The sequence below is a fragment of the Molossus molossus genome, unplaced genomic scaffold, assembly GCF_014108415.1.
Source record: "Molossus molossus isolate mMolMol1 unplaced genomic scaffold, mMolMol1.p scaffold_m16_p_8, whole genome shotgun sequence".
Classification (NCBI taxonomy): Eukaryota; Metazoa; Chordata; class Mammalia; order Chiroptera; family Molossidae; genus Molossus; species Molossus molossus.
The window spans coordinates 15,077,050-15,198,945 of NW_023425402.1; the positions used below are offsets into that span (position 1 = coordinate 15,077,050).

At 53.8% G+C, this 121,896-nt stretch overlaps 3 protein-coding genes across 4 annotated transcripts; 2 read left to right on the top strand and 1 right to left on the bottom strand.

Moving 5' to 3' along the window:
* Positions 1-56,103: 56,103 nt before the first annotated feature.
* Positions 56,104-74,216, bottom strand: MRPL14 (mitochondrial ribosomal protein L14). The gene is made up of 3 exons (XM_036248031.1): positions 74,116-74,216; positions 58,695-58,786; positions 56,104-56,628 (listed from the first exon to the last, which is right to left on the bottom strand). The coding sequence occupies exons 2-3, from the start codon at positions 58,763-58,765 to the stop codon at positions 56,262-56,264; spliced, it is 438 nt and encodes a 145-aa protein (XP_036103924.1). The 5' UTR covers positions 58,766-58,786; positions 74,116-74,216; the 3' UTR covers positions 56,104-56,261.
* Positions 74,217-74,343: 127 nt separating this feature from the next.
* Positions 74,344-97,256, top strand: TMEM63B (transmembrane protein 63B). 2 transcript variants are annotated; one of them, XM_036248029.1, is made up of 25 exons: positions 76,055-76,078; positions 76,443-76,566; positions 80,033-80,215; positions 80,493-80,572; positions 80,802-80,840; positions 81,745-81,835; positions 83,204-83,241; positions 84,152-84,294; positions 84,381-84,432; positions 84,886-84,994; positions 85,578-85,648; positions 88,836-88,916; positions 89,377-89,500; positions 90,081-90,214; positions 90,358-90,495; positions 90,630-90,783; positions 91,861-91,967; positions 92,170-92,256; positions 92,434-92,499; positions 93,642-93,804; positions 94,355-94,460; positions 95,416-95,583; positions 95,825-95,940; positions 96,107-96,187; positions 96,445-97,256. In XM_036248029.1, exons 2-25 carry the CDS (start codon positions 76,525-76,527, stop codon positions 96,634-96,636), a joined length of 2,565 nt encoding a protein of 854 aa, XP_036103922.1. In that variant the 5' UTR covers positions 76,055-76,078; positions 76,443-76,524; the 3' UTR covers positions 96,637-97,256. The 2 variants fall into 2 exon arrangements, with proteins under 2 accessions (XP_036103923.1, XP_036103922.1); XM_036248030.1 differs by lacking the exons at positions 76,055-76,078; positions 76,443-76,566 and adding an exon at positions 74,344-74,460.
* Positions 97,257-110,398: 13,142 nt separating this feature from the next.
* Positions 110,399-121,460, top strand: CAPN11 (calpain 11). The gene is made up of 21 exons (XM_036248824.1): positions 110,399-110,626; positions 110,983-111,052; positions 112,668-112,786; positions 113,593-113,726; positions 113,917-114,085; positions 115,640-115,723; positions 115,820-115,905; positions 116,124-116,198; positions 116,358-116,518; positions 116,715-116,887; positions 118,055-118,066; positions 118,333-118,544; positions 118,830-118,869; positions 118,966-119,034; positions 119,114-119,171; positions 119,284-119,348; positions 119,596-119,664; positions 120,110-120,188; positions 120,281-120,397; positions 120,858-120,916; positions 121,023-121,460. Exons 1-21 carry the CDS (start codon positions 110,399-110,401, stop codon positions 121,047-121,049), a joined length of 2,106 nt encoding a protein of 701 aa, XP_036104717.1. The 3' UTR covers positions 121,050-121,460.
* Positions 121,461-121,896: the final 436 nt, after the last annotated feature.

The window sequence follows — 121,896 nt, forward strand, 5'->3', positions numbered from 1 at the left end:
CCGTGGGGAAACAGAGGCACAGAGAGGATGTGTAACTTGCCCACAGCCACACAGTTGGTGGGGACAGTCAGGATTCAAACGCAGGCAGGCTGAGCCATGAACCAAACCACTGCTCGGCAGGACAAAGCAGGAGCAGGGACAGGACTGGGCAGCGCGCAGCCTCCCACCCCATGGGAACAGCAGCGTGGGGTCTACACGAGGGGCCAGGTGAGCCCCTCTCTGAGCCAGTGTCTCCTGGTCTGGAAAGCAGGCACGGCGATGTCTGAGGAAGCACATTAGCAGGTGTCTCATACAGGGAAGGTGGCACTGCCCTTCCCCTAGCAGAGCTCAAGGTGTCCTCCCATCAAGTGACTAGAACGTCCTCCGTCGGGCCAGTTGAACCCACCATCCCAGTGAGGAGTGAGGCCGAAGCCACGGGGAGCTCCACTCCCTGACCCTTGGGCTCCGCTGCGAGCCACCAGCATGCTCAGCCAGGGAGGCCTGATGGCGTGGCTGGCTCAAACACTGTCACTGTACCTCTACGAGTGCTGGCTTCTCCTGTCCTCTCCCCAGTGGGGCCGAAGGGCGCAGACCCAGGGCAGAGGCCATGTCTCCCTCGTCGGGTGAGAGTCTGAAGGGAGACAGGAAAGGTGACCACATACAAGTGCAGAATGTCACTCAAGTTGGAGCTCCCTCAGACATGGACACCCCACGCCATGCCATCCTGGCTGGGCACATGTGCAGTCAGGCCCTGCTCCAGGCCCATCCTGCTAGCCAGGGGTCGTGTGACCCGAGCAGTGCCCTCAGCCTTTCTGGGCTCCTGTTTCCTCACTTGCCCGATACAGATCACACGCCCTACCTATATCCCAGGCTGTGAAGAGAAAAAAAGCCACCCGTGTGGTGCACTTGGCCTCATGAACTCTGCTAGTGGACCAGGACACGGGGTGGGGGTGGCGACCCGGAGGACATGGGAGACAGGCAGAGACAGCAGAGAAGGAGGGACACAGAGGGGATTCCCCACTGGGATGTGGGGCCTGAGGCTGTCCAGGAAGGGGGAGAAGCTGAGGGGCTGAGTCACCAGCCCTGTCAAAGGTGCTGGGAGTGTGCCCTCCTCCCAGCCACTGAAAGTGAGGAGACACAGGAACGCCTCAAGGGGTGGGGAGGTGGCCCAACAGGACAAGCAAGGGAAGCGGCAGACTTTAGCCCCAGGGATCTGGAGGAGGCCCTGCCAGATACAGCCCTGCCCCCACAGGGACACGGGTTGATGGGGACACACAGCCCTGCCCCCACAGGGACACGGGTTGATGGGGACACACAGCCCTGCCCCCACAGGGACACGGGTTGATGGGGACACACAGCCCTGCCCCCACAGGGACACGGGTTGATGGGGACACACAGCCCTGCCCCCACAGGGACACGGGTTGATGGGGACACACAGCCCTGCCCCCACAGGGACACAGGTTGATGGGGACACACAGCCCTGCCCTCGGTGAGCCCCAGGAAGAAGGAGGTCTGCCCTCAGGAAACATCAATCTGAAGGGCAGTGGTGTTGACCTCTGCCTCAGGGAAGTTACCGTGTGGTGGGGGGACTCAGCCTCTGCTGTCAGGGAGCCCCAGCTTGGGGTGTCCATGTCCGAGGAAGTACTTGCTTGAGTGACGCTGTGCACTTGTGTGCGGTCACCTTTCTGTCCTTCAGACCGTCCAATTTGATGGCCTATGCACCCAGGAGCTGCAGGCTCAAGGGGAGGGCGGCACATGTGGATGTGGGGAGACCCTGTCCTCACTCCTCGGGACCCCCGGGGGCAGAGGACTCCTCGCGATCGGGGAAGACTCCGTGGTTGGGCCCAGCTGGGAAATCGTCCCCAGAAGGGCTTTCCGAGAGCCTGTGTGATGGAGAGGGTGGAGGGAGGCGGAAAGGCCGCCACATCTGTTCTGTGGGTGGCTGGGCTCGCTGTCCTGCACAGCTGGGCCACATCTGGCTTCCAGACATCCACCTCTTGCTCCATGATTAACTCCATGCGCGACGTGCTCTGAGCCGCGGGCTCCCCCGCACGCATGCGCGGTCCGGCACAGGCGAGGGGGCCGGGGCTCCTTCCTGCCCTTGGCCCCCGAGTTGTCTCTAACAGCCTCTGCTGCTGGGAGAAGTGGTCCAGTCCACCTCTGAGTCACCATGACTCAGTCTCCCCTCCTGGAGCCCTCGCACTCAGGCTCCGTGGGCTTTATGCAGACGTGGTGAGCAGACTTGGAGTCAGCGGGCAGGAGGTGGGAATCAGCTTCCCAGCAAGCCCCCGCCCCGGGAAGGACAGTTACACCCTGCCCTGCCCTGCGGGAGCAGCTCCCCAGCTCACCTGCCCACCCCTGGGGCCGTTCCTCCCACAGTCCAGCCCCCCTCTCTCAGGTTAAACCATCTAATGGGCAGAGTGGACTCCTGGTGTGTGCAGGAGGGGGGCGGATCTAGCTGGCATTCTTGGCATCAATATTTCACATTTGGCGCCCTCAGCAGGAGGGGTTTGCAGATACAGCCCCCCCCATCCGAGTTGAGCATGGGGGAGGGCGGAAAAGCCTGGACCTCTGTGGCCTGGGGGGACCACGCTAGGCAGGCTCCTGCTTTCATAAGTCCAAATCAGCACTGGGCCCCACACCCTGTCAGCTCACCCTTATCCTGCCCACTAGCTCCACCACCACCCGGGGGGCTAAGGACCAGGGAGGCCTCCTACCCAAAGAGGTCACCAAGAGGGGCAACCCCACCCTGCAGTGGATACATTTGGTAGTGGAAGAAGCAGGACTCGGTCTGGACAGGCCTGGGAGTCCCTCTCCAAATCCTTAATCACCTTTCTCCACCAGGAGCAGAGCTCTTCCCAGCCTTCTCCCCCACACCTCCCTGTCTCCTCACTGCCCACACCCCTTTTGGCAGAGCCATGTGCCCTGGGACCGCTGTGAGCTCAGAAAGCAGCCTCCTGGGCGCTCCTGGTCCCCTTACGGCCCCACCTCCAGGAGGCTCGGAGCGTGTGCCTCCCACTAGCACCGAGGACTGGGCTTCACCGCGGCTGCGGGTGCCCTGACCTCAGCCCGCTGTACAGATGTGGGGACCGGCGCTGGGACTACTGCGGAGCCAGGCTAGACCCAGCCTGGAGGGAGCCAGCCAGGGTGGCCCCTCTCCCGGTCAGACTGTGAGCTCCCTGAAGTCAGGGACTGGTCTCTAGCTTATTGAAAGGAACTTGCTAAGTGCTCAGCCTGAGCTGTTCCTGGGGCGTGGGGTTCAGGCAGGAAGCCTCCAGTCTCAGTATCAGGGTCCCGTCAGCAGGGTCTCCTGCTCTAGTCCTAGAGAACCCACAGAAGTTCAGAAGATTCTCCCGATCCTCTCCCCCTCCTCTCTGTTAGCTGCAGGACCTCCTCACCTCTGGGACCCTCCTTGGCCACAAGCACTACCGCCCCCACCCACACCCCCCACCACTTGGTTCCTGGCAGCTCCAGACTCCTAGTGCCAGGGAGACTCCTGGGTGCACAGGCGGATGTGCATTCAGGCAGAATGGGCCACCTGGAGAAGCCCCCAGAGCCTGGTGCAAGAGCCCTCTCCCCGAAGCTGGCAGAAGGGCTGATGGAAGCCAACGTGCCTTCCTCTGCCCCAGGGCCCCAGCCAGCTGGCAGTGCTAGGTCCAGCCTGGCCAGTGTCCCTTCCCCTCTCCCCCACCCTGGCATCATCCCTCTTTCAAGTACAGTCCTTGCTCCAGTCAGATGTCTAAGCACAGACTTGTCCCCAAGAAACCCATGCCCTACTCTGCCGGTTACTGTTCATCCTGCCCTGTCTCCCTCCTCTCCTCATGAGAGCCATCTGACCCCCAGGCCACGGGGCTCGCCACACTCTGCAGAGCTCTGTCCCACGTGGAGAGTCAGCAAGGGGCAACAGGTGACTCAGCTTCCCTCATAACCTAGCATGCCTCTGCACCCAGACCACTCTCCTATGTCCTATTGCCAGCCTGTGCCATCTCTCAAGGTGACAAGTTTCTTAGGTCTGCTTCCCATTGTGTGGGCAAGAATATGGTCTCTCTTATGGAAGCCAAGACTTGCAGCAACGCTACTCCACAGCAGAAAGAATTGTCATCAAGCCCAGCCCTCAAGTTCACACCCGTAATCGAGAGCGAAGCTCTCACAGAACCGCCGGCTTCCATCACCATCCCTATCTTACACGCCTCTTAGAGCAGGTAGTTTTTATTTTTTAAAACATTTTTAAAACTGTAGTAAATTACACAGAACATAAAATTCACCATTTTAAGTGCACGTCTCAGTGGCATAAAGTAATTAACCACCACCACCACCCATCTCCAAAGTATTTTCATCTTTCCACAACTGCAATTTTGTATCCTTTAAACAATAACTCCTCACTCTCCCTCCCCCCAGCCCCTGGTAACCACCATTCTACTTTCTGTTTCTATGAATTTGGTACCTCATTAAAGTGGAATCATATGGCATTTATCCTTTTGTGACTGGCTGACTCACTTAGCATAATGTCTTCAAGGTTGTTTGCAGCATATCGGAATTTCTTTCCTTTACAAGGCTGAATAATACTTCCCTTTTTGTACATACAAGCACTTCTTGCTTGTCTTTTTGGGTAGTGTGTTTATTAACTACTGTTAAAAAAAAAAATCATACCTGGCTGGTGTGGCTCAGTGGTTGAGCGTCAACCCATGCACCAAGAGGTTGCCGGTTTGATTCCCAGTCAGGGCACATGCCCAGGTTGTGGGCCCGATCCCCAGGGGGGCATGCAGGAGGCGGCCAGTCGATGTTCTCTCTCATCGATGTTTCTGTCTCTCTCTCCCTCTCCCTTCCTCTAAAAATCAATAAAGAAAAAAATTTTTTTAATAAAATAAATTAAAAAGTTAAAGAAAATCAAAGTGACACATTCTCAGGATAAACAGTCTAAAGAGTTCAGAAGTGAATAAAATTAAAAGTAAAAGTTCAGCTTAGTCCTACCTCATTCTGCTCAGAGTGAATCTCAGATTTTTCCAAGCAGAAGGCATATAGATTTATATCCATTTTTTACACAAATTACAATACTCCTCACCAGTACTTCTGAAACGTGACCATCGGAATCCCCTAGAGAGGGTGTTAAAACGGACTCCCGGGTCCCAGCCCACGGTTCCTGACCCAGTTGTTTGAAGGCCACGCAAGGTTCTGGGTCCCTGACAGCCTCTGGGGATGCTGGCTACCTGGAGGGCGTGCCCTTTGCTAACCAGCAGCATCTACACAAAGTCCTGCCATTTGCTTTTCCACTTAGTGACTCTCAAGGCATTAAGACGGACCTCATTCTTTTTAACCACTGCATACAACTCTGGTGTTCAGACACCCCATAACTTAGCTCATCAGTCTCCCACTGATAGAGCTGACACTGCTTCCAGTTTTTCAGATTTGGAAACAATATTGCAATGAACTCACTTGTACATGTAGTTTGAACACTTGCAACATTGTGACAGTGCATCTGATAAATTCCTAGATATGAAACCCTTGAACCACCAGTTTGTAAATTAATTCTTCTCATATATGTCACCAACCCCCATCCCAGGTGCAACTGTCTTGCCACCAACTTCGAGGGTGCCTGGGCCCACAGAGTAAAGGGCTGCCCATTTTAGTTGCCCATCAGACCAGGAAAAAGAGAACCTTATTGTTTCTTAATTTTGATTTCTTGCATTCTGGCTGAGAGTGGGAATTTCCACCTGTTTGTTAGCCATCCATATCTCTTTTCTGTGCATGAGCTTTGCCTAGTTTTTCTATTTGCTTTGCTTTACCTTGTTGACTTATAAGAATTCATCTATCATATATATGGAAAATATATTTTTCTGGTTTGTTTTTTGCCTTTAGATTCAGGATATTGCATTTTTATATAGCCAATTTCTCAAAAGCTTTTCCTTTGTGGCTCTTATGTTGGTGTCATAGTTTCCCCAATCCAAGAACTATATATTTAAAATTACTCTGTTAATATTTTCTTCTAATAAGTTCATGATTTCTTTTTACATTTCAATATTCGATCCATCTGAGACTTGTTTCGGAATACAAAATGAAGTGGAAAACTGGCTTTATTATTTTTTTTCCTGAACAGCTAGCCAGCTGCCCAATTGGATTGACTAATTCTTCTTTTCTCTTCTGATCTAAAATGTCATTTTATTGTCTATTTAATTTTCATTTGCTCATGTGTGTGTGTCTGTACTCTTGTCTGTTCCTTGGGTCTGTCTGTCTGTCCTTGTGCCCGTGTCCAACTGTTTATTACTGGAGCTCTACACCACATTTTAGTAGCTCCGGTCGTCCCTTATAATGCCTCTTTTCCAGAATTTTCCAAGTTCTTTTTTGGATGTTTATTTCTCAAGATGAATTTTCATATCATTTGTCAAGTTCAAAAGATCTTGCTGTTTTTCACATCCTTCAACAGACGTGGTCTGATTTCTCAGCCCACAGCAGAACGGAAACAAGTTGAGAAGAAGGAGGCGGGTGGTGGTCTCCCTGGGGCAGGCAGATTGATGGGAGTGGAAGGGACGGCTGATAAAGTGAGGAAGAACTATGAAAAGTATACACAAGAACCGTGACAAAATAGCCATCATGACATGGGCCTTTAGTGTGGGGCCAAACAAAATCTTGAATTTTCACTTGTAACCACAACTCTGAGTCATAAAGACTCACATGTTCTGTAACCTCTGGTTAAGAAGGCAGAAAAGTGTGTAATACCCACTAGTGATTTCCATCTAAAATATCTCTTTTTAAGGTCGTAGATATTTATGTCTGGAAAACTTCTGCGAAATGTTTTGCTCTTGGATGATGATACAAGTATGACATAGAACTGGTTTCTACATCATTTTCTCAAAACCCACCACCTCCAAATTCCAAAGAATTTGCTCTGGGATTTGAATTCACTCTATCTGTGGATACACAGCTGAGGGAAACGCCTCCAGCTTTTTAGCCAGTCCACATAATAATAATAATAATAATAATCGGATTTAGCTCTTGCTGAGCATCTGCCTTCAACAGTGAGGCAGGTGACATGCAGACTGCATTTTAATCTTCAACTAGGTGAACGCTGTACTCTCAGGTTCAGAGAGTTCAAACTTGGGCAAGTTCAAGTTACTCTGTGACAAAGAACCTCCAGCCACTTCATCCCCCACTCATTCGCCAATGACCCTTCAATTCACTTCTACTACCGCCACAGGAGCTCCAAAAGGCAACCAATGCCATTCAGACATCCCTTGGCAAGGCCCTGCACCTGCCTTGTGCACACAGCTCTTGCAGCCAGGAGAGCGCCGCCTCATCCCATGCCCTGAGCGGCAGAGAGGGTGGGTGAGTGGCAGTGACCCAGAGGCTAAGGAGGGCAAGGGAATCAATTCATTCCAGCACCCAGTTATCATGAAGCGCTTGCTACGCGCAAAGGACCGTGCTATTGGGGTGGAAGATGAAAAGGGGCTGGGCACAGGTGGGGTTCGTTGCAAGGAGGATAGAATGCCGTGGGAGAGTCTGAGAGGGGCGAGGCCCCAACGCCAGCCTTCCCAACCTCTGCTTGGAGAGAAGCAGCGCGCTCTGGAGCTGGGAGGCGCGCGCGCTCAGGGCCCGCGCCGCGTGCCCGCGCGCCCGCAGCCGCTCCCCCGCCAGCGCGGCCCCGGCTCCGGCGCGCGCGCACTTGAGGCCTCCCTTGTGCGTCTCCTCCATTCGCTACGTGCAGAATGGTCCGTCGGCAGCAGCTGCAGCGTGGGGTGGGAGGGGGAGGAGGAGGGGAGGGGAGGCGGCGCCCAGGTCTGGAGGAGGGGCCCGCAGCCGGCTGGGCGAGGGAGAGCTGGGGGAGAGGGGTTGGGGGAGAGCCTGGGTGGGCACAACGGTCCCCCTCCCCTTCCCCCCTCCCAGTCGCTCCTTTCTACAAGGCCATTACAGCCATTCCACTGTTCCCTGCCTGGGCGTCCTGGAACCTAGCCGACCAAGAGGGTTTTTCTCCGTGCTGTACCCTCCCCAGAACCCAGAACCCAAACTCAGGAAAGAATTACTCCTGCTGTCCCCTCCCTCTTCTTCCCGCCCCAATCTCATTCCCAGGCTTTTGTGTGAGATGACTCGACAGCAAGTCCTACCCCATTCCGCCTTTCATGGGGTGGGGTCCCTAAGAGGTGCTGTAGCTTAACCCCCCTTCTCTCTCTCTCTTCCCCACCTGGAGGAAGGGGCATGAACAGGATGTACCCAGAGCCCGGGTCCCAGGATCTGCACAAGGAGAAAGCCAGCATTTCACCATGCGCACTCAGATAGGACAGCAGAAACACTGAGGACCCAGAAGCACAGGCTGCTGCCCAGGCCCCTCGGGCCATATTCAAAGGAATGCATGTCAGGAGGGACACTCCTAGACTGGGATGAATTCACTGCATTATGGGGGCTGTGCCCTGTACACCTGTTTGTAAAGAGCTCCCCAGAAATGTAATGATGAGAGGTTACCAAGGGGTGGATCTTATATCCCTGTAGGATCCCAAACAGATCAGCTCCCTTGTCCTGCCAGGAGTCTAGCTATGGCCTAGATGTCCCCAGGGAACGTTTCCACAGGATGGTACCCCAGCTATTCCATGCAGCTCCTCCCAACCCTTCTCCCAGTGTCAAGGGAGGAAAGCTGGGGGCTTCAGTGCCCCTTTCCCATTCATGGGCAGCTCTCTCATCCTCTACTTCCTGGCCAGGATCACCTGGGTTCAACCTATGGTCTAACCTCTAGCCCACTGCTAAGTCTAGCTCCCCAGGAAGGAAGACGGTCAGGGTCACATTCATTTCACACAAGCGGACCCAGGAGTCGGTGCTTTGCTCAGTGCCTGAATCCAGAGAAGCGGATTCGCCTCTTCCCTCTCTAGTGCCTCCGTTTTGGGGCGGCGCCCTCTGCTGGCCACTAGGAAGTGCGGGAAAGAATGGAGTCCTGCAGATGCATTCACGAAGGGTCTGGAGATAGGGACAAGAGGCAGAAAAACAAGTGCAAACTGGGAGCCCGCTAAGAGTGGGGGCCAGTTGGTCACAGATCAGCGATGCATGCTGAAGCCTTCCTGGAGGTGGGGGTTTTGAACAGCCAAGGAGGGCAAGCCAAGCTGGCAGATGGGGGGCTCAAGACACCCCAGGGGTAGCCCTTCCTGTATGTAGAGCTCTGCCCCTGCCCTTGATGGCTCACACCTGCTGATTCCGGTGCTGCTGTGTCCTGCTAGGGGACCCTCAATTGGGGTGGTAGGCTGGGAGGAACAGTCAGGGCTGGAAGTCATGACCTGGCTCCTCAAGGCTGGTAGTAAAGGTGACTCCAGAGGGAAGTCTGCAATTGACAAATCTCTGCCCCCACCCCACCCTGCATACACAAGGATGGCCCAAGCCCAGGGTTTTGGCACAGCAGGGCTCAAGGTGGGGTAGGGGCCTGAGTCATAGCCTTGCGTCGTTCTGCTGTGTCTCAGGAGAGGCCAGCTCTGCCAGAGGTGAGACCTGGGTCAACAACCCATCACCCGGACTCCAGCCAGGCAGCCTCCCAATCACGTCTCACACGTGGGCCAGGGTGGTGTCAGGGTAGAGCAGACCATACTAGCCCTAGGGTCTGTGCCTCAGGGCCACTGAGGGGCAGGAGGGAAAGAATGAAGGAATTCCTGCTGCTGCTGCAGAAGGGGCTGGGGTCAGAGAGAGGGAAGGGATGGACCCCCACCCCCAAGAATCTGGGGTCTCTCTTGGTGTGTTGGGTAAGGGAGGCAGCAGGTGCCACCAAAGACTACATTGTCTAGAACCTGCCTCTCAAGTTGCTCCTCCTTAAGAGGGCTGCCCTCAGCATCAGAACAGGCCCTTCGCCCAGGTCTTACCTCCAAAGGCAGCCCTTGCTCCTGACCTCCATAGGCCCCACATGGGGCCACGTCCCCAGAACCCAAGGAAGGCAGAGGGCCTGGTGGCCTGGACCACTCCCCAAAAGTAAATGGAACTGTGGGCTTCCTCCCTCCTCCCCGACCCCTCCTCCACTCCCTGATGCACTGACTTCCACCTTTCTGGCCAGGCCCTCCTCCAGACCCAGCCAGGGTGACGAGGACTCCCAGGGGCAGGGGTTGAGGCCCAGGAGGGAACAGGGAGGAAGGTGCTTTAATTGGAGATAATTAATTTCTCTGAAAGCAATGGGGGAAGGGAAGGTCTGTGGCCTAATAGGCCTCAAACCCTCAAACTTGGTGAGTCCAGACCAAAGCTGAGATGAGAGAACCCACCCACTTAGGAGATACACTCTTGGGTCCTAATTCAGAGCAAGGCCCAGAGCAGATTGGGGTGGCCCTGCAGAAAAAAAAAAGCAGGTTCCCTGGGGTGGTGGGAAAGGGTGTTTTGAGGTTAGGCTGGTGGGAACTCGCATGAGAAGAAATGGGGAGGTGCAGGGGATTCTGGGAGGGGAACTGGACCCTCTCCTACATATGTACAGCTGGCCCTCTGGACCTTGTATCAACCAACTGCAGATTGAAAATATTCTTTAAAAAAAAATGTTAACTTGTTGCTGATGATGATTAGGCCCTATGATGGTTGCTCTGTATGAACATGTACACACTTTTTTCTTGTCATAACCTAAACAATACAGTATAACAACTGTTTACATGGTATTTACATTGTAATCGGTATTACAAGTAATCTGGAGATGATTTAAAATATACAGGAGAATATGTGCAAATCCTATGCAAACACTTTGCCATTTTATGTAAGGGACTTGATCATCTGTGGATTCTGGTATCGGGTCCTGGAACCAATCCCCCACTCAGACACCTAGGAACGACTCTACTTTCAGCCTGCTCAAGGTCACTGCCACCACCCCCTCCGGTGGTCAGTGCCCTCCCAGGGCTGTCCATCCTCCGGAAAACAGGGCCAGAGGCTAACTTCACTCCCTCCTGCGTCGGGGATCCATTCCCAAGACCCGGGAAAGGAGCGCCCGCGGACAGAGCCCCTGCTGGGCCCCAGGGGGCGTGTCGTGGTCCCGAGGCTTCGCTGGCTGGCGGCGTGGCGGGGCTCTCTAGCCAGCAGCCTCCCGAGCCCCATCCGAAGCAGCTGACCGGCTGGCATCGGGCCAGGTCGCAGCGGGCCGGGAGGCAGCAACGTGCAGCGCAGCATGTCGCGGGCGCAGCGCAGGGAAATGTGGGGGCGGGCCGGCGCGCCGCCCCATCCCCCACGCAGGCCCATTCATAAAATTCGCAGGCACTGCCCGGGCATGAAAGCCTCGGTTTCCTAATTGCAAACTCATTAGGGAGTTTGCATCTCATTTACATGGAAATTATTTCCTGGCCCCAAACAGAGAAACTCCTTCCTTCAGCCCCTTCTGCCCTGCTCTACCCATGCACAGTCTGGGAGAAAAGAGGGAGCATGGCTATTCCTGCGCCTCTTCCTGCGTCTCACCGCCTCATCCCTGTGATGAGGAGTGGGGCAGGGGGTTGGCAGAGCACCCCCCTAGCTGGGAGCCCTGGCTGTGCCCCAGGTGATCCTGCTCTGCCCCGTGGGTCCAAGCAAGGGGAGGAGCTCACTAGTCATTTGCCCCCTGGCTTGGCCATGCCCAGGGAAGGGAGGAGGCGGAGTGGGGGCAGTCACAGCAGCTGGTTGTACCTGGCAGGAGTAGGACTGGTGAGTGAGGCTGTTCGTGCCCAGCCTCACGTACATGCCCAGCCACAGGCTGTGCCCACCCCCATACCCCTCACCCCACAGAACAAGTGCCCAGTGACTGCAGAAACAGATACCCAGTCACTGCGCACAAAGGCACCCACACCACTTAGCTATCATGGCCGCCGCCCTGGGAGCAGACAGATGCGTTCACAGCCATTCGGTCCTTCTCCGGCATGGTGCCGGGGTTGGGGGGAAGGGGCGCCTATTGAGACTTCTCTGAGTAAGGGGGCGTCTTGGAAGGGCCCCCTCTGTATCTCAAATGCTGCCTCTTGCACCTACTCTCTTGCAACCCACATTATGGAGGCTCCCAAGGCCTGGGCCCTGCATGAGGACTTGCCCAGGCCAGGGGGACACAGGGGCCTCCAGCCCAGGACGGGCAGTGGAGGATGAAGCCCTGGAAGAGGGCACTAGTGCCTCCCCAGCCAGGCTCTGTCCTTCCTGTCCCAAGTGAATGTGGTATGGGGAATGATCCCCAACTTCCGGGAGGGAGTGGACGGTGTTTTAAACTGTTGGAAATGGAACAAAACCACCTCAAGTACATGAAATCAGATATCACTTGGGACACAATGTCCTGTTCTGTATGTCCTGCGACAGTACAAAAGGAATCACAAAACTTTCAGCATCAGGGTCTGAAATAAACATCTGCTTCTTGTCCAGATTGTCTGGGTCTCTCCCCAGCCATGGCTCTGCTTGTCCGACCTGCTGCCCCCTCACAACCCCCTTCCTGTCCCTGAAGTGTCTCCCTTCCATTGCTGGGGCATGAAGGGGTGGGCAAGGAGGCTCTGGAACATTGACCACACACCCATCCTAAATTCGGTTGGACTGACACCACCCTCCCATCTCCTTCAGCTGGGTCTTACAGTGCTGTGTATGCATGAGTATAGGGGTGCAGGAGGGAAATATCAGGACATCAATTTTTTTATCTCATCCCTTTTTTTTCCATTTAGTGGGATTGTATTTTACAAGGTAGATAACATAAAAATATGCTTATATTACAGGTGCATGCTCAACAGATTTCTTTATTGCTGGGAGTATGATCAAAAAATTTGGAGGCCACTGGTCTAGGCTTACAGTGGGGTGGCTGTGGGTTGGGGTGGCTTATCTTGTGCATCTTCATATCTGTCAGAGCCTGGCAGGGGGGTGAGGACAGAGTGTTGAACAAATAAAGTATACCCCTGGAATTGACAGGTGAGGAAAATGTCGTTTGTTCAGGGGAGCACGTGGGCAGAGAGAAGAAGCCGCTTTTTGCTGTGTCTGCAGCCTGCCCATGCCTGACATCCAGCCTGCACCCAAACCCACTTCCACCCACCGTGCCCATGCCTGACATCCAGCCTGCACCCAAACCCACTTCCACCCACCGTGCCCATGCCTGACATCCAGCCTGCACTCAAACCCACTTCCACCCACCGTGCCCATGCACTCAGACTCACTTCCACCCACGTGCCCAGCTGACATCCAGCCTGCACCCAAACCCACTTCCACCCACCGTGCCCTATGCCTGACATCCAGCCTGCACTCAGACTCACTCCACCCACCGTGCCCATGCCTGACAATCCAGCCTGTCACCCAAACCCACTTCCACCCACCGTGCCCATGCCTGACATCCAGCCTGCACCCAAACCCCTTCCACCCACCGTGCCCATGCCTGACATCCAGCCTGCACCCAAACCCCTTCCACCCACCGTGCCCATGCCTGACATCCAGCCTGCACCCAAACCCACTTCCACCCACCGTGCCCATGCCTGACATCCAGCCTGCACTCAGACTCACTTCCACCCACCGTGCCCATGCCTGACATCCAGCCTGCACCCAAACCCACTTCCACCCACCGTGCCCATGCCTGACATCCAGCCTGCACCCAAACCCCTTCCACCCACCGTGCCCATGCCTGACATCCAGCCTGCACCCAAACCCACTTCCACCCACCGTGCCCATGCCTGACATCCAGCCTGCACTCAAACCCACTTCCACCCACCCCTCCCACTACAGCATGGCCCGTCTGGGCACCTCACTAGCTGCTGATGAACCAGGCAGGGCTGCCACCTGCTACATCCTGTCCCAAAGTGGTGCAGATTTTTTATCCCAGAACTCTCTGGAAGTTAAGCTGGTGTAGGAGAAAGAATTCAGGCTCTAGACAGGCCTCGATCCCTGTCCAGCTTGGGCCCAACACATAACTGGTCTGAGTATCGGTTTCCTCATCTGTAACACGGGACTAATAATCATACATACTATATGGGGTTGTTGTGAATGTTATATGGCCTACTGTGTGCATAGGGTATAGCACACAGTAGGTATTCAATAAGATTCTTACCCCCTATTTGTAACAAGTACCAATAAAAAACCTGTTGAATTGTGATTTGCTGTCAGCATGGGAAGGAGAATTCTGAAAGCAGACAAAGGAACCCTTGCAGATCACCCTCCTGAAGAAATTAACAGCCACCCCAGTAGACTGGGCCCTCTCTAAGTTCAGCTACTCCCTGGAGTGGTCCTATCCCTTCTCTCCACCCAGTTTCTCTTCTGTGCGGCCTTCACTTCAAGTATGAGCTGAGGGTGACACCTGGTGGCCATTTCTGGAGCTGCAGGACCTGGACCAGTGGCAGCCCATAACAGAAGGACATGAGGTCTGGTGGGTGAGGGAGCCATTCTCTCCAGCACTTTCCCTGCACATCCCAACTCCCTCCCAGAGCCTGGAGAACCTCCAGGGAACTCCCTACTCCACCTGAGAGCAGCTCTAGCCCTGAGGGTTGCACTTCCTGATGCGCAGGGTAATGAAGAAACCCTCTGCTCAGACCCTGCCCTGGCCCATGCTGCTGGGGCCGTCTTTGCACCATCTCATTCCATTTTTATCACTAGGGCCTATTATCACAGCAAGGGAATGAGAACAGAAAGGTTAAGCAGTTTGTTCAGGGTCACACAGCTCCTAACACCCAATGAAATGAGTGGGACACCCAGCAAGCCCCTGGGGGACAGAGAGAGTGGCCTGCTATGGGGCTGGAAGCCTCAAGGTCCAACCCAGCCTTGTCCAACTAACAGAGTGACCTCCCTCGAGGGGCTCCAGATGGCTGAGCATTGGTCTCCTCGAGAGACCGTGGGTTTGGACACAGCAGTGATCCTCAAACTGGTTGCATATGGGACTCATCTGGGGAGAGTTTTTAAATACATGCCCCATCCAGGCTGATGAAATCAAAATCAATAGGTGTGGGGCTGAGGTAGGGGCATTTTAAAAAATCTTTCCCGGTGATTGTACATGGACCCAGGGTTCAGCATGGGGCTTCTGGGAGTTTCCCATCTTCAGACTTCCCTGTCCTCCAGAGCTCAGACCCCAGGGCTCCCCCTGCCCAGAGGACTCTCCAGAGAACACCTGCCGCTGTCCCCTAGCACTCCCTGGCCATCTTAACTTGTCCGCCATGACCCCCAGGAAAAGCCGCCTCCTCACCAGCCCCAGGGCCCCAGGGAGAATACTGGCCGTTAGCCCTTCCCAGAGGGCCTAGCAGGCTTGAGACACTGAAGCTCTGACCCCAGGCCTGGCCTCTGGGGTGGGGGCAGGGAAGGCCACTGGGAGCTTAACCCCAACAGGATGAAGGCGCCATAATTAGGGTCAGGCGGTTGGCTCAGCCTGCGGAAATCCCCAGCTTTGTAAGGATGGAAGGGGAGCTTTGCCCTGGAAGGGGGTTCAGGGCAGAAGTGAAGGGGCAGGCGAGCCCAGGCACAGGGAGATCCCAGGGCCTCGTCCCTAGCCACCTCTTCAGAGGGTCCAGTAGAAGCTCAACACAGTTCACCCCCACACTGGGATCACTAATCCACAGGGAGGAAGGGAAGGGCTGACCCCCCCATCCCAACCCCAGAGGCCCTGCAGCTCCTTCAGCCCGGGGTGTGCCAGGATCATCGCCCCGCCCCAGCCGTTAGCAGGAGGAGGGCACCAGTGAGAAAGGACCACGTGAGGGTTCCCAGGGCAACACAGTCCTCTCTCAGACCTGTAATCCCAAGGCTTGAGTGAGGGATCACTTTCCTCTCTGGAATGTGACACAGAGGGGGACAACATGGGGCCGAGGGACCTGGAGGGGAACAGATGCCAGCAAGTGAACTTTGCTGAGGATTCTTTCCAGCCCCCAAAAGGCCCTTCAGTAGGTGGCAGCTGCAAAGAGAGACGTCACCCCCACACCCAGCTCACCCCAGGGCACAAGATCTCAGGCTGAGCTGACCAGGTAGCTCCCAGCAGACCCCACCCAGAGTCCTAATACTAGGGGGCCTGGATGATCACCTTTGCAAACCACTTTCTTGCAAGGGAGAAAACGGGTTCTGAGAGATTAGAACCCGTCAAGGTCAGGCAGTGTCAGAACCGCACCTAAAGGCCCCGCCTGCCCGAGAGACTGCCCAAGTCAGCCAGCAAGAACTGAAATCTGAAGGCCCAGGAGTTCCCATGCTCACCTGGGCCAGAGCCCCTCTGCTACCACAGCGGAACACCCCTTTCTCCTCCCTCCATGACCGGGGGCTGGGCATGTGGGACACGTGAAGGGCAGGTGTATCCTAGTCACCACAGCCTGTGGTGGCTGGGACCAGGGGCCAGCCCAGTGTCTCCCACATTGAGATTCAACACCGATGTCTGCAGGAAGCCTCCCAGGCTGGTCCACAAAAGGTTGGCAGTGCTCCCCCTACACACACACACACACACACACACACACACACACAGCCTTGACCTTCTCAATGCTATCCTTCCCTCCCCTGCCTCACCACTGGTCCATCGTGTAGGTCTTGCATGGTCTCAGCTCTGCTAGCTGTGGGTTTTCCTCATACCTTGGCCCAGGAACCCCTCGGGGAAGGACCAAGTGGGCACGGAAGGCACTGTGCCCAGGTCAGCACCAGCCACAGGAAGTTCTTCGAAAGTGCACAGAACTTTGAAAGAACCAGCAGTGGGAAGTCACCTCAAATATCATCTGATTTGGCAACCATGACCTGTCATTTGGGGGCAGCGTCTGCCTCAGCACCTGTGTTGATGGTCACCTCTTCATGTATTCATTCATTCATTCATTCATCATTCACTCATTCATCATTCATTTATCCAGTGAACCTCATCCAACCGTCTTCTACATCTCAGGGGCCAAGGCAATCCAACCCATTTTCAAGGGCACGGGCTAAATCCTTTGCAGATGGAGTCAGGGGCCCATCAGTCACCCTTCCTGGGCCCAGCGCCGCGCTCAGTGGGAGCAAACGCCCTGAGCAGCAGCATCCCGAGTGCGTGCTGTGCTGTGCCGTCCGTGCACGTTCACATGCCCGGCTCGTTCAGGCTCCTGGCGCCCCTCTCGGTGGTGCCGGCCCTCCCGGAGGGGTGGGAGCTGAGGCCCAGAGAGGAGCCAGGGCTCGGGCTGCGGCTCCCTTCCCAGCCCGGCGCTCGCTTCACGTCCCCGCTCCCAGCCCTCCACCAGCTGCAGTTTCATGTGGAAAACAGGCTTTGCCCAGGGGGAGAGAAAATGTGATTTAGGCTCCTAACTATAAAAAGAACAGCAGTGCAGACAGGTCAGAGGCCTGCTGCGACCCAGACACGGCTGGATCTGTTTAGTGAGTCCAGTACGAGCCCAGCACGCCCACCACCTTCCCGGGCCTGCAGTGCCCTGGGCGAGCGCGTGCCCGCGCGCACGCACACACCAGGTGCATGAGTCCCTGCACGTCCCGGGTGTCCCAGCCCCTCACTCCCTTCCCATAACCCAGCAGCTTCCAGCAGGACAGGCACGTACCCTTCAGGCTGGCCACGTCCGGCACGTGCCAGGCCAGTGCCGAGGCCCAGGTTTCCAGCCCCTCTGGGCCCCAGAGGGTTACTTCCGCCATGGCTGACCCTTCTCAACCTCAGGAAGGGGGTGGGGTGGCTCCCCAGGACGGGAGGCCCAGAGCTCCCACCCCCCTCAGAGCCGGCCTGGGCAGCAGGGCTGGGCTTATCGAGGAGCCTCAAGGATCCCGCTGGTTTTGTGGGTGCCTAGCCCCTGCGCACACTCCAGGGAGACAGAGAAACAAGGAGGCTCAGGAGGAGCCAATGGGGCTCCCGCAGGAAAGGGGGTGGTGTGGGGGGTCGCAGAGGGGAAAGTAGGGGTGAATCTGGGAAAGGTGGGGTGTCTCTGTGAGGTCGTGGTTTGGAAGCAAGGAGAAGTATGGAGAGAGCTCAGCCGGGGATGCTGACAGGGCAGCCTGAGTTTGGGGAAGGGGAGACCCACAGGGGCACGGGAGAGGCCGTCGGGAAATGGTTCTGGAGCAGGCAAGCGGGGTGAAATCCTGTCCTGCTACAGATGCGCTGGGGGACCTTCGGCAGGTGGCTTCCTCTCTCTGAGCCTCTCCCACCTCACTAACTTGTGGGAAGTAAACACGGGCACGGTGTAAACACTAAGCACAGTGCCTGGCGCACAGGACCTGCTCGGCTCGGGAGCTGGTAGGAGGGAAACCAGAAGGGCTCTGACAGCGCACCCTGGGGAGCCAGGCCCGTCTGGGGCGCTGGACAGGGGCTGCCCAGCAGAGGCAGGCGGGCCCGGGCGGGGACTCGGGGCCATGTGTCCCTCGATGCCCGTCCCTTGAAGCGCGTGAAAGGACGAAGCGAGGGTGAGACAGCCACTGCCTCTGTGCTGACACCATTCTTGGGGATCCCATAGGGACCTGGAGGGGCTCCTCCCCACCCGGCGGGCTGTTCGTTCACAGGAGGGGCCAAGGGCCGCAGAGGGAAAGGGACTTGCCCAAGGTCACTTCGAGAGTGAAGACAAAAGGCAGGGCAGCTAGCCCCCAAGCCATCCTCCTCTTCCTTGTGATGCACCTTGGCCCCAGTTCAGAAGGAACGCCAGGGTGAAGACCCCTCAAATGCCATGAGAAAGAAAGACCTAGTAGCCATGTTCCCTGGAAACGGAGGTCAAAAGCTCCACTGCTCGTCCTACTTAGGGTTTTCACTAAGACCTTGCTGAGGTCTGGAGGACGCCTGTGCTTCCTCCAAAGCCCAGACCAAAGGCATCTCCTCCGGGAAGCCCTCCCTGACCAGCACCAGCTGTGATCCAGGCTGTGCCCCCTCCTCTCTCTGAGGCCTAGTTACCACCCTGGTCAGTGGACATACTGTTTCTCTACACTAAGCTGGAGTTTTTGGGTTTTTTTTCCTTTTTTTTCCTCAGTCCTCACCCAAGGACGTTTTTTCATTTTTTGTTCAGATAGAGTGGGAAAGAGAGAGAGAGAGAGAAACATCGACGTGGAAGGGACACATCGAGTGGCTGTCTTCTGCACGACCCAACCGGGGCCGGGGACAAACTGCAACCGAGGTACGTGCCTTTAGCGGGAACCGAACCCGAGTCTCTCTGGACCACAGGCCCATGCTCTAACTGCTGAGCCAAACCGGCCAGGGCTGAGCTGGAGTTTTTTAAGACCAGGGTCACAGTCTTAGTCCAGTTGGAGGCCCTGGTCCGACACCACGATCCAGCCTGGTGGTGGTGTGTGTAAAACGAAGAAACCTTGACCAAGGGCGCCCAAGGGGCAGGGACAGGGCTCTGGGGCAGCTGCTGCCCTGTCCTGGCTGGTCTCTCCCTCCCCCATGCCTGGGCTCCATGCTAAGAGCGAGTTCCTGGTGCAGGCTGTACCCTGTTCCGGACGCCTGGCATTTACCGAAAGGGCAGAGACAGTGAGAAGGGCCTCACCTGTGCCATCCACTCAGCAAGGAGCCGGCGGCAGGCAGGAGGGGAGGAGTTAGGTTTCAAAGGGCTTGAAGAGACCGAGTGACGGGAGCACCCGCCATGTCCGAGCGGACAAAGGGCTACGATCTAGACGAGATGCCACAAGGAGCATCTGCCGGGCGGGGGCACAGCAGGAGAAATGACAAGGCAGTTAGAGGAGGCACGACCCCGAAAGCTGACAAGCCTGGGCAAAGGTGCTGAGACATTCGTTACCTCTGGGAGAGGAGCAAAAATGAGAAAGCTGGATGGAGCCCAGCGCTGGCAGGCGAGTGGGGACACAGAAGCCCTTTGCCCGGCAGGTGTAGACTCAGCAGCCCCTGGGCTTGGCCGTGCTTCGTGAAACGAAATGCCAGCATGTCCTGTGACCCAGCAGCTCCACTCCTGACTACAGCCCGGATCTGAGCCCAGCGCCTACCGGCCGGAGGGGACTCATGCAGTTCGCGGGGGGTGGCAGACACGTGTGGGTCAGCACATCCCCGAGTACCAGGAAACTGAAGCCACAAGGCTGGATGTTTAAAGCTGTGCTGAATGAAGGAGATTTATTACACGACGACATTTACCAAAGTGAAAAAATAAAAAACATGTTTATAAAACAGCCATCCCCGTTTGCAAGAAGCCTACCCACAGAAAGCTGGGCAGCAAACCCAGAGAAAGGAGGGGTGTGGGAAGGGGTGAGGAGGAACCAACATCATACGCACAAAACGAGAAAGGCCGTGGCGCCTGCGAGCCTGCTGTGAACCGAGGGAGGCCGACCCTGCCCCGAGGGCCACCTAGAGGAGGGAGGGTCAGAGCTGCACTGCCTCAGCGGCCCCCACCCCCTCCTGGAGGGTCGGTCTCTGCGGAAGCCAGCCCACCAGCTGGCACTGCCCTCTTGCCCTGGAAACAGAAGCTGAACGACCCTCGGACCTGAGCTGGATACAAGGAGGATCTGAGGAGCAAGTCCTTGGCTTCGCAAGTCTCTATAATTAAAGTTTTGTGTTTTTTTTCTTGAAGAGTCTTTATTTGTAGTCACACGTTCAGAAATACCGGTGAAATGATGTTCCCTCTGAGATGTGTTTTACCTAAGGGCGGGGGCGGGACCGAGGGTGGGGTTGGTGAAACCCATCGGCCCTGAACACAGCTGTCGGCCTGGGAATGGGGCCCTGGGTTTATTATGCTTTATCTCTAAGTGTGTGCATGTTTGGAAGTTTCTACAATAACACGTACAAAAAGAGTTCCCAGGGAGAAAGTCTCAGGTGGGGGGAGATTAGCCCTGACCTTAGGGAGCCCCCACTCTGACAGAGGAGACACAGCCCCTGCCTCCCGGGTGGGAAGGCCTCCCTGCTGCATCTTCCCAGGCAGCCCTGCGCCAGGGGCCACTGTGGGGCAGAGGCCTGACCCCCACCCAGCCCTCATCACCGAGGCTCCAGCTCGACCTGGCTCTGGTGCCAGCCCCCATGCCGGTGGCCCCAGGCTCTTCACCTTGACAGCGCGAGCCTGGGACAGAGGGGCCACCAGCAAACCCAGCTCCTGCCAGCGGGAGAAGCCCAGCCTACCAACCAAGTCTTTGCCCTGATTGCGGTTACTCAGCTCTTGCTGCCGCTGCTTCCTCTTCGGGATAGGGTCGGGATAGGGTCGGGATAGGGTCGGGATAGGGTCGGGATAGGGTCGGGAAAGGGTCGGGATAGGGTCGGGACAGGGTCGGGACAGGGTCGGGACAGGGTCGGGATAGGGTCGGGACAGGATCGGGATAGGGTCGGGATAGGGTCGGGATAGGGTCGGGATAGGGTCGGGAAAGGGTCGGGATAGGGTCGGGACAGGGTCGGGACAGGGTCGGGACAGGGTCGGGACAGGATCGGGACAGGGTCGGGATAGGGTCGGGACAGGGTCGGGACAGAATCGGGACAGGGTCGGGATAGGGTCGGGACAGGGTCGGGACAGGATCGGGACAGGGTCGGGATAGGGTCGGGACAGGGTCGGGACAGGATCAGGACAGGGTCGGGATAGGGTCGGGACAGGGTCGGGACAGAATCGGGACAGGGTCGGGATAGGGTCGGGACAGGGTCGGGACAGGATCGGGACAGGGTCGGGATAGGGTCGGGACAGGGTCGGGACAGGATCGGGACAGGGTCGGGAAAGGGTCGGGATAGGGTCGGGATAGGGTCGGGACAGGGTCGGGACAGGGTCGGGACAGGATCGGGACAGGGTCGGGATAGGGTCGGGACAGGGTCGGGACAGGGTCGGGACAGGGTCGGGACAGGGTCGGGACAGGGTCGGGATAGGGTCGGGACAGGGTCGGGATAGGGTCGGGAAAGGGTCGGGAAAGGGTCGGGATAGGGTCGGGATAGGGTCGGGATAGGGTCGGGATAGGGTCGGGATAGGGTCGGGATAGGGTCGGGATAGGGTCGGGATAGGGTCGGGATAGGGTCGGGATAGGGTCGGGATAGGGTCGGGATAGGTCGGGACAGGGTCGGGATAGGGTCGGGACAGGGTCGGGAAAGGGTCGGGATAGGGTCGGGACAGGGTCGGGAAAGGGTCGGGATAGGGTCGGGATAGGGTCGGGATAGGGTCGGGAAAGGGTCGGGATAGGGTCGGGAAAGGGTCGGGAAAGGGTCGGGATAGGGTCGGGATAGGGTCGGGATAGGGTCGGGATAGGGTCGGGATAGGTCGGGATAGGTCGGGATAGGGTCGGGATAGGGTCGGGGTAGGGTCGGGATAGGTCGGGATAGGGTCGGGATAGGGTCGGGATAGGGTCGGGATAGGGTCGGGATAGGGTCGGGTAGGGTCGGGATAGGTCGGGATAGGGTCGGGAAAGGGTCGGGATAGGGTCGGGATAGGGTCGGGAATGGGTCGGGATCGGGTCGGGATAGGGTCGGGATAGGTCGGGATAGGGTCGGGATAGGGTCGGGATAGGGTCGGGATAGGGTCGGGATAGGGTCGGGATAGGGTCGGGATAGGTCGGGATAGGGTCGGGATAGGGTCGGGAAAGGGTCGGGAAAGGGTCGGGATAGGGTCGGGATAGGTCGGGATAGGGTCGGGAAAGGGTCGGGAAAGGGTCGGGATAGGGTCGGGAGGGTCGGGATAGGGTCGGGATAGGGTCGGGATAGGGTCGGGAAAGGGTCGGGAAAGGGTCGGGATAGGGTCGGGATAGGGTCGGGATAGGGTCGGGATAGGGTCGGGATAGGGTCGGGATAGGTCGGGAAAGGGTCGGGAAAGGGTCGGGAAAGGGTCGGGAAAGGGTCGGGAGGGTCGGGATAGGGTCGGGATAGGGTCGGGATAGGGTCGGGATAGCATCGGGAAAGGGTCGGGAAAGGGTCGGGATAGGGTCGGGATAGGGTCGGATAGGGTCGGGAAAGGGTCGGGATAGGGTCGGGAAAGGGTCGGGATAGGGTCGGGATAGGGTCGGGATAGGGTCGGGATAGGGTCGGGATAGGGTCGGGAATGGGTCGGGATAGGGTCGGGATAGGGTCGGGATAGGGTCGGGATAGCGTCGGGAAAGGGTCGGGATAGGGTCGGGAAAGGGTCGGGAAAGGGTCGGGATAGGGTCGGGATAGGGTCGGGAAAGGGTCGGGAAAGGGTCGGGAAAGGGTCGGGATAGCGTCGGGAAAGGGTCGGGAAAGGGTCGGGAAAGGGTCGGGAAAGGGTCGGGATAGGTCGGGATAGGGTCGGGATAGGGTCGGGATAGGGTCGGGATAGCGTCGGGATAGGGTCGGGAAAGGGTCGGGAAAGGGTCGGGAAAGGGTCGGGATAGGGTCGGGATAGCGTCGGGAAAGGGTCGGGAAAGGGTCGGGAAAGGGTCGGGAGGGTCGGGATAGGGTCGGGATAGGGTCGGGAAAGGGTCGGGAAAGGGTCGGGATAGGGTCGGGATAGGGTCGGGAAAGGGTCGGGATAGGGTCGGGATAGGGTCGGGATAGGGTCGGAAAGGGTCGGGAAAGGGTCGGGAAAGGGTCGGGAGGGTCGGGATAGGGTCGGAATAGCGTCGGGAAAGGTCGGGAAAGGGTCGGGAAAGGGTCGGGATAGGGTCGGGAAAGGGTCGGGAAAGGGTCGGGAGGGTCGGGAAAGGGTCGGGATAGGGTCGGGATAGGGTCGGGAAAGGGTCGGGAAAGGGTCGGGAAAGGGTCGGGAAAGGGTCGGGAAAGGGTCGGGATAGGGTCGGGATAGGGTCGGGATCGGGTCGGGATCGGGTCGGGAAAGGGTCGGGATAGGGTCAGGATCGGGTCGGGATAGGGTCGGGATCGGGTCGGGATCGGGTCGGGATAGGGTCGGGAAAGGGTCAGGATCGGGTCGGGATAGGGTCGGGATCGGGTCGGGATCGGGTCGGGATAGGGTCGGGGTAGCGTCGGGATCGGGTCGGGAAAGGGTCGGGATAGGGTCGGGAAAGGGTCGGGATAGCGTCGGGATAGGGTCGGGATAGGGTCGGGATAGGGTCGGGATAGCGTCGGGAAAGGGTCGGGATAGCGTCGGGATAGTGTCGGGATAGGGTCGGGATAGGGTCGGGATAGCGTCGGGAAAGGGTCGGGATAGCGTCGGGATAGGGTCGGGATAGGGTCGGGATAGCGTCGGGAAAGGGTCGGGATAGGGTCGGGAAAGGGTCGGGATAGGGTCGGGATAGCGTCGGGAAAGGGTCGGGATAGGGTCGGGAAAGGGTCGGGAACGGGTCGGGATAGGGTCGGGAAAGGGTCGGGAAAGGGTCGGGAGGGTCGGGATAGGGTCGGGGATGCGTCGGGAAAGGGTCGGGAAAGGGTCGGGAAGGGTCGGGATAGGGTCGGGATAGCGTCGGGAAAGGGTCGGGAAAGGGTCGGGAAAGGGTCGGGATAGGGTCGGGAAAGGGTCGGGATAGGGTCGGGAAAGGGTCGGGATAGGGTCGGGATAGGGTCGGGATAGGGTCGGGATAGGGTCGGGATAGCGTCGGGAAAGGGTCGGGAAAGGGTCGGGAAAGGGTCGGGAAAGGGTCGGGAAAGGGTCGGGATAGGGTCGGGAAAGGGTCGGGATAGGGTCGGGATAGCGTCTGGAAAGGGTCGGGATAGGGTCGGGATAGCGTCTGGAAAGGGTCGGGAAAGGGTCGGGAAAGGGTCGGGAAAGGGTCGGGATAGGGTCGGGATAGGGTCGGGAAAGGGTCGGGATAGGGTCGGGATAGGGTCGGGATAGCGTCTGGAAAGGGTCGGGAAAGGGTCGGGAAAGGGTCGGGAAAGGGTCGGGAGGGTCGGGATAGGGTCGGGAAAGGGTCGGGAAAGGGTCGGGAAAGGGTCGGGAGGGTCGGGATAGGGTCGGGATAGCGTCGGGAAAGGGTCGGGAAAGGGTCGGGAACGGGTCGGGAGGGTCGGGAAAGGGTCGGGAGGGTCGGGATAGGGTCGGGAAAGGGTCGGGATAGGGTCGGGATAGCGTCTGGAAAGGGTCGGGATAGGGTCGGGATAGCGTCTGGAAAGGGTCGGGAAAGGGTCGGGATAGGGTCGGGAGGGTCGGGATAGCGTCTGGAAAGGGTCGGGAAAGGGTCGGGATAGGGTCGGGATAGCGTCGGGAAAGGGTCGGGAAAGGGTCGGGATAGGGTCGGGAAAGGGTCGGGAGGGTCGGGATAGCGTCTGGAAAGGGTCGGGAAAGGGTCGGGATAGGGTCGGGATAGCGTCGGGAAAGGGTCGGGAAAGGGTCGGGAAAGGGTCGGGAGGGTCGGGAAAGGGTCGGGAAAGCGTCGGGAAAAGGTCGGGAAAGGGTCGGGAGGGTCGGGATAGGGTCGGGAAAGGGTCGGGAAAGGGTCGGGATAGGGTCGGGATAGCGTCTGGAAAGGGTCGGGATAGGGTCGGGAAAGGGTCGGGAGGGTCGGGATAGGGTCGGGAAAGGGTCGGGAGGGTCGGGATAGGGTCTGGATAGCGTCGGGAAAGGGTCGGGAAAGGGTCGGGAGGGTCGGGATAGGGTCGGGATAGCGTCGGGAAAGGGTCGGGAAAGGGTCGGGAGGGTCGGGAAAGGGTCGGGAGGGTCGGGATAGGGTCGGGAAAGGGTCGGGATAGGGTCGGGATAGGGTCGGGATAGGGTCGGGATAGGGTCGGGATAGCGTCGGGAAAGGGTCGGGAAAGGGTCGGGAGGGTCGGGATAGGGTCGGGAAAGGGTCGGGAAAGGGTCGGGATAGGGTCGGGATAGCGTCTGGAAAGGGTCGGGAAAGGGTCGGGAAAGGGTCGGGATAGGGTCGGGATAGCGTCTGGAAAGGGTCGGGATAGGGTCGGGATAGCGTCGGGAAAGGGTCGGGAAAGGGTCGGGAAAGGGTCGGGAGGGTCGGGATAGCGCCTGGAAAGGGTCGGGAAAGGGTCGGGATAGGGTCGGGATAGCGTCTGGAAAGGGTCGGGAAAGGGTCGGGAAAGGGTCGGGATAGGGTCGGGATAGCGTCTGGAAAGGGTCAGGAAAGGGTCGGGAAAGGGTCGGGATAGGGTCGGGATAGCGTCTGGAAAGGGTCGGGAAAGGGTCGGGATAGGGTCGGGATAGCGTCTGGAAAGGGTCGGGAAAGGGTCGGGAAAGGGTCGGGAGGGTCGGGATAGCGCCTGGAAAGGGTCGGGAAAGGGTCGGGATAGGGTCGGGATAGCGTCGGGATAGGGTCGGGAAAGGGTCGGGATAGGGTCGGGATAGCGTCTGGAAAGGGTCGGGAAAGGGTCGGATAGGGTCGGGATAGCGTCTGGAAAGGGTCGGGAAAGGGTCGGGAAAGGGTCGGGAGGGTCGGGATAGCGCCTGGAAAGGGTCGGGAAAGGGTCGGGATAGGGTCGGGATAGCGTCGGGAAAGGGTCGGGATAGGGTCGGGATAGGGTCGGGAAAGGGTCGGGATAGCGTCAGGATAGGGTCAGGATAGGGTCGGGAGGGTCGGGATAGGGTCGGGAAAGGGTCGGGATAGGGTCGGGATCGGGTCGGGAAAGGGTCGGGATAGCGTCAGGATAGGGTCAGGATAGGGTCGGGATAGCATCGGGATCGGGTGGGGATAGGGTCGGGATAGGGTCGGGATAGGGTCGGGATAGCTACAGGGTAGGGTCGGGATAGCGTCGGGATAGCGTCGGGATAGGGTCAGGATAGCATCGGGATAGCGTCGGGATAGTGGGAACCGGAATACTGGGGAGAACGAGGGATCCACGGGCAACACTTCACAAAGGCTGGTCCTGTCACCAGGCCCCGGGAGGGGCCAAGGTCACATATCCAGGTAGCGGCCGGCCTGGCTTGTTCACAGTGCCAGATGCCACCCCCCCACCACCAGGAGGCCCGTAGGCTGGCAGACAGAGTGCCCTGGGTCGAGGCCATGGTGGTGTGCCTGGGATCATCCCCTCCCGCCCCCAGCCCCACTCCCAGAGCCACCGGGGAGCCTGCAGGGGCAGGGAGCAGAGAGCTGGGAAAGAGGGGGCGGAACCCTTTGTCTGCCCCCAGACCCACGGAGGGACCCAAAGACATTTGTCTGGGAGAGTGTCCAGACTCCCGGCTCTCGGGGCTGCTGGGCGACTCTGGGTCAGGGGTCTTCACCAGGCCCAGGCTGTCCTTTCGTGACAACGGCAATAATAACAGCCACACTTACGGAGTTCCCACCACTGGAGCCCCCATCTGTGGTTTCGCTCTGCGGTTTCAGTTACCCGCAGTCAACCACCATCTGAAAATATAAATGGGAGTTTTCAGAAATAAACAGTTCATAACTATTAAATGGCATGCCGTTCTGAGTAATGATGACATCTCGCTCCACCCCACTCCATTCCACCCGGGACGTGAATCGTCCCTTTGTCCAGCGTCTTCACACCGGGAACCACCAGCCCATTACATCAGTTAGCGGTTATCAGATCGACTGTCGCGGTACTTGTGCTCAAGTAACCCTTATTTTACTGAATAATGTCTCATTCATTCACATAACTTATTGCAGTATATTGTTATCATTTTTCTATTTTATCATTACTTATTGTTGTTCATCGCTCGCTGTGCCTAATTTATAAGTTAAATGTTATCATAGGTATGTCTGTATAGGAAAAAACATAGAGCATATAGGGTTCAGTACCATCTGTGTAATTGGGCACCCCCTGGGGATCTTGGAACGAATTCCCAGCTGATAAGAGGACTATTATATGTACAAGGCAGTGTTCTATCTGCCTTATTATATTATCTCAATTAATCCTCACAATGATCCTAAGTGGCCAATATTATTCTTGTTTCCACTTTACAGATGGAAAAACTGAGGCACTGGGTGAGTAAGTGACCTTCTCAAAGCCACTCAGCTGGTAAACAGCAGAGCTAGGAATTGCTCCCAGGAGGTCTGCCTTGAATCTATGCTCTTAACCACCCAACACACTCTCGGACAGCCTGGCTTCTCCTGAGACGGTACCTCTGATTCCCCAGGGGTCTGATGGTGATTGACTGTGGGGTGGTTCTTTATCACAAAGGGGTACATGCCAGTGACCGCGCCCCCTTCCCCCATGGGAGCCTGAGACACCCACTCCCCATCTGCCTCATGGGAGCTCAGATGGTGGGGACACTGGGCCAGGCAGCAGCTAGTACCCTGTTCATAACACAACCGCTGGGAGCGGGTCCTTACCTGGGCGTGGGCACCAGCGTGTGGGCAGGGCCTCCGCCTGGCTCCAGCTCTGGCTGGGCAAACAGAGCAAAAGGGAAGTGAGCAGGAGTCACAATATCAGAGAGATGGGCTGGGATTCACTGTTTCCCTCTTAATTAAAATCATTTACCGAAAGTTAGCCAAGATCAGTAACAAATTACTTGTGAAACACCCTCACACCCAGTCACAGAGTGGCCCTGGAGAATCTCTGCCCTCCGTGAAATGGGAGCCACTGGGGCACCCCTCTGAAGCTTGTCCCTCTAAAGAGAAACAGCTCGTGGTCCAGTGGGCAGGAGCATGGTCCTTGGTGAGTGCTGCCCTTCCAAGCTGTGCAACCTGAAACTACATATTAACCTCTCTGGGCCTGTTTTCTCATCTGTGAAGTGGAGATAATACCGTCCCCTCACAGACTTGTTACAAAGTTTCAGTGAAGTGATGTATTTAAAGCATCCAGCCTGGTGCCTGGCACACAGCAGGTGTACAGCGTTGGCTACCAGCATGACTACTGATGTCAGAATGCACCCCCATCAAGCTGTAAGCTCCTTGGGGGAAGAAACTGCATCTTGTCTAACTTTGTCTTGCTCAGCATCTTCTACGGGCTTAGCACACTGTAGGTACTCTGTGTCTTAGGTTGAGTTCCCCAGAAGCAGACCCTGAGATGGGGTTCCTGGGGGTGCTCTCTGGGGACAGGAGAGGAAGAGAGGACAAGAGGCAGAGGATGCCCGTCCTGCAGAGGACTCTGTGGGTAAGGTATACCTCAGGGTTGTCCCCATCAGAGGTTGGGGAGCTGAGCCTTCTCTCACCTGCACCCCAGTCGCTAGCTAAGGCCACCTTGGGGTCTAGGCACTGCCACCGCGCTGTGGGCAGTCTGCAGAGAGTGTGTGCCCAGAAGGGACGTGCAGAGGAAGGAGCATGCCCAGAATGGAAAAGGGCTCAGGGCTCTGCTGCACTCCATCATGTCTTCAGGGATGAAGGAAATCGATCCTGGCCCCGTCTCGGAAGGGTCATGGTTCCCGACGTAGTTCAGGGTGGCGGAGCAGTGGAGGGGATGACTGCCAGGCAGAGGGGAGCCGTCCTAACTTTCCCCACAGAGCCCCAGCTGGTCAGAGCCGGGAAGGTCTTCTGAGGGGCCAGCCTCTCCCCGAGCTGGTGAGAGTGGGCAGGGGCGACTGAGAGGTCCCTACTGTGTGCCCACCGGGCATGGATGCTAAGTCCTTGGCATGATTCACTCATTTCATCCTCACACCAAACCTATGTAGTACCCTCATTTAGACATGAGGAAACTGAGGCAATGGAGAGAATGAGGGACCTGCTTGAGACCCCCTCAAAGAGTTAAGGGCAAAGATGATCAATGTCATCAGTCATTTAAAAAATGCAAAGAAAACCCACAAGAAGACACCATTTCACACACACTAGGATGACTATAAAAAGGAAAATAACAAGAGTTGGCAAAGAGCTGGAGAAATTGGACCCTCATACACTGCTGATGGGAATGTCAAACGGTGCAGCCACTGTGGCAAACAGTTCGGCTGTTCCTCAGTAAGCTAAACATAGAATTATCATATGACCCAGCAATCTCACCCCTGGTATGGACCCCAAAAAATTGGGACCAGGTGTTCAGACAAAAATTTGGACAAGAATGTTCATAGCAGCACTATTCACACTAGCTTAAAGGTAGAAACAATCTAAATGTCCAGCCCTGGCCGGTTTGGCTCAGCGGTTAGAGCGTCGGCCTGCGGTCCGGAGAGACCCGGGTTCGGTTCCCGCTAAGGGCACGTACTTCGGTTGCAGTTTGTCCCTGGCCCTGGTTGGTCGTGCGGGTGGCAGCCACTCTATGTGTCCCTTCACGTCGATGTTTCTCTCTCTCTCTCCCTTCCCCTCTTTCCCTCCCACTCTATCTGTACAAAAAATGGAAAAATATCCTCGGGTGAGGATAAATGTCCATCAACTGAGAAATGGATAAGTAAAATGTGGCACATCACACAATGGAATATTACTCAGCCATAAAAAGGAACAGGTGGTGGTGCACACTGCCACTTAGATGAACTTGAAAACATCATGCTGAGTAAAGAAGCCAGTTACAAAAGGCCACAGAGTGTATGATTCCATTTACAGGAGATGTTCAGAATAGGAACATTTATAGAGACCGTAGATTTGTGGTTGCCAGGGGCTGGGGGAGGAGGAATAGATAGTGACCACTCGATGGGCACTGGAATTAGACAGCGGTTATGGTTACACATCGTGAATGCACTAAATGCTTCTGAATTCCGTACACTTCAAGTGTACACTTTTAAACGGTTAAGATGGTTGCCCTGGCCAGTTTGGCTCAGCGGTTAGTGTCGGCCCGCAGACCAAGGCATCTCAGGTTCAGTTCCAGTCAGGTCCACGTACCTCGGTTGTGGCTCCTTCCTCGGCCCTGTTCGGTGTCGTGTGGGGAGCAACCCGTCAATGTGTCTTTCTCACATCAATGTTTCTCTCTCTCTCTGACTCCTTCCCAGTCTGTCTAAAGACAAATAGAAAATATCCTCAGTGAGGATTAAATAAATAAATAATGGAATAATGAAATAATGAAATAAATAAATAATGAAATAAATGGTTGCCCTGGCCGGTTTGGCTCAGCAGTTAGAGTGTTGGCCCACGGACCAATGAGTGAAGGTTCGATTCCAGTCAGGGTCATGTACTTCTGTTGAGGTTTGTCCCCGGGCCTGGTTGGGGTCAAGGTTGATGTGTCTCTCTCACATCAATGTTTCTCTCTCTCTCTCTCTCTCTCCCCCTCCCACTCTATCTGAATATAAATAGAAAAATATCCTCAGGGGAAGATTAAATAAATAAATAAACAAATAAAATGGATGGCAAATTTTTTTGTGTTATGTCTTTTACCATAATTTTTTAGAAAGTCTTTTTTTCTTTTTGGTACATGCCCCTAGCAGGTGCCAAACCCAGGACTCTCTGGTCCACAGGCCAATGCTCCAACCGCTGAGCCAAACTGGCCAGGGCAGGGCTAGAAAGTCTTGAAGCTCAGTAGGGGCAGAGCCTGGTAGACCAGCTCTCCACCTCCCCACGGCCGGGAGCTGGTCGCGGCCAGGGTGGCTGGGAGGGACAGCACAAACCAAACACAGCCAGGGTGGCTGGGAGGGACAGCACAAACCAAACACAGCCAGGGTGGCTGGGAGGGACAGCACAAACCAAACACAGCCAGGGTGGCTGGGAGGGACAGCACAAACCAAACACGAGCCTGCCGGGCGCTGCGGCCACGGAACCGGCGCTCGAGTTGATTTCAACGCGTTGTGCCTTGGCCCACTTGAGAGGCGAAAGCTCCGGCTCTGAGTTCAGAGAAGCCTGGATGTTACAGCCAGCCTGCTCCGCCACCGGCTGTGACCTTGGACACGCACTGCGCCCTGTGGGCCTCGACTCTCTGGCCCGGAACGTGGAGATACGCACGGTTCTCGCGTCTTTGGGAGAATTCGAGGAGCTGCCGCGCTGGAATAGCCCGAGCACAGTACCCGACACACGGTGAGGCTCCGCCGTGGCTGGTCCCTTTCCTCCCTCCCTTTATCCACACGTGCCCTTGACATTTATCCCAACCAGATTTCACCTGGACCAATGGCAGCCCTTCGGCCAGGTTCCCTGATGGACCCTGCCCAGGGTATTTGCACTTTCAAAGAGAAAACCAGTTAATCCTCAGAAAGCCTAAGTCATATAGGGAAGGGCGGAGGAGTACTCCCTTCTCCTCCAGTCACACCACGTAGGCAGCCCCCTGCTTCCACCCTACCCCACCACACACACGTGCACACGCACACACACGCACATGCACGCGCACACACCCAAACCGGAGCCAGCAGTTCCCGGGAGCTGCTCCCTGTCCGTGTTCTCACCTGTCCACAGCTCAGAATGTCAGTGTACGAATGCCTATCGCTCTCTCTCAGGAAGCATTAACTAATCTTTTTTTTTTTTTTTTTGCCACTTGATTTTTAGAGAGAGTAGAAGGGAGGGGGAGAGAAAGGGAGGGAGAGAGAGAGAAACATCGATGTGAGAGAGATACATCCATTGGTTACCTCCCACATGCACCCCAATCAGGACTGGGGATCAAACCTGCAACCCAGGTACTACCTGCCCTTGACCAGAATCGAACCTGCAACCCTTCATTGCACAGATCGATGTTCTAACCACTGAACACACTGGCCAGGGCTGAACTAACATCTTCATTTCAATTTTTTGTTGTATTAAAATATTCATTTTTTAGGATGTAGTAATAGAAAATTATTTTGTAATTATCATCATGTCTTTACTTAACAAAATAAGATGCCAGTAACCCTTATATCAATTCCCAAAATGACTTTTTGAAATTTTATTGGTAAACCTTCAAATCCGAAGCGCACAGCTCTACCTGCCTGTCACATAAGTCTCCCCCTTCAGGCAAGGTGTGAATTCTGCCTCCCTTGCCCAGTGGGGGTGAGAGGGTGGGGCCCTGGGATCTGTCCCGGGCCATGGTGTTTTCAGCCCTCCACCACTCCACCCTACCCTGTGGTCCCCGTAACCACGAACTGATTCCAGATGGAGCCACAGCCTGGAGGCAGCTTCTGCAGACCCAGACTGGTGCCCACGTCCTGGGGCCGGAGCTCTGTCCTCCAGCAGCAGAGGGGGTGACACAAAGCCATGGCATTCTCCCATACCAGACCTCCAGTTTGGCTTAAGAAGGGACAAGCCATGTTCAGGGACCAATTTTTCTGCAAACCAAATGAGGGTCCCGCACTCATCCTGGGCAACTCACAACCCAAGCTCCCCCACCTGCAAAGGGTCCATGAGCATCACTGGGACCTCCTGGCTTTCTCCAAGTCCCTCAGGTTACAGCAGACCATTCCAGGTCACCATCCTGAGGCCAGGGCCTCTATACAACAGCCAGGAGTGTACCACTTAAAATCCGGACTTTGGCTTGGAAGCAAAGTCGACGGCGGAGACTGGAAGATGCCAGGCGCAGCCTGACATGCGTTAGAAGCCATCAGTTGAGCATGAGGACTGCGAAGGGAAAAGAGGGAGAAAACAAGGGCAAGAGGGCAGCAAATACAGGTGGAGGTGGAGGCCCCCTCCGGGCCAGGCCCAGTGCTCAGTGCTAAGAATGCAGACACGAGAGCTAGAGCCCCTGCCCTGTGCACCCAAAGATTGACAGTTTGATTCCTGGTCAGGGCACATGCCAAGGTTGTGGGTTTGATCCCTGGTCAGGGTGTGGGGGGGAGGCAACTGATCAAGGTTTCTCTCTCTCTCTCTCTTCCTCTCTCTCTAAAATCAATAAAGACTTATTTTTTAAAATAAAATAAAAATAAGTGGGGAGGAAGAGTGTTCTAGGTGGAGAGAGCTGGAGACAGCAGCAAGTGCAAAGGCCAGGAGGCCAGAAGGGTCTTAGGTGTTGAAGGAAGAGCTGGAGGCTGGGAGGCTGGCACCGCTGCTGTGTGGCTCCACGGGGAGAGAGGAAGGAGGTGGGCCAGGCAAGGCCTTGTGGTACCGGATTTAGGTGGTATAAGAAGAGCTTTATCCCCATTTAGCAGATAAGAAAACCCAGACTCAGCCAGGTTGACTACCTTGCCCAAGGTCACACCGCTGGTGAGTGGCCCCTGGCAATCTGACGTCAAAGCCCACATGGTGTCTCTCCTCTACCTGCACTGGGCTGGCTGTTCCACGTGTAGTGACTGCTGCATCATTAATGACAACTGACTTCGTGACGGGGCACGGGGTGGCCAGTTTGCCAGGGAAGTCCACGTGGAGGAGCTAACAAGCGAACCGGCCTTGAGGATGAGGAGGACTTTACCAGGGGGAGAAGCAGGGAGGAAGTCCGTTCAATGCGAGGAGAGAGCAGGAGCAAAGGCAGGGGTGAAGCTCCGTGTCTGTCTGGGGGCCGAGAGGCGATGAGCTGCGGAGAATAGGAGTCATGGGAGACAGGCATGAGAAGGCAGCTGGGCCAGAGGACGAGACACCCTGAATGCCTATCAGGATGTCTGAGTTGAGTCACAGGCAAGGAGAAGTCAGGGAAGGTTCTCAAGCAGGCTAAGCTATTTTGTGTTTTGGGAAGATGCCCTTGGTGCAGGGGCCAGGAGAGGCGGGGCTCGGGGGAAGGGATGGTTAAATAAATGAGTGATCAGAAGAACAGAATCAGCCAAAGGCAGAATGATAAATGTCTCACATAAGAAAAAAAAGGACTTCCGGCCTGGCCGGTGTGGCTCAGCGGTTGAGTGTCGACCCATGCACCAAGAGGTCACCCGTTCGATTCCCGGTCAGGGCACATGCCCAGGTTGTGGGTCAAATCCCCAGTGGGGGGCATGCAGGAGGCGGCCAGTCGATGTTCCCTCTCATTGATGTTTCTCTCTTTCCCTTCCTCTCTCTAAAATCAATAAAGAAAAAACAAAAACAAAAACAAAAAAAACGAAGACTTCCCTGTTGCCCTTTATGAGATTCCCTCTCCACGCTACTGATAGTAAAAGGCACACATTCAAATAAATGTTAATGGATTCTGGTTCAAGATGGCAATGTAAAAGAATCCTGAACTCACCTCCTCCCATGAACACATCGAACACTCCCTATGAAAACTGGCCTAGTGACTCATGCAGGGGGTGTGGAGAGGAGACCCCATAAAGATGGGTAGGCGAGGCCGGGACCCGATCTCATGGGTCTGCACCACCGGTGGGGTTTCTCACCTGTGGCATCCACCCACAGTCAGAAGAGAACAATAAACCCAGAGCTTCTCCCTAAGAAGCAAAGCATTTGAACTCCACATTTTAAAAACCTGTACCTGAGAGACCAGCCCCCAAAACATCCAACTTTGAAACCCGACGGAACTCTCGTGCCCAAGACCCACAGGGGCTAAGATTTGAATAAGGGGTTGGTGAGCTGGGACTCACCTTCCTCAGGGCCCAGCTGACAGAGGGGCTCCGGGGCTGTGTGTGGGAGACCTGTCTGCTCCTCCTAGATGCCTGCCCCTCAGGCCGAGGCTCTGTTCTGACACACATTTGGGGCCTGCTGAGGGTTCTCCAGGACAGAGACTGGTCGCATCGTCTTCCCATGCTCCCTCTGCCTGAGAGACATGTGCTCTGGGAGCTCTGCCTTCTGGGAGGATCACAGCAGCTTTGGGCGGAGTTGGAGCATCGTCAGCAAAGCATGAAATCGCGTGTGCAAGTTGTGGGCGGCTAAGGAAACGGGAATGCTGAGCCCACAAGCTCGCGAACGGCTTGGCCCCGGTGCCTGTCTCTTCTCCCATCTTCACAGCTGCTCTGGTACAGAGGCTGTAACAGAGGGTATTCGATGCAAGTTGCCGCCAAGAAGCGAAGAAAATCAGCACCCAGTTCCCAAAGGAGAAGCGAAACATAGATGCGTCTTTTTCAAAGTAGATGCGTGTGGACCTCTGAGGTCAGCCGAAGGCGCGTATCTGTGTGAAGGATCCACACGGACTGGGCGCAGAGGGATTCTGGGACTTGCATTTTTGTCTGTGATGGTCTCATCCATACAAATGAGAGGTCTGGGTCCAATGACCCTCACTCCAAGCTGAGTTGGGAGATGCTTCCATAAGACCGTTTCAGGGAGTTTGATGTGCACCCCTCGTGCTTAGGGTCTGTGAGGGTTCGGGGCAGACTCACCCCTGGGAAATCTAAAGATGGGGAAATGGGTGTTTGCTGCTGAATGAGGACCAGGAGGAGGGGGTGGCAGAGGACAGCCCCCCAGTCTGCTGTAATAAAGGATGTGTGGCTTATCCTACAGCTCAGAGGTGACCCTACAGGGTGACAGGACAGGCATGGGTGGCCTGTGTCTCCGCATGGAACCACCTGGAGTGGCAGGTGCTACTCCGTTGACAGAAGATTCAGGAAAAAGCGATAAAAGACGAGCAGGATAAGGGGGCATTTCTAGCACAGAGGTCTACAGGAGACAGGGCCGTGTGGGGCGGAGGAAGGTTTCTGTGAGGAGCCCACACAAAGCACCTCATCTGAGAAAAAAGACATTTAATTTTCTGCCAGAACCAGGAAATATGAGGCTTCCTCCCGAATGTGTCAGTAAGTAAGAATCCCTGTCTACCGTCCCTCCTCCCCACTCCGTCCCCTCATACCCTTGACTGAAGGCATTTCCACCCGTAAAGGACTCACCTGGACGAGGGGAAAGAAGACGGAACTTAAATCAAATGTCGCAATTTTGTTGCTGTCAGAGAACACAGTCTAATTCCTGCATGTACCTTTAAGTGACATAGTCTAATTCCTGCACGTGTACCTTTAAGTGACATAGTCTAATTCCTGCACGTGTACCTTTAAGTGACGTAGGGTTTGTTTTCTTTCTATTAACCCAGAATAAGCAGAAAAGTCGGGGCGCCTGCCTAAGGTTTCGTAGGGGGCAGAGGAGGAAATAAACTCACTGAGCAAATGTGAGAGACAGTGAGGCTCAAGAATAAAGTTGCTGTGTGATTAAATAAATAAATAAACGAGGAGAGGAGAGAAGGAGGAGGGAAGTGATGAGTCATGAACTGCAGAGGGAGGTGGGGAGGCAGGGTGGGCCCCTCGCACCCTGAAAATAACCGGCATTGGTGGTCCTCCCCCACCACAGCGGCCTGTTCAACCTGCACCACCTGGCCGGGGTGGCCTTGGGGGGGCCGAGCAGCTCAGGCAGTGGATAAGGAGGGATTTTTGCAGACCCCAAGAGTGGGGCACCAAAGCCCGGGACCCCACCCTGCTTTGTTCCACCCCCTCCTCCCCAGGCCTGGCCTAGATCCATTCTTAGTCAATGGCCCCAGGCCCTGCTGCCACTGACCACCCCCCCCAACAGCCTAGGGCTGTCTGTTCACACCCAGCCCCCATTATCTGGGGAGCATAAAGGGTGGGGTGTCAGCTTCACAGGGTTGGGTGACCCTCAGATACTGAGAGGGCTGCCGTAGTGCCCTGTTTTCACTCATCTTCACGACATCACTACACAGTAAACACTGTTGTGTCCCAAGGAGGGGACTCTGTCGGGAGGGACTTGCACAAGGGATTTGCACCCTGGCCATCTGGTGCCAGGGTCGGGATGGAGACGCTCCTCTGTGCTGGGTCTTCCTTCGGTGAGTCGTGTTCCCTCTGGACTCAGCTCATCTCCTCTCTCTTCGCAGTGCTCTTTGCTTGCAAGATGGTCCTGCCGGGGTGAGGGCTGGGTGTGCCAACTCGGAACCGGAACCGCCTGCCTGCCTGCAAAGCAGGGGTGAGGCGCTCTCCTGAGTCAGAGGCCCCTCTGGGGAAGCAGGTCAAGCCCATGGGCACTAGTGCAGGGCCCGCTTGGGGCTGGAAGCCAACCCCAGCCAGACCTCCCCACCCCCTCTGCCCCAGGGGCTGCCCCAGGATGCCCCGGCGCCAAGGTGGCACCCCCACTCCGGGACCCAGGGAGCAGGGAGCCCTCGTGCCCACTAGATGGCGAGATGTGCACAGAAATGTAGGCTTGACCCTGGGGCCTCCCCTTTCACCCAGAGACTGAGTTTTCACCCCACACCCTTTGTATTTATCTTACTTTTATCCCCATCCCTCAGCCCCACCCCATAGCCAACCATTTGTATGTGTTTTTGTAAAACGTGAGCATGTATTTTTCAGTTTCATACTTAGCATTTTAAAAACCCATCCATGTTGCTATGGGCATATTTAGTCCCCTGTAGGGACTATCCACATCTATTTCCCCATCCTGAGGTGCTGGGCACCAAGGTTTCCCCCAAGCCCCTCGATAACCTGGCCATAAGCACCACTGCACACGACCTCTGTGGCCCTGTCTGAGGATTTAGGGGCAGGATTGGAGGGCAGGGTACGTGTCGACTTGGTGTGATGTGGCACCGCCAGCCAGCTCTCAGCTCACCCGTTCTCGGAGATTCCTGGGGAGAAGACCACCAGCCTCCTGGGATGGTGTAGCCTGGCATTCTTTCCCCTTGGGCCTTAGGGGAGCTGGAGAGCTGCTGTCAAAGCATCTTGCAAGTGTAAGACCTTGGGTCCTGCTGTCTCCCCAGGGCCCGCACTCCCTGCCTTTCCCGAATGCCCACCAAGGCCACGCCGGCCCAGTACGTGCTCCTTCCGATCGGTTCTGCGCCTCCTCGCTCTGTGTCTGTGGCAACTAAACTAGAAACTCCAAGTGTCCTTGTCTGTGATATCCCTCCTGGCCTCTGCACACAGCCGCCTCTCTGACTCACTGCTGCTTTATGTCCCATACATTCAAGTAGCTCAAACTCCTCCTCCTCCAGGAAGTCATCTCAGATTGAATTAGATGTGGTCCCAAAGCCCTTGACCCAACTGTCACCTAGTAAGAGCTCATATCTTTTGGGCTGAAATTTGAAATAACGATACTGGCTATAACTCATCAAGCACCTACTATGTGCTATGAGTTATTTTTCCTACTTCATCCTCACAAGAGCCCTGAAAGGCAGGCATGATCACCCCTGTACGTAGATGAGGAAGTCGAGACTCAGAGTTCGACTTCAAGCCTCAAGAACTCAGGGTTCAAGCCCAATGACTCGCCCAAGGTCACTGGCAGGTAACTGTCAAGGTCAGGACTGGAATATGAGGTTGTCTGACAGGAAGGCTTTGCCCTACCTCACACCACCTCCTTCAGAATCCTTCCTCCACCCTTCCTCCCCCGTACACCCAGTGCATGTGCCGCATTTTAAAATTAGTATTAAGAATACTAATAAAGGGATATGTTCTCCTTATAAAAAAACTGAAGCACTGTAGATGGGCTGAGTCACCTTTGACCAGGACCTTCTACCCTCCCCGAAGTACCCCCAGCAGCGTCCTGGATCATTCCAGCCCCTTTACACCTGCATTCGCAGGTTTTTCTCTTCGTGTGGAGGAAACAAGCACTATTGTTGAGTACTTTTATCTTCTTTAATTTATAGAAGCGATGTGTGTGTATATCACTCGCCAGCATGCTTTTCCCCACTCGACCATATGCCGGGGAGGGTCACATCTATTTGTACCGACGCCGTCCTTGCCCCGAAGTGTGTGTGGCTGTGGCCTGGAGGGCTTTGTTGACTGAACCAGCCAGCACCGACGGTCCTTCCGTTGTTTCCAGGTCTTGCTATTAAAAACGGGGCTGAAATGGATGCACACGAACAGACTTCCTCGGGCACTGTGACGGTGCCTGTGCAGGGCATGGACAGTCAGCCTGCTCATCTGTCACACTGTTAAGGAACACCTCGCATGGGAATGCCCACCCGGGAACCACTGGGGGCCTTGAACCCCTGGAACCATACCCAAAGTCATCCACATGTGCCCCTGCATGTGGGGACTATTCTGGGGGAGGGTCCGTAACCTCACCAGGTTTCAGGTCTTCGAAGGGCCCTCAAAGCCGAGCAGACTGACCCGTGTTCGCTTTTCTGCCTTTCTGCAGTAACGCCATGGCGTGTGCTCGGAGGAACAGGAGACCGCGGGGCCTCTTCCCACCCGGGGGTTTTGCCAAGAATTCCATCTGGGGCTGAGAGGACTTTGAAGCCAGACCTAGGCCCAAATCCCACCTCCATCCCTCGCTGTGGTGACTCATTCACACCCAAGCCTCCGTGTCCACGTTATAAAGTGAGAGGAGTAATAATACCTGCTTCAGGGGAGGAGTGAATGGACTCGTCTAGAGCACGCGGTAGGAGCTGCTCCGTGTCCCTCCCTTGGCCTCCTTCACTCCTGGCCATGCCCTTTAGGCAACCAGAACCTTCTCAAGGGCAGGGGGCAAGGCCACTCAGTCTAAGTCAGCCATGGACACATTTAGGAGCAAGCATGCTGTGAGAGAGTCCCTGCCCACCCTCTCTGGGCCACACCACAGCGAGGCCACAGTGGGGCCCCGGGACAGGCCCTGCACCCAGAGAGGTCCTGCGCAGGGGTAGCTCTGACTGCAGCAGAGTGCGCGTGTGCGTGTGCGTGTGCGCGTGAGTGTGAGCTCATGTGTAGGAGTGTGCATGCGTTCATGTGTGCACATGATGTCTGTGAGCGTGTGTTAGTGTGTGAGTGGACGCAGATGTGTTGGGAGAGGCAGAGATCAAAGGAGGGTCAGGGTTTCGGCAGAGACAGGAGCCCCGGCCCCTTTTTTTGAGGAGTTTCCTGGATGGTGGAGCAAATCTGAGGTCACCTACTAGGTGCCAAACACCGCTCCTGTCCTGAGAAGCTCACAGGGACAAAGACAAGACAGCAGGGTTCACGTGAGATCTCCAGGTGCCAGCATTGTGTCTAGTGCAGGCAGAAAAGGACGTCTTCGTTTGTTTGTTTGTTTGCCTTCTAGAGTCTAACAGGACCCTCCCAGGCAGTCAGACCCCTGACTCAACAAGCTCAGGGCCGGTGTGGCACCCAGGAAGAGCTATGTGTTCAAGACGCAGAGAGAGGAAGGTGGCATTAAACTCTGCCCTGGGGCCACAACCCCATCGGGAGAGAGGGGCGTGTCCCCTGTGGGGCCCTTGGGACCCTGACCCAGGATAACCCTGCCACTTTATCTCCTCTCCCCTCCCGTGTGGCTCCTGAGCCTGCTGGACAGACCCATCGCTGCACAGGCAGAAAGAGGGCAGTGGACCTACGTTCTCTCTCCATCCGCTTGCCCTCCTCCTGGGCACTGACCCCGCCTTCCCCGCCCTCACTCCCAGCGGACAGCCTCTCTCCCTCCCAGGCCTTCAGGAGCTTGACCTCAACATCCTGCCCACCTCCACACACAGGACCTCCCTGAGCACCCAGTCTGCCTCCAGTTTCATGGGCCAAGGTGCCCTTCGCTTGTTGGGGCTCCCTGCTTCTCCCTGTGCTGGGCCTCCTCCCGCCCCCCACACCACCACTTCCTGGCCCTGGGCCTTGGACAGTTACTCCCCAATCTGAGCTTCAGCCCCACACCGTGGCACAGGGCGAACCCCGCAAGCTCGGGACCTGGCTCCAGCACTAGGAATATGGGGTGGCGGAGGCAGAGAAACGGACGAGGCAGGAGTGTTCACTAAATGCGCTCGGGTTGCTTTAACCCTTCCCAACACCCACAGCTTCTGAAACGGCACCAGGCCCCGGGAAATGATCATCAGGCGACCAGGGCACATTCTCTGGGGAGGGCACCAAATGGCTGTTTACTGTCCCCATCAAAACGTCCTGCAGTCTGTCAGGTGAACCCCCAAAGCCATCCTTCCTAGGTGTCTGCCACCTCCACCCAGGGCCTGGCTCTCCGGCCGGCGGTTTTGTTCCACTGTCCTCCCAGGGGTCAGCTTCCTCGGGCCTGGGCGTCACTGGACGGAGGGTGTTCAGTGTGAGACAGACCATGCTAATGGGTCTTCTCGGGCTGCTGATGCTGATCTCTAGACCATGCGTCAAAAATTCAGAAATGACAGGAGTTAAACTGATGAATCACCAAGTAGTAATTGGTAAAAAGTTTATTGTGTACGCACCAAAAAGACAGTCTGCAAACCGGGGCACTGAGGCCACAGCGGAGTGAGTTCGGGGTGTCGGCCATGAGCCGGCCTGTGCAGTGGGCAAGCAGCGGCCGTTTCTTCTCCAGGCCTCGGAGACTGCACCAGAGTTGTCATAAGTGATGGGGGATCAGGTCAGCCCTGGGGAGCGGCTACACTGTGCTTATGGATCCCAGTGTAAACCAGAGATGACCCAGGTCAAGTTAGTCTTGCACAATAAGCTCAATTCAGCGTTGTTTGTTCATTACACTGGTTTTGTCCACTCGGAATTTTCAAGGCTGATCTCTGCTTGTTTTTTATTTTAACACCTGCTAATATCTTACCAAAGATCCCCTCGCAGCGCGGGGAACCCACATGTCTACAAAAGGTTGCTCAGGTCTCTCCCCGCCTACACACCCCTCATGTTGCCCTCTAGCCACAGTCCCTCTGCTCTTGAAGTCCCCACACCCCCGTGACCTTCCCCTTTCCAAGGCTCTTTTTAACCCACGGTGGCCTGCCTCTGACCCAGCTCTGCCCCACCGCAGGCCATGTGGTCATGTCACCCTGCCCTCTGCAGACCTCACTTCAGACGGTCCTGCCACATCTGACCAGAGAGCACTTCCTCCTGCCCCTCGCCTGCTGCCTCCAGGACTCGGCTCCCAGCCCTCTTCCTCCCTCCCTGACCATCTCTTCTTGATCTCCTGCCCAGCTTCCGCTTCCTCCACCCACTTTTTTTTTTTTTTTTTGCATTTATCTTCAGATAGAGTGGGAGGGAGGGAGAGAGGGAAGAAGAGAGAGAGAAACATCAGTGTGAGAGAGACATATTGAATGACCGCCACCCACACGACCACAACCAGGGACAAACTGCAACCAAGGTACGTGCCCTTAGTGGGAACCAAACCCGGGTCTCTCTGGACCGCAGGCCGACGCTCTAACCACTAATCAACCGGCCAGGGCCCTCCACCCACTTCTTAAACATCGTTGTTCAGCACTCTGCCCTTGACTTCCTGCTCCTTTCTGCCTCCACCCCCCTCCGGTGACCTCATGGTGAAGAACCACGTATGTAAACCTCCTGCTCTGGTCTCTCCCCGCCCTTGGGTTTAGCATAGCCCACTGTCCCCCAAACACTTACAACTCAATGACCAGAAAAGAGCCCCCTTCCTCCTTTGCGCCCCTCTCCAGATCCTGGATCCCCTGAGAAGCCCCACGAGCACCCCATGCCAGGAGACCTAGAAAGAAGGCACCTGGCCTCCTCCCACCTGCAGTCACTCACCGGATCTGGCCTGTCCACCTTGGGGCGGCCCAGCAGCTCCGACACTCCAGGGGCGGGTTGCACAGATGCGCTTTGTGTCGAGGACCCAGGGCAGCTCCCAAGTGCAAGGGCAGGGCTGGGAAGCCGCACAGGACAGTGGAGGCGCGCGAGCCCCATGGTTCCAGTCATGGGCAGTCTGAGCAGGTCTCCCCCACTGCAGGGACGCTGGGGGCATCACCTCGTCCTCCTCGGCCCAGGCCACCACCAGTCACCCCGAGCTGGTCGAGCTGGCCTCCACACCCTGCAGCTTGCCCTAGGTGTGGCTCTCCCCTCCCCACCCACCCTTCTTACTGTTTCCCACTACAGTTCCTCTGAATACAAGACTTACCCCTCAATGACCAATCCTCCAACAGCTTGGTTGTGCTGACTTGAATTTCTGGACCCCTGCCCTGTCTCCCAACACGACTCTTCTTTTTGCTAAACTATGTCAACCTGCTAAACACCTCTTTTCCCCCAAATATTTCCAGACTGCCATCCTCCATGCCTGACTTGCCCTGTCCTACTGCTCTTATCTCCAGCTCACTGATTCCTGGTGCCTGCTGGCCCCATGCCGTCCCGAGAGGGCCGCTCTGCACAGCAGCTGGGCACCTTGACAAGTGTGCATCTGGGAGCAGGAAGCCCAGATGCATGGCAGGCAGTGACCAGGTCTAAGTCCCAGCTCCTCACGTGACCTCCCCGTCCTGCCACCTCACTCACGGCTGCCCCCAGCAGTCCCCAGCTGCTGGCAGGTGCAGGGACATCCCACTGGGTGTCACCCTCCGGCTTTGGCTGGGCTGAAAGGTGCTGGCACTGCAGACTGTCACTTGACTAACTCTGACTAATCCTGCAGCGCCAGGCATCTCCTCAGGAAGCCTTTCTGCACCTCCCAGGCTATGGGAGTCATGGCACACGGCATCCTGACACCTACCCTACAGAACCGATCCCGCCAGCTCCCTGGCGCTTCTCCGGGGCAGGAACCATCTTTAGTCTGTCTGAGTCCACACAGTAAACGTTTGTATCAGGCGGGGTCCGAGCAGGTAACGGGTGGGCCACTCCAGTTAGGAGAATTGAGGAAGGTTTAACAAAGGGACTGTTTGCAAAGGTGTGGCCAGTACAGTGGGTACTGCAGTGCCCTGGGGCCATGGCCCCTGGAAGAAGTGTGGTGACACAGACCAGCCCTGCCAGGGGAAAGTGGTGGTGGGGGGGGCTGTGGGGAGGGGGGGTGTGGACAGTGATAAATGCCCCAAACCCTTTCTTTCCTCCTGTCCTTCCACCTCCTGCTGGTGCCTCCCACTGGCCACGCCCAGCTGGGCGTCCGAGGGCAAGGGAGCCCCCCGATGCAGCCCATGCAGGTCAGTCTCCCCGCATGGAGCAGGGTGGAGAGGCAAGAGGACCCTGAAGGGCACATTAAGATGTCAATCTCGGGGCTCAATGTCGATAGGCCAGAATTTACTGCGGAGATGACAGCAGGGCTGCACGGGATGAGTGCCCACCTCCGCAGGAGAAAGGACATTTCAAGCCAAACAGGTGCAGCTGGCCTCGTGCTGGGCATGGCGGCAGCAGCCAAGTGGATGGGGTTGGGGAACACAAGAGTGGGTGTGACAAACCCCACCACCGCCCTGGAGGGCCGGCTGAGCAGAGCTGTGTGGCTGGCCTGCACGGGACTTCCTTGGCCTGGGTTTTCCGGCTGAGATGGGTTGGGAGAAGCAGAGGTGAGGAAGAACAGAAACATTCAGCAAACAGTGAGAGTCCCCCTGCCTGGGGCTGCGGGCCGCGCGGTGAGCCCAGGGAGCCCGCAGTGGGCTGGGCACGGGGTGGCAGGCAGAGGCCCGGGCCCTTGGCCGGAGGAGATGCTCCAGTTGAAAGGGACGGGAAACACTGTGACAAATAAGGCAGGGAGCAAGCTCCCCGCGGGGAGCACTGCCCTTGGCTGGCTGGAGGGAGCTGACCTAAGTGGCAACTGGAAGCAAGTGTGAGTATCTGCAGGGGTCATCCAACTGATGCTTCCGGAAGATGATTTTAATAGCTGAGGGAGGGCACATTACCAAGAAACATTTCCATCTCAGGTCAGTGCAATGGAAAAGAGCAGGACCTGTGAGGTCAGGCGGGCCTGGCTTCAGATCCCCACCTACTCCCTGTCCCGAACTGCCCCCGGCCTGGGTTTCTCACGCCTACATCAGGCACAACGATCGCAGCAGCGTCGTGGGGACCACTCGGAACACAGCGTGTAAAGCCCTGGTGCAAAACTGGCACAAATAAACCCTCAGTACACCGGTTTCTCTTCTCAGCTCCTACGGCCGTGTCCTCCGGACCCCAGGCTGGAGGGGATGCGACCTGCACACAGAGAGCTGCCGCTGCCGGGCAGCCGCTGTCACCGAACCGGGCAGCCGCTGTCACCGAAATGGGCAGCGGTGTGCGGAGGCCGGGTTGGGGCCGAGACGGAGGAGGAGGGCCACCTCTGCCATTGGAGAATGGGCAGCACTTCCTGAAAAGTGAAAGTGGACAAGGAAACACAGGACAGACCCAAAGATGACTCTGAATTGTAAGATCTGCAAGGTAGGGAGGTCGTGGGTGCCACTGCTCTGCCAGGCATGGAGAATGAGCACCTGGGCAGAGGCTCGGAGGACAGTGCCCAGCCAAGAGGACCCAGCCATGGGCGGGGGCTGAGCCCAGAGCCTTCGTGTGGACCGCGTGCCTCCCTCTGCACCCTGTGAGCCGGACACCCGGCACTCCGGTGGCCTTGACTCCGAGGGTCTGCGGCTCGAGGCATGGGGGCGCTGCAGCCCTTCTCAACCCCCGTTACCTGCTCCCTAAGACTCAAGTCGGCCACAGCCGACAGTGGTGAGGGGCAGTGTTTCATAAACGTCAGTGCGGATTTCATTCCTATAATTCTACGCCATTCTCTCAGAACCGACAGTTCGCTCTGATGCCCAGATGGCCTCTGCTCCCTTACACCCAAAAGGCCCCCCCGAGTCCAGCCCCGGGGCATTTCGCCCTGGCCATCAGCACTTGGGGCTGGGTGGCTCTTTGCTGTGGGGCTGTCCTGCATAACACAGCTCACCCAGCCGCACCCTGGCCCTATCCCTAGATGCCACCCTCCCCAGTTGTAACGACCAACAGTGTCTCCAGACAAATGTCCCCAGTGTAGTACCATTGCCGTGTCCCTCGCACAGCTTTCTTTTCTCCTAAACACGGTGAAGATCTTAAAAATCCATCTTTAGTCTGCTAGCAAGCATGTTTATTCCCCAGACTCTGGGTGGGGAGGGCGGAGGGAATACGAAGGAAGGTGGGAAAGGGTGTCAGCGAGCAGCAACCGACAGCCTGGACGCTGAAGAACACGGGCCCCCCCCCCGTGGTGCTCCATGGTCCCTTTCCATCCCCTGCGTCTTCCTATCTGTTTGCTACTCACATCCCTTCCTTTCTGTCCCCGGCCTCAGCCGGAGGACTGCTGATTGTCTCCTAGGACACCAGAGGATGTGAGCCAAGGACAGAGCTGTTTAGGTTCACCTCGTCCCTTCCACCCATCCCGTATCAGGCCCGCGGGGTTTGCTACCCTCTGAATTGCTGTAGAAAAAACTGCCTCATAACCCACCTGTAGCTACCTTTTTTATTGTTGCTGGAATATTTAAAGGTATTAAAATGTTTGTGATTGAAAACCATTTTAAGATAGGGTACAGTATTTTGTTCTAAATGTTTTTTGGGTTTTTTTTTTATCCTCACCCGAGGACATTTTTGCATTTATCTTCAGATAGAGCAGGAGAGAGGGAGGGAGGGAGAGAGAGAAACATCGACGTGAAAGAGACACATCGAGTGGTTGCCACCCACATAACCCCAACCAGGGCCGGGGACAAACTGCAACCGAGGTACCTGCCCTTAGCAGGAACCGAACCCGGGATTCTGGTCCACGGGCCAACACTCTAACCACTGAGCCAAACCAGCCAGAGTTTAAATATGTTTTTATTGCCCGGCCAGTGTGGCTCAGTACACTGAGCATCGTCCCATGCACTGAGGTATCCTGGTTCGATTCTTGGTCAGGGCACATGCCCAGGTTGAGACTCAATCCCCAGTGGGGGTCATGCAGGAAGCAGCCGATTGATGTCTCTCTCTCACATCGATGTTTCTATCTCTCTCTCAATATGTTTTAACTGATTTTCAGGTAGAGAAAGAGAGAAACATCAATCGGTTGCCTCCTGTGTGTACCCCTACCGGGGATCAAACCCACAACCTGGGCATCTGCTCTGACCAGGAATTGAACCAACAACCTTCGGTGCACAGGATGATACCCAACCAACTGAGCCACACCAGCCAGGGCAACGTATAGTATTTTATATTTGGAAAAGAAAGAAACCAAGTTTGAGTTAAGGGCTCCTTTTTATCCTGGCCAGTCCTGGCCAGACATCAAGGGTTTGGCCAAAAGCTACGCTTCGCCATGGGCTCTCTCCAAGAATGCGCACATCGATGCTCTGGACACAAATGTGGACTCCAGCTGAACAGGGTTATCAGTCTACTCTTGGCGAGGGCAGAGAGCCTATGAGCAAGAAACGCCGGGCGTCCGGCCAGGGTGGTGAAATCCACTGGGTAAGGATCTACAGAAAGATAGGTAACTCTGTCCAGCACCAGGCCTTGGACACAGTCCCTAAGTGTCTTAATCTTTGCCAACTCCTATACTATACATCTATATGTACACGGACTCCTAAATTGAGAATCCCAATTTAACTTTTTTTTTCCTTTATTGATTTTTAGAGAGAGAGGAAGGGAGAGATAGAAACATCGATGAGAGATAGAAACATCGATGAGAGAGAACATTGACTGGCCACCTCCTGCATGCCCCCACTGGGGATCAGGCCCACAACCTGGGCATGAGTCTTGATCGAAATTGAACCTGTGACCTCTTGGTGCATGGGTCGACGCTCAACCACTGAGCCACAGCGGCCGGGCGCAAATTTTAACTTTTGAGCTCTCAATATGTGTTGTGTACCTCCTAGGCATGAGGGGGCAGCAGTGAACGAGGGACACTGCTCCGGGGCCAGCGGGCGGGCGGTTACGAAGGTGTGCAAGCACCATGCTGGAGCGTGCTAGGCATGGCAGGGCCCCCCAGGGTAAGGAGAGGCCACTGGGCCCAGCGCCACTTCATCTTACTCAGCTGTCTGTCTGTAAAAAACAGTAAGGGCACGGCCCTACCTGCCACCTGCAGCTGTCACCAAGGCTGGAGGACACCAGCAGCAGGCGGGAGGGGGGACCACGGAGGGGAGACGGCTGTGCAGAACGCGCTCCGCAGAGGTAGAGGTCTGCCGGCAGGGGTGTTCAGAAACCACGAGGACCCCAGTGAGGAAGCGAAAGCGGCGAGGCGGCCCTGACGCTGTGTCCCAGTGGGGAGCGAGAGGGCAGAGGGGAGGCTTCAGACCACAGCAGCCGACCGTCCGGCCCCGCTGCACACCCCGCTGCACACCCGAAGCGCATGCCGCCACACCTCGGGAAACCTCACTCTTCAGGACGGTGAGTTCTCCCAGCTCCTCACAAGCAATGCTGCTCTCCGCCCCACGGGCTGGGCAGGTGTGGCCCCATCCAGATGCTTTCAGCTCCTGGTAGAAACAGCCTCAGTGATGCCGTGAGGTGCGCTGAAAGGAACCGGCCTGGGAGCCAGGAAATCCGAGTTCTCATTCTGAATCTCCGACTTTCATTTGTGAAATGCAGGGGCCTCCTCAGCCCCCAGGTCTACATGGTCACAGTGAGAGGTCCAAACCATACCCGCTCTGTACTGAAATAAACTCAAGCCACAGGTGGGTGCCCTGACACGCCCTTGCCCTGGGTGAGAAAGGCACCCTGTGCGTTCCCCACCACGTGTCACCAATGGGAAAACTGAAAGTAGTGCTAGTCATAGTGGTTACTTAGGAAGCACAAAGTTCTCCTTTCTCATAAAAACTCACCACACCACTCATCATTTTTTCACTGACCTGGTGAGGCCTGGGGGTGTAGGGGGGTGCGTCCCGAGGGGCTTTGCTTCTGCCAACCCACTCCGGGGACAGTGTGAGGTGGGAGTCTGGGGCAGTACACCTGTCAAACAGTAAGGCAGGTGGCCCCGTGGGGCCGAAGGGCAAAAGCTCGCTTGGTCGTGATTCTCAGTACGAATACCGACCGTGAACGCAGGGCCTCACGATCCCTCTGACCTTTTGGAGTTCAAGCAGGAGTCAGAGTGACCCCAGAGATAACTGGCCTGTGGCGGCCAAGCATGCACAGTGACGTTGCTTTTGATCCTTCGAGGTTAGCGCTCCCTATTATTATGAAGCAGAATTCACCGAGCGTTGGATTGTTAAAAAAAAAAAAAAAAACTCACCACAAACTTGAGCACAGCCACTGTAGCTCAGTGGCTGCGCGTCAACCCATGCACCAAGAGGTCACCAGTTCGATCCCAGTCAGGGCACGTGCCCAGGTTGTGGGCTTGACCCCCAGTGTGGGGCATGCAAGAGGCAGCCAATCAATGTTCTCTCTCATCGATGTTTCTATCTCTCTCCCTCTCCCTTCCTCTCTCTCTAAAAATCAATAAAAGAAAGAAAAATAAAAAACATCTCACCACAAAGTGGAACGGAAGTACAATAATTTATTAACTTGACATTTACCACATACCTACTATGTGCCAGATGTTTGGAACATGGAGTTAAAACAAAGGCAACAGTCATGTTCCTACACTGCAAGAAGGAAATACAGCCCAAGCCCAGGCCACGGGGAGAGGGGAGGGTGGCACAGAAGGTGGAGCCAGAAGCTGGAGTGTGGGCAGCAGGCAAGTGGACTCTGCCACCTTGGCTGCTGCTCTCTGAACTGCCCAGTCCCCACTGGTCAGGGCAGAGCTACAAGCTCAGGGGACCCAGCCTGGGCCCTGGCCAGGGGAACACATTTCAAGCACAGGTTTGGTTTCATCATCAGAATTTTTTAAAGCTAAAATTCCTTTTTATTTATTTTATCCCTAACATTATTTTGAAAATGTCAAACTTTAAAAAAAAGTGGAAAGAATGGTATAATCACCATATACTCATTTAGATTCATCAGTTGATAATTTTTTGCAAACATCATAAGAATTCATTCCTAAGTATTTTGGCATCAGGCTTTTAAAAAAAACATGGCCAGGCCCTGGCCGGTTTGGCTCAGCGGTAGAGCATTGGCCAGCAAATCAAAGAGTCCTGGGTTTGATCCTGACCAAGGGCACTTACCTTGGTTGCAATTCGTTCCCAGCCCCGGTTGGGGTTGTACTGGAGGCAACCGATCGATGTATCTCTTTCACATCGATGTTTCTTTCTCTCTCTTCTTCTCTCCCTTCCTCCCGCTCTACCTGAAGGTAAATGGAAAAATATCCTCGAGTGAGGATTAAAAAAATACTTAAAACATTTTTTTAAATAGCCCTGGCCGGTTTGGCTCAGCGGTTAGAGTGTCGGTCTGTGGTCCAGAGAGACCCAGGTTCGGTTCCCGCTAAGGGCATGTACCTCGGTTGCAGTTTGTCCCCGGCCCTGGTTGGGTCGTGCAGGTGGCAACCACTCGATGTGTCCCTTTCACGTCGATATTTCTCTCTTCCTCTCTCTCTTCCTCTCTCTCCTTCCCACTCTATCTGAACAAAAAACGGAAAAAAAAATGTCCTCGGGTGAAGATAAAAAAAAATTTTTTTAATAGTAAAAAACATGGCCGGTGTGGCTCAGTTGGCTGGGCATCGTCCTGTGCACCAAAAAGTTGCCAGTTTGATTCCAGGCCAGGGCACATGCCTGGGATACAGGCCTGATCCCCAGGAGGGGGCGTGCAGGAGGCAGCTGATCAATGTTTTGCTCTCATGGATATGTCTCTATCTCCCTCTCCCTTCCTCTATATTTAAAAACATAAATATTCTTTAAACATAAATACATGGTTTTATAAAGGGAATGGGAAAAACTAAAATTAATTTTTACATGAACAAAAGGGAGGAGAAATATAGCCACCCGGGCTGTCTCCCTGTAAGCAGTTACCTACCAGACGGCGATCTACTTAAGCACAAAGGGAAGCTTAAGGGACAGAAGACCTGCAGCCACGGCTGGGAAAATAAACGGAGAACCATGTAACCAATTGTCCATTGTCTGTATATTGCGGGGACCAGACTGGAGAAACAAAATTCACGCACAACCCTAACACCTCATGTCAAGCAAGGGTTTCACTGTTCTTCACTAGCAAACCTTTACCCAGAGCTGGGAGCAAAATGATGAGTTAACTCCACTGGCTAAGGGCAGTACCGGTGAGGTAAGTAAGCAACTGAGAGTTCTGCTCCCTGGCCTGGTGCCCCAGCCAGCAAGGGCACTGGGTCAGCCGGTGGGGCCGGGGCAGTGGAGCCCACTCCAGCCCAGGAGGTCCGCCGCAGGCCAGGCACGGCATCCCTCGAAAAGGCCAGATCATGGGAGATCCTTCTCGCAAGGTGCCCGCAGGAGGTGGTGCAAATCAGTGGGGAACAGGACGGATGCCTCTGATCAGTCCCAACTGACCAACAGTGGACTCTATTTGCCATGTAAACATTTGACCTAAAATCAACTGCCAAGCAAGGTTTCATAATTTCCAAGGGCATCCCAATTATTCAAGAGCTCTGGTGAAATCCTGCAAATAACATAAGCTTAAATGAACTTTCATTCTTAAGTGAAATACTTGACGCTTGGTATGTCTTGTGCGGTAGCCGGTCATAATATCAAGCAAATGACAACAGATCGTCCCTGGTCCTGAACCTGACTGAAAAACGCTGGCTCAAACCTAAAGGAACTGGCTTGATGTTGAAAGTTCAGAAGCAAACTTACGACACTTTGAGCCGAGGAAGCCCCAGTAATTTGGAAATTTACTAATACTTAGCAAAACAATCCGGCAATTGTCTAAAATGCTGAAGGGAACTGAACTGTGACCCACAGCCATCCTCCGGGTGGGAATGAAGAAAACCCCGACACCATTATCTAAAGACTGAATCACCAAATTCAAGGCAAGAAAGAACTGCAGCAGCTGGGACAGATCTGAATTTCAGTGAAGTATTCCAGGATCATGCAATTTTCGTCAAAAACGAAAAGTCTGAAAGCACAGGAGAGAACGTGAGAAGCCGAGAAAGGCACCGAGAGCACGGGGTAGGGAACCTAAGGAGGCTGTGCCCAGGTGAGGCCGGAGGAACCCACTGGCCCAACCACGCCCGGGGACTGGCTCCCCGCGGAGGGGGCGTGCCTCTGCCCGGTTCTGCCTAGGCGAGCTGGCACTGCCCTCCGCTGCCTGCACTGAAACAAGGCCCAGCTTGAGCTCGGGAGGGAACTAACTGCCTGTCTGTCAGCCAGGACGCGGCGGGGCCACTTTTCCAGGAGTGTTGATGGTGCAAGGATGATCTCTGCACATTCTCTGGCCCGGTCCCCATTTGCAGCCAAGGGCACGCCCTTCAAGGTGGCCAGGGCAAGGGCTGCAGTCAGAGCCATGCCTGGTCTACTCCAGAGGCGCCCCTCTGCTGGGTCCCCTGAGCACCCAGCCCCCACGCAGCCCCCTGGAGCGGTGGCTTGTCCAATGCGACACACCCAGTTAGCATGCAGGCCCATTGGAGCCCCCGTCTCCCAACCACAATCACCAGTCTACAGCCCTTCCCACCACATTCATTTTATTTTATTTTTGTTACCAATGTTTCTCCTTCTTTACCCCATTGACACCTTCCTCCCCATCCCCCCCGCCCCGTCCCCGGCTTTGTCGTCCATGTCCATTGGTTGTGCGTACACGCATGTAAGTTCTCCCTCCACATTTCCTTGGCAGTGGTCTAGCAGAGGGAATGAGTGGGGCCGGACCCTGCAGCAGACACTGCGATGAAGTCTGTGAACCCAGAGAAATGAGGTTCTTTGACCTGTCAGGGGCTACTTCTTAAGGGTGCGGATGGGAAAAAAACAAAAGCAAGTTTATACTCATAGGGAAACATAATCTGTGATTATAAATATTTTATGAGCAAAGAAAGCAGTACTGGCTGAGAGACCGGGGTGTGGAGGGTGGACAGCAAATTAGATCCCAGTTTGCAAAGTGATAGGGCAGCTGGAAAAGCAGCAGCGCTGAGGCTATTCTGGGCTGTCCGCGGCGAGGGCCTGCGTCACGATCGGAACGTGGGCTCTGGCCAGCGGCTTTGTGGAAACCGTGGCCTCCCAGCAGTCAGCAAGAACACCTTGGGAGGAGCGGCTGAGCCCGTGGAAGACCAGAAGAGAGGGCAGCAAGGACAGTCGTTTGAATGCCTTGGGTAAACCTTACCCGTGAAAGGCGGGCGAGGGGATGCAGCGGAGCAGTCGCCCGCGAACTCGTGAAAGGATGCACGCACTTTCTGCTGACTAAGGGTAAAGAAAGAAGTGAGCCCAACTCCAGAAAGAAAGTGATCTGCAAAGCTAGAAAGCAACTCGGGTCAAGCTGCCCGGGTCAGAGCAAAGGCCCAGCCCCTGAGCAGATGGTTCCTGGCTGACAATTTCAATCCCACTTTTCCTTTACGTCAGGACAGGGGTCTCTTCCTCCTGCCGTTTTTGGGAAGCAGCCCAGAAAACAGAAAGAGCTTGCTAGCACCAACTGCTGCAGCCGAAGACATTCACCACTGGCAAAGCAGGCCTGGTCTGGGTGTGCTTCCTCCTCCTTGGCCACAGGCGCCACTGCTGCAGACCATGTCACAGATGCTAGTGGCCCTTCCAGAGGCCAGATGGAGAGGGATATTAGCTCCTAATACCCAGAGGTGCTCGGAATCAAGCTTAGTCAGAGGAGCCCTGGGGAGCACTCAACAGGGAAGACGGAAACTAAAGCCTTTGTTACCTTCCCTGCAGTCAGGGCGTAGCAGACAAGCAGCTCCCGAGCGTACCCACTGAACACGGGAAAATTGGATCATTCTCCTCTAGGATCACAGCCAGTGAGAATCAACTCAAGGTGGGGAGGACTCATCAACAGCAAAAGACCCCATAACGTTGTGGGAAGACCTGAGTTGGAAGTCACGGGATCTGGCTTTGAGAACAGCCTTAACACCTACTAGTTGTAAGACCCTGAGAAATTATATGACCTCTGAAACTCAGTGTCTTCACCTAAAAAACAGGACCAGTGCCTGCCAAGCGTAAGGACTGAAGCACACCAAGAATATGCATATACATATAAATGCTTTCAAAATAGATCCTAAGTGCTATTCCAATTTAAGAGATTATTTATATCCAGCTACCTACTTGACATCTGTTAAATGTCTCAAAGGCACATCCAGATCCCCCCACCCCTCCTCCCCCACTCTCAGGCCTCTCCTAGGGCACCCAGCTCGGAGTTCGTCAGGACCAGCCGTACAGCCAGAAACCTCGGACCCATTCTTGACCCTCCCCGCCATATTAACACAGTACCAAGCCCAGTTAACTCTTCTCCCTCCATCACCACCATCCTAGTCCAACATGTCACCATCTTGTAGTCTCCAACAAAGCCTATGCCCACCCTGGCCTCCCCCGCCCCTCTCCACAGAGCACATCTAACCATGTCCCCCCTCCCCCCCTGCCCTGCTTGCTAAACATGCTACAACAGTGTCCCGAGCCCTCCGATAAGGAAACCTTCCCGGGGCCTTACAAGGCCCTGCCTGGCTGGGCCCTGCTCCTCCTCCAGCCTCACCTTACACTATGCTCACTTTGTCTCCCTGCTCTAGCCACACTGGCTTTTTCTTCAGTCTCTGGTAGTTACCCCATTCCCTCCTACCACAGGGCTTTTGCACATGCTCTTCCCTCTGCCTGAAACACTTCCCCTTTCTCTCTCATCTAGCTAATGCCTATCCATTTATTTTTACTAAGGTATAAAGTACACAAAGTGCATTAAACTGCACAGCTTTGTAAGTAGTTACAGGTGCCTAATTCATGTGCCTGCCGCCCAGATCGAGGTCTAGAGCAATTCAGCCCCTTTTTCAGTCCACACTCCTCCCCACTCTCAGGTGACCGCTGCTCGGACATCTATCACAATGCCTGTTCATTCTTCAGAATGCAGCTAATGAACCCTTTCTCAGGAAGCTGCCTCCAATCCCACTGGACAAGTCTAATCCCTCAATCATAGGCACCTGTTACACTGAGCGATCTGCATTTAAGTAACTAAGTGATCTGTGTCGATTCCCTGCAGGACACTGTAAGCTCCACAAGAACAAGGACCACAATCTGCTTATACTCACCTGTTTCCAAATGCTTGCACATCATGCCCTGGCCAGTTTGGCTCAGCAGTTAGAGCGTCGGCCTGCGGTCCGGAGGGACCCGGGTTCGGTTCCCGCTAAGGGCATGTACCTCAGTCACAGTTTGTCCCCGGCCCTGGTTGGTCGTGCAGGTGGCAGCCACTCGATGTGTCCCTTTCACATCGATGTTTCTCTCTCTCTCTCTCTCTTCCTCTCTCTCCCTCCCACTCTGTCTGTACAAAGAATGGAAAAATGTCCTCGGGTGAGGATAAAAAACAAACAAACAAAAAAAAACAAATGCTTGCACATCCTCAGTAAGTACACAAAGTACATTAAACGGCACAGCTTTGTAAGAAAATAGCAAATTCCTACTTATTATTGCCAGGTATTGACAGGTAGTAACTCTTTCAAATTTATTTTCATTTTATTTATTTATTTATTTTGAGAGAGAGAGAAAGAGAAAGGGAGAGAGCAAGATGGAAACATCGATGAGAGAGAACATCAACTGGCCGCCTCCTGCATGCCCCTCACTGGGGACTGGGCCCACAACCTGGGCATGTGCCCTGACTGGGAATCAAACCGGTGACCTCTTGGTGCATGGGTCAACACTCAATCACTTAGCCACACTGGCCAGGCAGGTACTAACTCTTTTAACTCTCACATCAGCCCTATCAAGTAGTACCATTATTATATCCCCATTGTACAGATGAGGAAACTGAGGGACAGAGGAGTTGGATAACTTGCCCAAAGTCACTAAGTAGTAAGTGGTGGAGTGAGGATAAAAACCCAGGCAGTCTGGCAGTATGTGACTCTGCGTCTCAGAGGCCACTGGAATATTTAATGAGTTAGTGACCAAGATATTTTGAATGAATAAATGAGTTAATGAGGTTTCATCAAAGGAACCAAGAGAGACCCCAAACCTCCCCAAGGAGACCAATAAATAATGGGAGATAAGTTGTCATTGAATCACCTGCACAGGCCCAAGATTAGGTCATTTGCGAAATACAAGGGCTAGTCCGTTCCCCAACGGTCAAGGAAGGAAGCTTCTGCTCTCGGCAGAGGAGCACTTTGGTCCCTGGGTGGGGGGGACTCCACAGCAGAGACAGGAGTACTGTCTGGGTTCTGTCAAGTGCCTAAAGGCAACAAACATCCCACTAGATTATACAAGTCACTCTGCTTATTCGTGATAACCCAGTAATCTTTATAACCATTTTCATCTCAAGCCCTCCGACACAGAAAGAAGATACTTTGAATTTGAATGGGGGAGGGGGGGTGCCTGGTTAGACGTGGCAGAGTCCACTGTACATTTACAAATGAACATTTGGTCTGTAGCTTGACCCTCCTGAAGGAGCTCACAGGCTGCTCCATGCAAACACTACACCCTGTGTGGTCAGACATGGGTCGACCACCTAGAGCTGCTTCAGTGCCATTTACCCCACAACCACATTCCAGGAAGCTCAGGAAGAAAACAGGTGAAAATGTTTATTTCTCACAGGACACTGTTCCCCAGCCCCTGGACCCCAAGCCCCCCATCAACAAAGGCGCAGTTTTGGGAACTGCTCCATTCATGAGCCCCACTGCGGCTGGCGGCCGGGCTCTGCTCACACAAAGTTCTGAGCAATGGCCAGCACCTTGGAAAACTCGCCTTCCCTCTGGCGCAGGCTGGTAGGGATGGGTGTCTTAATTCGGGTCCCCACAGGGTTCCCATTGTCCTCAATGAGGACCACGTTATTGGAGTCAAACCTAGGGGTCATGCGAGGACCGGGCATGCGATGGCCCACAATGAGCGCCTTTTTCTTCTGTCCCTTGATGGCCAGCAGTATCCGGTCACCCACCTTGCCCACCCCACTCTTGTTATAGACGTGGATGCAACGAGGAGGGCGGTGGTATGGGGTGTTGCCCAGGGCACTGTTGTCCACCACACGCACCCGCGTCATCTTCTGAATTGCTCTGAGGGTCCCGCTGGTGCTGGTGGGAAAGAAAAAAGTCTGAGGTCTGCGTCTCTCCTGGTCCGGGTGCAGAGGCCTCTGGGGGCCAGGCTCGGGAGAGAGTGCGCATTAGTAACAACACGCCGAACAGAGAGCCCAGGGCTCCGACAGAAAGTCAGGGCTTCTGAGGACTTCTCGGTACCCAAGACAGTTTCCACGCAGACAAAACCTGCTGTGTCAGGTCAAGATCTCCATTTGGGTGGGTTTTAAAGAGAACCCGCTCTTCTGTTGCAACAAACTTCATGGCAGCCTCAATTTAAAGCCTGTGGTTTCCAAAAGGACTCTCAGTGTTAAGGGAACACCTTATGGGCCAGGCCTCACCCACTGCCTACCTTGCGAAACCTGCTCCCCCAGAGCATGCTGATCCCCACATTTTCTTACCTACATGTGGCTGGGAACCAGGAGATATGAGTGAGTAGGTATGCCAAGGGAGCCCCTTAACACAACACAGCAGAAACTGGAAATAGGGCAAGGTAACAACAATCTTTTGTTTTAATGCATTTTTCCCCACAAGAAAGAAATTTTTTATCTTATTTTTTATTTTATGAATTTTTTTTTAAATGGGTACCCATTAAAGGCAGATAAGCTATTATTAAGTAATCTGATGAGAGTGGGGTTTGCATTTTCCTGATGCTAACACCGTAAGTGCTGGTGTTCTCCAGGGTAATCCTCTCGTCTCCTTCCACGTGCCTCCTCTGGGCGGTTTTATCTATTCCCATTGCTTCCAACTAGTAAATTCCATCTCCAGCCCCACTTGTCTCCAGTGTTCTAGTCCTGCATTTCCGTTCTAAACTCACAGTGTGTCCTACAGATGCTGCAAACTCAGGGGTCCCACACCGACCTCCCTGCCTCCCCTTGCAATCCCCCCCTGTGGCTGCATTTCCTATGGAGATAATGGCTTCCCAGAAAGTCCAGCCCCCAAGTCACACACCTCTCTCTCCATCAACATCCACTGCTGCCAAGTCCTACTGATACTACCTCCCAAGCATCTCTGTGCTCTCCCTCCACCCCATCGACACTTCTGAATTCAGCAGCTCACTCTCTTACACCAAGGTGATTACATTAGTGTCCTAACTGGTTCCCACTCTACCAACTAAGAGCTCTTTTTAGAATATAAAACTGGGGCCACTCCCCTGCTTAGAAGTGTTCGATGGTTCCCCACTGTCTACACTGTCAACAACCTGGCCCCAATTTACCAACCTTCTGAGGTCCGTCATCTCCCACCACTATACACTGGCTCTGGGCCCCGGTGGCCAGCAGGCCCTGCTCTCCAAGCACATCACCACTCTCAGCCCCCCTGGAGGCCTGCACAGGCCCTGCTCCCTCTTCCCTTCCGGCAGGGCTGCTTCCACTCTCCCTTCCTGCTCCTCCTCCATTAGCAGCTCTGGTCTCAGGCCTTCAACAGCACCATACAAACCTCTATTATTATACTTGTCACATTTCCTTAGAGTTATTTGTTTCAAGTTTGCTCCCATGGCCAACTGTGAGAACTCTTTCAGGGCAGGAAGCAATTCTTATTCATCTCTCTATGACCAACCCCAGACACAGTGCTCAGTCAACGCTCGTGAAATGAGTGCACAAACGGGGCCAAAAGGCATGTTTGCCAACAGGAATGCACCCCATGCTCTCCCCCTGGTTCAGCATCTAAAAGGAGGGGAGGTTGTCACACTTCCATCATGCTTGAGTTCTTGGTAGTAAGCATGTAACTTTTAAAAAATGATTCCATTTTTAAAAGAGAAGGTTTTAATGCACTGGGGGAATCACAGAGTTGAGAGATGTCAGATTCACTGCAAGTCTGGCAAGGAATGAACAGTTTCGTCTTCCACCAGACGCCATTCCCTAGCCTGCCTCCCACAGCGCCGTCACCTCCTCACCTGTGCCCCTCACCGGACCTCACTAAGCCCCAGCTCAGTCTGATTCCTCCGGCTTCCCTGACCCCAAGCCCACCTCCCTGAGTTTCCACTCCTGTTCTAATCACCACAATGCCCAGCCCTGATGGGAGGCTATTCAAAGGTGCAGCTTTAAGAACTTAATGGGAAAAGTTACCTTAAACAGCGCTGGCTGAGTGCTCTGCTCACGTGGGTGAAAGGACCCCACAGCCCAGGAAAGAAAGCCATGGGATCCCCAGAGGGCAAACCCTGCAGAGAAAGAAAGGGGAAAGTGTTTATTTTTAAGTCAGTGTCCTTACTCAGAGCCAGTTTGTTTTTTTTTATAACGAACTGTTGGGGCCCTGGCTGGTTTGGCTCAGCAGTTAGAGCGTCAGACTGTGGACCAAAGAGTCGCAGATCTGATTACCGGTCAAGGGCATGTACCTCGGTTGCAGGTTCGATCCCCGGCCCTGGTCAGGGTTATGCGGGAAGCAGGATATCGATGTGTCTCTCTCACATTGATCTTTCTCTCTCTCTCTCTCCTCCCTCTCTTCCACTCTATCTAAAAAAATAAAAATCAATGGAAAAATATCCTCAGGTGAGGATCAAAAAAAAAAAAAAAAGAGAGAGAGAGAGAGAAAATAAACAAATAAATAAAAGGCTGTTGGGGACTTGTGTGGGAGGTGGCACTTCCAGCCCAAGATCATTAGTCACTAAATATAAATCTTAGTGGTTAAAAGATATGCAGATGATTAGCTGGAACTCCAACTACAATTCTGCTGACTCATATTGTAACAGGGGTCAGCGAGCTGGAATGACCCACAACAGTTCTCACTGTAAGTCTCAGCACAGAGAATGCCGTTATTAGCACATCACTTCCACAGGCCAGAGGAAAGCATCAGTCCTCTGCTACACACCCAGCCAGCGACCACTTTCCAAGTCCTCTGCAGAAGAAAACCTGCACACGATTGCCCTTGTTGACACTCGTGGCCTCCTGAAGCCAGAACTTTCACTCCCTGAAAGAAAGCAGATGATCTGAGCAGCTGCCCAGGTTGTCTGTCACATCACCTTTCCCCCAGATGTATAAGCCAGAACACCTGGACAGCTCAAGGCTAGCAAAGTAGAACCAAACGATGCCCTTGCCAAGTTACTGACCAAGGTCTCTATTTGGGTCAGTCTCCCAAGCAACATTATAACACAGAAAAACTACCTACCCACACTGCGGCCAAACGTTGGGTTTAGGAGAGCAAGGTGGGGGTAAAAGAGCAAATCCCAACCCAACACTGATCATTCCACCTTGCAGAACCTCAACCCGTGGCTCCCTAGAACCAATGAACATGACAATCCCATTTCTGGCATCAGTTAGGGGCGTGTTTAAGAGAAAACCTATAGCCAGGTAGTATTTCCAAATGCAAAACATGCCTGTTCTCCCTCCAGATGTTTGGCTGCAGAGGGCCTCATCCGAGAGCTCTGCTGAGAGAGGCCTCTACCACTGGAGTATTTACTTACAGCTTTGCCTTGCCTAAGTTCAAAGCACCTCAGATAAGACTTTATTTCATAAGGGCGGGGGAAACCCCTCTATTTACTTCCACAGGAATATCCAGACACTTCAGAAATGCTTTTAACTATAATTTAGCCTCAAATCACAAGCTTGCTCTCCAGTGTTTTCTTTTGAACAACGCAGTAAGCATTGGCCAAAATTGAATTATGGTCAGAAAATTAAGAACAAAAGGAGTGAGCTCACTTCTGACATCCGACACACAGCATTAAGGACTCTGAGAGGAGGCAAGTTTCACCTCGACAGCTGGTAACCCTACAGAAGGAGCTAGGAGGGAGCGTTGGTTTTCCCGTCTGTAACACATACGCACAAGATGCTCATGACATAAGCCACTCCAAGCACAGAGCAGTGCTGGGCACTCAGCAGTCATCGTCATCATCATCTAGTCACCTCATTTCCCAGATTAGGAGCCTGAGATACAGAGAGATGAAGTGACTTATTATAAAGCCCCACAACTAGCCAAGGTCAGAACCATGACCCAAAGTGGACCCAGCTTCCGTCCAAGGTTCTTTTTACCACGCCCCACAGCCTCACTGTACCATACAAAACTCACTTCACACAAGGAAGCTCAGGGTAAAAAGCAGCTCTAAGGGTGATCTGGTCTTTTTCTGTTTCCTTTATGAAAAATTGAGTAGTTATAATGTATCAGGCACTACACTAAATGCTTTACATTACCATCTCATGTAAGCCTCGGAGAACTCTATCAAATGGGCGCTATTATTAGCCCCATTTTGTACATGAGGAAATGAAGCCCAGAGAGGGTCATATGGTCAAGGTCATACAGCTGGGAATGACAAAGCCGCAACCTGAACCCAGGCAGTCAGCTTCCGGAACCCATGCTCTTCGCCCACATGTTAACAGGGTAACTTTAATGTAAACATTAATATTTTTCCAACTGTTAAATCATCCTTATTCCTTATTCCTTCAAGAACAGTGACACCGCAAACATTTTACTCATACCCAACTCAACACTTGCTGGGTCAACTGAAATGCAGACGGACACCAGGGGAAAATATTCACTTTAACTCAATTTAAGTTGTAAGGACAATGTGCGGTGTCAGTGGCAAGAAGAGCTCTATACTTGAGCAAGAGCTGAAAAGTGGCTTTACAAAAAATAAAATAAAAAACCAACAACATAGCTCTGAAAAACAGTCCTTGGGGTCCAGGCTGCAGTTACCTCCAATCTCAGCCAAGCTTTCCCATCGGATGGGGCCCTTGCTCTGCCTCCCGGAGAGAGGAGGCGCCTCGGCTACTCCACAGAACCCTCAAGACGGGCTAGCACCACCCACACTTCCTCCCCTGAGGAGACACCCTGCCTCTTCACACCACTCAGCTTCCTCAATAGCACTCGTGTTAGTACAAGAATGGCAGAAGTGCCCAGGGGCTTCCCAGAACTTTCCTGACTTGGGTATAACAAACCCATCACTCAAGGTGCCTCCCTAAACTCTTCAGGGCAGTTTGCGCGCAAACCCAAACCCAGGCCTCTCAGTGCCTCGCTCACAAGGCTGCCAGCCCATGCCCATCTCTACCCAGCTAAGTCTGGCCTGGCTCCAGGTGCAGCTCCTCCGTGAAGCTTTGTGTAAAACTGCGGCCAGATGCCACCCCTCCTGAGCACTGCAGACATCTGGGCATCCCGTGCCAAAGGAACTCTCATTGCTCCAAACTCAAACACTGAATACATTTAGATATTTAAAAAAATAAATAAATAAAGCTGATATCCCTAAACATTCTAGTTCTTGCTACGTACTACCTCAAACTCAGAAAGAACAGAAATCTTGATAACCTGGCATCTGAACTCACTGCAGGACTAAGGAATCACACAGACTCAGGTTATGAGGATTACTTGCACTGTCCTCAAACACAGGAGTAACACATTCCCATCTCCAGGGAGCACTTATGTTCTCACAAGAAAGGGCCTGATTCAAAGCCTTTTCACTAGCTTTTGGTGGACCTAATGATGATCGTCAGACCCAAAGGATAGCAGATATCATATGGACAACAGTAAGCCTTCCTATGAACTTGAAAGCACAAAAGAACCATATATATTCACTTATTGCGCATATATCTCTCATTCCTTAAAAAAAAAAAAAAAGTCTCTGGTCACCTCTACTCCCACCCAGCAAAAGCCCTCCATAGGTATTCATGGAGCAGTGCAACAAACTCTTGTTGAATAAAATAAATGAAGGAGCCAATGAAAAGACATCTCCACTCATGGCTCCAGGCACACCATCAACCAGGGACAAACGTGTTAGGAGAACTGTGGTGCTGGTCGTGGGAGGATTAGCTCATGCTATGTTTGCAGGCCCCTGGAATCATCTTCCAGGCCTGGTGCCTACACTGCCCACTGGGGGAAAACATCTAATGCCACCACTAAATAACTGGTTTGAATCCGGGAAAAATAAAGGAGGCAGCAATTTACTTCAAAGCAACTCTGATTGGCCTTGATGTTATTTCCTAAGTCCATCCTGTAGACACAGGCCCTGGTTCACTTCAGATGTAGTCTATACATGATGCTTTGTTTCAACACCGAGTCTTACGTTTGCACAGAAAGTAACCCCGATGACATTTCCTCCTCTACAACACTCTCCCTCAGAGGAGGCCAGGGATTCAGAAAGCTCCAGGGCCAGCGATGGCTTTTCATGCCACGTTCTAGTCAGCACTGAGTACTGCCCTTCAGGCTTAGACTATGAATCACAACCTCTCCAGAAGGAAGGGGAGGGGAGGAAACAAGGAGGGTGGGCAAATGGAAGGGAGGGAGAAAGAAGGCAGGGAGGGAGGAAAAAAGGGAGGCAGGGAGGGAAGGAAGGGAAGGAAGAGAAGAAAAGGAAAAGAAAGGAGAGAAAGAAAAAAGAAAAGGAGAAGGATAAACTCCTTATAATCCCCAAGAACCATGTGCATTTCCCACCCTGGTTTAAGATCTCTCTTTAGTGGGGAGGGGAGGGGAGGGGTGTATCAGTGGGGGAAAAAGGAGAAACATCTGTAACAAAAATAAATAAATTAATTAAAAAAAAAAAAAAAGATCCCCCTTCAGTTGTGGGAGCCAGGGAGGACTGTACATTTCAGGTACACATAGGTAAGTTTTTCACTTGGCATCACCTTACAGGTCCCATTGGAAGGACGCTCAGTGAGGGCAGGGCGGTGCCTGCCTGCCTGCCCTCAATAGTGCTGCACATTCAGGACCGAGAACAGTGCCTGGCACACAAATGCAGCTCAGTGAGTATCTGTTCAATGAATAAAATTAATCTGCAATTGCACTTCTTCCTCCAGCTCCAGAAGGCTCCATATTGGGGATTAACTGCTGGTCTTTCTTTTGCCCTTCTCCTAGGCTCCCAGTGACTTGGGGGAGCCTCCTACACACTGATAAGTCATTTCTAACTAATTTTAATACACAGAGACTGAACTGAAAAAACAAACAAACAAAAAACACAAAGTGCCTACACCTCTGATGCTTTGTGGAAAACTGGAAATCACCATTACTTGAGAATCCTGAAAATGCACTTAGTATCACAGACTTATATTTAATTATACATTGTTTCCACAGGAACAATTTCCATCTTTAGGTGAGGAATGTTACATACATTTCAAAGGCTTTTCAACAGGAATGGCCTCTACAGAAAAGAGACTAAACAAATAAAAGTTCCACAATCATAAAGGAGTGCTTAAAGGAGAGTCTGTTACTAAGTAACAGTAAAGAAGCACTAACAAAAAGGACAAACTCCAAGCCTTGGGATGTAAATGTGCTTTTTAGCTAAAGCAGGAAAAAGCAGAGGCTTGGCAGCTTTGAGGAATCAGAAATCCCAGGACCATGCCATTTCCTGCAGGTTGCACCCCAATCATTCTGGACCAACAAGTACTTTTATTTGGTGTTGAAAAACTCATTTCTGTTTTGTTGCACCTTGATCCTCTTTCAGAATCTTTTTTTAACCTCACAAAAGTATAACATGTTACAATTCTCAGAGTACTTTCCCACAGACCACCTTCCTGGATGATTTCATTCCTGAGCACCCAATGGAAACACAAAGACAAGAACAACAATCTGGAGGGAACTGAATCAGCTAAAGATTTTGAATGGTTCTAGGGACTCAATAGCGTAAGTACCATTTTGCAGACTAGAAATGAAGTCTGAAATGCTAAGTGACTTGTTGACTTGTCCAAGATTAGAAGGCTGTTTCTATTACACCCTGCATAATACCTGCACAACTAAGATGCTGCTTTAACCACGAATAAAATTCACGGAAGAAAACACACCCCACACAGGGCAAGGATTCATTCTTCTCTATCAAGGCTGTCACATAACCTTTAAACACTCAGGAACTAAAACGTGGTCTTTTCAATAAATAACTGTGCTACACCCAGCACAGCCTAGGACAAAAGCTGAAGCTGGCCCTGGCCAGTTTGGCTCAGCGGTTGAGCATTGACCTGCAGACCAGAGAGTCCTGGGTTCAGTTCCCGCTAGGGGCACATACCACAAAAAAGAAAAGAAAAGAGCTGAAGCTGACCTGATTCCCCTGCCAAAGTGAGTCTTCACATTGTCACTATCAATAAACAAAGTAGCCCTGGGTAGCATGATGGGCTGTTTCTGCCTGGGCTGCCACTGAAGACCCCATTTCTCAATTTGATTCACAAAAGAAAAATGTTTCCAGGGCTCCTGTATTTGTTTATTCATTCACCTCTCCCCACCTTGTCAAAAAAGTATTTAAAGCTGTAGTCAGATAAATATATCTGACAATTCTCAATTATTCAAGTTGGTTTTTCAATGTGTACATTTTATCTTATTCTGGCTTTGCTCCCGTGATCCCCACTTCATAGGTATGCAAACAACTATAGTCCAGAAACAAGTTTGTAATAATCAGTATGGTCAAACGCAGAGAAAGCGCACAAAACAAAGTTCAGTTCTTCTCAATCACGTATTTCCTTCCTATTACCACGTCTAGTGAGCCTGTGGCCAGAAGCCAGGTTTATGGAGCTGTCAGGTGGAAAGATGGGCAGTGGAGGAAAGGAAAAGTCCCTGGACTCAAACAGGAAATGCTGCTGACAAAAGGCGTATCTCCTCCACCCCATCCTCTTCTCTTCTGCTAAGCCTGTGACCTTGAAATCAACTTCTCCAGGCTTCAATGACTCTCTGCCAAGCAAGTGTAATTGGGAAAAGTGAAGAGGCATGAAAGTGAACATGCTTTAGCTTTACTCATGTAAGTGATCATTTTAAAGTGAGGAATCCTAAAAAAATTCCAATATGGCAGCGGAGTGAATAGAAGCTACACAGACCGTCTCCCAGGACCAAACTGGAATTACAACTAAAATAAAGACAAATCATCAGGAAAAAAACAACAGAAAAGCAGCTTACAAGGATCATATAACCAGGGACACTGACTCGATCCTGGTAGGATTGTGGAGGCGTGAGAGGGGGGCTCCCACAGACAGCAGCAGCCTTAGCTGTGAACAGCGCCCTCGGGTTAAACTCCCAAGTGGCTCCACAGCGCAGAGCCGGGACAGACGCTAAAATAGCCACAGCCACTCACCTTGGGCTCCGGCAGAGGGAGGGCAGACTGGACTGGAACTGTGTGGGGACACTCGGGATTTGGAGGGCGCTCAGAGCTTTTGCTGAGTTGCAGCCACGCAGGACTGTGGCCATACTGCTCCTTCCCAGGGCTCTGGGGAGAGGTGGGGGCCCCTCCCTCAGAGATTCAACCCCACGCAGGTGGGCCATTGAAATGCAAATTGAGGCTCATTAACAACCAGCATCTGCCCCATCCTAGGGAAATTCCCTTACTCCAAGCACCTGAGGGAGTTTTTCATTCACCTAAGAACCCAAGGCTCTTCAGGTAACTGCTACTGATAGCCTCCAGGCAAAAAGCTAGAGGGTAACTGAACCATTTCTGGGCTAGCAACTATAACCTGGAAAGTAAGATTTGACAGTGGTGTTTAACGTGGGTTCTCCCTTCCTCATCCAAACCCAGGCAAGGTAGCCACAAACAGCAGAACACCAACACCCACAGGGAAATTTGGCAGGCTCCAAAGCCCACTGTGATAGCCAGAATGGTGAAACAAAGAAACAAATTCCAAATGAAAGAACAAGAGACCTCTACCAAAGATGAGAAAAATGTGGAGCAGTTAAGCAAGTTAACAGAGCTAGAATTCAGAGCCATAATCTTGAGGAAGCTCAACAGCATGAGTAAGGACATCAACACCATGAATAAAGACATAGAAATGTTGAAAATCAACCAATTGGAAATTAAAAATCACCAAGAAGAAATCAAGAGTGACATATCCGAAATAAAGAACACATTGTAAGGTCAAAACAGCAGAGTAGAGGAAACGGAGAACTGTGGGACAACTGGAAACATAATAATATTCACATTATAGGAGTCCCCGAAGAAGAAAATGAGCAAGGGTTGGAGAATATATTTGAAGAAATAGTGACAGAAAACTTCCCTAATTTGGTGAAGGAAGAAGGCATTCAAGTTCAAGAAGCACAGAGAGCCTGAGTAAGAAGAACCCAAACAGGCCCACACCAGGACACATAGTAATTAAAGTGCCCAAAATTAAAGACAAAGTGAGAATCCTAAAAGCAGCAAGAGATAAGCAACAGGTTACCTACAAAGGAAACCCCATAAGGCTCTCAGCTGACTTCTCACAAGAAACACTACAGGCCAGAAGGGAATGGCATGAAGTAATCAAGGTCATGAAAAACAAGGATCTGAATCCAAGGCTACTCTACCCAGCAAGGCTATCATTCAAAATAGGTCAAATAAAGAGCTTTCCAGACAAAAAAAAAGGCTAAGGGAATACATTAGCACTAAATCAGCACTGCAAGAAATGTTAAAAGGACTGCTGTAATTAGCAGAAGAAATAGGAAGAAAAATACAACCAAGCTAAGCAAAAATGGCAATAAATAAATACATATCAATAATCACCTTAAATGTAAATGGACTGAAGGCTCTGATAAAAAGACACAGAGTAGCTGATTGGATAAGAAAGCATGACTCATCTATATGTTGTTTCAAGAGACCCACCTCACAACAAAAGACTCATGTAGGTTGAAAGTGAAGGGATTGAAATAAATCTTCCAAGCAAACTGAAAGGAAAAAAAAGGCTGGGATACCAATACTCACATCTGATAAAATAGATTTCAAAATGAAGGCCATTACTAGAGACAAAGAAGGCCACTACGTAATATTGAAAGGATCTATCCAACAGAAAGATATAACCTTAATAAACATATATGCACCCAATATAGGAGCACCAAAATATGTTAAAAATTTTCTGGAGGACTTCAAAGGAGAAATCGACAGCAATACAATCACAGCAGGGGCCTTCAACACCCCGCTGACATCACTGGATAGATCCTCTAGACAAAAAATTAGCAAGAAGCACTAGACCAAATGGATTTAATAGATATCTACAGAGAATTACACCCCAAAACTATAGAATTCACATTCTTCTCAAGTGCACATGGGACATTCTCAAAGATAGACCACATGACAGGACACAAACTAAATCTCTACAAGTTCAAGAAGACTGAAATCATATCAAGCATCTTCTCAGATCACAATAGCAAGAAACTAGAAATCAATTGCAACAAAAACATGCAAAGACATTTGAACACATGAAGGCTAAATAGCATGTTATTAAGCAATGAATGGGTTACCTACAAGATCAAGGAAGAAATTTAAAAATTCCTGGAAATCAATGAAAATGAACACAACAACACAAAATCCTTGGGATGCAGCAAAAGCAGTTCTGAGAGGGAAGTTCATAGCACTACAGGCCTACCTCAAGAAAGAAGAAAAATTCCTAATAGACTATCTAACCTCACAACTTAAAGAACTAGAAAGCAAAGAAAAAGAAAACACCAGAGCAAGTAGAAGGAAGGAAATAGTAAAGATCAGAGCAGAAATAAATAACATAGAGACCAAAAAAAAAAACAACAACAACAAAAAAAACAATTCAAAGGATCAATGAAACAAAGAGCTGGTTTTTCGAAAAGATAAACAAGATTGATGGACCCTTAGCTAGACTCACCAAGAAACAAAGAGAGAGAACCCAAATGCACAAAATCAGAAATGAAAGAGGAGAAGTAACAACTGACACCACAGAAATACAAAAGTTGTTAACAACTACTAGGAACAATTATATGGAAACAAATTCGACAATCTAAGCGAAATGGACAAATTTCTAGAAACACATAGTCTCCCAAAACTGGACCAGGAAGAGATAGAAAACTTGAACAGACCAATAACAACTAAGGAAATTGAAGAGGTAATCAAGATTCTCCCAGCAAACAAAAGCCCAGGCCCAGATGGGTTCACGGGGGAGTTTTACCGAACATTCAAAAAAGAACCAACACCCATTCTCCTCAAACTATTTCAAAAAATTCAAGAAGAAGGAAGACTTCCAAACTCGTTTTATGAGGCCAGCATAATTCTAATTCCAATACCATAAAAAGACACTACAAAGAAAGAAAACCACAGGCCAATATCCCTGATGAACATAGATGCCAAAATCCTGAACAAAATACTAGCAAATCGGATCCAGTAATACATCAAAAAAATTATTCACCATGACCAAGTGAGATTCATCCCAGGGCTGCAAGGCTGGTACAATGTTCGCAAATCAATAAATGTGATACACCACATAAATAAAATGAAGAATAAAAACCACATGATCATATCAATAGATGCTGAAAAAGCATTCAGCAATATCCAGCATCTATTTCTGATAAAAACGCTCAGCAATGTGGGAATAGAGGGATCATATCTCGACATAATAAAGGCCATATATGAAAGACCTACAGCCAACATCATACTCAATGGGCAAAAATTAAAAGCATTTCCCTTAAGAACAGAAACAAGACAGGGATCCCCACTTTCACCATTCGTATTTAACAGTACTAGAAGTCTTAGCCACAGCAATCAGACATGAAGAAAAAAATAAAAGGAATCCAAATTGGAAAGGAGTAATTGAAACTGTCATTATTTGCAGATGACATGATATTATACTGTACATAGAAAACCCTAAAGACTCCATCAAAAATCTACTAGACTTAATAAATGAATTTGGCAAAGTAGCAGGATACAAAATTAACATCAAGAAATCAGGCATTCTTATACACCAATGATGAACTCACAGAAAGAGAAACTGAAAAAACAATCCCATTTACCATTGTGGCAAAAAAATTAAGATACCTAGGAATAAACTTAACTAAAGAAGTAAAGGACCTATTTGCAGAAAACTACAGGTCATTGAAAAAAGAAATAGAGGCAGATATAAAAATGTGGAAGCACATACCCTGTTCATGGATTGGAAGAATTAACATAATTAAAATGTCCATATTACCCAAAGCAATTTATAGATTCAATGAAATTCCCATCAAAATACCAATGACATATTTCACAGAACTAGAACAAATACTTCAAAAGTTCATATGGAACCAAAAAAACCCCAAATAACCACAGCAATCTTGAAAAAGCAGGACAAAGTAGGTGGGATCACAATACCAGATATCAGGTTATACTACAAAGCGACTATAATCAAAACAACCTGGCCCTAGCCAGTTTGGCTCAGTGGTTGAGCATCGGCCTGCAGACCAGAGAGTCCCGGGTTCGGTTCCTGCTAGGGGCACGTACCACAAAAAAAACAAAACAAAACAAAACAGAAAACAGCCTGGTACTGGCACAAGAACAGGCATATGGACCAGTGGAACAGAAGAGAGAACCCAAAAATGGACCCAAGACATTATGCTCAATTAATATTTGACAAAGGAGGCAAGGGCATACAATGGAGTAAAGACAGCCTCTTTAATAAATGGTGTTGGGAAAATTGGACAGCTACATGCAAAAAAAATAGACCATCAACTTACACCATACACAAAAATAAACTCAAAATGGATAAAAGACTTAAATGTGACCCGTGAATCCATAAAATTCTAGAAGAAAATGTAGGCAACAAAATTTCGGACATCATACGCAGCAGAATTTTCACTGATACATCACCTAAGGCAACAGAAACAAAGGAAAAAATGAACACATGGGACTACATCAAACTCAAAGCTTTTGCAGAGCAAAAGAAACAACCAACAAAATGGAAAGGCAACCCACTGTGTGGGAGAGCATCACTGCCAATGATACATCAGATAAGGGGTTAATTTCCGAAATATATAGAGTACTCATACAACTCAACTAAAGGAAGACAAAGAACCTGATTAAAACATGGGCAGAGGAGCTGAATAGACACCTCTCCAAGCAGGACATACAAAAGGCCAAGAGACATATGAAGAAATGCTCAACATCACTCATCTTCAGAGAGATGCAAATTAAAACAACAATGAGGTATCACCTCACACCTGTCAGAATGGCCGCCATCAACAAATTATCAAACAAGTGTTGGCAAAGGTGAGGAGAAAAGGGGGACTCTAGTATACTGCTGGTGGGAATGCAGACTGGTGCAGCCACTATGGAAAACAATATAGTGTTACCTCAAAAAATTAAAAATTGAACTGCCATTTGACCCAGTGATCCCACTTCTAGGAATATACTCTAAGAGCCTGAAACACCAATCAGAAAGAATATATGTACCCCTATGTTCATAGCAGCACTATTTCCAATAGCCAAGATCTGGAAACAGCCCAAGTGTCCATCAGTAGAAGAATGGATAAAAAAGCTGTGGTACATATATACAATAGAGTACTATGCAGCTGTAAGAAAGAAAGATCTCTTATCCTTTGAGATGACATGGAGGGGCCTGGAAAGTATTATCCTAAGCAAAACAAGCCAAGCAGAAAACAACAAATGCTACATGATCTCACTTATTTGTGGAATATAATGAACATAACAGTCTGAGGAAAAGGGTAGACCCAGAGACGTGAAAGTAGGGTACAGAATGACAACCCTCAGAAGAGGGGGAGGTGGGGGTGGGAAGAGATAAACCACAGAACTTATATGCATGTACGCATAACCAATGGACATGGACAACAAAGCCGGCGACGGGGTGGGGGGGATGGGGAGGAGGGTGTCAATGGGGTAAAAAAGGAGAAACATCTGTAACAAAAATTTTAAAAAAAGAAAAAAGGCAAATAAAAAAAAAAGTGGGGAATCCCTTTCTGAATTAACCAGTAGAGACCAGGTCTGCAGGATAAGCAGTTTCCCAAAAACTCACCTGGAAGAACAGCCTCACTCCCTGATTCTCAGGACAGCACTATCAGTGTCTCTTTAAGATCACTCAGTCCTAAAAGAAGTGTTTTTCAGTTTCAAGTAAACATGGAAGAGTGCACCCTCTCTTTTCTAGGGAGATATCTATATCTATATATATTTACATATATATAGATATAGATATATAGATTTTTTAAAGTTTTTGACAGGGAGACTTTCCCACTCCTAGTTATTACCTTTCTTAATAAGAGAGCATATTACCTGACCCAGAGCAACATTGCTGGGATCTGAATCATGGTTCTCTCTTACATGCTGGTTGTTATTGTTAACACACATATAAAATCGCACCAGGGTGAGCTACCCAGAACAAACCACCAGCCCATAAAAAGGCTAAATTCATAACTTTGTTTTTGAGACCCTCTTAAGCTCCCACACAGCCATAAACACTCAACAACAGGAAAATCCACATAATGAGGGTCCAGGTGTCATAACCCCCAAGAGTGGAACAAGATAGGCTTTAGGAACTCTCGCATCATCTAAGATTCTAGTTGCTGAGGAGAGCCTTAATAATCATGTTCATTTCCCATGAGAGTACCTCCTGAAAAATGGACCCCAGAAAAGATTTTCACCATTCATATTCAGGGGTAATAATAAAACATTTTGGCCACTGTTCCTTCATGGATTCTACAATGCACTTAATTCTATCCTCATTTCGGGCTTTCTGAAATGTTTCCTCTTCTCTGTTAACATGTAGTGACCCTAATTAGGCACTGGCAGAAACAGATCAGGAAGCGAGCACATGTTCAGAATAATAATTGTATTATTAAAAATAATAATACATAATAAATGCCTTCAGTGATTCTCAAAGATCCAAAAACCAGGTAAGTATGACCTCCATTTCCCCTTTCCAGATATCCATTGCAAGTGCCATTTTGGCAATGGGTCATGGCAGCTTTACAACCATAAAATCAACTCAACATGTAAAAAGTTTCATAGGACCTGGCCAGTTTTGCTCAGTGGTTAGAGCATCAGACCATGGACCAATGAGTCATGGGTTTGATTCTGGTCAAGGGCACGTACCTCGGCTGCGGTCTGTCCCCAGCCCTGGTCGAGTCGTGCAGGAGGAAACAAGTTGATGTGTCTCTCACATCAATGTTTCTCTCTCTCCCTGTCTCCCACTCTATCTGATGACAAATGTAAAAAAAAAAAATCCTCTAGTGAGGATTAAAAAAAAAAGTTTCATAGGAAATATACATCCAAGAAGCTCTAAAGGTAAAATGAACAATTCTATCCAAGGGGGTGGGGGGAACTAGAGTGATGCCTTTTCATCTAAACTGCTTGCTCCCACCTAAAACAACTCTAAGAATCCAAAACTGCAAAAACAGCTCCCACCAAGCAGTCTGCCAAAGACAGCTTCACCCCATCTTCCTTTCTGCCCTCCTTAGGTAGGCCAGCCTATGTCCTACCCCAACCAAATCCTGTTCTTCAGTTGAACGCATTTCCCCTGAGTGAAGACCATCTTTCTTCTTGGGCAGTATCCTCCTGAAGAACAAGACCCACTCTGTTCTTTACTGTATTTTCCTGGTGTGCTAACTGCATCCTCTAGGACAGTTTTAAATTAGTAAGAACTCAGGTTAAGGAAGGCAAGAGGGCAAACAGGAGACCAATATGTTTCAAACGTTTCTGTTACACAGAGAAAGAAATATTTTTTTAACATCTCTTAATACATCACACATGAGTGTATACCTGAACCAAAATGACCCTTCCCAAGGACAATGCACTCTGATAGCTTCTATTTCTTTCTTTCTTTGTCTTTTTTCTCAATGATGGCCGTGACCCTCTAAACTGATCTCCAACTAATCAATGGGACTCAGTGTGAACTCACAGTCTGTACTCAGTTTGAACTGCAATAGATCAAACCTGATAGCCTCATTCCACAAGCTAGTAATGAACCCTTTAAAAAGCCAGCAGCCCACGGAGATACTGACATATCACAAGAACCAGACACACCCAGGTAGGCAGTGCCCTTCTCCTGTCCAGCAACCCAGGTTTAAGCATCTCCCAACCTCCCAGCTTTTCCCAATACCCAAAATGACTCTGTCATAGGCCCTTTTGTTAATCTCTGTATAAAATCAGTCTATATGCCATCTCTTAGGGTGGCAAAGTTCATTTACTGCCCGCTGTGAAAAGTAATACTTCCTTTTTTGACCCCAAATCAAGATTAAAGGGAAGAGAACCTTCCGGGAACCCAAAATTAAATGAACAAGTTGGTGCTCTGTACCTATTTGTGTGGGTGACATACTCCTATACACGTGTATGCGCGCGCGCGCACACACACACACACCCATCTATCCGGTCTTAATCCCGGGCAGATACAGCCTCTGGTGAAATGAGAAACCAGGGAACCCCCTGGAGCCGGGGAAGCACTCAACCGCCTGACAGAGAAAGCAGTGGACTCACTCTCCACACCACAAAAGCGCCTGACAAACAAGTCACAAAGTCATCTCCGGATCCAAACTGGGAAGGGGAGAGAGGACGAGAGACGCAGACAAACTCGAGGAGCTGCGCTGGAGTGACCGGCGGAGGACACCTCCCGAAGGCCTGACCGCAGCCCGCCCCACCCAGGCCGGCCCCAAGTCCCTGGGAAGGCAGGTGAGCGCCGGCCGGGGACGCGGGGCGCAGAGGTCACCCGAGCCCCGCCGCTCCTCGGGGTGGGAGGGAGGAGGATCCGGGTTAGGGGCCTCCCCTCCCACAGTCCCTGCGCCCTAAGGGGCCCACTATCAGCCCTCTCCGGCCTTTCCTCACCCACCCGGGGAAGTGCGCCTCCCCTACTGCAGGCAAGAAAAGCAGAGGGGAAGAGTTAGGAGCAGGACGCCCCCGCCCCCGCTCCATACCGCTCTTGCCGCCCGGGAATATCCCGCCGCGGGCCCCACCGGCCAAGCGCCGCCTCCCCTTGCACCCCACGCGGCCTCTCTCCCCGCGCCTGCGCGCCGGGCTCGGCCGGGAGGGCCGTGATCTGAGAGTGCGCGCGCGCCGTGCGTGTGCTGGCGTAGGGGGTGAGACTTGCATGGCCCCGCCCCTCCCTTCCCCTCCCTCCTCCCGCTCACCCTCCCCCGACACTGCCGCGGCCGCCGCAGGAGCCCGGAGCTCGAGCCGCCCAGCGACTCCCCCTCCCCCTCCCCCAGCCCCGCCCCGCCCCAACCCGGGGCTCCAAGCCGGAGCCGAGTCTGCGCCTGGGGGTGAGTACGCGACCCTTCCTCAGCCCCCCCCCTCTTCTTTGAGGATCCCACCACCACCCAAAGAAAAACCCCAGACTCAGCTGCGCGTCCCCTCCCTTCTACCTCCTGCGGGACTGAGAGGTGCCCGGGCCCGCGGGACCTACTGGTGCCGCGCGTTGCCCCCAACCCCACACCATCTTGAGCCAAATGTTAGTCCTCCGACCCCTGCCAGCGGTCCAGATGTGCACCACCTTCTGTCCCCACCCCTCCGGAGATCCCGAGGGGTGGGACCCCCGCCACCCTAGAGCCACTCCTCGTCCTCCTGCCCGGTCCAGGTGCGCCTTCCCTCCGCGGCCCTCCAGGGTTCCAGCTGCGCCCGGTCAACCCACCGCCGCTGTGGGGAACCTGCCGCCCCCGCCCCGAGTTTTGGATTCCAGGGTCGCCAAGTCTGATGGCCTCGGTTTCTTTTATATTTTCTCCTGCTCTCGGGGCCGAGTACCTCCGAAGCTGATCCCGGGGCAGGGGTTCGAGCTCGGGGAAGGGCAGGTTTCGCGGGTGCTGGCACGAGGCCGGCCGCTGCCCCCAGCCGGTCTAGGGACCGGTCGGCAGGCTGGGGAGGCGGCTAGCCCCAGGAGCGTGTCCTCTCCTTGCGCCCCACACACAGTGCAGTTCATTCATGAGCCGCCCGGGCCTGCGTTGGAGGATACGGTGGGGAAAGGATTTCGCGCGGAACTGGGAGTGGGGCAAAGGCCCAGTTGGGGGGAGGGGGCGCGCTTTGTCCCTCCTGGCCTTCTTGCCCACCTAGGGAGGACGGTCTCAAAGCTTTGGCGCCTTGTGTCCCAGAAGAGAAGGACGCTTGGGAAGTGGAAAGGAGAGGTCAGAGGGGCCGACTGCCCTTGGGGCTCTGTGCTGCCACCTGCCTGGGTCCCCTGGGCGGAGGTCTGGCTGCTGAGCACTACACTTCCCGGGGGGAGAAGGGGGGGGCTGGGGTTCTCTGCCCAATACCACAATCTAGCCTCACCCTAGGTCTGCAGCAGCCTAGGAAGAATGAGGCTGTGCCCAGCCTCTCCTCCTGAGGAGGGCCCCCAGCCCTGCCTCCCAGGCACTTGTGAGTAGGGGAGTGGGAGTGTCGTCAAGGCTTCCAGTGGTGGTGTGCTGGCAGCGTGACTGTCCTCCATGGCACCAGAGGGTCCAAGCCCTGGCATGCCCCAGGTGGCACATGCTGAGGCCTGCTGTTGGCTCACCCAACTCAGTCTTGGCCCATGGGTGGGTGGGTGGGGATGTGGCAAGGCAAAAGGCAGGTGGTGGATAGGTAAGAGCCCCCTTTTGGACATCCTACAAGTTCCCTCCAATTATAACAGTCTTGGAGACCTCAGTTGAAATTCCAGCTCTGCTAATGTTTAGCTGTGTGACCTTGACAAGTTACCTAACTTGTCTGAACCTCAGTTTCAATTAAAAAGTTTACTATCACTTCCTTTCAAGATTTATCATGGGGATCAAAGTAGACAACACAGGTAGAACCTGGCACTCTGCCTGGTAGTTGATCAATAATGGGTTCTCTTCTCTGAACTTCTGACCCATTCTAGCATAGCATCATCCTTCTGGGCTCCCACCTCCCAGCCTGCTACTGATGGTGCAGGTATGATTGAAGAGTTTGGGGACATCCCCTGCCTCTCAGTGGCAGAGACCTGAATGCAGTATAAGCCCTTAGGTTGAAACAAGAAACCCACCCTGACTGAGGGAGGGGCTTTATCATACTAAATTATATTTTCTTTTATTTTGATTTTTAACAGTTTTTCTTCATACCTTATTAATAACAATAGCTAATTTTTTAGAACCCATTATGTACCTTGAACTGTATTAAGAGCTCTACATAAGTCCTCTTGTTTAATCCTCAAAACAACCACATGGCTGAATTATTATCCCAATTTACAAATAAAGGAACTGAGGCCCAGCATGGTGAAGTAATTTGCCCAGGTCAAGCCATATCTGTCTCATCCTAGGGGCTGTGCTCTTACCCACCATGCTCTGTGACTTATTCGCTACACCTGTCTCAGAACCTAAAATCAGAAACCCAAGGCCTGAATGGAGGTTCTGGGAGCTACAAGCAAGAGGGAAGGCAAACAGGTAGAAAATAGGGTGTGGCATTTCTCCAGAGTGGTAGCTGGTAGCCCACACCTCCCTGGTGGAAGTGACTCCTCTGTTGGCTCAGGCAGCAAAGTGCAGTGGTTAGGAGCATAGACTTCAACCAGGTTGGGTAGGTTCATATCTGGATGTACCACAGACTGGCAGTGTGACACTGGGCAAGTTATGTACCCTCTCTGTACCTCACAGTCCTAGAGTTGTGATGCAGAGTAAATGAGTTAATATTTGTAAAGCACTTAGAACAGTGCCTGGCACAGAACAAGAGTTAAAGAAGTACTTGATAAATGCATTCTTTTCCTACTAGCTTTATCTTCATTTGTGGATACATTTTTGCCCATCCCTCTGAGGTTGGTAGGAGCAGAGAGAGGATATTAATTCTGTTACAGATTAGAAGACTGGAACCCAGGTTACATAGTAACAGAGCTAGCCTCCATCTTCATATCCTTCCCTTAGACCACATTGCCTGCCTACGATCCCAAGCGCTAAATTAAATCTTCCGAAGTAATTGTAAGAAAAAACTTGTAACTTATAGCTCCCTAACCCCTACCATGCACACACTTCTTAATGGTAAAATAACAACCTTCATTCAGTTAGCTAGAAATAAAATTTTCCATCATTCTCTCTATACACCTCCAGCTAAAAAAGCCTCTGTCAGGCAAGAGAAATTCTGGAATACAGCTGGCTCTGGCAACCCCATGCAGTGGAGGAACTGCCCCCCTCCCCTACTACCTACCCCCCCCCAATTCTGCCTCATTATCTTCCCTCTCAGCTGCTCTCAGTGAGGGAACAGCTGCCCTTGGTGAAACTCAGCCCAGCAACCCCACCCCCACAATTAAGAGCTTGGAGTAACCCGGTCAGCAAGCAGAGCCACCAGCCCTGGCTCCACCCTTGACCTGCCCTGTGACCACCTTTGAGTTGCTTCTCCTCCCTGGGTCCCTGAAAATGGGCATAGTGATCTGACCAAGCCTGCCCTGCTTTCCTCACAGTGTAGGTGGGAAGAGCAGTGTGATTTTGGAGGGAAGGTGCTTTGTGACTGTAAAAAGGGAACCCCAGATGGACATGGTGATTTCAGTTACCAAGCATCTACTGGACTCTCCTCACTCACCCTACTGGGTTCCCTTAATATGGAAGCTCCCAGAATGTGCCACACCATCTTTGCAAGTAGACAGGTTTGGGGAGGGGGTGCTCCAGGGATTTGTACCCATTACATTCTTGGAGTTGGGGAGAGAAACAGGCAAGGAGTGGGAATGGGCTATCTTGATTTCTGGAGTGCATTGGACTTGGAGGTTAAGGGGGACTAATGCATATGCCCCTCAACTACCACAGACCCAAGATACCTATACCTACCTTTAACGTCTCCTGGGACCCCAGAGTTCTGAGCACTTTGTGTTTACACACCCGGGCTCCCAGACAAACCCACATACACACCCCCACTTGAGACCAACACTTACTTTTCTGTGGACTGCCATGCAGTCACCTAGCTCCCCACCACCACCACCACACACGCGCACACACACACAGATAACACACATCAATGTGCATTTACAAACCTAAATACATGCCCACCCTGCACCAGTGTTCTCTAGCCAGAGGACATTCAATGAGCTATACGAAGCTCCGTGGCCTGCAGAGTCTGATTCTAGGCACAGGAGAAAAGTACCGTGGTGGCCTGAAGTGTTCTAGCTTTAGAAAGAAGCTGAACTAGGTTTGCATCCCAGGACCATCATTTTTATTCGTAGTGTGACTTTGGAGTTACTTAACCTTTTTGAGACCCCTGTGCCCTCATCTTAAAATGACAATGACATCTAACTCGGGAGTGTCAAAGATTAAATTAAATCATGTATATATTCTTGAAACAGTGGGCACTTGATAAATGGCACCTTCTACAATTACTAAACAGAGGGTTGTTTGTTGTTGTTTTGTTTTTAAGACAAGTTAGACTGGAAAGGAAGAGGGAGGCATTACACACAGGGCAGTTACTACCTTTGCCTTCCTAACGCTTTTCAGAGACTCCCTGGGACCAAGTGGAACACAAACAACCCCAGCTTCCCCGGTGATCTAAGAGCTGGTGCCCCTTGCCCTGCAGTTGAAGTGTAGGGGTATAGGGGGCAGGGATTGGTGAGCTGGAAAAACTCTGAGTCATCCCAGGGGGTTGGGGGGCACTTGCTCCCAGAGTTGCAGTCATCGATTCTGGGTTTGTTGTTCTCTTTGTCTGCTTTCCTTTCTTCCCTGGAGACACTCCCCCTCCAAAGGCAGAACTTTAGTGTTGTCAGCAGAAGGGGCCCCCAGGGGCCCTCCAGTAAAATGGGGGTGGGGCAGTGATGCCATGGCCACACTTCTCTGCCCTGGGAACTCCCCAGAGCCCTGCTTCACCCAGTCCCCAGGCACTTCCAGAACCTAGGCATCTGGGCTGCCTGTCCCTTCCGTCCTCCTCCGCACCCCCGTCTACCTGGACCCTTGGACTACCCAGGGCTGAACAGCCCGGCAGTGGCAGGGAACCAGACTGGAGGGCTGTACCCTGGCCACAGGGGTTTGGGCAAGCTAAGAGGCCCCCGCCCACTCTCTCTTCCTTTGCCAATGGAAAAGCTTGCTGGAGGTACGGCATTCCCAGCCTGCCCTGCTCCTGCCTCTGGAGCAGGGCACTCTGGGAGTCGTAGTTCTCAGAGCACTCAGGTGACTCCTGGAGTCGGAGTGCAGGAAGGTATAGCTGCTGCCTGGGCAGCGGAAAAGGAATGAGAGCCGTGACTGGGTTAGCAAGTAACGCCAATCCAGAAGTCCTATTTTTAACAGATGTCCCACTCTGACCCTATTCTCAGCCCCTCTACTGTGGAGACAGAGAGGGCAACTCTGAAGCTTGAATATCTTATTTTGAAGTCAGTTATATTGGGATGATGATAAACAGAGTTGAAAACTCCAAGCAAATGAAAACGTGCCATTGTTCTAATAGGGGTAGAAAGAGAAGGTCAGGGTGAGGTAGCTGGCTCCTGACCCATCCTCCTTGGCCTAGAGACCCTTGCTTTTAGCCTTGGACCCTCAGGCCTTGGACCCCTCCCCATCTTCTCCCAGGCCAGCTCTGCCCCTGAGACAGGGAGAGACAGAGAAAGAGACACAGTGTGTTTGGAGAGTATTTGCATGTGTGTACAGAGGTGGTGGGCGTTAGGTGCTAGAGACTCACAAATGACTTCTAGCTTAGAAAAACCAGTCTCCCCAGTCCAGATCTGGGCTGAGTTCCCCAGACCCAGGGTGGGGTCACAGCCTGAGAGCCAATTAAGGTAAATCTATGTGACTCAGCCCTCCCCTTCCCTGGCCCTTATCTCTGAAGGCCAGAGCTTCCACCCACCCAGGCAGCCTGGTGACCTGCCCTCCCGTCCCCCGCCGCACACCCACCTGCCAGAGCTATGGGAGGGATAAGGGCCAAGCCCAGCTGACCACTCTGTCCTCTGCCCAGGAGGACCATGCGGCAGTAGCAGCCATGCTACCCTTCCTGCTGGCCACACTGGGCACCACGGCCCTCAACAACAGCAACCCCAAGGACTACTGCTACAGTGCCCGCATCCGCAGCACCGTCCTGCAGGGCCTGCCCTTTGGAGGCGTCCCCACTGTGCTGGCTCTCGACTTCATGTGCTTCCTTGTGAGTGCCCACATGCCACCCACACCCGTGGCACCCACACTCTCGACATAGCATGTTATACATACTTACAGCTCTAACCACTCTCCCACCTGACCCTGATTCCCCAGGCTTAACTGCAGGAGATATCCCCGTCACACGGCCCAAGCCTAGCCTCTGCCCATTCACCCAGGCCAGGGCCACTCCTAAGACAAGATTCTGGCCCCTCTGCCCCTGCTCTTCTGGCTTGTCCAGTGAGTGAGTGGCCTCTCCCCCTGCCAACCACTCCCTCTTCCCTCAGGCATTGCTGTTCTTGTTCTCCATCCTCCGGAAGGTAGCCTGGGACTATGGGCGGCTGGCCTTGGTGACAGATGCAGACAGGTAAAGCTTTGGGACTCCTCCCCACCCCTATACATGCATACACCTTGTTCCACACTCTCAGGTATAGGAAGAGCCAGCTCTCTGTCATCCCCCTCTGTTGGGGGGATAAAGAGGGACCAGTCCCAGAGCAGGCATGGGCAGCATGCAGGCCCCCAGTTGGGCCTTTGTCCCTTGCCAGTCCCCAGGGACCGTCCTCACCCCGCTAATTTTGTCTGTTCTCTGCCCCCAGGCTTCGGCGGCAGGAGAGGGACCGAGTGGAACAGGAATAGTATGTGGGGCACCAGCCCCCTCATCCCCACTGAACCATCTTTCTCTTTTCTTCTCTCCTGCTTCCCTTTTCTTCCTGCCAAGTTACTGGTTTCTCTTTGCAGTTTTCTCCTCTGCAGGCTCATTTTCGGATTAACGCAGGTGGTGTGCTTTGCAGAATAGGGGGCTCCCCAACTTGTCTCTGCCTCCCCCCCCCCCCGACCTCTGGCTCTCGGCCTGGGAGGAACCCCTCCCTGTGCACCCAGCCTTCATGCCAGGGTTGGCTGGAGTGGAAGGGCCATTCTCCCAGAAATTCACAGTATACTTACCCTGTTGGTCACAGAGACAAGATTGGGTGTCACCAGTGGCTTCTCTAACATTTAGTTCTTCGTGTTCCAGGGTTCCCTGCTCACTTCTTCTGGAGGCGTGGGAGGGAGGCTGCCCGAGGAGCCCTGAGTCTGGCCCTTTGTGTCATCACGGCCTCTATCTGTAGGACTGGTGTTGGAATTTCAGCAGCTGCTGGGGTCAGGAAAGAGGGTGGATCAGGACCCACCTGGGAGACATCCCCCAGCCCCTTATCCCCACCATTCTGGGGCTCTCTGAATCCACCCTTTCCTTCCCATTGCCCTGTGCATGGCCCTGTGTGCTCTGTCAGCTCCACAACTGCAGGGCTGGTTCACATTCCTACTTCAACCCCCAGGGGGCGATGATGAGGACACCCTCCTTCCTTCCCCCTCGGCCCCCTGAGGGAAGAGGTAGAATTAAAGAAGGCAGAAAGAGGGTAGTTATTTCTTCCTGCTTCAGCCACTGCGCTTCCTGTGCCTTGTCTCACCCCTGGAACTCTGGAAGGGAGCCACCCACTTCACCCATGCTCTCCATGGGCTCAGACTCACCGGCTCTCTCATTTCTCATCTCCTCACCCCTAGTGTGGCCTCAGCTATGCACGGGGACAGTCATGACCGGTATGAGCGTCTCACGTCTGTCTCCAGCTCCGTCGACTTTGACCAAAGAGACAATGTGAGTGCACTCCCCGGACTCCCGAGCCACCCCCTCGTCCTCTGAGGCAGGTGGGCTTCCAGTGACCAGTCAGGGACCTGTGGAGTGTAGCCTTCTCCCAAGGTCCGTGCTGCTCTGAGAGCCACGGGGTAACCAGCCCGGCCCAGAACTCCTGGCTGTGTCCTCCACATCAGCCTCCAAACTGGCACTAGCCTACTCCACGATTTCAAACTTGTTCCACAGGAGAGTTCTGTGCTCGCCTCTGCGGATTAATTCTAAGGACCCCTTTTTCCTTAGACATGGTCTTAGAAGTAATAATGAGCTGTTCATGCCGCCCAGCAGAACATACAGAATCCATTGTGTTGCTCAGAGGTTGCAGGCGGGCAGCCCCTGGCTGGGTGGGTGGGGCCAGTTGACCGGCTTGTGGATTGGAGCTGAGAGGCCACTAGTGGCCCCTGAAGACAAGGATTGTACTTGGTGATACACAGCAGTCCCCAGACCCCCTTTCGTGTCAGACCCAACACTGGCGTTACCTGCCTGGCTCCCTATCATTCTGCCAGGGTGGGAGTCCTGGTCAGAACTCCAATCTTCAGACCCTAGGGTGGTCCTGGTCAGTCCAGCTTAGGCTGGGGGCCCCAGGGCAGCTGCAGAGATAGCTGTAGCAGGAGTCGGTCAGCTTCCTGAACTGGACTCATGCTGGTAAGTGACTAAGCAAAGGTGTCACCCACGCCGGCCAGAGGCGTCCCGATGCTCCCCGACAGGCAACAGGGAGCACAGTCCTGCATCTTGGCCAGGGGGTCCCTCTCTGCCCCGTCCTGTGTTGAGCCTGGACCTTTTCCTGGTAGGAAGGTGGGGAAGGGTTGTCCCTGCCCAGCCCTCCCCCACATCCCCTGCTCTGAGTGTGGTCTCTGCCTGAAGGCAGGCCTGGAGACGGGTGGGAGACAGCAGCTCAGCGGCTGGGGTTTCTTTCGGGCCCCTGAGGTGTGCGGCAGGTCAGTGGCAGGATCTTAGGCAGCGTGGCCGGCCCTCTGCTTTTGGCAGCCATGTTGCAAACTCTTAGTAGCTACAGGTCTGGAGGTCGCCCCTATTCCTAGAACCCCGAGTCCCACCCATTCCTACCCTGGCCCACACAGCTGCAGGGCTTGCTGGGGCTCCACTGCCCTGCTGGGATGTGAGGGATCCATAGCTCTGGGCGCGAGAGGACACAAGTAGCCCACCTTGGCCTTGGTCCTTCTCTTCTTCGAAGGCTACACCTTCCCTCTCTCCCCCTGGGGCGAGCTAGTTTCTTTGGGGGGTTGTGGAAGCTGCCCCCTGGTGAGCGGGACTTGCGGGGAGGGGAGGCTCAGGGAGGCCGGATGGGCTGCAGCTGATAGCCCTCTGTCCCCCCAGGGTTTCTGTTCCTGGCTGACAGCCATCTTCAGGATAAAGTAAGTGAATGGTCTTCAGGCTGTAAAGAAAGAAACAGAGAAAAACTTCAGAACCTGTCATCTCCCCCCAAAATCCAGAGACCAGAAGCTTTGAGGGCCTTAGCGCTCCTAGCCAGCCCGGCACCCTCCTCCCTACTGCAGAGGCCACGCCCTGGGGTCTTGGCTTCTGCTGTCCCCCGAGCTAGCCTCACTTGACCCCTCCGTGGTCTCCTGCGAGCCCCCTGCCGGGGAGGCCCCACTCCGCCCACAGCTCTCCCTGCCCCTGTGGGTGGGGCAGCAGGCAGGCTGGGAGCAGCCAGCCAGCAGCAGGCAGGAGCCAGTATCCAGCAGGCAGAAGGCAGACCGAGCTGAGTGCGGCAGGCAGGCAGTGAGCGCTGAGAGAGGCAGGAAGCCGGACAGGTCAGCACCGCCACCACCCACAGCCCCCAGGCCCTCCCCCAGTGTCCCTGTACTGTGTTGCACCGGCACCCAAAAGGTGCTGTAGATCCCGCGCCCCATCCAACCTCCTGCTCTTCTTCCTGTCACCATCCTCCTCCTTTTGCCTCATCCTCCCTCTTCCCCTCTTTCTCTTTTCCTTTCCCCTTCCTCCCCATTCTTCATTTCTCATCTTTGTCTCTGCAGTCTTCCTTCTGATTGGACTCCTCCCTCCCTCCCCACTTCCTAGCTTTCTTTCTTCCTGTTCCCCTCAGTTATTCTTCTCCTCTCTATTCTTCCCCCTTTCTCCCCTTCTCCCTTCATCCCTGTTTTTCTCCTTCCCCTTCCCAGAAAATAGGGGACTCAGACCCCATTTCAAGCCCACACTGCTGCCAGATTGGCAGGGGCTCTGGGGTGGGGGTGGGGGCAAGGGCAGGCACACCGTGGCCCCCTGCGGCCCTGGTCCTCACCTGACTCCTCTGTCTGGCTGCATCAGGGACGATGAGATCCGGGACAAGTGTGGGGGCGACGCTGTGCACTACCTGTCCTTCCAGAGGCACATCATCGGGCTGCTGGTTGCCGTGGGCGTCCTCTCCGTAGGCATCGTGCTGCCTGTCAACTTCTCAGGGGACCTGCTGGGTCAGCGAGGGCCAGGGTGGGTGGGGCGGGGAGAGAGGGGGACAGGCCCTGACCCCACCATCGTCCTCTCCCTTTCCCACCCCCAGAGAACAATGCCTACAGCTTCGGGAGAACCACCATTGCCAACTTGAAATCAGGGTAAGTTTGAGAGGCTGGGCAGCGAGGCCAGGGTCTGTGTCAGCGTCTGAGCCCAATGAGGGAGGAAAGGGGGCGTGTTTGGGGGACAGATGGCTGGGGTTGAGGCTGTGGGGCGCTGAGGGCTGGAGCTGGAAGCAGAAGAGGTAGACCCTACTGTGGGTTGCCAGGAATGACCAGATACAGAGGAGGAGGGTGCAGCCTCAGGCGGGCTGGCGAGGCTGCCTGGGGGCAGGAGGAGAGGGCAGTGTAGCCAGGGGCGGGGCATGAAGAGATCACCTCCGGGACATTTCAGTTGGAATGGAACAGTCTTGGGGTCTGGAGGATGTGGAGTGGGGGGCCCACCGTAGTGGCAGTAGGGGGCCCTATACCAGGTTTTAATGTACATGAAGAGCTTGGGGGAGGTCTGAGTGTGTTTCTAGCCTCTGTGGCTTGCATACCCTCTGCTCCGCCCAGGAACAACCTGCTATGGCTGCACACCTCCTTCGCCTTCCTGTACCTGCTGCTCACCGTCTACAGCATGCGCAGGCACACGTCCAAGATGCGCTACAAGGAGGATGACCTGGTGAGTGAGCAGAGCCCGGGTCCACCCGTGCCCAGCCTCTTCCCTTCCCCACAGGCCTCTCGCCTCCGCTCTGAGCTGGGTCAGTCCCAGAGTTAGGCTAGCCAGGTGGGACCCCTGGTTCAGCAGCTCCGGAGCCCCCTCCTGTACGTTAGTTACCTCCCCAAGCCTTGGTTTCCTCTTCTGAACAATGAAGTGACAGCAGCATCCCCCGACTGGCGGGGAGGGAGGTGAGGTGAGGCATGGAAGGCACCCTGTGCCCTGCCTGGCACTCGGGAAATAGCTGCGGTGGATAACGTGGTAGTCAGGTGCCCTCCCCTTCTACACTATTCACTAAAGTAGTGACCGCCCACACCCCATGCCAGCTGGGTCTTCACGGCCTGGGGATCCGAGACTGGTACCCCACTCCTCTCACCCCCCACCCCTCAAGGAGCAAGGAGCCAGATGGCTTTTTCATTATGCTCACTGCCTGATTTCTATTAGCAATTCATCGAGACTCTCCCACCCTAGTCAGCTCCTCTCTGCTCCCCAGTTCCCCACCTCCTCCCTGCATATTCCGGTCCCTCTCACCTGCCTCTCACTCCAGGTCAAGAGGACTCTCTTCATCAATGGAATCTCCAAATATGCAGAGTCAGAAAAGATCAAGAAGCATTTTGAGTGAGTAGCTCTTCCTACGCCCTGCCCCTGGCCCTGCAGACCTGTCTTTGCCGCTCAACCCCCAGGACCCCCCGCATGCGCCTCTCACCCGCCTCACCCAGAGGTCAGCCGCAGTGGGTGTGGAGGTGAAACCAAGAATTCTCTGGCACTGGGCGGTCTAGCACTTGGGCTGGGTGGTAGGCACCCCTAGGAATACAAGAGAAATACTTGAAATACTTGAGAAGTGAGTCCAGTCGGCCCCACACAATCCTCTCCCCTTCTCCATCTTGAACTGGGTCATGTGCTGCTGCCCGAGGGTCCACAGCTTCTTCACAGTCATGTGACCGTCTGGCGTGTGTATGTAGACTGGGGGGAGGAGCTTCTGGACTTTCGGTGGATCATCGAGGAGCCCGGGACTACCTGGGCTGTGTTCTCTGAAGCTCTTGTCAACTCTAGCAGTCTGTCTGGGCGGCGGGGGAGGTACACCTCCGGGGGCCCGGGTGGCTGGCACAGTCTGTGTACAGGATCGAGGATCCTAGCATGCATTCCTCTGTCCACTTGGCAGACTTTCTCACGTGCTAAGGCATGTCAGTGTGGTGGGTCTTGGGACTATAAAAGTGAGTGAAAGATCGTCGTCGGACTCTCTGGGGTTCACAGGGTGGAGGTCAGCTTTAGGAGCCAGTCCGGGATCTGCTCACAGATTGATCTGAGGTCAGTCTCTGTTCAGAATTAGGAATTGGCCAGTGGTCTTGATGAGGGGCATCGATGGTCAGGGTGAGGATTTTGTGAGCTCTAGACTCCCTGTCTGTTGGCCAGGATCAGAGGTCAGGCACGTTCCGGGTCAGGACAGCGCTGAGAGGCAGTGTGTGGTCAGGGTCAGTCCCATACCTCTGTGTTACAGGAGAATGGTTTGCGATCAGCATTGGTAGATAAACATTCATTCATTCAGCAGGCATGTATTAGTCACTTTCTATACCCCAGCCATACATAAATGAGAAACAGGCCCACCCTCATACAATGTACAGAACTGCGGTCAAAATTAAATCAAACTGGGTCAGAGTGAGAGAACAGTTTGGGGTCCTATCTGGAGTTCAAGCCGTGATCAGCATCAGAGGGCACTCTGGGTCAGGATTAAGGACAGTGCATGCTCAGAATTAGGTGATCTCTTAATATTACTGTCCAGTTGGAATCAGCTGTCGGCTTGTACTGACCAATCCTTGAGTAACAGACATCTTTTGAGCTGCCCTGTGGCTGTACTAGAGGAGGAGGTGGGGAAACAGCAGTAAACAGAAAAGAAAGCCCCTGCCCTCACCTGCGGACAGTCTGGTGGGCTGAGGGGGCCCATAAACTAATGAACTCGTAATAGGCACTGTGCCAAGTGGGTAGGTGCTGAGAAGAAAACCAAAGCAGGAAGAGCAGGCAGAGTAAAGGAGTCAGGAAGGGTGTTCGGATGGGGTGAGCAGGGGACTCTGACAGGGTGACATGTGAGCAGAGACCTGCATGCAGTGAGGGCGTGAACCCCACCAGCCAAGCATCCATTCATTCTGCACACCTTCGTTGTGCACCTACTATGTGCGTCAGACCAGGGAGACCAAGAAGTACCAGACATGGTGGCTGTCCCTGGGGAGCTAGCTCACGGTCCAAGTTGTCTGTTTCAGGTGTCAGGCTTTGGTTCTGTTTAGGGAACAGTATGTGATTAAAATTGGTTGTTAGCCTCCTGGCTGGTGTGGCTGAGTGGATTGAGCATCCTCCCATGGACTGAGAGGTCCTGATTCAATTCCTGGTCAGGGCATATGCCCAGGTTGCAGGCTCGATCCCCAGTAGGGGGCGTGCAGGAGGCAACCGATTGGTGTATCTCTCTCACATCAATGTTTCTATCTCTCCCTTCCTCTCTCTAAAAAATCAATAAAAACATTTTTTAAAAGTTGCTGGTTAGCTTATAAACACGTGTGGGGAGACTGTGGTCCTAATTGGAGTTTTGGGGATTGTTGGAGTGAATATTATGGAATAGCCATTTCATTGATCCAGTCCTTCTGCACATTTATCAAGCACCTACTGTGTGCAAGCTCCTGGCTCAGGCATGGGTAGATGGTGATGCACAAGAGGCAGCCTTGTCCTGGTGCTCCTGGGCTGGTTGGCAGTGTTGGGCAGGGTTTGTGGTCCAGGCCGGGTGTGTCTGGATTGGAGCACTGACCTAGCTGAGTTAGGGAGTATCTTGTGTGCAAAATCAGGGAGCCTGTGTGGTGGGGATTAAGGGATTCGAGATTAGTTGGGGGAGAATGAGGGCTCACCCTGCCACAGAGATGAGGCCCTTCCCAAGAGGAACCCTAACGTGGTTTGACGACAACATTGTCAGGGGAAAGGTCTGGGAAGTACTTTTCAAGAAGCCTGTGCCAGATTTCAGTGTCCAAGTTCTCATGGGTTTGTGTGGTCCATCTTGTTACTTAGAAACGTATCTCATGCATCTTTAGCACATGTGGTCCCTCATAAGTTTTCTTAAAGGGCTCAGCCTAGATTAGGGATTAAGATCAAGGAGCAGTGGGTGATCAGAATGAACTGCTCCTGCACTCAGCCAGCAGGTGTCCCTGAGCCCTGCCAGGTACCAGGTCCTGAGAGTCAGGAATGGTTTTTCTTGGGTCAGAGTTAGAGGGTCATTCTTGGGTCTGGGTTATGGATCAGTTTGGGTCAGGGTAAAAGATCAGTCTCTGCTTAGGGTTAGAGGTCAATCTCAGGTCAGGGTTCAGGTCTTAGGGCCAAGATCATTTTGCGGATTGGGCTGTGGGTTGGTTGGGGTCAGTCCATGGTCAAGGCTAGGTGTTGAACTCTACCCAGATCTTCTAGGAACAGGGTAAAGGGAACAACCCATGAGTAGAAAGTTTCTCTCAACTTAAATTTCATGGCCTTGGACAAGAATTAGACCACAGCCGTGGCTGTCCCAGCATCAGGCAGTGTGCGCTCACATCCTGGGTCATCGGCCCACACTCAGCTCACAGTCCACCCCCCACCCCCACCCCCCGCACACTCTCCACTCAGACAAGCATGAGGAGGACCTTCAAAGTTTCATTCTTGGGGAACTCTCATTTTTGTAGACTAAGAACGAAGGAGCTTGAATTTGGGACGTGTGTCTTGAACGTGATGGGGCCACGCATGAAAGTTGGGGGCAGGTGGGCAGGGTCCGTGCAGAAGATGATGGTGGGCTGTATTTCAGGGAGGCCTACCCCAACTGCACGGTTCTGGAAGCCCGCCCTTGTTACAACGTGGCTCGCCTCATGTTCCTTGATGCAGAGAGGTAATGGGGCCAGGGACTGGGGGTGGGGAGGTGACACCTCAGGGCCCCTTGCCCATTGTGGAGGGTGTCTTGGATGCCACAGAGGGGCTTGGCTCCCCTTCCAGCTGTTTCCCAGGGCATTTGATTTTAATTCAGCCCCTGGAGTACTTATCAGTTCAGCTCTGGAGAGAGAAAGGCCTAGAGGTTAGAGCTAGTTGCAAAAGAAAAGGGGCTCACCACCTCCCCCAGTCTGAGGACAGGCCCTTCTTCAACGACAGTATAAGGAATTAAAGCCAGACGAGAGGAAGAATATCTGGCCTTCGAGGGATGGGTAGGGAGACCCTGTGATGGGGACAAACCCAGGAGCAAGATAGCCCCTGTCCTTGGGGAGTGGACTAGAGGACCCTGAGCTGGGCTCCCTCCCCGGCCTCCCAGCCAGCCGCAGCCAAGCAGTAGGTGACTGGGCACCTGGGTTCCGCAGGAAGAAGGCTGAGCGGGGAAAGCTGTACTTCACAAACCTCCAGAGCAAAGAGAATGTCCCCAGCATGATCAACCCCAAGCCCTGTGGCCACCTCTGCTGCTGTGTGGTGCGAGGCTGTGAGCAGGTATGGGGTGGGCTGGCCAAGGGGCGTGCCTGGCCTGGGCTCGGACCTCAGGGCCCCAAAAGCTGCCCTGGGGAGACAGGTCACAGCAGAGATGGATGCTCCCCATGGTGCGTGTCCTCCAACCCTGGGGACACACCACATAAATAGGCCCTGCACATACACACTCATAGGTAAACAGACTCCCAGACAAGGCCAGGCCTGGGCCAGAGCCGGGGCCAGGAGCAGGGAGCAGCCTCTCTCAGCAACTCTACACCTGTCCCCACAGTCCTTGCTGCCCTAGTCCCACTGTTGGGTTGTCCCCTGTCCCTACAATGACCAAAGTCTCAAACCTTGAGTCAGAAGAGATCACAACAAGGGGACAGTGTTATGCTGTATTTATGGCTCAGTGGCTTTAGGCAAGTTTCTGACCGCTCTGTGCCTCAGTTTCCTCACCTGTGAGATGGGGCTAATTGTACCTGCCTCAGGATTGTGAGAGAAGAGAAAGCAGCTCCTGGCCGGGGGGCAGCCACAGGTCAGGGCTGGCTGGCGCTGTGGGCACTGGCCCAGCTCTGCCCAGAGCCCGCCTCACCCTCCTTGGCAGGTGGAAGCCATCGAGTACTACACAAAGCTGGAGCAGAAGCTGAAGGAGGACTACAAGCGGGAGAAGGAGAAGGTGAACGAGAAGCCTCTTGGCATGGCCTTTGTCACCTTCCACAATGAGACCATCACCGCCATGTGAGCCTCTGCCCGGCTGCCCTCCCCCAGCGCTAGTCCTCCAGTGACCAGCCGGGGCTCCCAGGTCCCTATGCTCATGGCCAGCTGTTGGCAGTGGGGTCCCCAGTGGCTGGGGCCACGGTAACTGGTGTCCATCCCCTCAGTATCCTGAAGGATTTCAACGTGTGTAAATGTCAGGGCTGCACCTGCCGCGGGGAGCCACGCTCCTCGTCCTGCAGCGAGTCCCTGCACATCTCCAACTGGACCGTGTCTTACGCCCCGGACCCCCAGAACATCTATTGGTGAGCAACGGGCAGGCTTCGTGGGGCTTGAGTGGGCTCCAGGGGGTGGAGGGGAGAGGAAGGAGGTCCTAGGTGTCACCGGGGACCAATCGGGCGTCCGGTCCCTGGAGTGACGGCCTCCCCTGCCTTTCCAGGGAGCACCTCTCCATCCGCGGCTTCATCTGGTGGCTGCGCTGCCTGGTCATCAATGTCGTCCTCTTCATCCTCCTCTTCTTCCTCACCACCCCGGCCATCATCATCACCACCATGGACAAGTTCAACGTCACCAAGCCCGTGGAGTACCTCAACGTGAGGCCACGTCCCACCCCACCCCTCCGCTGTGTGTCCCAAGGCAGAAATCAGGCTCCGAATCCCTCCTGGGAATGGGGGGCCGGAATGCCTCCTGCCCAGCCCTGCCCCACCAGGAAGTTCCCTCATGACCTTAGGCCGCAAACCCCTCGCCACCTTCCCCCAGGAGAGGCCACCCTTGCACACACCAGAGAGACACGCAGGGAAGAGAGAGCCCAGGCCCAGTCCTAACTGACCATGTCACCTCGGATAAGTCCCTTCCCCTCATCCCTCCTCCTCCTCAGTGGAAGAATAGAAGCTTCCGACTAGGTCATTGGCTTCCAGACTTAGAGCCTTTTGTTTGTTTGTTTGTTTGTTTTGTTTTTTGTTAATCCTTACCCAAAGATACCTTTTCCATTGGATTTTTTAGAGCCAGTGGAAGAGAGGGAGAGAGGAAGAGGGAGAGAGAGAAACACATGGGATTGGCTGCCTCCCACATGTGCCCCAGGCTAGGGATCGAACCCATAACCCTCCGGTGCACAGACTGGTGCTCTAACCACTGTGCAACACCGGCCAGGGCCAAACTTAAAGCCTGTATCAGAAGGAATCTTACACGAAACCCAGTATGGATAAAGCGAGCTGCACATCTGGTAGCAGTGGGGACACTTCACCTGGCCTCCCCTTACCCCCCGCCACACCTTTCAAAGGAAGGTTGAAAATCACTGAATGAAATAGACCCAGACTGCCTGGGTTCAAATCCCCACCTCACTGCTTACTAGCTGGGTAAGCTGTTGAATCATTTTTTTTTTTTTTGCCTCAGTTTGCTCATCTATAAAATGGAGCAATAGTGTTGTGAGGCATACATGTCAAGTACATGATCAGTGCTTTGCACATAGTACATACTCAGCAAATGCCAATGTTTTGCACCCTGGGGTTGTACATGTGGGCCCGGCCCCCACCCTCAACCCTTGGCCTGCAGGTGTTCTGGACTTCTGACATGGGGCCCAGGGCTCAGTGGGGGACGGGCAAGTAAGCAAAGCAGGTGGACCCACTAGTGCCCTGGCCTGACTCACCTCCACCCCCTGTGTACCACCGCAGAACCCCATCATCACCCAGTTCTTCCCCACCCTGCTGCTGTGGTGCTTCTCGGCCCTGCTCCCCACCATCGTCTACTACTCTGCCTTCTTCGAAGCCCACTGGACACGGTGAGACACCACATAATGGCGCCTCGCTCTGGCCTCCTGGAGGTACACCCTTTGCCTCCTAGGCTCCGTCCTGGAGTCCCAGAGCTGGCAGGGAAGGGATGGTGCTAGCATTCTCACTTGGGCAGCCCCCTCTTCCCAGGGACCCTCCTGGGGAGCAGCCTGGGGGCTGGCCCGCCTGACCTCTGCCCTCTGCCCCTGCCAGCTCCGGGGAGAACAGGACCACCATGCACAAGTGCTACACCTTCCTCATCTTCATGGTGCTGCTCCTGCCCTCGCTGGGACTGAGCAGGTGGGTTCAGGGGAAGGGATGGGGACGGGGTGGGGGAACCAGAGTGGGGAGAGGGAGCAGCTCAGGCTCCCACCTCCCCTACCAAGCCAGGGGGCACATCTAGGGGCATCCTCAGAGGCTCCTGGCTGGGACCCCCATCCCTGCTCCAGTCCCCCAGCACACCTCTCTCCTCTGCAGCCTGGACCTCTTCTTCCGCTGGCTCTTTGACAAGAAATTCTTGGCTGAGGCAACCGTTCGGTTTGAGTGAGTGACCGGGGCCCCCAGGGAAGAAGATTGGATGGAGGGGTGGGTACGCCTGAGAGACACCTCCTTACCCATGGAAGGGTACAGTAAACCTCCCTACCCCTGTGGCTGGGAGGAGGAGGGGCTTACATCACAGGCTGCCAGGATCTTCCCAGAGGACTCACCGGGTGTCTCGGGTATACCTGGGAGATGTCCCTGGGTTATGTTGGGGCTCACTCCAAGGTCACCCTCAAAGCGTATTTGAGGCCCCTGCTGTGAGGGCTCTGGGCTTGTATTCTGGGATGAACTCTGGGAGTCTAGAGTGTCACTTGGAAGGTTTGGAGAGGCATTTGTAGTGGGATCTTGGTCATGCTGTGGGAGTGACTTGGGGGTTCCTAGAGGTATCCCTGTGGGTCTCTGGAGCCCACACTTTTGAGTATCTGTGGGGGACTCTAGGGCTCACACTTTGAGGTGCGTATGAGGCACAAGTTCTGGGAACACCTCTCAAGCTACAGGCTCCTGTCAGAGGTGTGACTGCAGTTGTTTTGAAGCGCCCTCTCTGGGAGTCCCTGTGAGGACATGGGGGCACGTGTCACGGCTGCTACTGGGTGCACACCCCGGGTCTAGCTCTGGGCCGTCTGTGGTCATCTGGGCTCACACGGGTGTCATGAGCGTCCTGGGCTCAGAAGATCTCTAGGGGAGGGTCCCTGGAGCTTGTGCTCTAGAGGTGACTGATGCCCATACCGAGCGGTCTCTTTGGGTTCAGTTAAAGCCTGGGCGCACACCCTCAGGCATCTCTGAGTGGGTGTCTCATGGGGTTGTCTTTGGAGATCTCCGGCAGTCGTGCCCTGAATGCTGGTGTCCGTAGGGGTCTCAAGTCCTCTCCGTGGGTGTTTATGGGGCACAAGTTCTCAGGGGGCCTCTAGGCTCACATTGTCAGGTCATGTCCACACATGTTGGAGGTGTCTGTTGACACTGGCGTCTACCTCTGGGGCTCATACCCTAGGGGCACTGGGGCACACAGGTGCTTGAGGGCTGAGCTGGAGACGCCTGGCGTTCCCAAGCACGGCAGGGGTGAAGGTGTGGTGCCTGTCGTGCCGGAAGTAGGCTGGCGGCCACCAGGTCCCCCAGAGGTGCAGTGCTGGAGCACCTGGTGCCCGTAGGTGCGTGTTCCTGCCCGACAACGGCGCCTTCTTCGTGAACTACGTCATTGCCTCAGCCTTTATCGGCAACGCCATGGACCTGCTGCGCATCCCAGGCCTGCTCATGTACATGATCCGACTCTGCCTGGCGCGCTCGGCCGCCGAGAGGCGCAACGTGAAGCGGGTAGGGCTGCGGGGCTGCAGCGGCCCGCACAGCGCCCCCTGGTGGGCACGACAGTAACAGCGGCACGTGCTAGGGTGTGGGGCCTATGGGTGCTGGGACAGCCCAGTTCTGTGGCCCTGGGCTATCCCCTTCCCATCTGGGCCTCAGTTTTCCCGTATGTATGTACAGTGATGGGTCGACATAGAAAACCCTGAAGGCCCTGGCCAGTTCTGACAGTCTAGTGTTCTGTGGTGGGAGCTGGGGGAGTTCCAGGTTCCCACACCTAGAGTCCTGGTCCTAATCCCACACAAGGGCTCTGAGCGGCCCGTTCTCTAGCCCACCCCCCTGCCAATCCCTGATCCCTTGAAGGCCCCCCCCCCACAACCCTGGCCCTGTCCACGCTGACCTCCTTCTCAGCCACAGCTCCCTTTCCATCTGCTTTGCCCTGCCCTACCCTGGACACGGGTTCCTTTCCCCCACTGCTTCTGTGCTGGCGCCCTCTCCCTCCCACCTGCCCCTCCAGTCTGCCCCTCCTCTCCCTGAGCCGCCCTCCTGCCCATCTCCCCCCCAGCATCAGGCCTACGAGTTCCAGTTTGGCGCAGCCTACGCCTGGATGATGTGCGTCTTCACGGTGGTCATGACCTACAGTATCACCTGCCCCATCATCGTGCCCTTCGGTAGGCGCCGCCGCGCCGGGACCTGGGCCCTGCTCGGGGGGACCCCGGACTGCACCCTCTCCACTCTAGTAAGGCAGGCCACCCCGAGTGGACAGGGCCCTGGCTGGGAGACCGGCCCCTCGGGCCTCCCACCCGGTCCCTGGCTCAGTCTGGGACCCGGCCTGGGGGGAGGAGGGGAAAAGCCATCTCCACTCAGGCTGGACCCACCTGGTGTGCTGGACCCCTGGGCAGAGTCACCCCAACATGACCATACTCCCCACACCAAGGCTTTCACTCAGCTGGATACACTGGGACACACGTCACATACACGCACACACGTTCACACAGGATCCATGGGCACACTTGTACACACCCTATACACTCAAGAAAGACCTTCAGATTCTAGGGTGGGGTGGGGTCCTTGCCACTCATGGAGAAGCCATTTACATCGCTGAGCTATGAAACATAGGCAAGTCCCTCTTCCTTCTGAAATTCAGCAGTTTCCCTTTGACTATTGCCCTCACTAGTGGCCTCTACTTTCCTAACATCCTAATCCCTTAACCACCCTCCCTGGTTACAGAAGGCTTCGAACTCCCAAACTAACCTCCTTGTCCTCAAAAGCTTCCATTCCCTCAGTCTCCAGGAAAATGGAACTTGCCTCCTAATTTATACTCATCTGTTTAGGAACAGGAGTAGAAAAAAACCAGCATGGATTTTAACAGCATGCTTGTTGAGCCGAATGAGTGGATTTCTAACAGCAGTGTTGCTAGTGAGGGGCTGCAGGATGAGGGGTTGAGGCAGAGGAGGCTGAGGCCTGGTCCTGCTGGGGGCTGGGGGCATCTCCTGTATGGGGCTGAGGCAGGAGAAGGGAGGCCAGCCCTTCAGTGACCTCAGAAAGACCAGGACAACCTGTGACGGACACACAGAAGTCTGGCAGCGCTGGTTCCAAGGTCAGGGCCCATGTGGCTTCCCCCAGGGCTCATGTACATGCTGCTGAAGCACCTGGTAGACAGGTACAACCTCTACTATGCCTACCTGCCGGCCAAGCTGGACAAGAAGATCCACTCGGGGGCTGTGAACCAAGTGGTGGCCGCGCCCATCCTCTGCCTCTTCTGGCTGCTCTTTTTCTCCACCATGCGCACGGGTGAGGGCCTCCCCTCAGGGAGCTGGGGTGGGCCAGAGGGGCCCCTCCCGACCCGACCCAGCAGAGCAGGCCCAGGAAGGTTCACGACGGCAGCCGGGGGGCAGGGGTGCAGCAGGTGGCGTGGGAGAGGCTGCAGCACATGGGGGGAGCTGTATTCAGAAGGTAGCAAACTGGAGTAGTGGGCCCCTGGGAGGGGGAACCAGAGGAGAAACAGCAGCCCCATTTTTGCCCCCCATAACAGGGTTCCTAGCCCCCACATCCATGTTCACATTCGTGGTCCTGGTAATCACCATTGTCATCTGCCTCTGCCACGTCTGCTTTGGACACTTCAAATACCTCAGTGCCCACAACTACAAGGTGTGGGGCAGGGGCGTGGGGGGCTGAGGGCAGCAGCTCAAGGGGGTGAGGGGGGTGGTTGAGAGCTGAGGGCAGGGATGAGGGGTGCCGAAAGGGGTGGGGTCATGATTGCAGCTGAGGGAAAGGTCACTGTCCCCAATCCCTGACTCCTTCTGGGCCCCTCAAGATTGAGCACACAGAGACAGATGCCGTGGGTTCCAGAAGCAATGGCCAGCCCCCCACTGCTACCACTGTCCCCAAATCTGCGGTAAGTGCTCTACTCCATAGCCAAGGGTGGGGAGGGGTCTTCAATATAGCCTCCAGGTGGCTGTCCCATCATCCTCCCGAAAGGGAAGCTGAGTCCAGACCCAACTATTGGGAACGGGCAGGGAGAGACCTGGCTTCACTGGAGCTGCCTGCCTTCCAGTGGGCACTGCCCTTCCCCTGTAGGCCCTGTGACTCCCCATCACCCTCCCCACAAGGGGCCGCTGTCCACCCTCATGCCTCACTGCTTTCCCCCTTCAGAAATACATCGCTCAGGTGCTGCAGGACTCAGAGGTGGACGGGGATGGGGATGGGGGTCCTGGAAGCTCGGGGGATGAGCCCCCGTCATCCTCGTCCCAAGATGAGGAGCTGCTGATGCCCCCTGATGGCCTCACGGACACAGACTTCCAATCTTGCGAGGACAGCCTCATAGAGAATGAGATTCACCAGTAAGGGCAGGGAGGGGCCCTGGAGGCCACGCCCTGCCCCGCCCCTCCCACCCCTCACGGACACTAAAAAAAGACAAAACGCTAATAATTTATTAGATCTAAAGCCCCCTCCTCCCCCATCCCCTGCTTTCATTAAGGTATTTAAACCTGGGGGTTTTGCTGCTCTCCCCCACCACAGAGAGGGGAGGGAGCCCCCTAACCTCAGTGAGGAGAGCCCCGAGCCGGCCCCGGGGCAGAGGGGTGTGGACACAGTTCCCCCAGATCAGTGCTCCCCCCACCAGGCTAGTAGTGTGGTCAGAAAAGGGTTAATGAGAGCCGAGTTGGGTACCTGGTACCATGGCTGAAGACATGGGGGGATGTGCAGGTGGATCAGGGCAGCCCCCGGTTCTGCCCCCCCAGTCCCCCTGGGATCTGGCACTCCAGGGAAGTGGAACCTCCAGCCCCTGAGGGTCGCATGAGAGGGGAGGGGATGCTGAGAGGGAGGAAGAGTCAGGCCTGAGCCAGGGGGGTAACCTGGGGTGGGGGGTGGGCATGGCTGACACTGGAAAATGGGTTTTTGCACTGGTTTTTTTTTTTGTTTTTTTTTGTTTTCCTTTAAAATAAAAATGGAAAGAAAAGTTCTGAGACAGGTGTCTGGTTTGTGCTGTTGCCCTGGACACATGGCTGAGGTCCAGCCACCCTTCTGTGGTCTGGGGCACCTGTTTGGAGTCCCCACATGACCCTGGGCTGACTTCTTGTGCTGAGACTTTAGGGGAGGGGCCTGTTGTGTTAATGTCACCCCCTCTCCCTGCATCTGCCAGCTCTGACTCTACCCCTTGTCCCTGAGGACCTTGTGGGGCCTCTCAGGCTGAGGGACAGGGACACAGGCCAGCATTCTAAATCCCTGAGAACCATGCAAAGAAAACTGAAATTTAGAGAAAGACCATGAAAAGCCACAAGCTCTGCACTAGTCCAGGAAAGCTTCCTGGAGGAGGAAGGTCCCAGGACAGCTTCTTCCAGAAGGGGGCTCAGCAGGCTTTTCTGGAGGGGGAGAGGCAAGGAAATCAGGCCACAGTCGTCATCCAAGTTCTGTCATTATTGTCATTGTTACTGCAGTTTACTGAGTGGTGGTTATGTGCCTGGGATCCTGCGAAATGACTGTTACATGCTTTAAACATTTGCTCTGAAAGCGTGCTCGAGTCTGGCGTGGGTTTGTTGTGGGGGTTACGTAACATCAAGTATGTCCAGTGTTCACTCGGCCTAGCACCTGGCACGTGATCAGCACCCAATAAACCAACTATAATTAATACTGTGATGATTAATAGCACCTACAAAGCAGGTGTGGATTTCCTCTTTTGGGGGATGAGGACACAGGCCCAGGGAGGGTTCTGGTATTGCCCAAGGTTACCAACCTGAGAGGAATCTTGAGGTCCAGCGGAATATCTCAGTGAGCTGGCCCCCAGCCCAACTGTTCCTTAACCCCTCAGGAGTGTTCAAGGCTCTCCCCAAAAAGCTCCTTCCCCACCCCCCATCAAATCTTACTCATCCTCTGCGACCCAACTCAAATTCACCTCTAAGAAAGTTCTGTGAGTGCTGTAGCCCACCCTCCAGAAGCCCACAGAGCCACGTGGCCCCTCCCCCACCCACACGAGAGAGTGTACTGTGTGCAGCAGGAGACATGGACGCCGGCTCTGGTTCCGTCCCTAACTCACTGTGCAACCCTGGGAGAGCCACCTCCTCTCTCCACCTGTTTCCTCACAAGTAAAGTCAAGGAGTGTGACCAGGTGGCCCTGGTCCTGGAGGATCCTCTTACCCACCTACCACCTACCAACAGGACCCAGAAAAGGGGAAAGTGAATCAAGGAACTGCTTGGGGGGAGAAGAGAGCTCAGAGGAGGAGGAGGAGGAGGAGGAATCAGTCTGCAAAGCTCTGCAGACTCTACTAGAAACAAGAAACGGTGGGGACAGCAAAGGGCAAACAGCCTGCCAGCGCTCAGGGGCGGCCAGGGGCGGGAAGCAGACGCCTGGACACGGGTGTGGAGGGCCAGGGCTCCCTGCTGGCTGGCGGTGGGCGGGGCGGGGCCACACAGTGGAGACGGAGAGGGGGTCTTCCGTCTGGTGCAGCCTTCAGGTCAGATCTGAAGATTTGTGAAATGAGCCCCAAAGCCCCGGGGCTGCAGGCTCGCTGGGCTCCCCCGAAGCCTGTCTCTATACAGGTGGGCAGACAGCCTGGCAAGGCCCATTGTCTGTCTGCACAGCGTGGCCTGGACAGACCCCAGCCTGGCCTCTGGTCACTCCGGGCAGCCCAGACTCGGCTCCTCACTGCTCCGCATGCCTTCCTTTCCCCGGGGAGGGTCTCCCCTAAGCCCACCTCGCAGGGTCTTCTGGAAGGGCCCGAGCTGAGAGCCGAGTTGAAGTGCTTACAGACTGAAACCAGGTGCTGCCCACAGCAGGCAGCACGAAGGCCCCGGGAGAGCCCTGCCCAGGCAAGGCTGTAATAGAGGTGCCTGCTCTCAGCCACACCCTGCCCCTGGCACCTCCTCGTGGGCAGAACCCGGGTCCAGAGGGGAACTAGAACGAGGCTACCTGACAAGCATTTCCTGAGCAGGAACTGAGTGCCTAGCTCCGTGCTCGGTGCTGCCAAGAGGCTCAGTGGTGGAACCGCTGAAGGAAGACGGAGACACAGGGAGCCCCAGAGCCCCCCACTTCCTCTCTTTACAGCAGGGGCCAGCAGAAGGCAACGGATCGGGGCTGAGGCTTTAGGTTCAAATCCCAGCTCAGCCACTGAGCAGCTGTGTGACCTTGGGCATGTTGTCTCCTACGGCTCCAAAAGGAGAACTCGTGTCCTTTACACACGAAGTACTTCTGACACCAGATGTGTGGGGGCTTGTCCCATACCAACCAGTTCTCCAACTCTCCAGGCACCAGCTGGGTGTCCTACATTTCAGTTCAGTCCTGACACTGTCTACCTGAAGATGGTGTCAGATCCCACAGTTAAGGGCTCGGTCCCACAAGACTGTCCCCACTTCAGACACCGATCACAAGTCCCGGGTTGTGACCTGTACTTCTGACTGACCAGCTGTAAACAGGGGTTCCCACAATCTCCTCAGGTTTCATCATTTGCTTTGACAGCTCACAGAACTCAGGGACACACTCATTTGCATTTAGCAGTTTATTGTATAAGGATATGGGAAAGGGTACAGATAAAGAGCCAGATGGAGAAGTACACAAGGTGAGGTCCAGAAGGGACCACGGAGCTTCTGTCCCTGTGGAGTTGGGAGGTGCTACCCTCCCAGCGTATGATGGGGTCCCCGACCAGGAGCTCTCTGAACCTGGTACTTTAGTTTTCATGGTTTCATCACATAAGCATGATGGATATATATATTTTTTACTTCTTTGATTTTATGTCTTTTCTCTTACAATGAAGATATTGATTCCTGGTGACAATAGTGTTGTAACTTACATACTACAGTCGTCACCGTTATCCACGGGAATATGTTCCAAGACCCCAGTGGGTACCTGAAACCACAGATAGCACTGAGCCCTATATATTCTATGTTTTCCTATGTATAATAAAGTGTTTTTTATTGTTATTGTTACTTCTATTCTTTTTTTTATTAATTTATTTTTGTTACAGATATTTCTCCTTTTACCCCCAATGATACTCTCCGCCTGATCCCCGCCCCCCTCCTCCTTCCCAGAACTCTTGTCTGTGTCCATGGTTACACATACATGCATACAAGTTCTGTGGTTTATCTCTTCCCTCCCCCCCTACGACCCCTTTTCTGAGGTTTGTTGGTCTGTACCCTATTTCTTTGTCTCTGGGTCTATTTTGTTCATCAGTTTGTTGTGTTCATTATATTCCACAAATAAGTGAGATCATGTGATATTTGTCTTTCTCTGACTGGCTCGTTTCGCTTAGGATAATACTCTCCAGGTCCCTCCATGTCGTCTCAAAGGATAAGAGATCTCTCTTTCTTACAGCTGCATAGTACTCCATTGTGTATATGTACCACAGCTTTTTTATCCATTCGTCTACTGATGGACATTTGGGCTGTTTCCAGATCTTAGTTATTGTAAATAGTGCTGCTATGAACATAGGGGTACATATATTCTTTCTGATTGGTGTTTCATGCATAATAAAGTTTAATTTATAATTTAGGCCCAGTAAGAGATTAACAACAATAACTAAAAATAAAATAGAAAAATTCTACCAGCATACTATCATAAAAGTTACATAAATGGAGTCTCTCTTCTTTCTCTGGTAACCAAGTTGGCTACCCGGTGGCTAACAGGCAGGTCGTGTCTACACCAGCGATTGTCAACCTTTTCATCTCATTGCACACATCAACTAATTGCAAAAAGTCTGCAGCACACCAAAAAACATATTCTATTGTTTGTCGCCCCGACGAAAACAAAATAGGTATTATTTTGATTCATTCACACCAGACGGCTCTTGTTGTGTTGGCTGTTGTCACTTTTTTATTTGACAGTCTAAGGGAAAAGAGGTCAGTGCCCCTGACGAAATAGTCCGTCTAAGAAGAAAGACTGTTTTAACTGCATGTTTTAAACCTTCTTGCGGCTCACTGGTTGGACATCGCTGGTCCGCGGTCTAGAGACGCTGGACAGAGGATGATTTGGGCTCCGGGTTTAGCTTGTATTTCTGTGGCCTCCACTCCTTGTCCTTCATTCTGTATTAACTGCTTTTCATTGGAGGCTTATTTTTCCTTCCATCTTGTGTTCAGGCATGATAGACTATGAACTCAATCTCCAGATCCTCCTCCTTCCCTTGCAGGATGGAGGTGGGGGCTGAAGTTCTCGTCTCTGCATGTGGCTTGGCCTTTCTGGGGACAGCGCCCATCCTGAGCTGTCGAGGAGGCCTCCGAGAGGCGCCTCATTAGAACACAGGACACTCCTGTCACTCGGGAGACTCTGAGGGATGTAGGAGCTCTGTGTCAGGAGCCAGGGCAGAGACCAAATGCACACTTCTATTATGTCACCTCTGGACCTCACTTCCTTCATCTGTTACGTGGGAATAATGATACCATGTCCTCGAACTGTTTTAAGGATTAACGAAGTGGAAAGTTCTTAGTCCAGTGTTTGGCACATAATAAGAACTTAATCAACTGTCATTTATTTTATTTTATTTTATTATTATTATTTTTTTATCCTCACCTGAGGACATTTTTCCACTTTTTGTTCAGGTAGAGTGGGAGGGAGAGAGAGGAACAGAGAGAGAGAGAGAAACATCAATGTGAAAGGAACACATCGAGTGGTTGCCACCCACACAACCGACCAGGGCCAGGGACAAACTGCAACCGAGGTACGTGCCCTTAGCGGGAACCGAACCCGGGTCTCTCAGGACCGCAGGCTGACGCTCTAACCGCTGAGCCAAACTGGCCAGGGCTGTCATTTATATTCTTATAGATGAGGACATTGAGACCTAGAAAGGGAGTGGGGAGGACTCACCCAAGGTCCGCTTGGAACAAAGGCTCTGGGATTCCCTTCAGTTGCCTGAGCGCCTGCCCTGTACGTGACTGGCTGAGGGGCACCAGGGCGACCTCGACAGTCCCCGTCCTCAACAGCCCTATACTCTGTGCTGTAAAACTGTACTACAGGGCAGATCTCCCAGCTCAAAGTCACTCTTTCCCATGGAGAGACATGACAGGCAGGCCAGAGGCCTGACCGTGCCTAGGAGCATGTTACGGGTGGAGTTCCGTCTCCCAAAAAAGATATGTTGAAATCCTGACCTCCAGCACCTCAGCATGAGACTTTACTGGGAAATAGGGTCACTGGAGAAGTAGAGAGTCAAGACGAGGCCATGCTGGAACAGGGCAGTCCCTGAGCCGGCACAGCTGGTGTCTCGGTAAGAAGAGGGAGACACAGACCGGGTTGTGACGACAACACGCAGGGAGAACACTGTGTTGGCAGAAAAGTGACTTTTGGAAATGAGGAGGCTTGCAGGACAGAAAGTCAGGTTGGGGTGTCAGGGACAACCTCTTTTGGAAGCCTCGGGCTGATGGGGAGGGACCAAGACTTGTCCTCATCGGATATACAGGGTGAAGCAAACGAAGGTTTATGCTTGTGAATCCACGACACAGAGTTCATGCTTGTATTATTATTTATTAATTATTGTATTCGTTCCCATAGGAACAACTGTAAACTTGCCGAGGCCACCTGGGGCGGGGGTGCTGAGTCTCCCAGCCCTTCAGGCCCTCAGGCTGGTGGGTGGGGACCTGGCTGCCTTTGACAGCCGGCCTGTGGGGACAGCCGGCCTGTGGGGACCCGGAGGAAGGACCAGGGAAGAGAAAGGCAGTGGTTAAAATGTGCCCTGCCCTAGGAACCCCACTGCAATTGGAGAGTGCTGGGTGGGGGTGGGGAATCCTCCTCCCCTCCCCCCAGAACCTTCAACTGTCAAGCACCATACTAGCCACCAAAATGCTGGACTCCTCAGGTAGGCGCTCGTGGGGCTGGTCGCCTCCTGTACCTCGGCAGACCGGGGCCTCCCCCCAGGAAAGGGCTGTGTCCCCTTGAGGGCGACACTCCATCCGGCTGGATGCCCCCAGGAGCGGAGCTGAGCCTCTTCCTCAACAGTTTGGGGAAAGAGCAGACCACAGAGCCCTTTCGCTTCATCTCCATGAAGCTGGCGAGGAGAGGGACCGTCAGCCACGCTCAGCCGCCTGGGAAAGGCGTGCATGAGGGCAGGCCCAGCGACAGATATAAAGTCTGGGGACGGAGAGAAGCTCTCCCCAGCCTGGAAAAGCAGGCCCTGGGGCAAAGCCTGGACCCTACAGGGCCCCCGCGGGAGCAGGACCAGGCCTCAGGACGGGCAGGGGAGCGCAGCAGACAGCAGCGAGGGCAAGGAGCGGGCAGAGCCGAGCCGTTCTGTGGGGCGGGAGGTCAGTGGTCAGAGGACGGCCGACCCCAGCCAGCCCGGGAGGGCACCCTAGACCTAGCCTCCTGGCTTCTCAGGCCTTCACTCTGCCTGAGCCCCGGCAGTGGAGGCCGAGCCCCAGGAGAAGACCCCAACCCGGTCCTGGCTCTTCAGAAGTCCCCTGACTGAGTTCAGACAACACCTTCGTCCCCTCCCGGCTGTGGCTATTCAGCTGTCCTGTCTGACGGTGGACGGCCACAGCTCACACTCTGAGATGACTGGGGTCTGATGGCGGAGGCAGGACAAGAGCTGGGACAGAAAGCTTCCTACCCATCCATGCTCTGGCCATCTGCCTGTCTTTCCCACAGCCTGCCTTGTCTGTCTGTCTGCCTCGGCTTGTCCATGCCCCTACCGAGCCTGCGTGACAGGGCACTTGGGCCTGTCACCCTCTCTGGGGAGATTTTGTTGATAACTACAGTGGAGTGAGTGTGTGTGTGTGTGTGTGTGTGTGTGCTCGCTGCCAGCTGGCTGAGTGACAACCTCAGCCCCGGGCAGTAGACATACAGGATCCCAAGCAAGGTCTGCGATCAGGAAGGAGCTGGGATACGGCCAGGGAGGGGGTTCCGGGGGGATGAGGGAGACTGTTCATGGCCTCGTCTGCCCTCTGTTCTCTGGGCACCAGCACCTTCTGTGGCCCTTCCAGACCCCCAGGAAAGTGCTGCACATGTGGGTGCCCTTGGCCATTCCCCCAACCCGGGCTTCTCAACCTCAACGCCTGGCACCTGAGGCAGGATAACTGTCTGTTGTGGGGTGTCCTGTGCACTGCAGGATGCTTAGCAGCAGCTGTGGCCTCCACCCATGGGATGCCAGGGGCACCCCCACCCACTGCCCAGTTACAACAAACAAAAATGCCTGTGGGCATTCCCAGCATTCCCCGGGGCCACGAGTGTCCCAGTTGATAACCACTGACCTGACTTCTCTGGGCGGGCCCTGGGCTGCTCCTGGGTCAGAGGAACAGTCGTTCCTGCCCTGCCAGCCGCGCTGATGAGGACCAGGTGATGAAACGAACACATTCTGGATTCTTCTCCCTCTCAGGGGTGCTCTTCACCCTCCTCTCTGGACCCTCTTCAGAAGGGGCCTCCTGCTGATGCCCCCAGGCCCCCTTGCATGGCCTTTCCCCTGGCTTTAAGCACAGAAATAAGGCCCGCACCACCCAACACACACTCACACTTCACAGACACACACACTTCACAGACACACTTCACAGACACACTTCACAGACACACACACACTTCACAGACACACACACACTTCACACACACACTTCACACACACACTTCACAGACACACACATTTCACAGACACACACACTTCACAGACACACACACACTTCACAGACACACACACTTCACACACACACTTCACAGACACACACACTTCACAGACACACTTCACAGACACTCACACTTCACAGACACACTTCACAGACACACTTCACAGACACACTTCACAGACACACACACTTCACAGACACACTTCACAGACACACACATTTCACACACACACTTCACAGACACTCACACTTCACAGACACACTTCACAGACACTCACACTTCACAGACACACACATTTCACACACACACTTCACAGACACTCACACTTCACAGACACACTTCACAGACACACTTCACAGACACACTTCACAGACACACATACTTCACAGACACACACTTCACAGACACACACATTTCACAAACACACTTCACAGACACACACACTTCACAGACACACTTCACAGACACACATACTTCACAGACACACACTTCACAGACACACACATTTCACAAACACACTTCACAGACACACTCACACTTCACAGACACACACTTCACAGACACACACACTTCACATACACACACTTCACAGACACACACATTTCACAGACACTCACACTTCACAGACACACTCACACTTCACAGACACACTTCACAGACACTCACACTTCACAGACACACACATTTCACACACACACTTCACAGACACTCACACTTCACAGACACACTTCACAGACACACTTCACAGACACACACACTTCACAGACACACTTCACAGACACACACACACTTCACAGACACACACACTTCACAGACACACTTCACAGACACACTTCACAGACACACACACTTCACAGACACACACTTCACAGACACACACATTTCACAAACACACTTCACAGACACACACTTCACAGACACACTTCACAGACACACACATTTCACAAACACACACTTCACAGACACACTCACACTTCACAGACACACACTTCACAGACACACACACACACACACACACACACACGCCCTGTTCCTTCCCCCAGCCTGAGAGTGGGAAGGAGTTCCCTCACCATCTCTAAGAGGGCCAGAGGGGGTGGTTGGAAGAGAGGGTGGAGCAAAAGGGCAGGAGGAGGAACTCCTGGTACACTCTGCCCCCAGAGGAGTGGGGTGAGCTTAGAGCAGGTAGAAGGAGGTAGTCACTCCCCCAGAATATCTGTCATCACAAGCCACAGACTCTGGAAGAAGCAAAGGACAAGACCCCAAGTCTTTCTTCAGCAAACTCACCCTAATTCTTATGGCCAATAAACTTACCTTAGTCCCAAGGGGCCCCAGAGAGGCCCTTATGCCGTGGCCAGAACCTCCGTTCATTACCCGCACCACGGCTCTGGCTTCCCTGAGCGTGGCCTGTGGGCAGTGCTGGGTCGAGTCCGCAGGCCCCCCTTACCGGGCACCAGCTCTGGGGCTCTCCCTGATGGAATGGAGGGGTTAGCCACAGACCCACCCCTCCCTTCACCAGATTGCTGTGTGGGCCCTCTTCCTGAAGGAACTCAGACGCACAGCCTCCTCCTTTCCAGGAGCCATCGGGTAACAGCATTCAAGACATTTATTGAGTATCTACTATGTGCTTCAGAGAGCAGCAAACAAAACAGAAAAAAACTCCCTGTCCTCATGAGCTCTCACTCTAGTGAGGGAGGCAAATAGTAAACAGAATACATAGTCCATCGGGAATGACAGTGGGACAGGGAGTTAGGGAGGCAGGGCAGGAGGGAGAAAACAGATTTGCAAACATAGATGAAGAGTTACTACAGTGCAAGGCGAAACTTTCTTTCTTCCCCTCCCTCCCTCCCTCCCTCCCTCCCTCCCTCCCTCCCTCCCTCCCTCCCTCCCTCCCCCCTCCCTCCCTCCCTCCCTCCCTCCCTCCCTCCCTCCCTCCCTCCCTCCCTCCCTCCCTTCCTTCCTTCCTTCCTTCCTTCCTTCCTTCCTTCCTTCCTTCCTTCCTTCCTTCCTTCCTTCCTTCCTTCCTCTGAAAGACTCTCTGAGCCCCGGCCAGGCCGGGCACTGTATGAGACAGAAGGAACCCAGCGGTGGACCTGGGCCCACCTCCACCTGGAGAGCTCACAGCCGGGTCAGCTCACAGCAGGCAGATAGTGATGGATGTCATAACGAAGGAAAGTGTTGAAGCCCTGGCCAGACAGCTCAGTCGGTTAGAGCGTCATCCCAATACACCAAGGTTGTGGGTTTGATCCACAGTCAGGGCACATACAAGAATCAACCAATGATGGCCGGTGTGGCTCAGTGGTTGAGCATCGACCCATGCACCAAGAGGTTACTGGTTCGATTCCCGGTCAGGACACATGCCCAGGTTGTGGGCCAGATCCCCAGTGGAGGGCATACAGGAGGTGGCCAATCAATGTTCTCTCTCATCAATGTTTCTCTCTCTCTTCTTTCCTCTAAAATCAGTAAAGAAAATATATTAAATATTAAAAAATAAGAATCAACCAATGAATGCATAAATAAGAGAAACAACAAAGATCGATGTTTCTCTCCCCTCTCTGTTTCTCTGTCTCTGAGTGTGTGTGTCTCTATCTCTATCTCTCTCTAAAATCAATAAATAAAAATTTGGGGGGGAAAAGTGTTGGACACTCAAGTGGTCCCAAACTGCGGGGGCATGTCCAGGGAGGCTTCATGGAGGAGGTGGCATTGAACCAGGACTGGAGGCCTAGTAGGACTTTCCCATTGGACAAGGTGTATGCATAGGATCGGGGGGATGCCAAGCAGAGGTAGGAACAGCCTGACGCAGCTGAACGAAGGCAGCTAATGCCCAAAGGTACTGGGCCAGACAGAGGCAGCCTGGTTTGCATTTGGCATGACAACAAGGGTCAGTACTGGACCAGGGAAGTCCCAAGGAGACACTGATGTGAGATGGGAGAAGGGGTTTGCTTGGGGGGAAGAGTCAGGGGGTATCAGATTAGTTCAGTCACAGATGGCTGGTGGTCCCCTTGGCTGAGGAAAGGCGGCTGTGGCTCCTCCTGGCTGGGGAGAGTCACCTCCCTCAGGAGGCGGTGGGAGGGCAAAGGTCCTGAGCCTGGTCCGAGGTCTGCACTGGGAATCAGTCCCAGGCCCAACCTTCATTCTGTGACTGTGGGCAAGTTTCTTGACCTCTGGGCTCCTGCTTCCTCTTCTGGTAGGTGGAGGTCTGCCCAGTCCTGTCTCAGGGCCCGTGTGCAGGTGCTCAGGACTGTTCGCTCTGCTGTCATAGCTCCTCTTGTCTGTCCGTTGAAGAGTGACTGAGACCTCTGCTCTCGCCTCTGAGACACTCAGCCCTCTGGGCACAGTCTCGCCTCTGGACGGCTCCTCTCTGTAGCGGGCCCCCCTTCTTTTCCTCGTTCAGATTCCTCCCACATTGGCCCCAGCTGAGCTGTTTAATTTAATGTTTTTCCTTTATTGCTTTTTGAGAGAGAGGAAAGGAGAGGGGTAGAGAGATAGAAACATCGATGAGAGAGAACATCAATTGTCCATCTCCTGTATGCCCCCTCTGGGCATGTGCCCTGACCGGGAATCGAACTGGTGACCTCTTGGTGCATGGGTCAACGCTGAACCACTGAGCCACACCGGCTGGAGGAACTCTGTTCAATTTAGACCAAGTCCTTCTTCCCCTCCCCGTAAGCTCCTCCTTATTCCAGAGTCAGCTGAGATGTGGGGAGACAGACGGAGGGAAGACGGCCCCAGGGCCAGAGCGGGGAGGACTGGAGACTCCCAGTGGATCTCAGCTCTGTGGTGTCACCTCCTCTGGCTCCTCCTTCATGTTCTCCTGGCTCCACTGCAGGTGACAGAGGGGAGTCGGTCCCATTTACTACAGGTGGGGGTTGTCCTGCGGAAGGAATTACGCAGCTTGTAGTCCCTCTGCAGGAGGACCTGTGGACAGGGCATCTGGGTCCCCAGCTGCGCTGCCCTGGGATCTGTCAGCCAGCCTGACTCCTCTCGGAGGCTCAGCACCAGCCCCTGACCGAACTCTGCCTGTAAGCAGCCCCTTGCCCTCTGCCCTCCCGCCCTCCAGGCACCGTATGTCCACTCTCCTCAGAAGGCATGTCTGCTGCAAGGTCTGGGGGTTGTTTTTTAAAATATTTTTATTGATTTTTTTTTTTTTTAGGGAGAGGGAGAGAGAAACATCGACCGGCTGCCTCCTGCACGCCCCTACAAGGGATCGAGCCTGCAACCCGGGCACATGCCCTGACTGGGCATCGAACCAGCAACCTTTCCGTGCATAGACGACGCCAAATGAACCGAGCCACACCCGCCAGGCTGGGAGTCATTTTTTAAACAGCTTTATTGAAATATGATCCACATACCACACAGTTCACTCATGTAACGCCTTTTGCACATCTTGTACCACCATCGCCACACTCACTTTGAGAGCATTTCCAAGATCGGCCCAAAAAAACCCCACACCCTTTAGCCATTATGTTCCAACTCCATTCTCGTAAGTCCTTGGCAACCCCTCATCTACATCCTGTCTCTACACAGATTGACCTATTCAGGGCATTTTATTTAGTTGGAATCAAACAATATGTGGTCCTTTGGGGGTGTTTTCTTCACTTAGCATCATGTTTTCATCCATGTTGTAGCCTGTGTCAATACTTCACTTATTATTATTAATAGTTATTTTTAATCCTCACTTGAGGATATTTTTCTATTTATCTTCAGATAGAGAGGGAGGGAGAGAGAGAGAAACATCAACATGAGAGGGACACATCACCTGGTTGCCTCCTGCACGACCCCGACCAGGGCTGGGGACAGAAACCGAGGTACATGCCCTTGGCCAGAATCGAACCCGAGACTCATTGGTCTGTGGGCCGACGCTCTATCACTGAGCCAAATTGGGCTTAAATATGTTTTATTGATATTTTTAGAGAGAGAGGAAGGGAGAGAGAGAGAAACATGGATGAGAAACATCAATTGGCTGCCTCCTGCCCGCCCCCTTCTGGGGACAGAGCCTGCAACCTGGGCATGTGCCCTGACAGGGACTCAAACTGGGACCTCTCAGTGCATGGGACGATGCTCAGTCCACTGAGCCACACTGGCTGGGCTATGCCTCACTTATTTTTATTGCTGAAAAATATTCCAGTGGATGTATATTCCTCCTTTTACTTGTTCATTCAACTGATAGGCATTTGTGTTTCCCCCCACTTTTCGGCTATTGTAAACAATGCAGGCTATGAACATTGTGTACAGGATTTTGAATGGACATCTGTTTTCTTTTCTCTTGGTCATATATATACCTAGGGGTGGGATTGCTGGATCACATGGTCGTTCAATGTTTGACTGTCTGAGTACCAATTTCTCCGCCTCCTCACCAACGCTTGTTGTTATCAGCCTTTGACTACAGCCGTGCTCGTGCGTGCGAAGGGGTGTATCATTAGTGCGCACTTGTCTGCTGACTAAAGATGCTGAGCATTTCTTCACGTGATTATTGGGCGTTTATATATCTTCTTCGGAAAAATATTCAGATCTTTCGACCATTTTTAATGGGGTTATTTGTCTTTTTGTTACTAAGTAGAATCGATGTTCATCAATAAGGGAATGGTGGCTCACATAAGCCGCAACCGACTCAAGGCCGAAGGCTTGGGCCAACACCACAACGCCCAGAACTACAGGAACCAGAGCTTTGAGGAGCTGCGAATGCTCTGTCTGAGGAAGAGGGAACTCTTCGAGGACCCTGTATTTCCTGCCGAACCCGCTTCATTGGGCTTCAAGGATCTGGGCCCCAAATCCAAACATGTGCAGAACATCGGCTGGCAACGACCCAGTGTGGGCATCGGGAGGACGTCGTGGGCTCCTGGGGGGAGGGCGGAGTGTAGTGATGCCCCAGTCACTTTGATGATCTCCTGTCCCCTACAGCCCTAGCTCCACCTCCGTCAGGGCTGGGGACACTTCTGGACATGCTTAAGCAAAACCTCTAAGATAACCCCTGGGATAACCCCTGGGAAAGTCACTCACCAACCTTTGCTGTCATAACCTACAACTATGCCCAGCTGGCCCTATACCTTCCCCCCATCCATGTTATCCCCTAGAACTTGGAGGTGGGCATGATTCCCCAGGAAAGGTGGGAGGGGGACGGGTTGGGGTGTCCTGGGCTCCCTGAAACCTTTATTCTTTCACTGCAGGAAATCACAAGCAATCCTCACTTCATCGCCAATGGGGTCAGCCCCACGGACATCTGCCAGGGGGTGCTCGGTGAGTGGCAGCAGGAAAGCTGGCCTCCCCTGGAGGCGGGGATGAATTAGGGAAGAAGGTGGGGGCGGTGCCAAAGTGTCTTTTGAGGTTGGGGAACTGGGACACCTCAGGTTCAGACAACCTCTTCTGTCTCCCGGTCACCCCCGCTCTGAGGAGGTGGTAGTGAGACTGTCCGGTGGCTCGTCCTGCTGCTCCCTTAGTCTGGATTCGCCCCACCGGCTACAGTCTGGAGCTGGGGGCAATCGGGGGTGGTCTGGTAGTTATCGACTGCTACACAGTGAACTACCCCAATACCCAGTGACTTCAAGCAACAGCACACGTGCTATCATCTGACAGTTTGTGCGGGGCAGGAATTCCGAAGCAGTGTAGCTGTGTGGGTCTGGCTCAGGGTCTCTTCTGAGGTCCACTCAGCAGGCCAGTCAGGGCTGCGGGCACCTGAAGGTTCGCCGGGAGCTGGAGGACCCGCTTCCAAGACAGTGCGCGCACATGGTAGCTTCCCCCAGAGGTGACCTCCGCCACACAACAAATCCGCCCCGCTCACGGGGAGGGTAAGGAGGAGAGGAGAGACACAGAACTAGGCACATCTTAAAGCCACTGCCAGAACTTCCCCAGTCTCCAGGAAGTGAGGAGCCCCCCTCAATCCAGCCCCCTCTCCCACAGGTTCCCATGGACAGTCCCAAGAGATATCTTCCTCCCCAAACCTGGTCCTAATCCCCGGTTTCCTCCAAAACGCTCGTTGCATGTTCAGGGATAAGGCGGGGCGGGGGGGGGGGGTCCCTCTGGGGCGGAGTTCTGTCCAGTCTGGCAGAGGAAAGAGCAGGGCAGGGGCCAGGGAGACCTCAGGCCTCCAGGTGCCTCTGAGGCTCACTGGGCTGGAGCAACCCTGGGCTATCCAGCAGAAAACTGGCTTCTCCCTGGGTGCCCTTTGGACAATGGTGGGCTGAAGTGTCCTTAACCTTCCTTTCCCACCCTCCGCCTCCCTCCTGGGTACCTCCGGCAGCCAGCAGGCCATTGGTAATCACAGAAGCGTTCGCAGTGCCCCAGCCTCAACCTGGCCCAGGGTGCTCACGTGGGGCACCACCCGCCCCACAGCCCCAGCCTCCGAGGTCTGAGATCCCAGGAGACATGGCAATGGATGACCTCAGGCTGGGCATATCGCCCCTGTGCCCAGCGCCTGGCCCCAGAGACCCTGGGGTACAGACGGAGCCTCTTGAGTCCAATATTATGTGGGTGACATCAGGGAGAGACGTCGTGATCACTGCACCAGTGTAATCATGGGGCAGAGGTGGGGGCGTGGGGAAGGAGACTGGATTTGTTCAAGGGGTGGGAGATGACTGGCTCCCTCCCGAAGGAAGCAAGTCCCAGAGTGGGGAGCGACACCAAGGCCCCAAATTCCTCCTCCCCAAACCCCCAAACAAAAGCCCCTGGCTCTAATTTGTAAATCCCTCACCTGAAGAAAAGGTGCAGAAGCTCACCCCACGCCCCAGAGCCTGTCCCTTCTGCCCTGCTTCTCCCCGGGGGGCCTGCTGGGGGCGGGGCCACGGAGTCCGCTCCTGCTCCGCAACGGCTGGGATTTGGGGAGGGCTCAGCGGGAAGCTCCTGCCTGTCTTTCCAGGGGACTGCTGGCTGCTGGCTGCCATCGGCTCCCTGACCACGTGCCCCAGACTGCTGTACCGCGTGGTACCCAGGGGGCAGAGCTTCAAAAAGCAATATGCTGGCATCTTCCATTTTCAGGTGAAGGGCGACTGGAAAGCCAGAGCTGCTCTGTGGGGTGTGCGCGTGGCGTGGAAGTATGGAGGCAGGGAGAGGAAAAATTACTACGTGCTTTGAAGTTTCCCTTTTTCTTTCCTTTTTGAAAAATGACATTTATTGGGGTGGGTTTGCCTAATTATCAGAAATATTTGCTCACTAAAGAAATTGTGTAAGGTAATGTTCACCCCCCCAAAAAAATAATTGTTATTGGTTTGTGGGTCTCCTCCTCCTTTCTCTTCCTCTCTCTCTCTCTCTCTCTCTCTTCTTCCTCCCAGTAGATACACACACACACACACACACACACACACACACATACGAATGTGTGTGTATGTATGATATTGGGAGTTTCTGTCGCATAACTTTTGGAATCTCCTCTTTAAATTTAGCAACATGTGGATAAATTCCCCATGTCATAAAATATTTCTGAGAATCACAAGAGTTTTTAAGACCTCAGGAATCCTAAAATCCAACCAAGGTCAAAAGATGAATTGGGTCACCCTGGAGGACATGGCAGGACCTGGAGATGAGGATGGTGGTGAAGTTCATGCTTTTCCTTGTCTCACTATTCAGTCATTCTGGGGGAGTCAGCTCTTTGACACTGGCATGTCGCTGAACCTGGCCACTAGGAGGCGCTCGTGTAACAGAATTCTCATATAAGGAGTGTGTGTGTGTGTGTGTGTGTGTGTGTGTGTGTGTGCGCGCGCGCCGCAGCTTTAGTGTGCTTGTGCTTGGTGGAAAGGGTGGGGGGCAGACAGAAGCCAGATGCCTCATGGCCTTGCTGCCCACAGATTTGGCAATTTGGACAGTGGATGAATGTGGTGGTGGATGACCGGCTACCCACAAAGAATGGCAAGCTGTTGTTCGTGCACTCAGGTGAGGGCACTGAGTTCTGGAGTGCCCTGCTGGAGAAGGCGTATGCCAAGTGAGTGCCCTGAGCCAAGGAATTGGGCTTGTCTCCAAACCTGCCCCACCAGTTGGCAGCTATGAGGACAACTGGAACCAAGGGAAAAGGCGGGGGGGGGGGCATCCTTCCCTTCCCTCACTGTACCCTCTGATGTCCAAGCTCATTTCTCTGTCCCAGAGTCCAAACAGTGTCCTCTCTGTGCCCACAGGCTGAATGGGTCCTATGAAGCACTATCAGGGGGCAACACGGTGGAGGGCTTTGAGGACTTCACAGGGGGCGTGACCCATAGCTTCCAACTCCAGAGGCCCCCTAAGAACCTGCTGAGACTGCTTAGGAAGGCCCTAGCCCGATCCTCTCTCATGGGCTGCTCCATCGAAGTAAGCCATGCTTGGTCCTGCCTCCCCTTTGGACCTGTGAGCCTGTTTGCTTTCACTTAGAAGGTTCTTTCCCCAGATACCCGCATAGCTAGCTCCTTCTCATTCACATTTCATTTCAAATGCCCCTCCCTCAGGTTAGTCTTCCCTGCCCCCAATCTAATTTAGTTGTTCCTACCCCCATTTGCGCTCTACTTTGAAATTACAATATGAAATTCTTACTTATCTACACATTTATTCATAGCCTGTCTTCTCCAGATAGTTTTCACATTCTGTGAAGGCAGTGACCTTACTTGTCTCATTTATTGCCTGACCCTGGGACTTGGGATGACACTTGGTATGCAGTGGCTACTCAACAAATACTTGTTCAGATAAATAAAGGAAGCTAGAGTGCTATCGTGTGACCTGGCAATTGCATCCTTATGCATTTACCCCAGAAAAATGAAGACATGTCCACACAAAAGTTGGAACACAAATGTTTATAGCAGCTTTATTGGTAATAGCCAGAAACTGGAAAAAACTTAGATGTCTTTCAAAAGGTGAATAGTTGAACTGTGGTGCATACACCATGGAGCACTATTCAGCAATTAAAAAAAAAACTAGCCCTGGCCAGGTGGCTCAGCTTGTTAGAGTATTGTTCCTTTACACCAAAAGGTTGGAGGTTCGATTTCCAGTCAGGGCACATACTCAGTTTGCGGATAAAATGCAAGAGGCAACCAATCAATGTTTCTCTCTCCTCTCTCTCTCTCTCTCTCTCTCTCTCTCAAAACAAACTAACAAATTTTTGGATGAGGATTTAAAAAAAACAAAACTGTCCGGCCAGTGTGGCTCAGTGGTTGAGCATCGACCCATGCACCAAGATGTTGCCAGTTCAATTCCCAGTCAGGACACATGCCCAGGTTGTGGTCCAGATTCTCAGTGCGGGGCATGCAGGAGGCGGCCAGTTGATGTTTTCTCTCATTGATGTTTCTATCTCTCTCTCCCTCCCCCTTTCTCTCTCTAAAATCAATAAAGGAAAAAAAATTAATTATTAAAAAAAAAACTAATGACACATGCAATAATTTAGGTGAATCTCAAGAGAATTATGCTGAATGAAATAAGCCAATCCCCAAAGGTTCCATACTATATGATTCTATTTATATGACAGTCTTGAAATGAAAACGTGGAGAACACATCGGCGGTTGTCAGAGATTAGGGGGGAAGGTAGTAAGAAGGGGTCATGAAAGGACAAGAGGGGTGTTTGGGGTGATGAACATCTGTATCATGACTGGTGGTGGATACACGAAACTACACATGTGATGAAAGTATTTAGAATGCACACGTGCGTACTAGTAAGAGTGGGGGAATCTGTATAAAATCGATCAATTGCATCCACACCCACGTCCTGGTTTTGATATTGAGCCGTAGCTTTTCAAGATGTTACAAGTAGGGGAAGCTGGCTGTGGGTGCATGAAACCTCTTGGTATCAAGTTTAATCTTAAAGGAATAACCCCTGTCTTCAGTTCCCCAAGCCCTCTTCCCAGATCCGGAATCCCTTCCTGCCTCTCTGTTCTGTAGGTCACCAGCGAGAGTGAGTTGGAGACCATGACACAGAGCATGCTGGTGAGAGGACACGCCTACTCGGTGACCGGCCTGCAGGACGTGAGTCTGACCACTGCACCCTACCCTGAGGGACAGTGAAGGAACAGAGCTTCCCCCTGCCCCTGCGCCCTTGACCTTTACCCACTCCCCATCCAGATCTTGTTCCAAGGCAAGAAAGAAGCCCTGATTCGCGTTCGGAATCCCTGGGGCCGAGTGGAGTGGAATGGAGCCTGGAGTGACAAGTAGGTGCCCTTGACCAGTGTTCTCAGGTAAGGGGCAGAGCATACAGCAGGCCCATGAACAAGGCCATGCCACAGAGGGACCCATGGGTGCACCAAAATGCACCTCTGCATTCTCCATACAACTCAGGACCCCCAGTAGGCAGGCATTCAGGGGTGAGTGCATGTCCTGGGGAAAAGGGGGGTACTTCCTGCCCCCTCACTGCCTGTCTCTGCTCCAGTGCCAAGGAGTGGGAAGAGGTGTCCCCAGACACCCAGAAGACCCTGCTGCACAGGATGGAGGATGGGGAGTTCTGGTCAGTGTGGCCTGGTGGGCTCTTTTCTCCCCCGAGCCCCACCCCTTGTCTCCCCCCACCCTCCCACCTGTGTGGTGGATGTGGTGGCTCCTGGGAAAGGGGATCCCACGGGTGCGGGTGTGCCGCTGATGGGCTCTAGCACCCACCCCTCCGCCACAGGATGTCCTACGAAGATTTCCTGAATAATTTCACATCCTTGGAGATCTGCAGCCTGATGCCCGACGCCCTCCTGGGGGACTACAGGACCTATTGGCACACTACCTTCTACGAGGGCAGCTGGCGGAGGGGCAGCACGGCAGGGGGCTGCAGGACCCACCTTGGTGGGTGCAGGGAGCTGGGCGGGGCCACTGACTCCCCACACAGCCCTGCCTGGGACCCAGGGTCACAGGGGTCAGGGTCCACGACGAGGTCAGGGGCCCAGAAGATCCTACTGGCTCTGTTGAGGAGGCAGGATGTGGCTGGGGAGCCAGGGCACCCCAGGAAGGGCAGAGCCATCCTGACCTGCTCCCTCCACAGACACATTCTGGACCAACCCCCAGTTCAAAATCTGTCTGCCCGAGGAGGACGATGACCTGGAGGAGGACGAAGAGGTCATCTGCACGTGCATGATAGCCCTGATGCAGAAGAACTGGCGGCAGGCGCGGCCCCAGGGAGCCCAGCTGCACACCATCGGCTTTGTCATGTACACGGTGGGCACCCCCGCTGGTCCCCCGGCCCTCTTCCTTCCTCCCCGGGCCTCCTCTGCAGGCCTACTGCCCACCTGGGAGTGGGACCCTCTCCAACAGGATCCATAGCCCTGGCTCTTTTGGGGGGGGTGCACTATGCTTTTGAGGCAGGCCAGCAGTTTGCTTTGAACAGATTCTTAAACCTAAAACACTTAGGCAGCACATCCTTTGTGCCAGGCACCCTTCCAAAGGCCTGTGAATAGTAACACCTTTTATGAAGAGGAAGGAGGTTGAGATCCAGAGAGGTGAGGTCACTTGCCCAAGATCACACTTCCAAGCGTCAGCCGCAGAACCCGTGTCCTGATTCCCAGAGACTTCTGCACAGGCCCCCCCACCCCCCCCAAGTCTTCCCCAGCTGCTCCTTCAGGAGCACCAACTCCAGCGACCAAGAGAAATCCCTGATGAGTGTTTCCTAAACCACGCTTTGCAAAATCCTAGAAATGGCCATTTGTTCATTGACCTATACGTTCGACAAGTATTTATGGAACACCTACTGTATGCAGGCCCCAGCCCAGGCTCCAGTGGTTCAATAGTGAGAACAACACGCACAAGCCAGGTCCTCCTCCTAGGCCACGAGCCCACCAGTTTCACAGACACACGTCAGGTGGAGACATTTCCAAGGTCAGATGCATCCCTGCAGGAGAGCAAGCTGCTTTCCTTTTTACACATCTGTGGGTGCACAATGCTCAATTCCATAAACCTGTATCGGTTTGCTGCAGCATGTGAGTGTTCCGTGGAAATGTCCATGGTCAGGAAGATGCTCTCGAGATTTTCACACCTGCTCTTTCCATCTGTAGCAGTGTGAATTGGGCAAGTCACCTCACCTCTGGGGGCTTCTGTTCCTGGTTTGAACCTGCAGTGGTGAAAAAAATCTCCTCGCAAAACTTCGGGTAAACTGTACTTTGCTGGCCAAAGCTGAGGGAATATTAACGCTAGGATTTATCAGAGCCTATGCCCCACCCTGTCACCAGTGTCCCAGTGCCCTTAACATGCCCTTGCCAACACACTCGTGCGTGCGTACGCGCACACACACACACACACACACACACATACACACCTCACATGGCTTCCACAAGCCTGAGCCCCTTCACCATCCTGGGAATCTGACCCTCCTCTCTCTTCCCTTCCCAGGTTCCGAAGGAGGTACAGAAGATGCATATGGATGGGCAAAGGGTGGAATTCGGCCAAGGGCTGTGGGGGCCACTGGGTTAGGATTTCAGCCCCGTCAGGCCCTGGGTGGAAGTCAGGGAAAGCAGAGATCACGCCAGGGTCACCGCCAGTTGAGCGGTGTCCAGAACTGGCCAGTTGGTAGAGATGCCCCCACCCCTGCCCAGTCAGGCGTCCGCGTGGAGCCCCTGCCCCCCCGCCCTCCCAGGCCAGCCCTGCACCCACCTGCAGGGCACGTGCAGTTGCAGAACCTCCAGGACACCCACCTGCGGAAGGAGTTCTTCATGAAGTACCAAGACCACGGGTTCTCGGAAATCTTCACCAACTCGCGGGAGGTGAGCAGCCACCTCCAGCTGCCTCCTGGGGAATATATCATCGTCCCCTCCACCTTTGAGCCACACAGGGATGCCGACTTCCTGCTTCGGGTCTTCACAGAGAAGCACAGCGAAACCTGGTGAGGGGCAGGCCCCACCTGCTGCTCCAGGGCCTCCTGCTCCAGGGCCATGAGATGTCAGGCTCAGGGAGCCGTCTTCTGGTCCCCCCAACCCTGTCCCTGTTTTACTGAGGCATGAGGAGGGGAGTCCCAGTTAGTAGCAGAACCAGAACCAGAACCCAGGTGCCAGGAGCCTGTCCCATACTGCTCCGCATCTATGACCTGGCTCCCCTCCCAGCGCCCACCCCCACTGGAACCCCTGTCTCCCTGACCCCTGCTAACCCGAGCTTCACTCACCTTGCCCAGGGAACTGGATGAAACCATCTGTAAGGAGCTACTCCAGGAGGTGAGGGGGGCTTTGGGGGTGGGGGATTGGAGGAAGCCTCTGGGAGTGTGAAGGAACTTTCTGGACGGGGTCCCTTTCCCGTTCCTCTCCCTCCAGGAGAACGTCTCTGAGGATGACATGGACCCAGACTTCAAACGTCTGTTTGAGATTGTGGCAGGAGGAGGGGTGAGAGCTGAGGGCAGGGCGGGGGCTGAACGGAGGCGGTGCGGCAGGGCCGCGCAGGGTTTGACGGCCCCCTTCCCAGGGCAAGGAGATCGGCATGTTCGAGCTACAGAGGCTGCTCAACAAGGTGGTCTGCAGACGTGAGTCTCCCGGGCCCCTCCCCCCAACTGCCCCCCAGCACAGCCTGCCTGACCACTGTCTGTGTCTCCCGCCCCCACTCACTCCTCCTCTTCCTGCCCCTCCCCCCCACAGTCAAGAACTTCAGGACCAAGGGCTTCGGCCTGGACGTGTGCCGCTGCATGATCAACATCATGGATGTATCTTCCCCTCAGAGCTTCCCCGCCCCTGGCCCCGCTCCTCAGCCTGGGCCCCGCCTGGCCGCCTCTCTGGCCAGCCGAGCCCTCCTTCCTGATGGGGTAGCCCTGGGGGAGCAAGCGATGCCAGCCCTTCTGGCTGTTACCACACAAGACTCTCCTGGTCTTGCGCCTCCCCCCGTGAGTCCCTGCTCCCTGGCCCCAGGATGCTCCCGCAGCCCCTTCTCTGATATCCTTGACCAGCTCCCAGAAAGATGGCTCTGGCAAGCTGGGGCTGGGGGAGTTCCAGATCCTGTGGAAAAAAATCAAGAAATGGACGGTAAAGGGCATCGACAGGGCAGTTTGTGGGGGTGAGAAGGGAGGTCCTCCAGAAGGGCGAGGACTAGTAACACTGGAGCTGGAGCTGGGCCCCGGGCTAGACACACACACACACACACACACACACACACACACACCAGGCCAGAGTCTGCCGAAGTGCTGGAGTACGAGCTAGTCAGAATGTCTAACAAGCAGTGTGGCTCAGGTATCAGCCAGCCCACGGGACCATGCAGGGAGTCCTGGCAGGGTGCCAGAAGCACCCTTGGCGTGGCCAGGAATTCACCCCGCAGTCACCAAATGACAGGAACAGTGGGAGCTCGGGATGGGCCGGGGCAGGAGCCCCTGGGGTCTGGGGTAGCAGTGATGAGTCAACTGTACTGAAGCATGTCAGTATTTCAACCACCATGCCATGCACATGGCCCTGCCTCATGGCTGTGTCCCTGCAGGATATCTTCTGGGAATGCGACCAGGACAACTCAGGCACCTTGAACTCCTATGAGATGCGCTTGGCAATTGAGAAAGCAGGTGGCCAGGGGTCAGGAGAGGCCTTTGGGGCAGGGAGGAAGGAGGTAGAGGACAGAGGACTGGACTCTCCTCTGCACACCTCTCTCTCCCAGGCATCAAGGTGAATAACAAGGTGACGCAGGTGTTGGTGGCCAGGTATGCAAATGACGACATGATCATAGATTTCGACGGCTTCATCTGTTGTTTCCTGAGGCTGAAGGCCATGATCAGTGAGTCAGACACCTGCCCGCTCCCCCCAGGCCAGGACCACTGGCCTTCTCCCACATACCGACATGCGGGAAGCTGCTCCAAAGCCTTTCCCCTTACAGAGCACAGATGATCTGGGTTCAAATCCCAGCTCCACCCCTTGCTGGCTCTGTACCTGGAGCGAGTCATTTTATCTTCTGTGCCTTCATTGCCTTGCCTCTAAAATGGGATAATAATGATCCCGCCCTCACAGGATGAAGTACAGATGAAATGAGTTAGTATCTGTATGGAGAGCACTCATAACTGGGCCTGGCTCTAAGCAAGGCTCTGAGTTGTTATCATCACTCTCCTGCTGGGCAGGGAGGTTAGCTGGGGAAGCAGCTTCTTGCACCCTTTCTGATATCCTCGGGAGTTGGGAGTGGCCCTTGCAGATACTTCCACTGACAGCTCTCAACCCTCTCCCCTGCCCCCTCCCCCAAACAGCGTACTTTCTAACTATGGACCCCGAGAATACTGGCCATATTTGCTTGAACCTGAACCAGGTACACGGAGGGGATCCTCTGGTGCCCCCACCCATGGCTCCACCTACCCTCGGCTCTCCCCAGCTGTCCTGCCCCCTCCTCAGATCTGCTTCTTCTCCCCCCACAGTGGCTGCAGATGACCATGTGGGGATAGAGCGGCTGCAGGCACCTGCCTTCCACCACCAACCCGCCGGGGTTCTGGCCCAGGGGGCGGGTGCTCTTTGCAGCGCTCCGCTCTGCAGTCTGTGTTGATGAATGGGCTCCAGATAGCAGCACTTGGGTCCCGGATGCCATGCTGACTCCATCGGCGGACCTCCATGCCCAGCCTCCCAGCTCGGTGTTTCTGTTTTTCCCCAGCCAGACTTCTGGTGGCTGGATTCACCCCACAGCCTCTCTCCCTCTCAGTATGTTTTGTTGAAGACTAAGCGATACTTCCCCAGTGTCCCCTGGCTGAGGGGGTTCTCCACACTCTCTGTCCTGCCTACACCTGCTGCTGACCACGCCGCCTGGCACGGCCTCTCCCTTCTCTCTCTCTCACTCAGGGGCATTAATATAAAAAGCAACGTATGCCACTGGCTTCTGTGTCTCTGTGTCTCCATGCCAGGAAAAGACTGGCAGGGCCGAAAGTCACTTCCCCAGAACCACTTCCCCAGTAGCTCTCAGTCAGGGTGGTACCATCTGCATCCAGGGAGCATTTAAAATGCGTGGTGGTCACCTAAGCTAGCGAGTGCTGTTGGCATTTGTGGGCAATGCCAGGGATGCTTCAAGCACTGCGTTCCCTGTGAACTGCAGGGCACGGTTCCATGGAGCCAGTTCCGAGGGGAGGTCTGAGCCAGGGGCCCACCAGGCTTCTCCCGGGAGCTGAGCAAAGTTAGGGGCCCCCAGCCTCCTGCCGCAGTGAGAGACCCAGACTGCCGCCGCTCAAGGGCACTTCTCCGGTCCTCCCCACCTCTCCGCGGCTTCCAGCCTGGTCCCTCGGCTGGACTGGGGCCTGGGCATGA

What these genes read in the sequence shown, in the direction of transcription:
- MRPL14 (XM_036248031.1), bottom strand. Translation starts at nt 58,765, where the DNA reads ATGGCTTTCTTTCCTGGGCTGTGGGGTCCTTTCACCCACGTGAGCAGA. An exon ending in CTCAGCCAGCGCTGTTTAAG is followed by an intron (nt 56,629 to 58,694) that starts GTAACTTTTCCC and finishes CTTTCCCACCAG; the next exon opens with CACCAGCGGGACCCTCAGAG.
- TMEM63B (XM_036248029.1), top strand. Translation starts at nt 76,525, where the DNA reads ATGGAGGTTCTGGGAGCTACAAGCAAGAGGGAAGGCAAACAG. An exon ending in CTTCTCAGGGGACCTGCTGG is followed by an intron (nt 84,295 to 84,380) that starts GTCAGCGAGGGC and finishes TCCCACCCCCAG; the next exon opens with AGAACAATGCCTACAGCTTC. An exon ending in CCACTGTCCCCAAATCTGCG is followed by an intron (nt 96,188 to 96,444) that starts GTAAGTGCTCTA and finishes TTCCCCCTTCAG; the next exon opens with AAATACATCGCTCAGGTGCT.
- CAPN11 (XM_036248824.1), top strand. Translation starts at nt 110,399, where the DNA reads ATGGTGGCTCACATAAGCCGCAACCGACTCAAGGCCGAAGGCTTGGGC. An exon ending in GAGAAGCACAGCGAAACCTG is followed by an intron (nt 118,545 to 118,829) that starts GTGAGGGGCAGG and finishes CACCTTGCCCAG; the next exon opens with GGAACTGGATGAAACCATCT. An exon ending in TTTGCTTGAACCTGAACCAG is followed by an intron (nt 120,917 to 121,022) that starts GTACACGGAGGG and finishes CTCCCCCCACAG; the next exon opens with TGGCTGCAGATGACCATGTG.